A 144179-nucleotide genomic window follows, 5' to 3' on the forward strand; every position below is an offset into this window, starting at 1 on the left:
ATAGTTTCGCCAGGCCGTATGATGTCTCCCTGATGCGGAGCAGCTATCGAAAACCTAGACGTATTTTCATACTCGACATGACGATTCAATCACATTTCTATACATAATTTTTTCCCCCGAGGCATTTTCAGGAAAAACTAAAAATTTGTATGGCAGCCATCTTGATTTTCCGCCATTTTGATTTTTTTTCACAGGCATTAAAATTTGACCAAGGTTTAAATACGTTGTGCGAAGAAAGAATTGTTCCATGTGCGATAGTTTCGCCAGGCCGTAGGATGTATCTCTGATGCGGAGCAGTTTTCCAAAATCTGGAAAGTTTCCTATACTCGACGGGAGGTCCAGATTACAACCCTATACACAGTTTTTACCCCCGAGACATTTTCCGGAAAAACAAAATTTAGTATGGCGGCCATCTTGTTTTTTCGCCATTTTGTTTTTTTTCATCCACAATAGAATTTGACCAAGATTTAAATAGGTTTTGCGAAAAAATAATTGATCTAGGTATAATAGTTGCGCCAGACCGTAGGGTGTCTCCCTGATGCGGAGCAGTTTTCCAAGATCTGGAAGTTTTCCCATACCCAACGGAAGATTTGGATCACACCCCCCATACATCATTTTCACCCCCCGATGCTCCTTCTGGGTGAACAACCCTGTCAGTGAGTCAGTCAGTCAGTCAGTCAATAGGTACATGGGTTTGTTTTTTCGCCATTTTGTTTTTTTTTCACCCACAATAGAATTTGACCAAGATTTAAATAGGTTTTGCGAAAAAATAATTGATCTAGGTATAATAGTTGCGCCAGACTGTAGGGTGTCTCCCTGATGCGGAGCAGTTTTCCAAGATCTGGAAGTTTTCCCATACTCACCGGAAGATTTGGATCACACCCCCCATACATCATTTTCACCCCCCGATGCTCCTTCTGGGAGAACAACCCTGTCAGTGAGTCAGTCAGTCAGTCAGTCAATAGGTACATGGGTTTGTAGCTATATATAATATAATAACTAGATGTCGCGTGGTTCGCTCGCAGCAAGCTGCTCGCGTGTCCTGTGTTAGTTCGAAGCTTTTTCCCGCCATTTATTTACCACGATAGAATTTGACCAAGACTTAAATAGGTCTCGTGAAATCAAAAAAGTTCTAGGTGCTATAGTTTTGCCAGGCCGTAAGGTGTCTTCCTGACGCGGAGCAGTTTTCCAAGATGACGTTCCGATCACACCCCTATACATCATTTTTACACCCGAGATATTTTCTGGAAAAACAAAAATTTATAAGGTGGCCATCTTGTTTTTCGGCCATTTTGTTTTTTTTTCACCGGTGATAAAATTTGACCAAGATTTAAATAGGACTCGTGAAATCAAAAAAGTTCTAGGTGCTATAGTTTTGCCAGGCCGTAGGGTGTCTCCGTGATGCGGAGCAGTTTTCCAAGATTACGTTCCGATCACACATCAATCCCTATACATCAATTTTACCTCTGAGACATTTTCTAGAAAAACAAAACTTTGTATGGCGGCCATCTTGTTTTTCGGCCATTTTGTTTTTTTTTTTTCTCTAGCGATAAGACTTGACCAAGATTTAAATAGGTCTCGTGAAAAAAGAATCGTTCCAGGTGCGATAGTTTCGGCAGGCCGTAGGGTGTCTCCCTGATGCGGAGCAGTTTTCGAAGATCGAGCAGTATTTAAATACTCAACATGACGATCCCATCAAATCCCCTACACATAAATTTCACCCCCGAGGCATTTTCGGGAAAAACGAAAATTTTGTATGGCGGCCATCTTGTTTTTCCACCATTTTGATTTTTTTCACCGGCGATAAAATTTGACCAAGATTTAAATACATTGTGCGAAAAAAAAATTGATCCAGATGTGATAGTTTTGCCAGGCCGTAGGGTGCCGCCCTGATGCGGAGCAGTTTTCCAAGATCGAGAAATATTTCCATAATCAACAAGACGTTCCCATTACACCCCCATACATTGTATTTACTTCTAAGACATTTTTCTGAAAAAAACAAAATTTGTATGGCGGCCATCTTGATTTTCCGCCATTTTGGTTGTTTTTCAGCGGGGATTGGATTTGACCAAGATTTAAATATGTTTCGCGAAAGAAAAATTGCTCCAAGTTTTATAGTCTTGCCAGGCCGTGGGGTGTCTCCCTGATGCGGAGCAGATTTCAAGGATCGAGAAGTACTTCCATACTCAACATGACATTCCGATTACACCCCAATACATTGTTTTTGCCTCCGAGACATTTTCTGGAAAAACAAAAATTTGTATGGCGGCCATCTTGATTTTCCGCCATTTTGATTTTTTTTCACAGGCATTAAAATTTGACCAAGGTTTAAATACGTTGTGCGAAGAAAGAATTGTTCCATGTGCGATAGTTTCGCCAGGCCGTAGGATGTATCTCTGATGCGGAGCAGTTTTCCAAAATCTGGAAAGTTTCCCATACTCGACGGGAGGTCCAGATTACAACCCTATACACAGTTTTTACCCCCGAGACATTTTCCGGAAAAACAAAATTTAGTATGGCGGCCATCTTGTTTTTTCGCCATTTTGTTTTTTTTCATCCACAATAGAATTTGACCAAGATTTAAATAGGTTTTGCGAAAAAATAATTGATCTAGGTATAATAGTTGCGCCAGACCGTAGGGTGTCTCCCTGATGCGGAGCAGTTTTCCAAGATCTGGAAGTTTTCCCATACCCAACGGAAGATTTGGATCACACCCCCCATACATCATTTTCACCCCCCGATGCTCCTTCTGGGTGAACAACCCTGTCAGTGAGTCAGTCAGTCAGTCAGTCAATAGGTACATGGGTTTGTTTTTTCGCCATTTTGTTTTTTTTTCACCCACAATAGAATTTGACCAAGATTTAAATAGGTTTTGCGAAAAAATAATTGATCTAGGTATAATAGTTGCGCCAGACTGTAGGGTGTCTCCCTGATGCGGAGCAGTTTTCCAAGATCTGGAAGTTTTCCCATACTCACCGGAAGATTTGGATCACACCCCCCATACATCATTTTCACCCCCCGATGCTCCTTCTGGGAGAACAACCCTGTCAGTGAGTCAGTCAGTCAGTCAGTCAATAGGTACATGGGTTTGTAGCTATATATAATATAATAACTAGATGTCGCGTGGTTCGCTCGCAGCAAGCTGCTCGCGTGTCCTGTGTTAGTTCGAAGCTTTTTCCCGCCATTTATTTACCACGATAGAATTTGACCAAGACTTAAATAGGTCTCGTGAAATCAAAAAAGTTCTAGGTGCTATAGTTTTGCCAGGCCGTAAGGTGTCTTCCTGACGCGGAGCAGTTTTCCAAGATGACGTTCCGATCACACCCCTATACATCATTTTTACACCCGAGATATTTTCTGGAAAAACAAAAATTTATAAGGTGGCCATCTTGTTTTTCGGCCATTTTGTTTTTTTTTCACCGGTGATAAAATTTGACCAAGATTTAAATAGGACTCGTGAAATCAAAAAAGTTCTAGGTGCTATAGTTTTGCCAGGCCGTAGGGTGTCTCCGTGATGCGGAGCAGTTTTCCAAGATTACGTTCCGATCACACATCAATCCCTATACATCAATTTTACCTCTGAGACATTTTCTAGAAAAACAAAACTTTGTATGGCGGCCATCTTGTTTTTCGGCCATTTTGTTTTTTTTTTTTCTCTAGCGATAAGACTTGACCAAGATTTAAATAGGTCTCGTGAAAAAAGAATCGTTCCAGGTGCGATAGTTTCGGCAGGCCGTAGGGTGTCTCCCTGATGCGGAGCAGTTTTCGAAGATCGAGCAGTATTTAAATACTCAACATGACGATCCCATCAAATCCCCTACACATAAATTTCACCCCCGAGGCATTTTCGGGAAAAACGAAAATTTTGTATGGCGGCCATCTTGTTTTTCCACCATTTTGATTTTTTTCACCGGCGATAAAATTTGACCAAGATTTAAATACATTGTGCGAAAAAAAAATTGATCCAGATGTGATAGTTTTGCCAGGCCGTAGGGTGCCGCCCTGATGCGGAGCAGTTTTCCAAGATCGAGAAATATTTCCATAATCAACAAGACGTTCCCATTACACCCCCATACATTGTATTTACTTCTAAGACATTTTTCTGAAAAAAACAAAATTTGTATGGCGGCCATCTTGATTTTCCGCCATTTTGGTTGTTTTTCAGCGGGGATTGGATTTGACCAAGATTTAAATATGTTTCGCGAAAGAAAAATTGCTCCAAGTTTTATAGTCTTGCCAGGCCGTGGGGTGTCTCCCTGATGCGGAGCAGATTTCAAGGATCGAGAAGTACTTCCATACTCAACATGACATTCCGATTACACCCCAATACATTGTTTTTGCCTCCGAGACATTTTCTGGAAAAACAAAAATTTGTATGGCGGCCATCTTGTTTTTCCGCCATATTGATTTTTTATCACCAGCGATTGAATTTGACCAGGAATTAAGTAGGTTTAGTGGAAAAAAAATGTTCTATGTTTGATAGTTTAGCCAGGCCGTAGGGTGTCTCCCTGATGCGGAGCAGTTTTCCAAGATGACGTTCCGATAACACCCCTATACATCGTTTTTACACCCGAGACATTTTCTGGACAAACAAAAATTTGTATGGCGGCCATCTTGTTTTTCGGCCATTTTGTTTTTTTTTTTCACCGGCGATAAAATTTGACCAAGATTTTATTAGGTTTGGTGAAAAAAGAATCGTTCCAGGAGCGATAGTTTTCCCAGGCCGTAGGGTGCCGCCCTGATGCGGAGCAGTTTTTGAAGGTCGGGAAGTATTTCCATACTCAATATGACATTTTGATCTCATCCCTCTTACATCGTATTCACCCCGAGGCATTTTCGGAAAAAACGAAAATTTTGTATGGCGGCCATCTTGTTTTTCCGCCATTTTGATTTTTTTTCACCAGCAATAAAATTTGACCAAGATTTAAATAGGTTTCGTGAAAATAAAAAAGTTCCAGGTGCTGTAGTTTCGCCAGGCCGTAGGGTGTCTCCCTGATGCGGAGCAGTTTTCCAAGATCTGGAAGTTTTCCCATACTCACCGGGAGGTCCAGATCACACCCCCCATACATCATTTTTACCCCCCGACGCTCCTTTGGGAAAACAACCCTGTCAGTGAGTCAGTGAGTCAGTCAGTCAGTCAATAGGTACATGGGTTTGTAGCTACGTAGTCGGTCCCAAAGTTCTGTCACAGGCACATTATTTTTAAATTTCGAACATGCTTTTAGAAATATTTTATGGCGTTCCATTTTTGAATGTTTGACAATTATTTTGAAACAAAAAATTATCATTTGCCGTGATTTATTACGATGGAGTGGACCTTGAAAGAAAACCGAATCGCAATTTTAGCGTTGCATCGCTGTGGACACTCGCCGAGTACCATTTTCAAGTTGCTCAAAAATTTGAAAATAACACTTAGGTTTGTGTATCGTACCATAAATAGGTATAATGAAGTCTCAAGTGTTGAGGACAAGAAAAGAACTGGCCGGCCTCGCTCCGCAAGAACACCAGCAGTGATCAAAGCGATAAAGGCGCGCATACGAAAAAATCCTGTCCGAAAACAGAAACTGATGGCTTTGCAGATGGGGGTCAGTAGAAAAACAGTCAAAAAGGTTTTAAACGAAGACCTTAAGTTGCGAGCATACAAGAAAAAGAGTGGACACTTTCTTAATGCACGCCTGAAAGCAATTAGACTCAAAAGATCCCGGTTGTTATTAAAACGGTACGCGAGAAACCGACACCGTGACATACTTTTTACAGACGAAAAAATTTTTGATATAGAAGAAAAGTACAATAAGCAAAACGATAGAGTGTACGCAGAGAACTCTGAAGAAGCAGGAAAAAAAGTTCCGCGGGTTCAACATGGGCATCATCCATCTTCAGTGATGGTCTGGTTAGGTGTCTCTTACTATGGGCCAACGGAGGTTCATTTCTGCGAAAAAGGTGTCAAAACCAGTGCAAAAGTGTACCAAGAGACGGTTTTGAATCGGCTTGTCAAAGATCTGCCCAACACGCTATTTTCAGGACATCATTTCGTGTTCCAGCAGGATTCTGCGCCTGCACACAAAGCCAAAACTACTCAAGCCTGGTTCGACCATCAAAAAATTGACTTTATTAGACACGAAGATTGGCCTTCCTCCAGTCCGGACCTTAATCCTCTGGATTATAAAATTTGACAGGTCTTAGAGAACAAGGTCTGTGCTAAACCCCACAAAAATTTGGCGAGCCTGAAGTCAGCCATAATTAAAGCCGTCGCTGAAATAGACATGAATATGGTACGTGCTGCGATAGATGACTGGCCGCGGCGTTTGAGGGAAGTTATTAAAAACAAGGGAGGTCATTTCGAATAATTTTAAGTTATTTTCATTTCTTCATAAATATACTTTAAATTGATATATAAATTTTTATAAACTTATTGGTACTTTTTATTTTATCACTATTTTCATATATGACAGAACTTTGGGACCGACTACGTATATATATTATTATAATAATAACTAGATGTCGCGTGGTTCGCTCGCAGCAAGCTGCTCGCGTGTCTTGTATTAGTTCAAAGCTTTGTATAGAATTTGACCAAGACTTAAATAGGTCTCGTGAAATCAAAAAAGTTCTAGGTGCTATAGTTTTGCGAGGCCGTGGGGTGTCTCCCTGATGCGGAGCAGTTTTCCAAGATGACGTTCGGATCACAGCCCTATACATCATTTTTACACCCGAGACATTTTCTGGAAAAACAAAAATTTATATGGCGGCCATCTTGTTTTTCGGCCATTTTGTTTTTTTTTTCACAAGCGATAAAATTTGACTAAGATTTTAATAGTTTTGGTGGAAAAAAAAATAATCTAGGTGCGATAGTTTCGCCAGGCCCTAGGGTGTCTACCTGATGCAGAGTAGTTTTCGAAGATCTAGCAGTATTTAGAGACTCCACATGACGTTCCGATCACACCCCTGTATATCATATTCACCGCCGAGGCATTTTCGGGAAAACGAAAATTTTGTATTGCGGCCATCTTGTTTTTACGCCATTTTGATTTTTTTCACCGGCGATAAAATTTGACTAAGATTTAAATACATGGAGCGAAAAAAAAATTGATCTAGATGTGATAGTTTTGCCAGGCCGTAGGTTGCCTCCCTGATGAGGAGCAGTTTTTGAAGATCGAGAAGTACTTCCATACTCAACATGACATTCCGATTACACCCCCATACATTGTTTTTACCTCTAAGACATTTTTCTGAAAAAACAAAATTTTGTATGGCGGCCATCTTGTTTTTCCGCCATTTTGTTTTTTTTCACCGGCGATAAAATTTGACCAAGATTTAAATAGGTTTTGTGAAAACAAAAAAGGTCCAGATGCGATAGTTTTGCCACGCCGTAAGGTGCCGCCCTGATGCGGAGCTGCTTTCAAAGATCGAGAAGTATTTCCATACTCCACAAGACGTTCCGATCACACCCCTATACATTATTTTTACCCCAGAGGCATTTTGAGGAAAAACGAAAAATTTGTATGGCGGCCATCTTGTTTTTCCACCATTTTGATTTTTTTTACTCACGATAGAATTTGACCAAGATTTAAATAGGTTCTGTGAAAAAATAATCGTTCCAGGTGCGATAGTTTTGCCAGGCCGTAGGGTGTCTCCCTGATGCGGAGCAGATTTGAAGAAAGAGAAGTGTCTCCGTACTCAACAAGACACTCCGATTACATTCCCATACACAGTTTTTACCCTCGAGACATTTTCCGGAAAAACAAAATTTTGTATGGCGGCCATCTTGTTTTTCGGCCATTTTGATTTTTTTTCACCCACGATAGAATTTGACCAAGATTTAAATAGGTTTTGTGAAAAAAGAATCGTTCCAGGGGCGATAGTCTTGCCAGGCCGTGGGGTGTCTCCCTGATGCGGAGCAGTTTTCCAAGATCTGGAAGTTTTCCCATACTCATCGGAAGTTTTTGATGACATCTCCTATACATCACTTTTACCCCCCGACGCTCCTTCTGGGAGAACAACCCTGTCAGTGAGTCAGTGAGTGAGTCAGTCAGTCAGTCAGTCAGTACATGGGTTTGTAGCTTTATATAGTATAACTAGATGTCGCGTGGTTCGCTCGCAGCAAGCTGCTCGCGTGTCTTGTTTTCCCGCCATTTTTTTACCGCGATAGAATTTGACCAAGACTAAAATAGGTCTCGTGAAATCAAAAAGTTCTAGCTGCTATAGTTTTGCCAGGCCGAAGGGTGTCTCCCTGATGCGGAGCAGTTTTCCGAGATGACGTTCCGATCACACCCCTATACATATTTTTTACACCCGAGACATTTTCTGGAAATACAAAAATTTATATGGCGGCCATCTTGTTTTCGGCCATTTTGTTTTTTTTTTTTTTCACGGGCGATAAAATTTGACCAAGATTTAAATAGGTTTCGTGAAAACAGAAATGTTCTAGGTGCGATAGTTTCGCCAGGCCGTAGGGTGTCTGCCTGATGCGGAGCAGTTTTCGAAAACCTTGAAGTATACTCGTACTCTACATGACGTTCCGATCAAAACCTTTATACATAATTTTTATACCTGAGGCATTTTCAGGAAAAACGAAAAATTTGTATGGCGGCCATCTTGATTTTCGGCCATTTTGTTTTTTTTTGACCAGCGATAAAATTTGACAAAGATTTAAATAGGTATCGTGAAAACAAAAATGTTCTAGGTGCGATAGTTTTCCCAGGCCGTAGGGTGCCGCCCTGATGCGGAGCAGTTTTTGAAGGTCGGGAAGTATTTCCATACTCAATATGACATTTTGATCTCATCCCTCTTACATCATATTCACCCCGAGGCATTTTCGAGAAAAACGAAAATTTTGTATGGCGGCCATCTTGTTTTTCCGCCATTTTGATTTATTTTCAGCTGTGATAAAATTCGACCAAGATTATAATAGGCCTGGTGGAAAAAATAATGTTCTAGGTGCGATAGTTTGGCCAGGCCGTAGGGTGTCTCCCTGATGCGGAGCAGATTTGAAGATAGAGAAGTGTCTCCATACTCAACAAGACACTCCGATTACACTCCCATACACAATTTTTACCCCTGAGACATTTTCCGGAAAAACAAAATTTTGTATGGCGGCCATCTTGTTTTTCCGCCATTTTGATTTTTTTTCACAGACAATAGAATTTGACCAAGATTTAAATAGGTTTTGCGAAAAAAAATTTGATCCAGGTATAATAGTTGCGCCAGACTGTAGGGTGTCTCCCTGATGCGGAGCAGTTTTCCAAGATCTGGAAGTTTTCCCATACTCATCGGAAGATCTCGATCACACCCCCCATACATCATTTTGACCCTCCGACGCTCCTTCTGGGAGAACAACCCTGTCAGTGAGTCAGTCAGTCAGTCAGTCAATAGGTACATGGGTTTGTAGCTATATATATTATAATAATAATAATAATAATTATAATAATAATAATAATTATATTATATAAAGCTACAAACCCACTGACTGACTGACTGACTCACTGACTCACTGACAGGGTTGTTCTCCCAGAAGGAGTGTCGGGGGGTAAAAGTGATGTATGGGGGATGTCATCCAAATCTTCCGATGAGTATGGGAAAACTTCCAGATCTTGGAAAACTGCTCCGCATCAGGGAGAGACCCTACGGCCTGGCGCAACTATCGCACCTGGAATGATTCTTATTTCACAAAACCTATTTAAATCTTGGTCAAATTCTATAGTAGTTGAAAAAAAATCAAAATGGCGGAAAAACAAGATGGCCGCCATACAAAATTTTGTTTTTTCAGAAAATGCATCGGGAGTAAAAACTGTGTATGGGGATGTAATCGGAACGTCTTGTGGAGTATGAAAACACTTCTCTATCTTCAAAATCTGCTCCGCATCAGGGAGACACCCTACGGCCTGGCAAAACTATAAAACCTGGAGCAATTTTTCTTTCGCGAAACATATTTAAATCTTGGTCAAATCTAATCCCTGGTGAAAAAAAACCAAAATGGCGGAAAAACAAGATGGCCGCCATACCAAATTTTCGTTTTTCCTGAAAATGCCTCGAGGGTAAAAATTATTTATGGGGGTGTGATCGTAACGTCATGTCGAGTATAAAAGTATGTCTGGGTTTTCGATAGCTGCTCCGCATCAGGGAGACACCCTACGGCCTGGCGAAACTACAGCACCTGGAACTTTTTTATTTTCACGAAACCTATTTAAATCTTGGTCAAATTTTATTGCTGGTGAAAAAAAAAACAAAATGGCCGAAAATCAAGATGGCCGCCATACAAATTTTTCGTTTTTCCTGAAAATGCCTCGGGGGTAAAAATGATGTATAGGAATGTGATCGGATCGTCATGTTGAGTATTTCAATTTTGCTCGATCTTGAAAAACTGCTCCGCATCAGGGAGACACCCTACGGCCTGGCGCAACTATCGCACCTAGAACGATTCTTTTTCCACAAAACCTATTTAAATCTTAGTCGAATCCAATTGCCGGTGAAAAAAAATCAAAATGGCGGAAAAACAAGATGGCCGCCATACAAAATTTCGTTTTTCCAGAAAATGTCTCGGAGGTAAAAATGATGTATGGGAGGTGTGATCGAAACGTCAAGCTGAGTATGGAAAAACTATTCGATCTTGAAAAACTGCTCCGCATCAGGGAGACACCCTACGGCCTGGCAAAACTATCACACCTGTACCAATTTTTTTTTCATAAACCTTATTTAAACCTTGGTCAAATTTTATCGCCAGTGAAAAAAAATCAAAATGGCGGAAAAGCAAGATGGCCGCCATACAAAATTTTCGGATTTCTCGAAAATGCCTCGGGGGTAAATATGATGTATGAGGGATGTGGTCAAAATGTCATCTTGGAAAACTGCTCCGCATCAGGGAGAGACCCTACGGCCTGGCAAAACTATAGCACCTAGAACTTTTTTGATTTCACGAGACCTATTCAAGTCTTGGTCAAATTCTATCGCGGTAAAAAAATGGCGGGAAAACAAGACACGCGAGCAGCTTGCTGCGAGCGAACCACGCGACATCTAGTAATAATATATATAGCTGCAAACCCATTGACTCACTGACATAATTGTTCTCCCAGAAGGAGCGTCGGGGGGTAAAAATAATGTATGAGAAAAGTGATCGTGACCTCCCGGTGAGTATGGGAAAACTTCCAGATCTTGGAAAACTGCTCCGCATCAGGGAGACACCCTACAGTCTGGCGAAACTATTGCACCTGGAACGATTCTTTTTTCACGAAACCTATTTAATTCTTGGTCAAATTCAATCACCGTTGAAAAAAAATCAAAATGGCGGAAAAACAAGATGGCCGCCATACAAAATTTCTTTTTTCAAGAAAATGTCTCGGAGGTAAAAATGATGTATGAGAGGTGTGATCGAAACGTCAAGCTGAGTATGGAAAAACTGTTCGATCTTGAAAAACTGCTCCGCATCAGGGAGACACCCTACAGCCTGGCAAAACTATAAAACCTGGAGCAATTTTTTTTTCGCATAACATATTTAAATCTTGGTCGAATCCAATCGCCGGTGAAAAAAAACCAAAATGGCGGAAAAACAAGATGGCCGCCATACAAAATTTTGTTTTTCCAGAAAATGTCTCGTTGGTAAAAACTGTGTATGGGGTTGTAATCGGAACATCCCGTTGACTATGGAAATTTTTCTTGATCTTGAAAAACTGCTCAGCATCAGGGAGACACCCTACGGCCTGGCAAAACTATAAAACCTGGAGCAATTTTTCTTTCGCGAAACATATTTAAATTTTGGTCAAGTCCAATCCCCGGTGAAAAAAAACCAAAATGGCGGAAAAACAAGATGGCCGCCATACAAAATTTTCGTTTTTCCCGAAAATGCCTCGGGAGTAAAAATGATGTATGAGGAATGTGATCGAAACATCATGTTGAGTATGGAAATACTTTTCGATCTTCGAAAGCTACCCCGCATCAGGGAGACACCCTACAGCCTGGCGAAACTATCGCACCTGGAACTTTTTTGTTTTCACGAAGCCTATTAAAGTCTTGGTCAAATTTTATCGCCAGTGAAAAAAAAACAAAATGGCCGAAAAACAAGATGGCCGCCATAAAAATTTTTCGTTTTTCCAGAAAATGTCTCGGGTGTAAAAATGATGTTTAGGGGTGTGATCGGAACGTCATCTTGGAAAACTGCTCCGCATCAGGGAGACACCCCACGGCCTGGCAAAACTATAGCACCTAGAACTTTTTTGATTTCACGAAATAAATTTAAATCTTGGTCAAATGCAATTACCGTTGAAAAAAAAATCAAAATGGCGGAAAAACAAGATGGCCGCAATACAAAATTTTTGTTTTTCCCGAAAATGTCTCGGGTGTAAAAATGATGTATAAGGGTGTGATCGGAACGTCATCTTTGAAAACTGCTCCGCGTCAGGGAGTCACCCTACGGCCTGGCAAAACTATAGCACCTAGAACTTTTTGTATTTCACGAGACATATTCGAGTCTTGGTCAAATTCAATCGCCGGCAAAAAACAAGATGGCCGCCATACAAAGCTTCGAACTAATACAGGACACGCGAGCAGCTTGCTGCGAGCGAACCACGCGACATCTAGCCAAGCCAAGCTGCTCGCGTGTCCTGTATTAGTTCGAAGCTTTGTATGGCGGCCATCTTGTTTTCGTGAAATCAAAAAAGTTCTAGGTGCTATAGTTTTGCCAGGCCGTAGGGTGTCTCCTTGATGCGGAGCAGTTTTCCAAGATGACGTTCCGATCACACCCCTATACATCACTTTTACACCCGAGACATTTTCTGTAAAAACAAAAATTTATATGGCGGCCATCTTGTTTTTCGGCCATTTTGTTTTTTTTTCACCGGCGATAGAATTTGACCAAGACTAAAATAGGTCTCGTGAAATCAAACAAGTTCTAGGTGCTATAGTTTTGACAGGCCGTAGGGTAACCCCTGATGCGGAGCAGTTTTCAAAGATGACGTTCCGATCACATCCCTATGCATATTTTTTACCTCTGAGACATTTTCTAGAAAAACAAAATTTTGTATGGCGGCCATCTTGTTTTTCCGCCATTTTGTTTTTATTTCACCGGTAATAAAATTTGACCAAGATTTAAATAGGTTTCGTGAAAACAAAAAAGTTCCAGGTGCGATAGTTTTCCCAGGCCGTAGGGTGTCTCCCTGATGCGGAGCAGATTTCAAAGATCGAGAAGTACTTCCATACTCAACATGACATTCCGATTACACCCCCATACATTGTTTTTACCTCTAAGACATTTTTCTGAAAAAACAAAATTTTGTATGGCGGCCATCTTGTTTTTCCGCCATTTTGATTTTTTTTCACCGACAATACAATTTGACCAAGATTTAAATAGGTTTTGCGAAAAAAAATTTGATCCAGGTATAATAGTTGCGCCAGACTGTAGGGTGTCTCCCTGATGCGGAGCAGTTTTCCAAGATCTGGAAGTTTTCCCATACTCAACGGGAGGTCCCGATCACACCCCCCATACATCATTTTGACCTCCTGACGCTCCTTCTGGGAGAACAATTATGTCAGTGAGTGAGTCAGTCAGTCAGTCAGTCAGTCAGTACATGGGTTTGTAGCTATATATAATATAATAACTAGATGTCGCGTGGTTCGCTCGCAGCAAGCTGCTCGCGTGTCTTGTTTTCCCGCCATTTTTTTACCGCGATAGAATTTGACCAAGACTTAAATAGGTGTTGTGAAATCAAAAAAGTTCTAGGTGCTATAGTTTTGCCAGGCCGTAGGGTGTCTCCCTGATGCGGAGCAGTTTTCCAAGATGACGTTCCGATAACACCTTTATACATCGTTTTTACACCCGAGACATTTTCTAGACAAAAAAAAATTGTATGGCGGCCATCTTGTTTTTCGGCCATTTTGTTTTTTTTTCACCGGTGATAAAATTTGACCAAAATTTAAATAGGTTTTGTGAAAACAAAAAAGGGCCAGATGCGATAGTTTCGGCAGGCCGTAGGGTACCGCCCCGATGCGGAGCAGCTTTCAAAGATCGAGAAGTATTTCCATACTCCACAAGACGTTCCGATTATAACCCTATACACAGTTATTTTCCCCGAGACATTTTCTAGAAAAACAAAATTTTGTATGGCGGCCATCTTGTTTTTCCGCCATTTTGATTTTTTTTCAACTACGATAGAATTTGACCAAGAATTAAATAGGTTTTGTGAAAAAAGAATCGTTCCAGGTGCGATAGATTAGCCAGGCCGTGGGGTGTCTCCCTGATGCGGAGCAGATTTCAAAAATGGAGAAGTACTTTCATACTCGACATGACGTTCCGATCACATTCCTATACATCATTTTACCCCCGAGGCATTTTCAGAAAAAACGAAAAATTTGTATGGCGGCCATCTTGATTTTCCGCCATTTTGATTTTTTTTGACCATCGATAAAATTTGACCAAGGTTTGATTAAGATTTATGAAAAAAAAAATTGGTTCAGGTGCGATAGTTTTGCCAGGCCGTAGGGTGTCTCCCTGATGCGGAGCAGCTTTTGAAGATCGAAAAGTATTTCCATACTCAACATGATGTTTCGATCACATTCCTCATACATCATTTTTACCACCGAGGCATTTTCGGGAAAAACGAAAATTTTGTATGGCGGCCATCTTGTTTTTCCGCCATTTTGATTTTTTTTCACCGACAATAGAATTTGACCAAGATTTAAATAGGTTTTGCGAAAAAAAATTTGATCCAGGTATAATAGTTGCGCCAGACTGTAGGGTGTCTACCTGATGCGGAGCAGTTTTCCAAGATCTGGAAGTTTTCCCATACTCATCGGAAGATCTTGATCACATCTCCCATACATCATTTTTACCCCCCGGCGCTCCTTCTGGGAGAACAACCCTGTCAGTGAGTCAGTCAGTCAGTCAGTCAGTCAGTCAGTACATGGATTTGTAGCTTTATATAATATAATAACTAGATGTCGCGTGGTTCGCTCGCAGCAAGCTGCTCGCGTGTCTTGTTTTCCCGCCATTTTTTTACCGCGATAAAATTTGACCAAGACTAAAATAGGTCTTGTGAAATCAAAAAAAATCTAGGTGCTATAGTTTTGCCAGGCCGTAGGGTGTCTCCCTGATGCGGAGCAGTTTTCCAAGATGACGTTCCGATCATCAATTTTACCTCTGAGACATTTTCTGAAAAAACAAAAATTTGTATGGCGGCCATCTTGTTTTTCGGCCATTTTGTTTTTTTTTTTCACCAGGGAAAAATTTGACCAAGAATTAAATAGGTTTCGTGAAAACAAAAAAGGTCCAGATGCGATAGTTTCGCCAGGCCGTAGGGTGTCTCCCTGATGCGGAGCAGTTTTCCAAGATGACGTTCCGATCACACCCCTATACATCATTTTTACACCCGAGACATTTTCTGGAAAAACAAAAATTTATATGGCGGCCATCTTGTTTTTCGGCCATTTTGTTTTTTTTTTCACCGGCGATAAAATTTGACCAAGATTTAAATAGGTTTCGTGAAATCAAAAATGTTCCAGGTGCGATAGTTTTGCCAGGCCGTAGGGTGTCTCCCTGATGCGGAGCAGTTTTTCAAGATCGAGCTGTATTGAAATACTCAACATGACGATCCGATCACATCCCTATACATCATTTTTACCCCCGAGGCATTTTCAGAAAAAACGAAAAATTTGTATGGCGGCCATCTTGATTTTCCGCCATTTTGGTTTTTTTTCAACGACGATAAAATTTGACCAACATTTAAATAGGTTCTGTGAAAAAATAATCGTTCCAAGTGCGATAGTTTTGCCAGGCCGTAGGGTGCCGCCCTGATGCGGAGCAGTTTTCAAAGATTGAGAACATTTTCCGTACTCGACAAGACACTCCGATTACACTTCCATACATCATTTTTACCCCCGAGGCATTTGCGGGAAAAACGAAAAATTTGTATGGCGGCCATCTTGTTTTTCCGCCATTTTGATTTTTTTTCACCGGCGATTGGATTTGACCAAGATTTAAATACGTTGTGCGAAAAAATCATTGTTCCAGGTGCGATAGGTTAGCCAGGCCGTAGGGTGTCTCCCTGATGCGGAGCAGTTTTTCAAGATTGAGAAGTACTTTTATACTCAACAAGACGTTCCGATTACAATCCTATACACAGTTTTTACCCGCGAGACATTTTCTGGAAAAACAAAACTTTGTATGGCGGCCATCTTGTTTTTCCGCCATTTTGATTTTTTTTCACCCACAATAGAATTTGACCAAGATTTAAGTAGGTATTGTGAAAAAAGAATCGATCCAGGTGTGATAGTTTCGCCAGACTGTAGGGCGTCTCCCTGATGCGGAGCAGTTTTCCAAGATCTGGAAGTTTTCCCATACTCACCCGGAGATCCCGATCACACCCCCCATACATCATTTTCACCCCCCGACGCTCCTTCTGGGAGAACAACCCTGTCAGTGAGTCAGTGAGTCAGTCAGTCAGTACATGGGTTTGTAGCTATATATATTATATATATATATATATATATATATATATATATATATATATATATATATATATATATATATATATATATATATATATATAATCGTCACTGGAAAGGCAAAATTACGTAAGCGCCAAAAGGCCGTTTCGAGAAAAAGCCGTTTAAAGTTTCATTTTTTCGTTTTTTTATCATAACTTTTTACCCAATTATCCAATTTAGATGATGTCAATGTAAGGTTACATTGTTTTTTAATTGTCTATGTCCAACAATACATATCATAACAGTTGGATTGCTATTTTAGGATATAGTGGCGCTTACGTAAAAATGACTTCAGTTTACAGTAAAGCAAATTTACTTAACCGCCATCTGGTTAAAATATTATTTGGAAGCAAAATTACTTACAGCTCTTACGACAATGCATACGAGAACGACAATATTTCTTTAAATATAATAATACTGTAATGTTAGCGGAGTAAAAGTTACTGTAACGACTTTTACACATCTGCTTTCATTATGTAAAAATTGCGTAAAAAGTGATCGATTGATTATGTCAGTTCACCAAAGATTCTTTAAAGTAAGTTTTTGTAATATCTTACATGGGTAAAAAGACGTAAGAGACAAATAATTATTCTTAATACCTCCTTAAATTACTTATTACTTCAATTGATTTATAAAAATAGCTGTTAAAATACTGAAGTGCCAGAAATAAAGTTTCATAAAATATAAATAATAGCGTACAACCCGTTATCTGTTTGGAAAAGTTTCTTTTTAACACTTTCAAAGACAGAACGTATACCGACGTTCTGATTCCAAGGTGTCATACTACTTATTATGAACCACCAATGACCCATGGTCTCTGTCCGTGAAAGGGTTAAACGGTTTTATTTAGCTAAACCCGTACGGTATTTATTTGTATCAAAATTAGAAATTGCAATTTAAGTACCTTCCTGTTGTCAGATTGATCTGAAATTTGGTACACACCTTTAATTCCGATGTCAGTACAATATAATAAAATCAATAACATTATAAATCTAAGATGGCAGCCGGTACATAATGGGAGATTACATATTTTTCCAAACCCCCTCAATATGGGTATCAAATGAAATAGCTACACAAGTAGAATACTGTGATTATGTCAAAATTTCAAATCCAAGATGGACGATATTACAAAATGACTGAAAGAAGGATGTTGCCCTTAATTTTGTCATTGGCATCCACCGTTCATAATATGCAGGGCAGCACAGTGGATCGCTGGGTAATGATGCCGCCGACGAACTGGCAAGGAGAGGATCAGACACCAGGGTATATGGACCCGAACCAATCCTGCCGATACCTTTCAGTCAGTTACGCTCGTGGCTACGGGACCATACCCAGCAACTACACAACTACAGATGGGCACAGCAGCCCACATGCAGACAGTCGAAGGATATCATGCCTATGATATCCAATTCACTCGCCGACTGCTTCGCTTAAACCGCAATGACCTCCGAATAGTAGTGGGCAGTATAACGGGTCACTGCCCACTCAACAAGCACCTATTTAACTTAGGGATAACGGACAGCCCACTTTGCAGAGGCTGTCTGGACGCAAAAGAAACTGCCCCCCCATGTAATCCTGGAATGCACGGGATTATCAGCACAACGGGTAAAAATCCTCAAAGGAATGGGGTCGCTCCGCGAAACCTGTGAAATCCCCAGGAGGCTTCTGAGCTTCTGGAAGGAGATAGGTTGGCTTACGTAGTCAACAATTACACGCATAATGGGCCACCTTAGAGTCTAAATGCGGAAAACAGAGCCCACTAACATAACATAACATATGCAGGGCAGCACAGTCGACCATGCAGTAATATATTTGGGCTCAAAATTGTTTGAATTAGGACAAGCATACGTGCCTCTAAGTCAAGTCAAGTCTCTGGAAGGGTCAAGTCTTTTTAATTCCTCAATATTTTTTTAATTCCTCAATAATTCCCCTTATTGTTTTTCAAAGTATTTACCACGAAGTTTAATACACTTTTCCATTCGCTCGAACCAGGTATTATTTAACATTTATTCCACTCCAAAGTAGAGGTGTTCAAAATGGCTGACTTGAAAGCGTTGGCCGCTTCTTCACCGCACTGGAACCTTTGACCGCGAAGAGTTTCTTTTTTAATTTTATGAAATGTAAAGAAATCATTGGAGCTTAGGTCAGGACTGTATGGAGGATGGTCAAGAATTTCTACGTTTTCCTGCTTCAAATAATCGTTTGACGAGCGGTGTGTGAGCTTGCATTGTCATGGTGCAGCATCCTGCACCCCTGCGCATCATCATGCGTCGCTTTGGGTTAGATTTTCGAAGTTCGGCGATGACTTGTGGTAAACAAATTGAGGTATACCAATCCGCATTAACCGTCCAACGATCTTCAAGTGCAATTGTCGCAACATGACCGATTTTCTCCACGAAGGTAGCCACCATCTTCTTTGAAGTGCTTCGAGAGCGAACAACTTTAGTCGGCTTTGACTCGTTTTGGAAGACCCAAACTGTGGATTGTTGTTTGGAATCAGGATAATAGCATAAATCCAAGATTCGTCACCACTGATGATGTGGTACACGTGATTTGACTCTCCTCGGTTGAACCTCTGAAGAGTTTTCTTACACCATCTGACGCGGGCTACCTTATGATCGTCAGAAAATGCGGGATGTAACGGCAAACTAGTTTCCTCACACCAAGTGCGTCATGTAATATCGTTTAAATGGTTGTCCCTGAAATGCCTAATAAAGACAACTAATCCTCAAAAATCGTCATGTGACATACCGGGAATAGAGATTCATTTTCGGACGTGACCTGACAGATTCAAACCAACGCTGTGACTAAGCAATTGCATTAATCCTAATGCTTTCAATTGTTTTGATATTTGAAATTCCAACAAATTTGTATTTTGAATTCTCAATTCAAAATTGGCGCTAAATATGCAAATGACAGAACTTAAAAAGTATAACAAAGTCGCTTTTTCTGTCCCTATATCCCTATGTACGCTTAAATCTTTAAAATTGCGCAACGGATTTTGATGCAATTTTCTTTAATAGATAGAGTGATTCAAGAGGAAAGTTTATAGGTATGTATAATAACATCCAATAAATAGTGTAGAAATACTGTTATTTTTGAGGATTTTAATGTGATGTCGTAAATAATTTCATTTTTCCTCAGCATTGCACTCGAGCAAAGCCGGGTGGGTCGCTAATAAATTATAAAATCGTTATAAATCGCTAAAATAGTTTTACTTTTAGATCTATTGTTAAAAAATAACTTCCTGGGAAACTTACTGCTAGCCCACAAACTTGCTTAATAACAGCATAAAAATGCGAAGGCAAATTTACGTACACGCCTTACTTATTCTAAATACTGTAAGTCAAAATTACTTATTCGCCATTCACTGCATAAACATGCTAAGGCATTTTTTTCTTATACGCCTTACTTATTTTAAAAGCTGTAAATAAAAATGACTTATAAATAGTCTATTTTTTATTTTCAGTAGTTCAAAATTACTAATAAAATGATACTTTTCAAACTATAGAATGCCAAATTTACTTAAAGTTAATATGTAGTTATTATATAGGAACACAATATTACTTATACACCAGTCACGAAAAAAACACCAAAATCTTGTCGTTTAAGAAACTGGAATTGAAAAAAGTCAACTATTTTTAAATTTACGTAAGCGCCAAAAAAGTGCTCGTATCGCAATGCTACCCAGACAGATCGACGCAGAATGAAACGCTGATTCCGAATATATAAAAAACCCAAAATACCTATTTTGGCGCTTACGTAATTTTGCCTTTCCAGTGACGATAATAACTAGATGGTGCTAAGTGCGCTCGCTGCTAAAGCAGCTTCGCGGGCGTTGTATGTGGATTGACGTTTTGGTATAGTTTGTTTCGCATCACAGATTTGTAATAAATATTAAGACAGACACAGAAAGAAATAAAAAAAATATGTAGGATATTGTTGGTTTATATTATGTTATCAAAAAATAAAAATATAACATTATATTCTCTCTCTCTCCCTTGCATTGTTCCCATATGGTGGTGGGGTCTTTTTTCCGAGTCTTTTCCTTCCACTTCGCTCTGTTGGATCTGTATCTGTATCGTCTGCGGAAACATTGCAGGAACAAAGATCTTTTTTGATGACATCTGCTTCTTTGCCTTCTGTATTTCCTGTTAAAAATAAAATAATATTAATTTATTTATAATAACGTATATTTATAATAACGTATATATATAAAATCATTTTCTTAGTCGATAGCGATACGTTTTTGCCAAAGTGGTCATGGTCGTCATGTAACGTACCTAGATTCTTGTCACTATTGATTGCTGGCTGTCACACTGCTGCATTCATTGAAGAAGCTACCGACATCAGGCTTGGTTGATATAATACTATTGTATTAATAATCTCCTACGCAGTTTTTTGCCTTCTGCATTTCCTGTAAATAAAATATATATTAAATATTATATATAATTTCTTTTCCTTGGTCGATAGCGATACGTCTTTGCCAAAATAGTCGTGGTCGTCATGTAACGTACCTCGATATCTTGTAACTTTTGATTGCTGGCTGTCACACTGCTGCGTGCATTGAAGGACTTCAGGCTTGGTCGATTTTATTCTATTACAATCATAATCTCCTACACAGTTTATTGCACTCTGCATTTCCTGTGAATAAAATATTATTATTATTTTTTCCATAGTCTATAGCGATACGTTTATGCCAAAGTGGTCGTGATCGTCATGTAACGTACCTCGACATCTTGTTACTTTTGATTGCTGGCTGTCACACTGCTGCATTCTTTGAATGAGCGGCCAACATCAGGCTTAGTTTATATAATACTATTGTATTAATGATCTCCTACGCAGTTTTTTGCCTTTTGCATTTCCTGTAAATAAAATATATAATTAAATATTATATGTAATTTATTTTCCTTAGTCGATAGCTTTACGTTTTTGCCAAAATAGTTGTGGTCGTCATGTAACGTACCTCGATATCTTGTAACTTTTGATTGCTGGCTGTCACACTGCTGCATTCATTGAAGGGGCTGCTGACTTCAGGCTTGGTCGATTTTATTCTATTGCAATCATGAACTTCTACACAGTTTATTGCCATCTGCATTTCCTGTAAATAAAATATATATTTTTTTTTTCCTTAGTCTATAGCGATACGTTTTTGCCAAAGTGACGTACCTCGATATCTTGTTACTTTTGATTGCTGGCTGTCACACTGCTGCATTCTTTGAATGAGCGGCCAACATCAGGCTTGGTTTATACAGGGTGTAACGGAACGGGGGTATCAACCCGAAGTGTGCCTACTCTGTCACTATCTACAAATCACATGCGAGAGTATTGGCCGCCTAAATTCATATTTGCATTAGTTATGAGCAATTGAATTCCAGGTCTTCATGTAATAAATTCAAATTTGCACAACACTACGTAGCAATCAGCTGTTCAAGGTATTTAACTTTTGAGTGAACAGCTACCACCTCTTTTATTTATGCCTGCCCTAGTAAAGGGTAAACGTGCCAGTGATGGCCATATTAATCAATATTTTTTAAATTGTTTTGTTTCATCCTTGTGAGGCCAAGATTTCCAGACACAATATTTAAAAAAACAATGGGCTTTGGTCCCGGTTACTGCTTACTGATGTAATAAGTAGTCGTTACATGAGCCATGTCAGGGGCATTTGGCGGCTCAATAATAACCCTCGCACCAGGATTGACGAGGTTGGTTATCCTTATCCACCGCACAACCAATAGGATAGAACAAGATGTGAACATACATAAATCACGGCTTTATCCCTAATGGACCAGACAGAGCTACAAGTAATTACACATATCTAATATCACACTTACTGCGCTACTGAGGTGGGCAGAGTCACTTTGTTGTACAAGTTTTGTCCAAAAATGTAGTCGATTACCTACATTAATAGTTGATAAAGAAATGTACTTTACAATGCATCTCGTCTCCTTGTGTAGTATGCTTTATTTTATGATTACGTAATATCAGGCTCCCTTAACACCGTCATCCAGGTCAAATGGGCATCACGCTAGCGGCCAATGCGTTCATGGCTAGCTAAGTACGGGACAGTTTCATTAGAATACTTTCAGAGTTTTGCAGGCCCTAAACAACTACTACTACTCATACACAGTTACCACCAATCACTGACTAAGATGTGCAAGTACTAACACCTCACTTTACAATGGATCAAAGGACACAGCGATTCAAGAGGTAACGACGCGGCGGACGAGTTGGCCAGAAGGGGAACGGGAGGTAACAGCCATCGGAACCGATATTGCCGATCTCATTCGGACAGGTCCGCTCGCTGCTACGAACGAGAGCAGCCAACAAACACACCTTTTTTTGACGTGACTTATCGAAGATTTGCCGCAAATGACATTAACTACTTGGCCGGACAAATGGGGAGTGCTGAAGGCTCTCACCCGGTGCAACGTTTAAGACAACAGGCCTGAGGGTGCCCAGTTGAGCGCGAACCTCGGCTCAGGGCGTCGTCTGAGAGGAAAAATATTTGAAAGAATTAAACGACCCTAGTAAGTCGATAGCGATAAGCGCTGATTGAGGGAAGTCGTCGACCACGCCGGCGGTGTCGGTATCGGGGTCCTGAAATGTTTATTGTCGCGAGCTGATTGGCTGATTCTATGGCTAGAGTAATCGGGTCGTCGGGATCGTATTACATACTTCGGACGCCGATGCTATTCAGTACCGTTTCTAAGCGGGATGTATTCGGAAGCCGCAACTACCAGGGGATTTGGTTGGTGCGGAGCAGAATCGAAAAAACTGCAGTAGTTGGCAGACTTAGGTCAATGTGCAGATTTTCATTGCGAAGGAACCACGAACGATTTTGTATTTCCTGTAGACGGTGGATTTGAGAGAGACTCGCGTGAGCGAAAACTACCCCTGCATAGGTCATGATCGGACGGATGCAAGTCGTGTAGATTCCTAAGGGATAATTTACTACGCTTGTTAAGGAGACAATGAACACGGCCCATTACAAACGTGGCGCGATCGCGCACACGTTTGATATGGGCCTTGAAAGTAAGACGTCTATCTAAGACTACGCAGAGATATTTGACTTGCTCCTCCCAAGGGAAACGGCTTGCCAGAAATCTTGATGACTTAAGTTGACAGCGTGACCGTGACGTATTATAATAGCCCTTTGAAAAGTACACCGCTGCACTTTTCTCCGGGTTTACCTTGATTCTCCATTTGCGAAACTACTTGCCCAAGGCATTGGCGCGTTGGAGAATTCCGGTCATCATAACTCGACCGCGGCACGAAGAATAGATGGCTGTATCATCCGCAAATAAAGCTAGTTCGGTATTAGGGTATTTGGGAATGAACAAACACACCAGACTATGAACAACCGTAAATAAATGCAGGCAGGCTAAGATGGCACTACCCAACATCAATAGTTGTCTCTCCAAAAGAATTCTAAATGTGAAGAGGTCTCCACTAATACAGGTAACAGCTGCAGGTAGCAGGTGTAGCTGTGTGGTCACGGTGATATCAACAAACATCTGTTTATACTAGGTGTCACCGACAAGCCCCTGTGCAGAACCTGCATGGACGAGACAGCGGCCCATGTGCTACAGGAGTGTGAAGGAGCCGCCAACTACCGGGTCCGGCACCTTGGCCAGACGGGGTGCCTCCCTGAGGCGGCCGGCAACGTCAGAGGCTTGTTAGAATTCCTTGGGGATTTACAACATAGTAAAAGCAAAATAAATTTCTCAAGTACCGTTGTGACTGCCTACCCCTTAGTGATACGGGCGTGATATTATGTTAGTATGTTCTGATTACTTATGGCTCTGCCCACCCCATTAGGGATACGAGCAGCTGCAAGTGATTGTGTATCTTATTAACGAGACATTAATGTTACGTTTACAACATAGTAAAGACAATTAATTTCTCAAGTAAAGTACCTACCTAACATAACTTTACTTTTACTATGACATGGTAAAAGTAATCTTAAAATAAGTACTTTCGTACAATACAATAATACTTTATTGCGTACAAGGAATTAAAAACACATAACAGTATTTTTTTAAATCTTTTTCTATCGTGTGGGTTGTGAGGTGGATTACCAACCTCATCAACCCTGGTGTCAGGGTAACTATTGAGCCGCCAGAGGCCCCTGACATGACTCATGTAATGACTACTTTCTTACATGAGTAAGTAGTCACCGGGACCAACCGTGCCTTCCGAAGCACGGAATTGCAAATTGCATTGGGACAGTTAATGGGATTTATACCCTGTACCAGGATGCCAGGGCTCGCGAATAGAAAAAGGCACGCTAGTGTTTCAAACTATCGATAGTTCAGTATCGATTATCGATCATAATCATTTTCAACTACGATTTTGATTGGTAGAAATAAAAAAATAACTTTTCAAAAAATCTAAATCCATGGACTTTTGAGTTATTGAAATTCAGTTTAGACAATCAGCCCACTCAAAATAACCATACTATCGGAGTGTAGCAATACTACTGACTGAGGGCAAAATTATCGATAGTTTGTTATTAATCCGCAACGATACTATCGATTGTATTGCACTTAGGTAATAAAATCGAAAATGTTCCCACTTTCCGAGTTATCAATAGTCTTGCTATCGATCGACTCTCGGTCGGGATAGATTATCGATAGTCATTTTTTGATCGGCAAGCCCTAGTGCACCCGAAATTCAAAATGGCGGTGCTGTTAAGGGAAAGTTATCATTAACCATGATAAAAAATATTTTTTTTTGTATTTTTTTTCCTTCCTAAATTGTAGTCGTGTATTGTCCAACAGTGAACAATAACATCACGCTTTTTTCCCATTGGAGTAGGCAGAGACTGCGGAATTTCACTTACCACTACACCCTCGTATCGCTACATGCCCGTACCAAACATACATACATAATATCACGCCTTTATCTCTTATGGGGCAGACAGAGCCACAAGTAATCATAACATAGGTACATAAATAATTATCATGCTCGTACCGCTAATGGGATGTTCTTGTGACTCTGCCCACCCCATTAGGGATACGGGCAGAGTGATAGTATGTCTTATTATTGACAGATTTATTTCGCCTTCTGCTATTGCGCTGGATATTTGCGAAGAAACGTGGCAATTCTGTGTTAGTGCCAGAGTGTGAGCGCGGGTGATCCTTATTAGATAAACGACTTTTTTACTTTTCTAGGTTCAAAGTAAAATACGTACCTACTTTCATAAAATACAATACATTCATTCATTCAAACAATACCATAAAAATATTTTATTGCGCACAAAGAAATAACATACCCTTAAGTACCAGGATACTAGCATTCGAAAGAGATAGAAACATGCACACGAAAGTAAACTGTCAAATTATTTGTCAGTGCTTGTTTACTATCTGTGGAGTGAAGTTCGAAATTTGGATTTGTTGTGATAAATGTGATCAGTGATAGTTCGAGGTGTCTTTGAGTAATGTAGGTTATTATGAAATGATGATGTGTGTGGGTGCCGGCGATGGCAACTTAAGTGAAGCACGGAACTTGTATCAGCGATTCATAGAAGGTAGACCAGCTGATGAAGCCAGGCAACTGCCTTCACTGCATTGCTTCAGGAAAATGGTCAATCGCCTACTGCATTTAACGGGCTCTTTCCACGCGTCATCCGAGACTGGCCGCTCGGCGACCCGTGATCCGGAGTTTGAAGAAGCCGTACTAGCCGTGCAGCCAACCCAAGGACTACCACGCGAACCTTACCACATGCAACGTACGCCCGAGCTAATTCCTGCTGATTATTTACCTCGTGTGGCATTCTGAGAATGGTACCGAGTTCAAGTGGAAAGCTCACCAGACTTTGCTTCGAAAGTGTTGTGGACAGATGAAGCGGCAGGTCTGTGCATCGAACGGGGATGACGACATTTCGAACCTTTCTTGTAAAACGTAAGTCTAATTATTAATTACCTACCTACTTACCCACACTTTCACACTTTTTTTTCCTATTTACTATTAAATTAAATACCTTACCTAAACAAGTAGGTAATTTTAACTTATTTTACACGTCATAAAATAATGTGAGAATAGTTGTCAAAGCAAAATGACTCCAATTATTAGATGCTTTAGTGTCATTCTTGTTTGTTACAGTCGCCGACGTGCCGCCGACTCGGATTGTTCCAATCGGCCGCCGACTCCTTTTGACGTTGCCGCCAAAGCCGCCGCCCGCTCGAATTTCGTACCTATCGCGGCCGTGCGAGCGCCACGAGTACCAGGCGACCAGGACGCGCTAGGAGATTTGTGTAGTGCCAATATTTGAGTGGATTAAGAACAGTGACCTCAATAGTGCTGTGCCGTGTTTTTTACATGCTGGAAATATTAAAATATTTTTTTAACTGAAATTGAAAAAAATATCAAAAGTGTTTTTTTTTAATTGAAATTTTGCAGATAAGATCTACATAAGGTATAGTTTTGTCCCCTTTCGGCTTGATACCCCCCTTCCGTTACACCTTGTATAATACTTTTGTATTAATGATCTCCTACGCAGTTTTTTGCCTTCTGCATTTCCTGTAAATAAAATATATCATTTATTTTCCTTAGTCGATAGCGATACGTTTTTGCCAAAATAGTCGTGGTCGTCATGAAACGTACCTCGATATTTTGTAACTTTTGATTGTTGGCTGTCACACTGCTGCATTCATTGAAGGGGCTGCTGACTTCAGGCTTGGTCGATTTTATTCTATTGCAATCATGAACTCCTACACAGTTTATTGCCATCTGCATTTCCTGTAAATAAAATATATATTATAATTTTTTTCCTTAGTCTATAGCGATACGTTTTTGCCAAAATAGTCGTGGTCGTCATGAAACGTACCTCGATATCTTGTAACTTTTGATTGCTGGCTGTCACACTGCTGCATTCATTGAAGGGGCTGCTGACTTCAGGCTTGGTCGATTTTATTCTATTGCAATCATGAACTCCTACACAGTTTATTGCCATCTGCATTTCCTGTAAATAAAATATATATATATTTTTTCCTTAGTCTATAGCGATAAAATAATGTTAATTTATATATATTAACTTTTATTTATAAATATATACATATATATATTAGGTGATTTCCAAACTACCCAGGAGGTACACCCAGTAGCTCGCTTTTTTTCATGTGGTTCCCCCGCTAATCGAGGCCGCATCCACCTACTTATATGAGAAGTAGGTTCTATCTAATGAGTTAGCAATAGTCATTCAATAAGCAGAGAAATGTGAAAGAAAAAGCAATTTTTAGCTAAGGAATTTAAAATAAAAAGCAATTTTCAGCAATTAGCATGCAATAAGCAAAGCAATTACTCAGTAATTGTCAAACATAAGCGAGTTGTATAATTTAAAGATATTATTGACAATAACAAACACGTACCGAGTTTGTTAATACTTACATTGAGTTATCATCGCTAAGTTGACCAAATTATTAGTACAGGTTATCACATTCACTAAATGAAAATATGTGTTTTTATCAATTGTAACAATGCTTGCATGACCTAACCAACCGTTGGTGTTGTGGACGCCAATCTTCAAGAGACAAGTGGACGGGTGTGAGGAAAACTGGCAAGATGAACACGTCGGTGTGGGTGCGACTGGTGCACGGGAGAGAAGTGGAGCTAGTTGGCAGATGGAATTAGGCATCACTCTCTTGCTTCAGTTAAGTTCCACTCAGATCAGGTGGGTTGTCGCGTGGATGAACATCGCATGGGTTATAGTAATTCGGAGTAGAACTGTCCATGTTGTTCCCTTCATCGTAGGCACTTCAGTGGACTGTGGATCGATCAACAATAGTTACGTGAGTTGGCTGTCAAACCGATATGACGTGCCAGCCGAATCTAGCGACCAGGTATGCAGGGGATGGAGGTATCCTGTGGAGTAATCATATCAGCAAAGGTGAAAATGTCGATTGGGAGTGAAATGGAGGGAGAAGGACAGCTGCAGTCAGCGGTCACGATCTTGCTGTAGATAGACTACATGCTCAGTTTACGTGTAGTTGTAACTGTTCGAAGTTAATTGAAAACGATCGATATGCAAATTCCTGTTTAATGAAACAAGTAATAAATGAACAGGCAGGTGTTTTTTCGGTGTTTAAACGCTAAGACCGTTGTTTGTTTATTGATTAGCAGTGGTATGATGAATTCTTGGATACTGATGAATGCTAATAAGCTAAGTATTTAAAACAAAATCACATTCAGAAGCACTAAAAACACATTAAATTAAAGAACTAAATAATACCGTATGAAATATTATTTAATATAATATAAAGGATGGAAAGAATAAATGACAAGAATGCTATTTAGCGTGACATGGCTCTAACCAGATCCACTGGAAAACATAAAACCATGTAAAACCCTAAGTTCTAGTTTAGCTCATACACGATATTATGTTTTTTGAGGAACCGTGTCATGCGAAACAGTGTTCTATTGAAAAGTATTGTAAGGAGAAATGCAAAAAACACCATTTAGCGTGACATAGCTCTAACCAGATCCACTGGAAAACATAAAACCATATAAAACCTAAGTTTTAGTTTAGCTCATACACGATATTATGTTTTTTGAGGAACCGTCTCATGCGAAACAGTGTTCTATTGAAAAGTATTGTAAGAAAAAAAGCAAAGAACACCATTTAGCGTGACATAGCTCTAACCAGATCCACTGGAAAACATAAAACCATGTAAAACCCTAAGTTTTAGTTTAGCTCATACACGATATTATGTTTTTTGAGGAACCGTCTCATGCGAAACAGTGTTCTATTGAAAAGTATTGTAAGAAAAAAAGCAAAGAACACCATTTAGCGTGACATAGCTCTAACCAGATCCACTGGAAAACATAAAACCATATAACACCTAAGTTTTAGTTTAGCTCATACACGATATTATGTTTTTTGAGGAACCGTCTCATGCGAAACAGTGTTCTATTGAAAAGTATTGTAAGAAAAAAAGCAAAGAACACCATTTAGCGTGACATAGCTCTAACCAGATCCACTGGAAAACATAAAACCATATAAAACCTAAGTTTTAGTTTAGCTCATACACGATATTATGTTTTTTGAGGAACCGTCTCATGCGAAACAGTGTTCTATTGAAAGGTATTGTAAAAAGAAATGCAAAAAACACCATTTAGCGTGACATAGCTCTAACCAGATCCACTGGAAAACATAAAACCATATAAAACCTAAGTTTTAGTTTAGCTCATAGACGATATTATGTTTTTTGAGGAACCGTCTCATGCGAAACAGTGTTCTATTGAAAAGTATTGTAAGAAAAAAAGCAAAGAACACCATTTAGCGTGACATAGCTCTAACCAGATCCACTGGAAAACATAAAACCATGTAAAACCCTAAGTTTTTGTTTAGCTCATACACGATATTATGTTTTTTGAGGAACCGTCTCATGCGATACAGTGTTCTATTGAAAAGTATTGTAAGAAAAAAAGCAAAGAACACCATTTAGCGTGACATAGCTCTAACCAGATCCACTGGAAAACATAAAACCATATAAAACCTAAGTTTTTGTTTAGCTCATACACGATATTATGTTTTTTGAGGAACCGTCTCATGCGAAACAGTGTTCTATTGAAAAGTATTGTAAGAAAAAAAGCAAAGAACACCATTTAGCGTGACATAGCTCTAACCAGATCCACTGGAAAACATAAAACCATATAAAACCTAAGTTTTAGTTTAGCTCATACACGATATTATGTTTTTTGAGGAACCGTCTCATGCGAAACAGTGTTCTATTGAAAAGTATTGTAAGAAAAAAGCAAAGAACACCATTTAGCGTGACATAGCTCTAACCAGATCCACTGAAAAACATAAAACCATGTAAAATCCTAAGTTTTTGTTTAGCTCATACACGATATTATGTTTTTTGAGGAACCGTCTCATGCGAAACAGTGTTCTATTGAAAGGTATTGTAAGAAAAAAAGCAAAGAACACCATTTAGCGTGACATAGCTCTAACCAGATCCACTGGAAAACATAAAACCATGTAAAATCCTAAGTTTTTGTTTAGCTCATACACGATATTATGTTTTTTGAGGAACCGTCTCATGCGAAACAGTGTTCTATTGAAAGGTATTGTAAGAAGAAATGCAAAAAACACCATTTAGCGTGACATAGCTCTAACCAGATCCACTGGAAAACATAAAACCATATAAAACCTAAGTTTTAGTTTAGCTCATACACGATATTATGTTTTTTGAGGAACCGTCTCATGCGAAACAGTGTTCTATTGAAAAGTATTGTAAGAAAAAAAGCAAAGAACACCATTTAGCGTGACATAGCTCTAACCAGATCCACTGGAAAACATAAAACCATGTAAAACCCTAAGTTTTTGTTTAGCTCATACACGATATTATGTTTTTTGAGGAACCGTCTCATGCGAAACAGTGTTCTATTGAAAAGTATTGTAAGAAAAAAAGCAAAGAACACCATTTAGCGTGACATAGCTCTAACCAGATCCACTGGAAAACATAAAACCATGTAAAACCCTAAGTTTTAGTTTAGCTCATACACGATATTATGTTTTTTGAGGAACCGTCTCATGCGAAACAGTGTTCTATTGAAAAGTATTGTAAAAAGAAATGCAAAAAACACTATTTAGCGTGACATAGCTCTAACCAGATCCACTGGAAAACATAAAACCATATAAAACCTAAGTTTTAGTTTAGCTCATACACGATATTATGTTTTTTGAGGAACCGTCTCATGCGAAACAGTGTTCTATTGAAAGGTATTGTAAAAAGAAATGCAAAAAACACTATTTAGCGTGACATAGCTCTAACCAAATCCACTGGAAAACATAAAACCATATAAAACCTAAGTTTTAGTATAGCTCATACACGATATTATGTTTTTTGAGGAACCGTCTCATGCGAAACAGTGTTCTATTGAAAAGTATTGTAAGAAAAAAAGCAAAGAACACCATTTAGCGTGACATAGCTCTAACCAGATTCACTGGAAAACATAAAACCATGTAAAACCCTAAGTTTTTGTTTAGCTCATACACGATATAATGTTTTTTGAGGAACCGTCTCATGCGAAACAGTGTTCTATTGAAAAGTATTGTAAGAAAAAAAGCAAAGAACACCATTTAGCGTGACATAGCTCTAACCAGATTCACTGGAAAACATAAAACCATGTAAAACCCTAAGTTTTAGTTTAGCTCATACACGATATTATGTTTTTTGAGGAACCGTCTCATGCGAAACAGTGTTCTATTGAAAAGTATTGTAAGAAAAAAAGCAAAGAACACCATTTAGCGTGACATAGCTCTAACCAGATCCACTGGAAAACATAAAACCATATAAAACCTAAGTTTTAGTTTAGCTCATACACGATATTATGTTTTTTGAGGAACCGTCTCATGCGAAACAGTGTTCTATTGAAAGGTATTGTAAAAAGAAATGCAAAAAACACTATTTAGCGTGACATAGCTCTAACCAAATCCACTGGAAAACATAAAACCATATAAAACCTAAGTTTTAGTATAGCTCATACACGATATTATGTTTTTTGAGGAACCGTCTCATGCGAAACAGTGTTCTATTGAAAAGTATTGTAAGAAAAAAAGCAAAGAACACCATTTAGCGTGACATAGCTCTAACCAGATCCACTGGAAAACATAAAACCATGTAAAACCCTAAGTTTTTGTTTAGCTCATACACGATATTATGTTTTTTGAGGAACCGTCTCATGCGAAACAGTGTTCTATTGAAAAGTATTGTAAGAAAAAAAGCAAAGAACACCATTTAGCGTGACATAGCTCTAACCAGATCCACTGGAAAACATAAAACCATGTAAAACCCTAAGTTTTAGTTTAGCTCATACACGATATTATGTTTTTTGAGGAACCGTCTCATGCGAAACAGTGTTCTATTGAAAAGTATTGTAAGAAAAAAAGGAAAGAACACCATTTAGCGTGACATAGCTCTAACCAGATCCACTGGAAAACATAAAACCATATAAAACCTAAGTTTTAGTTTAGCTCATACACGATATCATGTTTTTTGAGGAACCGTCTCATGCGAAACAGTGTTCTATTGAAAGGTATTGTAAAAAGAAATGCAAAAAACACTATTTAGCGTGACATAGCTCTAACCAAATCCACTGGAAAACATAAAACCATATAAAACCTAAGTTTTAGTATAGCTCATACACGATATTATGTTTTTTGAGGAACCGTCTCATGCGAAACAGTGTTCTATTGAAAAGTATTGTAAGAAAAAAAGCAAAGAACACCATTTAGCGTGACATAGCTCTAACCAGATTCACTGGAAAACATAAAACCATGTAAAACCCTAAGTTTTTGTTTAGCTCATACACGATATTATGTTTTTTGAGGAACCGTCTCATGCGAAACAGTGTTCTATTGAAAAGTATTGTAAGAAAAAAAGCAAAGAACACCATTTAGCGTGACATAGCTCTAACCAGATCCACTGGAAAACATAAAACCATATAAAACCTAAGTTTTAGTTTAGCTCATACACGATATTATGTTTTTTGAGGAACCGTCTCATGCGAAACAGTGTTCTATTGAAAAGTAAGAAGAAATGCAAAGAATACTAATTAGTGTGTCATGGCTCTAACCAGATCCACTGGAACCATGTTATCCCTAAGTTTTTATTCTGCACTTACTATGTATATTATATTATACATTATTGTATATTCATGGTAAGTTGGATTTACTGTAGGTATATGCAAATTAATAACAAGCGTAGTTGTTTTGTTATTTGCGTCATTATAAGTAAATAACAAATGTAGACTTAAAAAAAAACTATTATCTTAAATTATTACGTAGGTAATACGTTGGTTATGACTGTACACATATGAATTAAACTATTTGCAGTTACTTTCATTTCTAATAACATTTGGTGTATTTGGTAACATTTAAAACTAAACAATTTTACCAGAATATATAAAATATGACTCGCTTTCTATTTTTTTAATTAAAGGTGTTTTCTTTTACCTTTCAATTTTTAAGTTTTTTTTTTGTTTTAGCCATATTTGATTTGAAAGTTTTGAATGTCAAAGTTTCACGTTGTTAGGTAGTGCTTTCTTCTCCAATTATTGTTTTTCCAAGTAGTAGGTATTTTCTAGCAACTTCATTTTATTTAGCCTGTATACATGTATTAATTACTTTATGTTTGTGTTTGTATCGATGAGTGATCATTCTTCTGTCAATACTGGTGAGACCCGCTTGTGGGAGGCCAGAAATTAACATGATCAAATTTGTTTTTGAATTTGCTTAGAATGGTATAGAACATTCATTGTTGATTATAGGCTTAATATTCTTACATACGCCATTAAAGGTAAAGCATGGTCGTACTTAATATCCTCCTGCGGCTTAGATTTTCAAACACAATAGCGAAACAATGGGATTTGGTTTAAGGACCAGCCAATCAGCTCGCGACACCAAACACTTCAGGACCCCGATACCGACCCCGCCGGCGTGGTCGACGATTTCCCTCATTCAGCGCTTATCGCTATCGACCCACTAGGGTCGATTAATTCTTTCAAATATTTTTCCTCTCAGACGACGCCCTGAGCCGAGGTTCGCGCCCAACTGGGCACCCTCAGGCCTGTTGTCTTAAACGTTGTACCGGGTGAGAGCCTTCAGCGCTCCCCATTTGTCCGGCCAAGTAGTTAATGCCATCTGCGGCAAATCTACAATAAGTCACGTCAAAAAAAAAAAAAAAAAAAAAAAGGTTTAAGGACTTTTTTCATGTTTAGCCCATCTGACAGTCATCATATTTACCCATATTTTTGTTCGTCACTGCCGGATACAGGTAATTAATGACCTATTTTATTGCACAACACAACAAATAATGTTCTAAATAACACATTTCATTTATATATTCGTAGCCACAAATCTGTGCAATTGATGATGCGTCTTTGCTGACATAATGACGATGACGATTCATACACCATTGAATGCTAATGTATAATAAATATACTGTACTGATTCGACGTACCATAACACATATTCTTTATTCTGTCCGTTCCAGACACGCGAGTTTTACTTATGTAGCGTTTATGTGTACTCATTAATCGATTTCTAGCTTGGCATTTGTTTAAGTTTCTGAATCTTTCTTCGAGCAGACATTTGTAGTAATGTTATTTCTTAGTTTCCTTGATGATGAGTAAACAGGCATCCGGATAGTTTCCTTTCTTCCTTATATTTATTATTTAAGGCGTATATTTTTTTTTGTTTGTTTACTTAATTCTAACTTAAGTTACCAACATACGCTAGTATAAAATATTCTTTAGTACAATTTTAATGCAAATTATATTTTTTTACAAATCAATATAATTTGCAAATGTTAAATACATTAAAATGTATACACTACACATTACACAAATTTAATTGGTTATAAAAACTTATTTTTCATTATACATTTATTTTCCTGAATTAATGCATGAAAATATCAAGGCGTTTGTGTTATAAAATAGCTACTCCAACTTACCATGAATTTCGTATTTTTTTTTTATTATTTTAGTAAATATATTTTGCTTACTGCTTAGTGAATGATAAAAAAATAAGTGACTAATATGACAAAGATAAATTTTACTTAATGTAAGTTAGGTATTGGGTAAAATGCTTTTGAATGATGATTTGTAAATATACTCGTAGAAGTATAATTATTGCATAACTTATTGCTTTAAGTTGAGAAAGTAGCACTTAGGAGAAAAATGTATCAATAAACATCATTGGTGTCTTCATCGAAATATTTTATAATTAATTTATTGTTTATATACGCATTTAAATTTGCTAACAATATTATTTGTATAGCGTTAGCGTTATAAAATAAAAAAATGAACATCAATAAATCATACGTTTGCTTACAAAAAACAAACAGTTTTAGCGCTTAAACACTGAAACAGAATTCTTTTCAAATAACTTCGAACAATTACCACTTTAATACACCTAAACTAAACATTGTCCATGTACAGCGAGATCCTCAATACTGATTACAGTTTCCGTACTCCCTCCTTTCCAGTCCTAAGCGACATTCAAACCTTCACTGACACGATCATTCCACAGGATACGTCCGTCCCTTGTATCCCAGATCGCAAGAATCGGCTAGCACGGCATAGCAGCTTGACAGCTAAAACTCACGCAACCATTGTTGATCGACCTACAAAATCCACCGAAAATGCCTACGACGATGGGAACGACACCGACAGTTCTACTCCGGATCATTCCAACCTGCGACATTCATCCATATGACAGCTTACTTGATCTGAGTGGAACTCAGCTAAAGCAATCGAGTGATACCTGCCTCCATCTTCCAGCCAGCTCCACTTCACTCTCATGCACCGGTCGCACCTGCAGCCAAGTGTTCATCCTGCCAGTTCACTTCACGCCCGTTCTCTCGTCCCCTAAAGATGAGCCTCCACAGCGTTAACGGCTGGGAAGGGCATGCACACATTGCCAATTGATTAACACACATTTTAATTCAGTGATTGTGACTAATAAAATGGTAAACCTAGCTTTGAAATTCAATGTAACCATCATCAAATCGAGTCCAAGCTAGTTAAAGTCAGTTCTATCGTTAAATTATACGAAAAGAAGAAAAAACAAGATAGAATGAATATAAATAATAAATAATTCGCAATATACGATAATTTCAACACATGATTTAACCGATCTAAAAAAACCCAATAAGCTTAATAACAGAGATGAACTGTTCAGTCTTTTCAAGAAGTGCCACCCTAAATAAAGTTACGTTAAACTTAAAAGTTCCGATATGATAACGTTATTCGAGAAAGGTTGGTCATTTTCGATTCGGTGCCTGAGTAGTAATACTTTTATGTCACGTCTTTCGCGAACGCGTCCTAAAGCTACATACAGTTGACCGTGACTAAACATATCAGATCTAAGATCGACCCCAACGCGACTAATCGTTTGACCCTGGCTCTTGTGAATAGTCATTGCATAACACACCTGCAATGGGAATTGACGGCGACACATCTCGTAAGGGCTGTTATGTTCTATAGGCGCTTTAAAAAGAATTCGAGGGATCAAATAATCTCCTAGTTCACCTTGTTTCCGAACTTTAATAATATATGGAGATGTTTCAACAACTATTACTTTGGTGCCATTTACTAAGCCGTCCGCGAAACTAAGATTACGCGTGATTACACAAACACATTCTAATTTTAATTGCAAATCGAAATCTGGAACACCTTGTGGTCGAAGTGTATGTAAAAATTCGGGACTAAAATATACTTGATCAGCGTTGTCGCTTAAAATTTTGTCTATGGCATAAAAATGTAATACTTCTCCTGGTAGTTTGTCTAAAATAACGGCATTAATTTCTCTAACTGCATCGTTACGGGTGCATAGAATCGCTCTGAAGGAGCATACACCTGGCTCAGTAAGAGTAACTTCTGGGAATACAAAATCAATTAAATCTTCTAATTCAGTAACATAATCAATGGATTCAAGTTGGACTAATTGCAAATCATTATTATTTGTTTCTAATCTAAGAGTAGGTAATAAATTTGAACCCAGTTTTAAAAGAAAATCTGCATACTGTGCGTCATCCTTACATCTCTGTGAAGTTACCAAACTAAATTTTTTCAATTGTTTCCAAATAGGTGAAGTTTTTAGTGACGCGTTTAATATATCAAAATTCGTTCGTGCTTCTGGGACTACTGGAGGAATTTGACGAAAATCTCCTGCAAAAATAATTATTTTAGAACCAAAAATTTTGTCTGACCTCATCAAATCCTGCAATGATCTATTTAATAAATTTATAAGGTATTTATGAGCCATCGGCGCTTCATCATACACAATGAGATTAGAATTATAAATCAATTCAGCTCTTTGAGTACCATTTGAGATGTTCCAGTATCCGCTATCATCTAATAGATGTAAAGGAAATCTAAACAAGGAATGAGCCGTCATTCCGTTTGTGTAATTTTGAGCAGCAATTGCAGACGATGCACAGGTTAAAGCTATACCTTTAAGGTTACCGCGGATATATGCATTTATGACCTTCAATAAAAGCGTTTTTCCGGTGCCGGCCGGACCATCGATAAAAATCGCACAGTTGTTGGATTCTCGGTAAACACTATCAACGCAAAGCTTTTCCACGTAATCGAATACGGCACGTTGATCGGGAGATAACTGTGGCAACCACTCTTCTACGTATGATTTCAAACTATCTAAATCATATTCAGTGCGTTCCCTATCTAACTCCGTTGACCTATAAATTACTTCCGGCAAACCTTGTTCTATTAACGAAGTTCCGTGTCTGCGTAGCATTCTATCTATTTGGATGAGGCACATGTTAAACGCGTTTTCTTCGTCATCTGGCACCCTATAAAGAAAATCTTCGGCCAATTGACGTTTATACGTGTTCCACAGTGACGCCACTGAGGCACCATTAACAGCCAGCGTTACAAAAAAGCTACGAAGTCGTGGTCCGGTTGAAAAAGTGGAAGCTTCTTCCATAGCCCGTTCATATTCGACTGCGTCGTCCGCAAGTCCTACGAATTTGGCAGCTTCTTGAAAAGTTTTGCAGTTTGGACCTCCAATTTGAAGTAAATCCGCGAAACTACGACAAGGGTAAACACTTAAAAGAAGTCTTAAAAAGAACTGTTCACTTCTTTTCGGCGCGACCCAAAATAGACGCGCGACGAGCTCACCCCGCATCCTCCGCGTAAGAAATTTGCCGTTCTGCATTTGCACCGCCTGAACTGTCTTTAAACATGGATCTTTCGCATGAATGTTGTAAGTTTCGAAAAAGTCTAAGTAGGATACCCGATCAAACTCCTCAGTTAAAGGCCTACTGAAATAGTCTAAAAGATCTGAACCTGCATTATTAACTGCCTCGTTCGCGTGTCCAGGCTTAAAAAATACTGAATTTTGATCGGGCAAATGTACTGTTAACATTTTTACCGTAGGGTTCCTAGCTACAATATCAAATTCGAGAACTCTCCACGCTGCTTCGCTAGAACTAATATATCGCTTAGTGACATATTGTTCGATTTCATCCTCACGATGTTCTTCATCAACAACGGCAATACGGGCTTCATCAGGTCCTTTTGTCATGTATTTGAATAAATACTTAATTATGGCACGCTGTGTGGACACTTCTAAATTTATGTGAGCATCATATTTTAGGAGAAGAGCAGGATTATAAGGAACGACCCACAAATCATTAACTATTACGTCTCTGCCGCGATATTTAATAATCGCCTGATTTTTACTATTGCGACGTAAATGTATAAAACCTCTATCGTCACTGAAGGTGACTGGTGTTTCCTTTTTTGGAAAATATTTTAAACAGTTTTTTTTCTCACTATTCCAACACGGCAAATTAGTTCGGTAAGGAGGGCCGCATGGACCGTGTATCATGTGATCCATGACAACTTTGTATAATAAAGTTTGTGCTGGATCGGGTATGGTAGCTCGAACAAACTTATCAATATCCAGACTTTCTACTGGTCCACCACCTTCCACTCTAAAAGCAATATGCGCATGTGGTAGTCCTCTTTTTTGGAACTCTATAACATGCATTATATAAACAATTTTTCTGAACCATTTACCCGATTTTAAATCTTTTAATAACTCTCCGAGTTTTAAGTTGAAAACTCGAGCACAAGTAAGGGGGTCTTTTGATCGACCTGATAATGTTGAATTTTTTATTTCAGGCCAGTTGGGGTTACATGTTAAAGTTAAAAAATATGATGGTGGACCTAACCTGTTTACCATTGCTATAGCATCCAGGTATTTCTTTTTCATGTACCGTGGACCCCCTGTGAATGAGCTAGGTAAATAAATTTTACCAGGTTCTACGCCACCTTCTCCTAAAATAAACTCGTCATTAATTAATTCTTGGAGTGGAGCTACTCTTAGCCTGTTTTGTTGTTTTGTTTGGCTATTTTTCAAAAACCGCAAGCGTTCTTCTAAAACTCTACAAAACATATCGACTAACCACTCTTCAGATAAACGACCAAATATGCTAAATCGCGATTCGGATAAAAGTAAACAACGGACATATTTAACCTGATTAAGCTTATTGCCCTTATTATCTCTCATATCTGGATGCCAACCAGTATTTCCGTGAGGATATAAGAGAGGATACTGGAAAGTCTCGTATAAGGAATCCATTATATCTATTGTTCGAGGCCTACCGTCTGCTATCTTTTTGACTACAATACAGCGTGGAGAAAATTCTTCGCGGTCTGTACTAATAATTGCGGCAATTTCTTGACCAATAGGTTGATCTCCGAGGATGTTACCGTGAGTCGCACGAGTAGTTTTTTCGAACTTCAAGAAAGCTTCTGATGATACCTCTAAACTTAATCTTCTAAAACAATTTATGTATGGATTAACTGTGTGCATGAAACCTGTAATCATTCGAACTACCGATTTATCTAAACTTAATTCGCCAGCTAAACTTTCTCTTTCGCTACTGTCATTTATGTAAAAATTTATATTATTCGGACTTTCATTGTAAGATAAATCAAAGATACGGTGGTAAATACGTCCTTGAATTTTTAGAAAAGATATACCTTCTGGATGATGGTAACCGTGGGAAACACCTAATGCCGAAAATGCAAAAATATTATTGTAAGCGCGTGGTCTATTTAAAAAAGCTGGATTTGTATAAAATTCTTCGTTTAAGGGGAGAAAATTCTGAACGTTATAGTCACCTGAATGACAACACCATTGCCGACGAGATTTCTCTTCTTCGAACAATGGAGCATTGCATCTTGGACATCTATATGTTTGCTCAGACAGAAGCGACGTATTTTTTAAATTATATAAGCGAATAGTGCTGAGTTCATGTCCCTGTTTTTCACCTATTAAATTTTTTGAATATCTCAGCGGTGTTTCTATGTTACGACAATTTTCTGTATATCTTTGTGCTGCTTTTTTGTTAATTTCGGGGTGGAGCTCGTAATAACGTTGAACGGCCGCGCGATGAACGTCTGGGTTGTTCTCGTTATAACGTTGAACGGCCGCGCGGTTATGTCTGGATTGCGTTCGTTATACCGTTGAACGGCGGCGCGGTTAATGTCTGGATTGCGTTCGTTATACCGTTGAACGGCCTCGCGGTTAATGTCTGGATTGCGTTCGTTATACCGTTGAACTGCCTTGCGATTAACAGCGGGGTTTTTCGTTGTATATTTCCTTACAGCTTCGCGATGCGCATTTTCTTTATTCGGTTTTCGTCCGCGTTTCTGTTTTTTGGGTCGGCCGCCTTTATTTTTAACGCATTGGTTTTCGGCTTGATTACCAATTCTTTCTAATAGGACAACTGGTTTTAAAATTGACAATTTCAAATCATTTGTAGTGTCATAAACATCTACAGGATTTGTATCAACTTTCAATTTACTATCTAAATTTTGCACAGAGGTTTTAATCGGGGTCAGTGTTGACTGATAGTTTATCAAAATAGAATCTAAAGTTTGATTCACATGTAATGGTGATGATATTAAATCTATTAAAATGGACTGTGACGTTTCGGAACTAACCTGGGTTTCATTTTGCCACATAAGGTCGTCATTTAATACTCTTAATCGAGTTAATGAGTATTCGGATCCGTCATAAATTTCATTCGCGAGTAAAAGTTTTGCTAGCGCTTCGGTTGAATTACATTTAAATAAACGTGCTACGTAAGGACCGTCCTCTGGTTTGCCCCTTCCTATGTTAATGTTTTTGCTGTTAACCGCATGGCTGTTAAAGAAATAATATTCACCATTAAAGCGCCAAAAACTAAAAGTATAACCCTGACCCGTAAACAATATGCTATCCGTACTGTCGTTGTGATTTGAATTGTTTACATTATAAGCAAATTCTGAATCAACAGTATAGTCATTAGTATTAAAAAATACTCTGTTGTCCAAAATATTCTTTAACGTTAATAAACCTACGTCTTTATTCGCGGGAGTTGTAGGATACGTATTAGAAATGATCCAGTTGTCCTCCATGCTAACTATATTTACGACGTTACTCCCGACGCGAAGCTCATTGGGTAATTCATCTGGCATAAAATAACTGACACCCCTCTGAAGTAAATATTTTAACTGCATGTAAAGTGTATCCCCCATTTTTAAAATTTCATCAACTTCGGCAGTAGTGAAACATGCGCGATTATGGAATACAGAATAAATTGAAGCGCATGCTGAGATAACCGTACATTGCGAATTATTACCTTCATACACATCGGAGCCTTGGTGTGTTAGACCTAAGGAATTAGTAAACGTTAGATATTAATTTATTTAATAGATAAGGCAATACACCCTATTTTTGACATCCCTACTGTCTTTAGTAGGAAAAAAATAAGATAATTTTGATATATTCCATGCTATCTAAACAAAAATATGGTCCAATCTGGTTCTAGGTAATGGACATTTTTAAAAAAAAACAATTTTGCCTCAAACCTCAGTGCGAACGTTAAAATTTGAGAAATGATTAGACTGTACCAATAATTTAAGGTGCTAATAATTAGGCAGTTTACCCTATATACTTAAATTAAAATATTATTTATCAATATTATCATTCTCCAATAATGTAATTTTTTAAAAAAAAAAATATTCACAGATATAAATTACAAGCAATGCAGTAACTATTATATGACCATTAAATTACCTATTATTAAAAAAAGAAATAATAACCTACGCATATACAATTTCAGTCGGATCAATAAACCTAGGTAGTAATTTGTTTAAGCCTTACGTATAAAAATACACAATGCCGCCTTTACATTGTAAACGCAGGCTAAACCCTACAAGATTTATCAAAATAATGTACTAAGTATTGTACACATTAAAAAGGTCCACAGAAAACTCCGCGATGGTATATGTGTATCTCTTATGGATATCTTTAGTATTCATCTACGGATGAATACGAGCTTATACTTGGAAGAGTTACAATCAAAAATTCAACAACTGGAACAAAAACTGGAAATAGCAGAGAATGAAATTGAGAATTTGGTATCTGAAAACTATGCACTTATAAAGAAAAATTCTGACTATGAACTAAAAATTAAACAGCTAACGCAAATATGTAAAACTACACCAAGCCAAAGTGCGTCTAAGAAAAAACTTCAGACCCTTAGTCTAAATTGAATTTCTCGAGTTTAGCTAACAACCAACCAATTGTTCCACCTATGATATGGAGTACCACGAAAGCGAAATTAGCGCCAACCACCACCGAGAGTGTAAGCAAAAATCAGTGCAACGTTAACATTCAGACAAATCGCACTTATAGTAATTATATTTAAGTACCTACATAAGGTTAGATAAAATTAGATTTAATAAAAATAAAATAAATAGGTAAAAAGTAAATAAGTAAAAATGTAGTGTATGAATTTAGATATTCCAAAGATAGCAGTAAATCTCCATGGTAAGTATAGGGAAAGGGGAATTGTTTTACTCCAAATTTAACGTGTGCATGTCAAGAGCAGTAAAGAATAAATCAAAACTACTGGATAGATTTTAATTATTTTTGTGTGAGTGACATAGGCTATATATTTTATACCCATGCAAAGCCGGAGCGGGCGGCTATGTTTTTATATACAACGTTCACAGTTTTTCTGTAGTGTATTTAGTATCAGCATTGCACCCGAGCGAAACCGGGGCGGGTCGCTAGTGGTATATAAAATAAAAAACTTATGAAATACTGCCATAAGTCGTTAAGCCGTTGGTCCCGGCTATTAGCCGTAAAAACACCTTCACCAACCCGCAGTGGAGCAACGTGGTGGAGTATGCTCCATACCCTCTCCGGTTGATTGAGAGGAAGCCTGTGCCCAACAGTGGGACGTATATAGGCTATTTATGTTTATGTTATGTTATGGAATACTGACACTATGAGCTTATGATTATCAAATATCATTCTAAGCAACTTTCTCGAAAAAATACATACTTAAGAGTACGCCTATTTCCCGTTGGGATAGGCAGAGACCACGCAATTCCATTTACTACGATCCTGACACATCACTTTGCTTCGACCACTCTTATCAATTCGCCGGTTCCCAGTACTCTTGACCGTGGCTTTTCTTTAAATATCCTGAAATTAATCGAGGTATGTACTACCTAGGCCTTCCTCTTCCGATTCTACTAATTATACTACTAAATAGATCTTGTCCATGTCCAAAATATCTGAGCATTCTTTTATCAATTCTCTTCACTATACATTTTCTTTCACAACAGTCCCTTATCACGCTATTTTATCATTCAAAGTCATTTCACTCATACTTCTCAATGTTGTCATTAGTAACCTTTTGACAGTTTTAATAAAAGATTAAGCAAATAATTACATAATTGTAACATAAATATTTAATTGAGGTAATAAACTAACTTTAAGTCCAATTTCATTCATATTCTCTCTCGTAATCTGTTTTCTGCCTACCCCAATGGGAAATAGGCGAGATATTATGTAGGTATGCAATGCAGCACTCTATTTAGGGATATTTCTAAAATTTTATATAAAATAACAGTAAAACGTAATACCACAGTTTTTGTTCTTATTTTGATCTTGTTGCATCATAGTGTGAGATTATTTCAGACTAATATAAGTGAAGTATGTATATTTGTGAAAATATAAAAAAAAACCAGGCAAGTGCGATTTGGTGCTAAGGTTCCGTCCACAGATGTGATCAGTAAAAGAAAATTCTGATGGCGAAATCTAAGATATAATAATACGATTGAGTTGAACATCTCTCATCATCATCATCACACATCAAAAATAAAGAATAATATAATACCTTAGAATGGTCTGTCTCGTACTTATGCATTAGACGTGTATCTATACTACATACTTACATACACAGAATTTTCCTTTATTAACCTTTACTGTGGACGTAACCTTAGGTACATATACACATTAAATATAGTATAACATAGTATATATACCTACATTATTTTTTACTATATCAGGGTTGTGGAGATATAGTATTTTTATGCACTCATTGCATTCGGCGTTTTCCATATCTTTAGACAGCTGTAAAGTTGTTACTTTATTTTGCTTATTACTTTATAGCTCATCATCATCATCAGCCCATTAACGTCCCCACTGCTGGGGTACGGGCCTTTCCTATGGATGGGTAGGGAGATCGGGCCTTAAACCATCACGCGGGCCCAGTGCGGATTGATGGTTATTAACGACTGCTAATGCAGCCGGGACCAACGGCTTAACGTGCCTTCCGAAGCACGGAGGAGCTCAAGATGAATTTTTTTTTTTGTGGTCACCCATCCTGTGACCGGCCTTTGCGAAAATTGCTTTACTTCAACAATCGCAGACCGAGCGCGTTAACCGCTGCGCCACCGAGCTCCTCAAATAACTCTTATAGCTATCACAAAAAATAATTAAAAAAAACTCAAACCAAGTTCAAAATCTGTCAAATAAAAAGTAATAAATAATATTAAGTTAAATACCTACATTAAAATCAAAATTTTGAAAATACTTTTTATTTGTTTAAACTCGAGAGTATGACTAATAATATAATTTAATACGCCCGTAACCAGGTACCTTCGTTAACAAAACACTGGAATATAAAATACATACACATAAATAGCCTATATACGTCCCACTGTTGGGCACAGGCCTCCCCTCAATCAACCGGAGGGGGTATGGAGCATACTCCACCACGCTGCTCCACTGCGGATTGGTGTAGGTGTTTTTACGGCTAATAGCCGGGAGCAACAGCTTAACGTGCACTCCGAAGCACGGAATCATCTTAATTTTTCGGACAATCAGGAATATAACATGTCTTATAATTTGTTTAATGTGTGTAGTGCCCGACACACCCTTGACCGTTTTCCAATTTTCTTTAAACCATTAGTAATCATACTCACTTAAGCTGTAAGCCTTTATTAGTAGTCGAAACACAAGGTTCCTAATTTTTAACTGTTTTTCAACCATAAGTTGGAAAATTTCTAAACCAATTTTGATGAAACTTGCATTCTTTCCTATGTTGGACGATACTTAATCCCATAAACAAGCATTATTGCAATACGATTTCTAGTTACTAAGAAATGCATGGACAAACATACATCCATATATTTTGAATACATATGGGTCCAATTGATAACCTTTTTTTTGAAGTCGATTAAAAAAAAGGTTTGTTTGTAGTCTACCTAGGTGAACTGACAAGGTGTACCAAAACCAACACAGGGTTTCCTTCAGTCCCTACCACATGGTCATCAAGATATATAACCATATTCAAAATATAGACAAACTTACATTCACTCTTTGACAGTAATTTAAGTTTCTTGTTAGTAGACAAATGTTATTATACCTAGCATTCAATATTTTTTTCAGATAAACTAAATATTTCAATATCTCTATCTCTATATTAGGTACTTACTTACCTAATAACTTGTTTGATATAATTTTGTTATTATAAATATCTGTTAAATAATTAAGTAGGTAACTTTGTAATAATTTTGTTACCTAATTACTTATTTCTATAATTCTTAGTTAGATAGTTAATATTTAACCATCATTATCACATATTTAGTTGACTTTTTCACGATTTTAGAGAAAGGTTTAACTTTTCACTCAGAATATTAAGAGAGTGACTGCTATAGCATAGAATAAGAGTAATAATACTACGGCCATAGGTTAACTTATGTGTGTATTATAATTTGTTACAGACCTACTTATTACTTACAGGTCATCTAATGAGTGATGTTACTGTTGTGCTACAACATGGGTTGCTGTCAAACCTGAATCACTGCGATTGTTATAATTCAAAAAGGATTCACTTCACTTTTATTATTATTTATTTTCTAGTCTTATGACTTCTCTGACCATCTAAATTTATCATAGGTTAACTAACTTACTTCATATAGGTACCTACCTACTTAAATATTCTAAAATATGAATAGTAATTACCTATCGCCTATTCTAGTCACACAGCATAAGTAGGGGCAATGCAATTGATTTAAGTAGATACCTAGGTACCTAATACCTGTTATTAAGTAAAGTTTTTTCCACGGCTGATGTCAAGCGGCTGGCTATTTTAGACATAATGATCAATCGATCGTTTCGTTGGTGTGCGGATTTAACATAAAAAATGTGCATTAGATATTAAGCTCGTTAAAACCTAAATACTTACCGGCACCGACGCAGGTCGCAGCAGTCTCGTCGTAGAGGCCCTGCTGCTCGTCGTCGACGCGACGGCGAAGCATTGTAGAGCACGATGGAATCTCAACGCTTGAACGCTTCATCTGTAAACAAACCACTTCTATACTATTTGTGTTTATCTAATAGACAATAAAATAAGAATTATAGCTTTTAAGTAGATAGGTACTTACCTTTTAACGTTCTCACTTTCATAATGTGAAAAAGAGAAAATCAGTACCTACAGAAAGTTAAAGATCTTACAATTATAATACCTAATTATGTTTATATGGCTAACTTTTTTACGATTTCATAGATTAGTACCTTATTATATACCTAAATATTTATAAATAATTGTTAAATTATTAATAGCAAAATCGACTTACCTTCGGAAATCTTGAAATACAAGTGAAAGAAAAAACGCTTGTCACTTTTTCGCGCCAACGGTTTCGGTAGCGGTACTGAATTTTTTTTTTTTCCAAGCAACTAACAAAGAAATTCTGGCAAAGCAGATTCAAACAGCCAATATCGGAAAATATTGAGGTACTTATTTTTTTTTGACTTGGTCGCATAGATATCGATGGAATTAATAAATAAGCAACAAAATCTAATTGCGTTTTGTCACTTCAGTATCATTTAACTTTTTTAAATAAGCAACGGAGATTGAGTATTTTCATTAATTTTTCCGTGGTTTTTTGGCGGGAAAGTTGTTTTTTTTTTATTGAATAATCTAAATATTTAATACGAAGTGAAGAAATAATCGAAAAACACATTCTCTTTAGTGTTGTTGTATCGGAAAATATATAAATATAAAGTATAAATAAATATTCAATAAACAAATTTTCGGTTCGTACCAAGAAGCCGCTTCATAACTCGAAAGTTTATGCGGACTTTTAATTCGTATCACAATAAGAGACATTCCAAGCTACGTTCCCCAAAAAAATATAGATAGCTTTGTGTATCCATAGGCGATGGCGCCAAGAAAACCGGTTAATAATTTGAGTTTATGGCCCCAGGTAATTAGAAGATGAGGCTATATGGCATAATACCTTAGCGTAACCTGTGGATTCCATTGCCTACCGATTTAAAAAAATGAAAATACGTCTATTGTTTTTAACGAATTTAACGTAGTATATTTGGCTGTATGTGTTATGTTTCCTTTGCCTTATTTAATGATTCCAACTCCTACTTCTCCGTTTTTTGCGATACAAAAATAACCAAAAAAAATGAACGTAGTTGTTATTTTTTTTATCTTTTTGGCGGGAACGGGACAGTTGCTTTCTTCATTGAATAATCTAAATAATTAACACGAAGTGGAAGTGGTGTTTTGTGGTTAATGATCGCATTAAGTTAGTCGTAAAACATTCGCGACAGTGTTATTATATCGGAATCTATTTTCGCTTCGTGCCAACAAGCCGCTTCATAACTCGAAAGTTTATGCAAAAAAAAAAATACCTTAGACATGGCTGTATGGGCATAGTTACCTTTACCTTCGAGAAAAAAAAAACCTTGTTATATTTTTCTTGATCTCGTTGCTGAAGTTCTCTTGATATTTTCCTGTGCTACTTATTTCCTATTTTGTTAGAATTTTTAGTTTACAAGTTCATTGAATCGAGCCCTACTTCCCCGTTTTTTGCGTCAACATTCTACTGTAAAAATTTCCAGAATCATGTGTTTTGGAAAGAGCTGATATGATAATAAGTTTGTGTATAATGTGCGTTGATTAATGTAAGTAACATACAACCAAGACACTGTTATTATAAAGTTATTTATTTATAGGTGTTAGATGCTGATCGACTTTGTCATACTAACTCATACTCGTACTAAGAGATGCGAGCAACAATAACAAGTCTCCTGAAGAATGTTCCAGTCAAAGAGTTGGAAACAATTGTGACTGTATAAGTTGTGGAATATCTTTGAACAGGCACTCAAGAAGACAAAATCACAGGCCATAGGCTTATGGAAAAAAGTGATAAGTGGCATTATACAAAAAAACAAATATCTCCAAGACAGGTAATAAAATAATAAGGATTTTAATTTATGTTGTGCCATTTAAAAGTTATGTGTTTGAATCATAATTGCTATAAGGCTATAATTATGATTAAACATTGTTCTAATTTCAATTTAATGTTGGCAATGTTTAAATTCCATCCTTTCACATTAAATAATATTGTTACAATCATTAAATAATATTGTTACCTACAATCAGGTATATTCTGCAATATATTATTGTATGTGTATGGAGTGCCTAATTTATATGTATTGGCTCCATAGGGATGGCAAAACTACAATTAATTTTTAAGAACATTCATATTTGCTTTCAGATGCCTGATGGATGCTTGAATTAGAGATGGATGGTTGTTTGCAGGATGAGCTCACATCGAAAGCATTAATATTTAGTGAACAGTAAAGCTGTGTTAAGTGTGCCGTTGCATTGTATGTAGTTAGTAGCTATTTATGTTCATAGATTTTGTTAAACTACCTATGAGCTTAAATCACTTTATATTATCATATCATAACATAACATAACAAATACTTTTTTGCACAAACAGGAAAAAACAAAATACAAAACAAAAGAGAAATAGAATTAGTACAATAGGCGGCCTTATCATTAAATAGATAAAAAAAATAACTATGTATATTTTAATGTTATTGTTAAGTTTTTATATAGCTACTTACTAATAATGTAACCATACATCTCATCATCTCCTATTACATAGCTTGTGAGGTGGATGGCGAACCTCATCAACCCTGTTATAGGATTATTACTGAGCCACCCTGTTGTTACATAAACCAAGTCCCCTGACATGGTTTATGTAACAACTATGTAATTATATTAGTAAGTAGTAACTGAGACCAACAGCTTCACATGCTATCCAAAGGATTGCAAAGTAATTTTTGTGATATGTCTACACCGGGTTCGAACTTTGGATTGTGAGCCTGTCAGTCAACTACTCTAAATTGCAGAGAAGGGGAGGAAAGTAGTTGGTTAAGTTGATGTTTTATTAGTCAGTATAGTCCTGAAGGTGTTGTGTGACAGACCTGATTGCCCAATATGGGCATACTGGACGGACCTCCATATTATACCAGTCAAGCCGGGATATGGTGTCCGCCGGTAAAATCGAGTCCAGGCCTGGGCGCCATACATTCTTGAAACGTCTCCTTTATCATATTTTATTTTTGTTGCTTTTGTTTGTTTTATGTACCTGTTACTAACATTAGGTTTAAGTTACTTTGTACTTACTAACATCTATGGATTTCAAATCCGAAATAAATTATTATTCATTCATTCAAATATAATAATAAAACAACTTATTTCTAAAGATATGTCTTTTATTACTTTTTTAAACAAAATTGTTTCTTTTTAAAATTAACTTGAAAAATATAGAGTTTAATGATGTTCTTAAGTGCCATTTCTACTGATAGGATAACACAATCAGTGGTTTGACCAGTTGTTAGTTACATTTTGATGTAGGCACCTGCAGGCATTGAATTTATGACCTCTTGAAAATTTCCACATGAAACATCCTTTGGTAGTTTACTAATGAGGTACTTTCCAGGCTACGTTCCCCAAAAAATATATAGATGGTGCTGTACAGAGGTGTGTTCGTTTAACCTTCCAATTTCATGGACAACACGCATGTATCTACTTGTTTTACCTTTATTTTTGAGTATATATGATGACCCTTGTAATTACACCCAGGCACAACACATCTTCCACCTAATATTATTCTGATCAAAATAAAGAGAAGCAATATAGGTAGGTAGCAACACTATTCTATACCTACATATCTGATTCATATAACAATACATACCTCTGCCATCAAATTATATTTTTTCAATTAATTATTTACCGAAGCAAGAACAAAATAGGTAGGTATTTATCACGTTAAATCTGGACAGCGCCATCTATATATTTTTTTGGGAACATAGCCTGAAGAGTATCTCATTAGTTTTTTTTATAAATATTTCTATTACTTAAGTACCTATAATGTTACTGGTGCTGTTTCTAGTAGGTACCTACTCAACATCTAAGTGTATTTGAAGTTACACCTGTCATTTCCTTATCAGTTGAAAAGGAAAGGGACGAGTAAACAACGCGTAGAACTTTTGGAATACACGTCAATTTTAGGCAGAAAATTAAAAAAGAACCTTATATATAATTTCTACCCCGTGCCTCCTTATAAAAAACAAAATTTTGTATGGCGGCCATCTTCTTTTTCCGCCATTTCGTTTTTGTCTGCAGCGATTGGATTTGTCAAAGATTTAAATACGAGTCGTGTATTGGTTCAGGCAAGATATTTCTGCCAGGCCGTAAGGTGTTTCCTTGATGCGGAGCAGTTTTCGAAGATCGAGCAGTAATTTCATAGGAAATATGACATTCTGATCAAACCCTCCATACGTCATTTTTACCCCCAAGGCATTTTCTGGAAAAACAAAATTTTGTATGGCGGCCATCTTGTTTTTTCGCCATTTTGTCTTTTTTTTCACCCGCGATAGAATTTGACCAAGATGTAAACAGGTCTCGTGAAAACAAAAAAGTACTAGGTGCGATAGATTTGCCAGGCCGTAAGGTGTCTCCCTGATGCGAAGCAGTTTTCCAAGATGACGTTCCGATCACACCCAAATACATCATTTTTACACCCCGAGACATTTTCTGGAAAAATTAAAATTTATATGGCGGCCATCTTGTTTTTCGGCCATTTTGTTTTTTTTTTCACCGGCGATAAAATTTGACCAAGATTTAAATAGATTTCGTGAAAACAAAAAAGTTCCAGGTGCGATAGGTTTGCCAGGCCTTAGGGTGTCTCCCTGATGCGGAGCAGTTCTCGAAAACCTGGAAGTATACCCGTACTCTACATGACGTTCCGATCACATCCCTATACATAATTTTTGCCTTCGAGGCATTTTCGGGAAAAACGAAAATTTTTGTATGGCGGCCATCTTGTTTTTCCGCCATTTTGATTTTTTTTCAACGGTGATTGAATTTGACCATGATTTAAATAGATTTCGTGAAAACCAAAAAGTTCCAGGTGCGATAGTTTCGCCAGGCCGCAGGGTGTCTCCCTGATGCGGAGCAGTTTTCAAAGATCGAGCAGTATTTTCATACTTGACACGACGTTCAGATCACACCCCTTTACATCATTTTTACCCCCGAGGCATTTTCAGGAAAAACGAAAAATTTGTATGGCGGCCATCTTGTTTTTCCGCCATTTTGATTTTTTTTCACCCACAATAGAATTTGACCAAGATTTAAATAGGTTTCGTGAAAAAATTATTGTTCTAGGTGCGATAGTTTTGCCAGGCCTTAGGGTGTCTCCCTGATGCGGAGCAGTTTTCGAAAACCTGGAAGTAAACCCGTACTCTACATGACGTTCCGATCAAAACCCTCATAATATTTTTTATCCCAGAGGCATTTTAAGGAAAAACTAAAAATTTGTATGGCGGCCATCTTGTTTTTCCGCCATTTTGATTTTTTTTCAACGGTGATTGAATTTGACCAAGATTTAAATAGATTTCGTGAAAGAAAATTTGCTCCAGGTTTTATAGTTTTGCCAGGCCGTAGGGTGTCTCCCTGATGCGGAGCAGTTTTTGAAGATCGAGAAGTATTTCCATACTCAACAAGACGTTCCGATCACACCCCCATACATAATTTTTAGCCCCGAGACATTTTCTGGAAAAACAAAATTTTGTATGGCGGCCATCTTGTTTTTCCGCCATTTTGATTTTTTTTTACTCACGATAGAATTTGACCAAGATTTAAATAGGTTTTGCGGAAAAAAAATTGATCCAGGTATAATAGTTGCGCCAGACCGTAGGGTGTCTCCCTGATGCGGAGCAGTTTTCCAAGATCTGGAGTTTTCCCATACTCACCGGGAGGTCCCGATCACACCCCCCATACATCATTTTGACCCCCCGACGCTCCTTCTGGGAGAACAATTATGTCAGTGAGTGAGTGAGTGAGTCAGTGCGTTTGTAGCTATATATATTATAACTAGATGTCGCGTGGTTCGCTCGCAGCAAGCTGCTCGCGTGTCTTGTTTTCCCGCCATTTTTTTACCGCGATAGAATTTGACCAAGACTTAAATAGGTCTCGTGAAATCAAAAAAGTTCTAGGTGCTATAGTTTTGCCAGGCCGTAGGGTGTCTCCCTGATGCGGAGCAATTTTCCAAGATGACGTTCCGATCACACCCCTATACATCATTTTACCTCTGAGACATTTTCTGGAAAAACAAAAATTTATATGGCGGCCATCTTGTTTTTCGGCCATTTTGTTTTTTTTCACCGGCGATAAAATTTGACCAAGATTTAAATAGCTTTCGTGAAAACAAAAAAGTTTCAGGTGCGATAATTTCGCCAGGCCGTAGGGTGTCTCCCTGATGCGGAGCAGCTTTCGAAGATCGAAAAGTATTTCCATACTCAACATGATGTTTCGATCACTCTCCTCATACATCATTTTTACCCCCGAGGCATTTTCGGGAAAAACGAAAATTTTGTATGGCGGCCATCTTGTTTTTCCGCCATTTTGTTTTTTTTTCAGCGGATATTGGATTTGACCAAGATTTAAATAGGTTTTGCGAAAAAAAAATTGATCCAGGTAAGATAGTTTTGTCAGGCCGTAGGGTGTCTCCCTGATGCGGAGCAGTTTTCCAAGATCTGGAAGTTTTCCCATACTCACCGGGAGGTCCAGATCACACCCCCCATACACCATTTTCACCCCCCGACGCTCCTTCTGGGAGAACAACCCTGTCAGTGAGTCAGTGAGTGAGTCAGTCAGTCAATGGGTTTGTAGCTATATATAATATAACTAGATGTCGCGTGGTTCGCTCGCAGCAAGCTGCTCGCGTGTCCTGTATAGTTGGAAGCTTTGTATGGCGGCCATCTTGTTTAAATAGGTCTCGTGGAATCAAAAAAGTTCTAGGTGCTATAGTTTTGCCAGGCCATAGGGTGTCTCCCTGATGCGGAGTTTGCGGAGCAGTTTTCCAAGATGACATTCCGATCACACCCCTATACATCATTTTTACACCCGAGACATTTTCTGGAAAAACAAAAATTTATATGGCGGCCATTTTGTTTTCCGGCCATTTTTTTTTTTCACTGGTGATAAAATTTGACCAAGATTTAAATAGGTTTCATGAAAACAAAAAAGTTCCAGGTGCGACAGTTTTCCCAGGCCGTAGGGTGCCGCCCTGATGCGGAGCAGTTTTTGAAGGTCGGGAGGTATTTCCATACTCAACATGACATTTTGGTCACATCCCTCTTACATCATATACCCCCCGAGGCATTTTCGAGAAAAACAAAACTTTGTATGGCGGCCATCTTGTTTTTTCGCCATTTTGTTTTTTTTTCACCGGCCATTAAATTCGACCAAGATTTAAATAGGTTTCGTAAAAACAAAAAAGTTCCAGGTGCGATAGTTTCCCCAGGCCGTAGGGTGTCTCCCTGATGAGGAGCAGGTTTCGAAAACCTAGAAGTATACCCGTACTCTACATGACGATCCGATCATATCCCTATACATCATTTTTACCCCCGAGGCATTTTCAGGAAAAACGAAAAATTTGTATGGCGGCCATCTTGATTTTCCGCCATTTTGATTTTTTTTCACCGGCAATTAAATTTGACCAAGATTTAAATAGGTATCGTGAAAACTAAAAAGTTCCACGTGCGATAGTTTCACCAGGCCGTAGGGTGTCTCCCTGATGCGGAGCAGTTTTTGAAGATCAAGAAGTATTTGCATACTCAACATGACCGTCCGATTACGCCCCCATACACAGTTTTTAGCCCCGAGACATTTTCTGGAAAAACAAAAATTTGTATGGCGGCCATCTTGTTTTTCCGCCATTTTGATTTTTTTTCACCGGCCATAGGATTTGACTAAGAATTATATAGGTTTTGTGAAAAAAGAATCGATCCAGGTGCGATAGTTTTGCCAGGCCGTAGGGTGTCTCCCTGATGCGGAGCAGTTTTCCAAGATCTGGAAGTTTTCCCATACTCACCGGGAGGTCCAGATCACACGCCCCATACATCATTTTGACCCCCCGACGCTCCTTCTGGGAGAACAACTCTGTCAGTGAGTGAGTCAGTCACTACATGGGTTTGTAGCTATATATAATATAATAATAATAACTAGATGTCGCGTGGTTCGCTCGCAGCAAGCTGCTCGCGTGTCTTGTTTTCCCGCCATTTTTTTACCGCGATAGAATTTGACCAAGACTAAAATAGGTTTCGTGAAATCAAAAATGTTCCAGGTGCGATAGTTTTGCCAGGCCGTAGGGTGTCTCCCTGATGCGGAGCAGTTTTTCAAGATCGAGCTGTATTGAAATACTCAACATGACGATCCGATCACATCCCTATACATCATTTTTACCCCCGAGGCATTTTCAGAAAAAACGAAAAATTTGTATGGCGGCCATCTTGATTTTCCGCCATTTTGGTTTTTTTTCAACGACGATAAAATTTGACCAACATTTAAATAGGTTCTGTGAAAAAATAATCGTTCCAAGTGCGATAGTTTTGCCAGGCCGTAGGGTGCCGCCCTGATGCGGAGCAGTTTTCAAAGATTGAGAACATTTTCCGTACTCGACAAGACACTCCGATTACACTCCCATACATCATTTTTACCCCCGAGGCATTTTCTGGCAAAACGAAAAATTTGTATGGCGGCCATCTTGATTTTCCGCCATTTTGATTTTTTTTCACCGGCAATTAAATTTGAATAAGATTTAAATAGGTTTTGTGAAAAAAGAACCGTTCCAGGTGCGATAGTTTCGCCAGGCCGTAGGGTGTCTCCCTGATGCGGAGCAGCTTTTGAAGATCGAAAAGTATTTCCATACTCAACAAGACGTTCCGATCACACCCCCATACATAATTTTTAGCCCCGAGACATTTTCTGGAAAAACAAAATTTTGTATGGCGGCCATCTTGTTTTTCCGCCATTTTGATTTTTTTTACTCACGATAGAATTTGACCAAGATTTAAATAGGTTTTGCGGAAAAAAAATTGATCCAGGTATAATAGTTGCGCCAGACCGTAGGGTGTCTCCCTGATGCGGAGCAGTTTTCCAAGATCTGGAAGTTTTCCCATACTCACCGGGAGGTCCCGATCACACCCCCCATACATCATTTTGACCCCCCGACGCTCCTTCTGGGAGAACAATTATGTCAGTGAGTGAGTGAGTGAGTCAGTGCGTTTGTAGCTATATATATTATAACTAGATGTCGCGTGGTTCGCTCGCAGCAAGCTGCTCGCGTGTCTTGTTTTCCCGCCATTTTTTTACCGCGATAGAATTTGACCAAGACTTAAATAGGTCTCGTGAAATCAAAAAAGTTCTAGGTGCTATAGTTTTGCCAGGCCGTAGGGTGTCTCCCTGATGCGGAGCAATTTTCCAAGATGACGTTCCGATCACACCCCTATACATCATTTTACCTCTGAGACATTTTCTGGAAAAACAAAAATTTATATGGCGGCCATCTTGTTTTTCGGCCATTTTGTTTTTTTTCACCGGCGATAAAATTTGACCAAGATTTAAATAGCTTTCGTGAAAACAAAAAAGTTTCAGGTGCGATAATTTCGCCAGGCCGTAGGGTGTCTCCCTGATGCGGAGCAGCTTTCGAAGATCGAAAAGTATTTCCATACTCAACATGATGTTTCGATCACTCTCCTCATACATCATTTTTACCCCCGAGGCATTTTCGGGAAAAACGAAAATTTTGTATGGCGGCCATCTTGTTTTTCCGCCATTTTGTTTTTTTTTTCAGCGGATATTGGATTTGACCAAGATTTGAATAGGTTTCGTGAAAAAAATATTGCTCTAGTTTGTATAGTTTTTCCAGGCCGTAGGGTGTCTCCCTGATGCGGAGGAGTTTTTCAAGATCGAGCAGTATTGAAATACTCAACATGACGATCCGATCACATCCCTATACATCATTTTTGCCCTCGAGGCATTTTCGGGAAAAACGAAAATTTTGTATGGCGGCCATCTTGTTTTTCCGCCATTTTGTTTTTTTTTTCACCGGAAATTGAATTTGACCAAGATTTAAATAGGTTTCGTGAAAAAAATATTGCTATAGGTTTTATAGTTTTGCCAGGCCGTAGGGTGTCTCCCTGATGCGGAGCAGATTTTCAAGATCGAGCAGTATTTCCATACTCAACTTGAGGTTTTGATCACACCTCCCATACATCATTTTTACCCCGAGGCATTTTCTGGAAAAACGAAAATTTTGTATGGCGGCCATCTTGTTTTTCCGCCATTTTGTTTTTTTTTCACCGGGGATTGGATTTGACCAAGATTTAAATAGGTCTTGTGGAAAAAGAATCGTTCCAGGTGTGATAGTTACGCCAGACTCTCGGTTGTCTCCCTGATGCGGAGCAGTTTTCCAGGATCTGGAAGTTTTCCCATACTCACCGGGAGGTCCAGATCACACCCCCTATACACCATTTTCACCCCCCGACGCTCCTTCTGGGAGAACAATTATGTCAGTGAGTGAGTGAGTGAGTCAGTCAGTGGGTTTGTAGCTATATATAATATAATAACTAGATGTCGCGTGGTTCGCTCGCAGCAAGCTGCTCGCGTGTCTTGTTTTCCCGCCATTTTTTTACCGCGATAGAATTTGACCAAGACTAAAATAGGTTTCGTGAAATCAAAAATGTTCCAGGTGCGATAGTTTTGCCAGGCCGTAGGGTGTCTCCCTGATGCGGAGCAGTTTTTCAAGATCGAGCTGTATTGAAATACTCAACATGACGATCCGATCACATCCCTATACATCATTTTTACCCCCGAGGCATTTTCAGAAAAAACGAAAAATTTGTATGGCGGCCATCTTGATTTTCCGCCATTTTGGTTTTTTTTCAACGACGATAAAATTTGACCAACATTTAAATAGGTTCTGTGAAAAAATAATCGTTCCAAGTGCGATAGTTTTGCCAGGCCGTAGGGTGCCGCCCTGATGCGGAGCAGTTTTCAAAGATTGAGAACATTTTCCGTACTCGACAAGACACTCCGATTACACTCCCATACATCATTTTTACCCCCGAGGCATTTTCTGGAAAAACGAAAAATTTGTATGGCGGCCATCTTGATTTTCCGCCATTTTGATTTTTTTTCACCGGCAATTAAATTTGAATAAGATTTAAATAGGTTTTGTGAAAAAAGAACCGTTCCAGGTGCGATAGTTTCGCCAGGCCGTAGGGTGTCTCCCTGATGCGGAGCAGCTTTTGAAGATCGAAAAGTATTTCCATACTCAACATGATGTTTCGATCACATTCCTCATACATCATTTTTACCCCCGAGGCATTTGCGGGAAAAACGAAAAATTTGTATGGCGGCCATCTTGTTTTTCCGCCATTTTGATTTTTTTTCACCGGCGATTGGATTTGACCAAGATTTAAATACGTTGTGCGAAAAAATCATTGTTCCAGGTGCGATAGGTTAGCCAGGCCGTAGGGTGTCTCCCTGATGCGGAGCAGTTTTTCAAGATTGAGAAGTACTTTTATACTCAACAAGACGTTCCGATTACAATCCCATACACAGTTTTTACCCGCGAGACATTTTCTGGAAAAACAAAACGTTGTATGGCGGCCATCTTGTTTTTCCGCCATTTTGATTTTTTTTCACCCACAATAGAATTTGACCAAGATTTAAGTAGGTATTGTGAAAAAAGAATCGATCCAGGTGTGATAGTTTCGCCAGACTGTAGGGCGTCTCCCTGATGCGGAGCAGTTTTCCAAGATCTGGAAGTTTTCCCATACTCACCCGGAGATCCCGATCACACCCCCCATACATCATTTTCACCCCCCGACGCTCCTTCTGGGAGAACAACCCTGTCAGTGAGTCAGTGAGTGAGTCAGTCAGTCAGTACATGGGTTTGTAGCTATATATATTATAATAACTAGATGTTGCGTGGTTCGCTCGCAGCAAGCTGCTCGCGTGTCCTGTATTAGTTCGAAGCTTTGTATGGCGGCCATCTTGTTTAAATCGGTCTCATGAAAACCAAAACGTTCCAGGTGCCCCCTGATGCGGAGCAGTTTTCAAAGTTGACGTTCCGGTCATACCTCTATACATATTTTTTGATCTTGAGGAATTTTCTAGAAAAACAAAATTTTGTATGGCGGCCATCTTGTTTTTCGGCCATTTTGTTTTTTTTTTTTCACTGGCGATAAAATTTGACCAAGACTTTAATAGGCTTCGTGAAAACAAAAAAGTTCCATGTGCGATAATTTCGCCAGGCTGTAGGGAGCCTTGATGCGGAGCAGCTTTCGAAGATCGAAAAGTATTTCCATACTCAACATGATGTTTCGATCACATTCCACATACATCATTTTTACCCCCGAGGCATTTTCGGGAAAAACGAAAATTTTGTATGGCGGCCATCTTGTTTTTCCGCCATTTTGTTTTTTTTTCAGCAGGGATTGGATTTGACTAAGATTTAAATACGTTTCGCGAAAGAAAAATTGCTCCAGGTTTTATAGTTTTGCCAGGCCGTAGGCTGTCTCCCTGATGCGGAGCAGTTTTTCAAGATCGAGAAGTATTTCCATACTCAACAAGACGTTTCGATTACAACCCCATACACAGTTTTTACCAACGGGACATTTTCTGGAAAAACAAAATTTTGTATGGCGTCCATTTTGTTTTTCGGCCATTTTGTTTTTTTTTTTCTCCGGCAATAAAATTTGACTAAGATTTTAATAGGTTTCGTGAAAACAAAAATGTTCCAGGTGCGATAGTTTCGCCAGGCTTTAGGGTGTCTCCTTGATGCGGAGCAGTTTTTGAAGGTCGGGAAGTATTTCCATACTCAACATGACATTTTGATCACATCCCTCTTACATCATATTCACCCCCGAGGCAGTTTCGAGAAAAACGAAAATTTTGTATGGCGGCCATCTTGTTTTTCCGCCATTTTGTTTTTTTTTCAACGGCAATTAAATTTGACCAAGATTTAAATAGGTATCGTCAAAACTAAAAAGTTCCACGTGCGATAGTTTCACCAGGCCGTAGGGTGTCTCCCTGATGCGGAGCAGTTTTTCAAGATCGAGAAGTATTACCATATTCAACTCGACGTTTCGATCACACCTCCCATACATCATTTTTACCTCCGAGACATTTTCTGGAAAAACGAAATTTTGTATGGCGGCCATCTTGTTTTTCGGCCATTTTGTTTTTTTTTCACCCACAATAGAATTTGACCAAGATTTAAATAGGTTTTGCGAAAAAAAAATTGAACCAGGTATAATAGTTGCGCCAGACTGTGGGGTGTCTCCCTGATGCGGAGCAGTTTTCCAAGATCTGGGATTTTTCCCATACTCACCGGAAGGTCCCAATCACACCCCCCATACATCATTTTTACCCCCCGACGCTCCTTCTGGGAGAACAACCCTGTCAGTGAGTCAGTCAGTCAGTGGGTTTGTAGCTATATATAGTATAATAATAATAATAATAACTAGATGTCGCGTGGTTCGCTCGCAGCAAGCTGCTCGCGTGTCTTGTTGTCCCGCCATTTTTTTACCGCGATAAAATTTGACCAAGACTAAAATAGGTCTTGTGAAATCAAAATAAATCTAGGTGCTATAGTTTTGCCAGGCCGTAGGGTGTCTCCCTGATGCGGAGCAGTTTTCCAAGACGACGTTCCGATCACACCCCTATACATCATTTTTACACCCGAGACATTTTCTGGAAAAACAAAAATTTATATGGCGGCCATCTTGTTTTTCGGCCATTTTGTTTTTTTTTTCACCGGCGATAAAATTTGACCAAGATTTAAATAGGTTTCGTGAAATCAAAAATGTTCCAGGTGCGATAGTTTTGCCAGGCCGTAGGGTGTCTCCCTGATGCGGAGCAGTTTTCCAAGATGACGTTCCGATCACACCCCTATACATCATTTTTACACCCGAGACATTTTCTGGAAAAACAAAAATTTATATGGCGGCCATCTTGTTTTTCGGCCATTTTGTTTTTTTTTTCACCGGCGATAAAATTTGACCAAGATTTAAATAGGTTTCGTGAAATCAAAAATGTTCCAGGTGCGATAGTTTTGCCAGGCCGTAGGGTGTCTCCCTGATGCGGAGCAGTTTTTCAAGATCGAGCTGTATTGACATACTCAACATGACGATCCGATCACATCCCTATACATCATTTTTACCCCCGAGGCATTTTCAGAAAAAACGAAAAATTTGTATGGCGGCCATCTTGATTTTCCGCCATTTTGGTTTTTTTTCACCGGCGATTGGATTTGACCAAGATTTAAATACGTTGTGCGAAAAAATCATTGTTCCAGGTGCGATAGGTTAGCCAGGCCGTAGGGTGTCTCCCTGATGCGGAGCAGATTTGAAGAAAGAAAAGTGTCTCCATACTCAACAAGACGTTTTGATTACATACTTATACATAATTTTTACCACCGAGACATTTTCTGAAAAAACAAAATTTTGTATGGCGGCCATCTTGTTTTTCCGCCATTTTGATATTTTTTCACCCACGATAGAATTTGACCAAGATTTAAATAGGTTTTGCGAAAAAATAATTGATCTAGGTATAATAGTTGCGCCAGACTGTAGGGTTTCTCCCTGATGCGGAGCAGTTTTCCAAGATCTGGAAGTTTTCCCATACTCACCCGAAGATCTTGATCACTCCCCCCATACATCACTTTTACCCCCCGACGCTCCTTCTGGGAGAACAACCCTGTCAGTGAGTCAGTCAGTGAGTCAGTACATGGGTTTGTAGCTATATATAATATAATAATAATAATAATAATAACTAGATGTCGCGTGGTTCGCTCGCAGCAAGCTGCTCGCGTGTCTTGTTTTCCCGCCATTTTTTTACCGCGATAGAATTTGACCAAGACTAAAATAGGTCTCGTGAAATCAAAAAGTTCTAGTTGCTATAGTTTTGCCAGGCCGAAGGGTGTCTCCCTGATGCGGAGCAGTTTTCCGAGATGACGTTCCGATCACACCCCTATACATATTTTTTACACCCGAGACATTTTCTGGAAAAACAAAAATTTATATGGCGGCCATCTTGTTTTCGGCCATTTTGTTTTTTTTTTTCACCGGCGATAAAATTTGACCAAAATTTAAATAGGTTTCGTGAAAACAGAAATGTTCTAGGTGCGATAGTTTCGCCAGGCCGTAGGGTGTCTGCCTGATGCGGAGCAGTTTTCGAAAACCTTGAAGTATACTCGTACTCTACATGACGTTCCGATCAAAACCTTTATACATATTTTTTATCCCTGACGCATTTTCAGGAAAAACGAAAAATTTGTATGGCGGCCATCTTGATTTTCGGCCATTTTGTTTTTTTTTGACCGGCGATAAAATTTGACAAAGATTTAAATAGGTATCGTGAAAACAAAAATGTTCTAGGTGCGATAGTTTCGCCAGGCCGTAGGGTGTCTCCCTGATGCGGAGCAGTTTTCGAAAACCTTGAAGTATACTCGTACTCAACATGACGTTTCGATCACATTCCTCATACATCATTTTTACCCCCGAGGCATTTTCGGGAAAAACCAAAATTTTGTATGGCGGCCATCTTGTTTTTCCGCCATTTTGACTTTTTTTCGTCGGCGAATAGATTTGACCAAGATTTAAATACATCCTGCGAAAAAAAAATTGATCCAGATGTGATAGTTTCGCCAGGCCGTAGGGTGCCTCCCTGATGCGGAGCAGTTCCTGAAGATCAAGAAGTATTTACATACTCAACATGACCTTTCGATTACGCTACCATACATTGTTTTTGCTCCCGAGACATTTTCTGGAAAAATTAAATTTTGTATGGCGGCCATCTTGTTTTTCCGCCATTTTGATTTTTTTTCATCCACAATAAAATTTGACCAAGATTTAAGAAGGTTTTGTGAAAAAAGAATCTTTCTAGGTGCGATAGTTGCACCAGGCCGTAGGGTCTCTCCCTGATGCGGAGCAGTTTTTCAAGATTTGGGATTTTTCCCATACTCACCGGGAGGTCCCGATCACACCCCCCATACATCGTTTTGACCCCCCGACGCTCCTTCTGGGAGAACAATTATGTCAGTGAGTGAGTCAGTGGGTTTGTAGCTATATATATTATAACTAGATTTCGCGTGGTTCGCTCGCAGCAAGCTGCTCGCGTGTCCTGTATTAGTTCGAAGCTTTGTATGGCGGCCATCTTGTTTTCGTGAAATCAAAAAAGTTCTAGGTGCTATAGTTTTGCCAGGCCGTAGGGTGTCTCCCTGATGCGGAGCAGTTTTCCAAAATCTAGAAGTTTTCCCATACTCTCCGGGAGGTCCAGATCACAACCCCATACATAATTTTTACCCCGGAGACATTTTCTGTAAAAATAAAATTTTGTATGGCGGCCATCTTGTTTTTCCGCCATTTTGATTTTTTTTCACCCACGATACAATTTGACCAAGATTTAAATAGGTTTCGTGAAAAAATAATTGTTCCAGGTGCGATAGTTTCGCCAGACTGTAGGGCGTCTCCCTGATGCGGAGCAGTTTTCCAAGATCTGGAAGTTTTCCCATACTCACTTGAAGATTTGGATCACATCCCCCATACATCACTTTTACCCCCCGAGGCTCCTTCTGGGAGAACAACCCTGTCAGTCAGTCAGTGAGTCAGTCAGTCAGTGGGTTTGCAGCTATATATAGTATAATAACTAGATTTCGCGTGGTTCGCTCGCAGCAAGCTGCTCGCGTGTCCTGTATTAGTTCGAAGCTTTGTATGGCGGCCATCTTGTTTTCGTGAAATCAAAAAAGTTCTAGGTGCTATAGTTTTGCCAGGCCGTAGGGTGTCTCCCTGATGCGGAGCAGTTTTCCAAGATGACGTTCCGATCACACCCCAATACATCATTTTTACCTCTGAGACATTTTCTGGAAAAACAAAAATTTGTATGGCGGCCATCTTGTTTTTCGGCCATTTTGTTTTTTTTTCACTGGCGATAAAATTTGACCAAGACTTTAATAGGCTTCGTGAAAACAAAAAAGTTCCATGTGCGATAGTTTCGCCAGGCTGTAGGGTGTCTCCCTGATGCGGAGCAGCTTTCGAAGATCGAAAAGTATTTCCATACTCAACATGATGTTTCGTTCACATTCTTCATACATCATTTTTACCCCCGAGGCATTTTCGGGAAAATCGAAAATTTTGTATGGCGGCCATCTTTTTTTCCCGCCATTTTGATTTTTTTTCAACTACGAGAGAATTTGACCAAGAATTAAATAGGTTTCGTGAAAACAAAATAGGTCAGGATGCGATAGTTTCGCCAGGCCGTGGGGGTGTCTCCCTGATGCGGAGCAGTTTTCGAAGATCCAGCAGTATTTTCATACTCGACATGACGTTCCGATCACACGTCCTATACTTCATTTTTATCCCCGAGGCATTTTCTGGAAAAACGAAAATTTTGTATGGCGGCCATCTTGTTTTTCCGCCATTTTGATTTTTTTTCACCGGCACATAAATTTGACCAATATTTAAATAGGTATCGTGAAAACTAAAAAGTTCCACGTGCGATAGTTTCACCAGGCCGTAGGGTGTCTCCCTGATGCGGAGCAGTTTTTCAAGATCGAGAAGTATTTCCATACTCAACAAGACGTTCCGATTACAACCCCATTCACAGTTTTTACCCCCGAGGCATTTTCTGGAAAAACATTTTTTTGTATGGCGGCCATCTTGTTTTTCCGCCATTTTGATTTTTTTTCACCAGTGATTGAATTTGACCAGGAATTAAGTAGGTTTTGTGGAAAAAGAATCGTTCTAGGTGCGATAGTTGCGCCAGGCCGTAGGGTGTCTCCCTGATGCGGAGCAGTTTTCCAAGATCTGGAAGTTTTCCCATACTCACCGGAAGGTCCAGATCACATTCCCCATACACCATTTTTACCCCCCGACGCTCCTTCTGGGAGAACAATTATGTCAGTGAGTGAGTGAGTGAGTCAGTCAGTCAGTGGGTTTGTAGCTATATATAATATAATAATAATAATAATATATATAATATAATACTAGATGTCGCGTGGTTCGCTCGCAGCAAGCTGCTCGCGTGTCTTGTTTTCCCGCCATTTTTTTACCGCGATAGAATTTGACCAAGACTTGAATAGGTCTCGTGAAATCAAAAAAGTTCTATGTGCTATAGTTTTGCCAGGCTGTGGGGTGTCTCCCTGATGCGGAGCAGTTTTCCAAGATGACGTTCCGATCACACACCTAAACATCATTTTTACACCCGAGACATTTTCTGGAAAAACGAAAAATTTATATGGCGGCCATCTTGTTTTTCGGCCATTTTGTTTTTTTTTTCACAGGCTATAAAATTTGACCAAGATTTAAATAGGTTTCTTGGAAACAAAAAAGTTCCAGGTGCGATTGTTTCGCCAGGCCGTAGGGTGTCTCCCTGATGCGGAGCAGATTTCAAAGATCGAGAAGTACTTCCATACTCAACATGACTATCCGATCAAATCCCTTATACTTCATTTTTACTCCCGAGGCTTTTTCTGGAAAAAAGAAATTTTGTATGGCGGCCATCTTCTATTTTCCGCCATTTTGACTTTTTTTCACCCACGATAAAATTTGACCAAGATTTAAGTAGGTTTTGTGAAAAAACAATCGTTCCAGGTGCGATAGTTGCGCCAGGCCATAGGGTGTCTCCCTGATGCTGAGCAGTTTTCCAAGATCTGGAAGTTTTCTTATACTCAACAATACGTTCTGATTACAACCCCATACACAATTTTTACCCCCGAGGCACTTTTAGGAAAAACGAAAATTTTGTATGGCGGCCATCTTGATTTTCCGCCATTTTGATTTTTTTTCACCGGCAACTAAATTTGACCAAGATTTAAATAGGTATCTTGAAAACTAAAAAGTTCCACGTGCGATAGTTTTACCAGGCCATAGGGTGTCTCCCTGATGCCGAGCAGTTTTTCAAGATCGAACAGTTTTTCCATACTCAGCTTGACGTTTCAATTACACCCCTATACATAATTTTTACCCCCGAGGCATTTTCAGGAAAATTGAAAAATTTGTACGGCGGCCATCTTGTCTTTCCGCTATTTTGATTTTTTATCATCAGCGATTGAATTTGACCAGGAATTAAGTAGGTTTAGTGGAAAAAAAATGTTCTTTGTTTGATAGTTTAGCCAGGCCATATGGTGTCTCCCTGATGCGGAGCAGTCATCTTGTTTTGTTTGTATGGCGGCCATCTTGTTTTTCCGCCATTTTGTTTTTTTTTTCACCGACGATAAAATTTTACCAAGATTTTAATAGGCTTGGTGGAAAAAATAATGTTCTAGGTGCGATAGTTCTGCCAGGCCGTAGGGTGTCTCCCTGATGCGGAGCAGTTTCTGAAGATCTAAAAGTATTTCCATACTCAGGTTGACGTTTCGATCACACCTTCCATACATCATTTTTACCTCCGAGACATTTTCTGGAAAAACGAAATTTTGTATGGCGGCCATCTTGTTTTTCCGTCATTTTGATTTTTTACACCGACAATAGAATTTGATCAAGATTTAAATAGGTTTTGCGAAAAAAAAATTGATCCAGGTATAATAGTTGCGCCAGACTGTAGGGTGTCTCCCTGATGCGGAGCAGTTTTCCAAGATTTGGGATTTTTCCCATACTCACCGGGAGGTCCCGATCACACCCTCCATACATCATTTTGACCCCCCGACCCTCCTTCTGGGAGAACAATTATGTCAGTGAGTCAGTCAGTCAGTGGGTTTGTAGCTATATATAATATAATAATAAAATAACTAGATGTCGCGTGGTTCGCTCGCAGCAAGCTGCTCGCGTGTCTTGTTTTCCCGCCATTTTTTTTACCGAGATAGAATTTGACCAAGACTAAAATAGGTCTCGTGAAATCAAAAAAGTTCTAGGTGCTATAGTTTTGCCAGGCCGTAGGGTGTCTCCCTGATGCGGAGCAGTTTTCCAAGATGACGTTCCGATAACACCCCTATACATCGTTTTTACACCCGAGACATTTTCTGTAAAAACAAAAATTTGTATGGCGGCCATCTTGTTTTCGGCCATTTTGTTTTTTTTTTACCGGCGATAAAATTTGACCAAGATTTTATTAGGTTTGGTGAAAACAGAATCGTTCCAGGTGCGATAGTTTTCCCAGGCCGTAGGGTGCCGTCCTGATGCGGAGCAGTTTTTGAACATCCGGAAGCATTTTTATACTCTACATAACGTTCCGATCAAATCCCTCATACATTTTTTTAACCCTGAGGAATTTTCTAGAAAAACAAATCTTTGTATGGCGGCCATCTTGTTTTTCCGCAATTTTGATTTTTTTTCGCCGGCGATTGGATTTGACCAAGATTTAAATATGTTGCACGAAAAAAAAATTGCTCTAAGTTTTTTAGTTTTGCCAGGCCATAGGGTGCCGCCCTGATGCGGAGCAGTTTTCGAAGATCGAGAAATATTTTCATACTGAACCAGTCGTTCCGATTACAACCCCATACACAGATTTTACCCCCGAGACAATTTCTGAAAAAACAAAATTTTGTATGGCGGCCATCTTGTGTTTCCGCCATTTTGTTTTTTTTTTCACCGGCGATAAAATTTGACGAAGATTTAAATAGTTTTTGTGAAAACAAAAAAGGTCCAGATGCGATAGTTCCGCCAGGCCGTAGGGTGCCGCCCTGATGCGGAGCAGCTTTTAAAGATCGAGAAGTATTTCCATACTCCACAAGACGTTCCGATTACAACCCTATACACAGTTATTTTCCCCGAGACATTTTCTATTTTGATTTTTTTTCGAGCCATTTTGATTTTTTTTCGTCAGCAATAAAATTTGACCAAGATTTTAATGAGTTTTGTGAAAAAATAATCGTTCCAGGTGCGATAGTTTTGCCAGGCCGTAGGGTGTCTCCCTGATGCGGAGCAGTTTTCCAAAATCTAGAAGTTTTCCCATAATCTCTGGGAGGTCCAGATCACACCCCCATACACAATTTTTAGCCCCGAGACATTTTCTGGGAAAACAAATTTTTGTATGGCGGCCATCTTGTTTTTCCGCCATTTTGATTTTTTATCACCCACGATAGAATTTGACCAAGCTTTAAATAGGTTTTGCGAAAAAAAACTTGATCCAGGTATAATAGTTACGCCAGACTGTAGGGTGTCTCCCTGATGCGGAGCAGTTTTCCAAGATCTGGAAGTTTTCCCATACTCACCGGAAGATTTGGATCACATCCCCCATACATCATTTTCACCCCCCGAGGCTCCTTCTGGGAGAACAACCCTGTCAGTGAGTCAGTCAATAGGTACATGGGTTTGTAGCTATATATAGTATAATATAATAACTAGATGTCGCGTGGTTCGCTCGCAGCAAGCTGCTCGCGTGTCTTGTTTTCCCGCCATTTTTTTACCGCGATAGAATTTGACCAAGACTAAAATAGATCTCGTGAAATCAAAAAAGTTCTAGGTGCTATAGTTTTGCCAGGCCGTAGGGTGTCTCCCTGATGCGAAGCAGTTTTCCAAGATGACGTTCCGATCACACCCCAATACATCATTTTTACCTCTGAGACATTTTCTGGAAAAACAAAAATTTGTATGGCGGCCATCTTGTTTTTCGGCCATTTTGTTTTTTTTTCACCGGCGATAAAATTTGACCAAGACTTTAATAGGCTTCGTGAAAACAAAAAAGTTCCATGTGCGATAGTTTCGCCAGGCTGTAGGGTGTCTCCCTGATGCGGAGCAGCTTTCGAAGATAGAAAAGTATTTCCATACTCAACATGATGTTTCGATCACATTCCTCATACATCATTTTTACCCCCGAGGCATTTTCGGGAAAAACGAAAATTTTGTATGGCGGCCATCTTGTTTTTCCGCCAGTTTGGTTTTTTTTCAGCAGGGATTGGATTTGACCAAGATTTAAATATGTTTCGCGAAAGAAAAATTGCTCCAGGTTTTATAGTTTTGCCAGGCCGTAGGGTGTCTCCCTGATGCGGAGCAGTTTTTCAAGATCTAACAGTTTTTCCATACTCAGCTTGACGTTTCGATCACACCTCTCATACATCATTTTTACCTCCGAGACATTTTCTGGAAAAACGAAATTTTGTATGGCGGCCATCTTTTTTTTCCGCCATTTTGATTTTTTTTCACCGACAATACAATTTGACCAAGATTTAAATAGGTTTTGTGAAAAAAGAATCTTTCTAGGTGCGATAGTTTTGCCAGGCCGTAGGGTGTCTACCTGATGCGGAGCAGTTTTCCAAGATCTGGAAGTTTTCCCATACTCACCGAGAGGTCCCGATCACACCCCCCATACATCATTTTCACCCCCCGACGCTCCTTCTGGGAGAACAATTATGTCAGTGAGTGAGTGAGTGAGTGAGTCAGTCAGTGGGTTTGCAGCTATATATAATATAATAATAAAACTAGATGTCGCGTGGTTCGCTCGCAGCAAGCTGCTCGCGTGTCCTGTATTAGTTCGAAAGTTTGTATGGCGGCCATAGAATTTGACCAAGACTTGAATAGGTCTCGTGAAATCAAAAAAGTTCTAGGTGCTATAGTTTTGCCAGGCCGTAGGGTGACTCCCTGATGCGGAGCAGTTTTCCAAGATGACGTTCCGATCACACCCCTATACATATTTTTTACACCCGAGATATTTTCTGGAAAAACAAAAATTTATAAGGCGGCCATCTTGTTTTTCGGCCATTTTGTTTTTTTTTCACCGGTGATTAAATTTGACCAAGATTTAAATAGGACTCGTGAAATCAAAAAAGTTCTAGGTGCTATAGTTTTGCCAGGCCGTAGGGTGACTCCCTGATTCGGAGCAGTTTTCCAAGATGACGTTCCGATCACACCCCTATACATATTTTTTACACCCGAGATATTTTCTGGAAAAACAAAAATTTATAAGGCGGCCATCTTGTTTTTCGGCCATTTTGTTTTTTTTTCACCGGTGATTAAATTTGACCAAGATTTAAATAGGACTCGTGAAATCAAAAAAGTTCTAGGTGCTATAGTTTTGCCAGGCCGTAGGGTGTCTCCGTGATGCGGAGCAGTTTTCCAAGATGACGTTCCGATCACACCCCTATACATCAATTTTACCTCTGAGACATTTTCTAGAAAAACAAAACTTTGTATGGCGGCCATCTTGTTTTTCGGCCATTTTGTTTTTTTTTCTCTAGCGATAAGACTTGACCAAAATTTAAATAGGTCTCGTGAAAAAAGAATCGTTCCAGGTGTGATACTTTTGCCAGGCCGTAGGGTGTCTCCCTGATGCGGAGCAGATTTCAAAGATCTAGAAGTTATTTTATATTAATGTTGACGTTCCGATGACATCCCCATACACAGTTTTTACCAACGAGAAATTTTCTGGAAAAACAAAATTTTGTATGGCGGCCATCTTGTTTTTCGGCCATTTTGATTTTTTTTCACCGGCGATTGAATTTGACTAAGATTTAAATAGGTTTTGCGAAAAAAAAATTGATCCAGGTAAGATAGTTTTGTCAGGCCGTAGGGTGTCTCCCTGATGCGGAGCAGTTTTCCAAGATCTGGAAGTTTTCCCATACTCACCGGGAGGTCCAGATCACACCCCCCATACATCATTTTCACCCCCCGACGCTCCTTCTGGGAGAACAACCCTGTCAGTCAGTCAGTGAGTCAGTCAGTCAGTCAATGGGTTTGTAGCTATATATAATATAATATAATAATAATAATAAAACTAGATTTCGCGTGGTTCGCTCGCAGCAAGCTGCTCGCGTGTCCTGTATTAGTTTGAAGCTTTGTACGGCGGCCATATTGTTTTTATAGAATTTGACCAAGACTTAAATAGGTCTCGTGAAATCAAAAAAGTTCTAGGTGCTATAGTTTTGCGAGGCCGTGGGGTGTCTCCCTGATGCGGAGCAATTTTCCAAGATGACGTTCCGATCACACCCCTATACATATTTTTTGACCTTGAGGAATTTTCTAGGAAAAAAAATTTGTATGGCGGCCATCTTGTTTTCCCGCCATTTTGTTTTTTTTTCACCGGCGATAAAATTTGACCAAGATTTAAATAGGTTTCGTGGAAATAAAAAAGTTCCAGGTGCTATAGTTTCGCCAGGCCGTAGGGTGTCTCCCTGATGCGGAGCAGCTATCGAAAATCCAGACGTATTTCATACTCGACATGACTTTCCGATCACATTCCTCATACATCATTTTTATCCCCGAGGCATTTTCAGGAAAAACGAAAAATTTGTATGGCAGCCATCTTGATTTTCCGCCATTTTGATTTTTTTTCACCGGCGATAAAATTTGACTAAGGTTTAAACACGTTGTGCGAAAAAAGAATCATTCCAGGTGCGATAGTTTCGCCAGGCCGTAGGGTGTCTCCCTGATGCGGAGCAGTTTTTCAAGATCGAACAGTTTTTCCATACTCAGCTTGACGTTTCGATCACACCTCCCATACATCATTTTTACCTCCGAGACATTTTCTAGAAAAAAGAAATTTTGTATGGCGGCCATCTTGTTTTTCCGCCATTTTGATTTTTTTTCAACGGTGATTGAATTTGACCAAGAATTAAATAGATTTCGTGAAAAAAGAATCGATCCAGGTGTGATAGTTTCGCCAGACTGTAGGGCGTCTCCCTGATGCGGAGCAGTTTTCCAAGATCTGGAAGTTTTCCCATACTCACCGGGAGGTCCCGATCACACCCCCCATACATCATTTTGACCCCCCGACACTCCTTCTGGGAGAACAACCCTGTCAGTGAGTCAGTGAGTCAGTCAGTCAGTCAGTGGGTTTGTAGCTTTATATAACTAGACTAGATGTCGCGTGGTTCGCTCGCAGCAAGCTGCTCGCGTGTCTTGTTTTCCCACCATTTTTTTACCGCGATAGAATTTGACCAAGACTTGAATAGGTCTCGTGAAATCAAAAAAGTTCTAGGTGCTATAGTTTTGCCAGGCCGTAGGGTGACCCCTGATGCGGAGCAGTTTTCCAAGATGACGTTCCGATCACACCCCAATACATCATTTTTACCCCCGAGGCATTTTGAGGAAAAACGAAAAATTTGTATGGCGGCCATCTTGTTTTTCGGCCATTTTGTTTTTTTTTCACCGGCGATAAAATTTGACCAAGATTTAAATAGGTTTCGTGAAATCAAAAATGTTCCAGGTGCAATTGTTTTGCCAGGCCGTAGGGTGTCTCCCTGATGCGGAGCAGATTTCAAAGATCGAGAAGTATTTCCATACTCAACATGATGTTTCGATCACATTCCTTATACATCATTTTTACCCCCGAGGCATTTTCGGGAAAAACAAAAATTTGTATGGCGGCCATCTTGTTTTTCGGCCATTTTGTTTTTTTTTCACTGGCGATAAAATTTGACCAAGACTTTAATAGGCTTCGTGAAAACAAAAAAGTTCCAGGTGCGATAGTTTCACCAGGCCGTAGTGTGTCTCCCTGATGCGGAGCAGTTTTCGAAGATTGAGAACATTTTCCGTATTCGACAAGACACTCCGATTACATTCCCATACACAGTTTTTACCCCCGAGACATTTTCTGAAAAAACAAAATTTTGTATGGCGGCCATCTTGTTTTTCCGCCATTTTGATTTTTTTTCACCGGCAATAAAATTTGACCAAGATTTAAATAGGTTTTGCGAAAAAAAATTTGATCCAGGTGCGATAGTTTTGCCAGACGGTAGGGTGTCTCCCTGATGCGGAGCAGTTTTCCAAGATCTGGAAGTTTTCCCATACTCACTGGGAGGTCCCGATCACACCCCCCATACATCATTTTCACCCCCCGACACTCCTTCTGGGAGAACAACTATGTCAGTCAGTCAGTCAGTCAATAGGTACATGGGTTTGTAGCTATATATAATATAATGTCGCGTGGTTCGCTCGCAGCAAGCTGCTCGCGTGTCTTGTTTTCCCGACATTTTTTTACCGCGATAGAATTTGACCAAGGTCTCGTGAAATCAAAAAAGTTCTAGGTGCAATAGTTTTGCCAGGCCGTAGGGTGTCTCCCTGATACGGAGCAGTTTTCCAAGATGACGTTCCGTTCACACCCCTATACATCATTTTTACCTCTCGAGACATTTTCTGGAAAAACAAAAATTAGTATGGCGGCCATCTTGTTTTCCAGCCATTTAGTTTTTTTTTCACCTGCGATAAAATTTGACCAAGATTTAAATAGGTTTTGTGAAAAAAAAACCGTTCTAGGTGCGATAGTTTCGCCAGGCCGTAGGATGCTTCCCTGATGCGGAGCAGATTTTCAAAATCGAGCAGTATTTCCATACTCAACTTGAGGTTTTTATCACATCTCTTATACATCATTTTTACCCCCGAGGCATTTTCTGGAAAAACGAAAATTTTGTATGGCGGCCATCTTGTTTTTCCGCCATTTTGGTTATTTTTCACCGGGGATTGAATTTGACCAAAATTTAAATAGGTTTCGTGAAAAAAATATTGCTCTAGGTTTTATAGTTTTGCCAGGCCGTAGGGTGCCGCCCTGATGCGGAGCAGTTTTTGAAGGTCGGGAAATATTTCCATACTCAATATGACATTTTGATCTCATCCCTCTTACATCATATTCACCCCGAGGCATTTTCGAGAAAAACGAAAATTTTGTATGGCGGCCATCTTGTTTTTCCGCCATTTTGTTTTTTTTTCAGCGGGGATTGGATTTGACCAAGATTTAAATATGTTTCGCGAAAGAAAAATTGCTCCAGGTTTTATAGTTTTGCCAGGCCGTAGGGTGTCTCCCTGATGCGGAGCAGTTTTTCAAGATCGAGAAGTATTTTTATACTCAACAAGACGTTCCGATTACAACCCTATACACAGTTTTTACCAATGAAACATTTTCTGGAAAAACAAACTTTTGTATGGCGGCCATGTTGTTTTCCCGCCATTTTGATTTTTTTGCACCGGCGATAAAATTTGACCAAGATTTAAATAGGTTTTGTGAAAAAAAAATCATTCCAGGTGCGATAGTTTCGCCAGGCCGTAGGGTCTCTCCCTGATGCGGAGCAGTTTTCCAAGATCTGGAAGTTTTCCCATACTCACCGGAAGATTTGGATCACACCCCCCATACACCATTTTTACCCCCCGACGCTCCTTCTGGGAGAACAACCCTGTCAGTGAGTCAGTGAGTGAGTCAGTCAGTCAGTCAGTACATGGGTTTGTAGCTATATATAATATAATAACTAGATGTCGCGTGGTTCGCTCGCAGCAAGCTGCTCGCGTGTCTTGTTTTCCCGCCATTTTTTTACCGCGATAGAATTTGACCAAGACTTGAATAGGTCTCGTGAAATCAAAAAAGTTCTAGGTGCTATAGTTTTGCCAGGCCGTAGGGTGACCCCTGATGCGGAGCAGTTTTCCATGATGACGTTCCGATCACACCCCTATACATCATTTTTACACCCGAGACATTTTCTGGAAAAACAAAAATTTATATGGCGGCCATCTTGTTTTTCGGCCATTTTGTTTTTTTTTTCACTGCCGATAAAATTTGACCAAGACTTTAATAGGCTTCGTGTAAACAAAAAAGTTCCAGGTGCGATAGTTTCGCCAGGCTGTAGGGTGTCTCCCTGATGCGGAGCAGCTTTCGAAGATCGAAAAGTAGTTAGAATATTCTACAGTTTCAGAAATGTTTGACAAAATTAGATTCTTGTCACCGTTCTCTAGTCCCCCAGCCTGTACTAAAAGAGTTGAAATGGTGGTTAAAAAATCATTCTCTTCAACCCCACTTACACGCCCCACCAGTCAATCACTTCTTGACGACAGACGCGTCGGGAGTAGCCTGGGGCGCTCGCCTAGACGATATAGAAATGTCTGGTCCCTGGCTGGATCACGAGACCAATTTGCATTCGAACGTGAAGGAAATGCTCGCAGTATTTTATTCCATAAAAGATCAGTCTCGGTTCCTAATGAAGTCATCAGTGATGCTACAAAGCGACAACAAGACGGTCGTTTCTTACATCAAAAAGGAAGGCGGGTCGAAATCTTTAAACCTGATGAAGATAACGAGAGAGATCTTTGCTCTTCTGGACAAATACCAAATCCACCTGGTTGCCCATCACCTTCCCGGAAAGTTGAACAGCGAAGCAGATCGCCTGTCCCGTCATATGGCACCTCCCGAGTGGTATCTGCTTCCAGAAATAACGTGTGTAATTTTTGGAAAATAGGGAACAACTTTTATAGACCTGTTAGCGTCCAGCTCGGCACATGTTGTTCCACGTTACGTCAGCCTAGACAGGAACGACCAAAATGCATACTATCACGACGCATTCAGTCGCAAATGGGACTTCCCACTAGCGTGGGTCTTTCCGCCTCCGTTTCTAATACCCAAGGTCCTGGCACACCTGAATACAGCGAGGGGAGTGTACCTTTTAGTAGTTCCAATATGGGAGAAAGTGTTCTGGAGACCAGACATCAAGAACCGTGCCCTATCTCCACCATTCACCATACGACGCCTTCGTCGAGTGCTGGTGGACACGTCGACCGGGCTACCACCGGCACAAGTCCACGAGATGACCCTGGAAGTATGGAGATGTGGGGGTGGTCCCCCAGCCTGACAGATTGGACACCGCAACAAAAGGAACTGCTTAAATCAGGTTGGCGCAATTCGACTATTAAAACATATCATAATGCATGGACAAAATGGTTAAAATGGTGTGTCTTAAACAAAGTAACTAATTCTTATAATCCATCTGGGTCTCATTTAGCAAGATTTTTGACAGATTTATATCAAATTGAAAAACTTCCCTACAGTACTATTTTAGTATACAAATCGGCAGTGTCCACCTTTTGTAACCCCGAAATGTCTGATCGATTAAGTTCCCATGTTCTAGTACAAAAAACTTTAAAGTCTATAGCTTCACAAAAACCAAAGGAAGCTAGCAAACCACCTATCTGGGACACGGATGTACTTATCTCATGGCTTACACGCAATAATCCCGATACAAACAACCTTTATCAATGCTCAAAAAGAGCGGCTATCCTATTGCTACTCTGTTCTGGTCGTAGAGTCCACGACTTGACTCTGTTAGCCATTGACGACAACCATTGTTCTGTTTCAGATGACCAAATAATTATGTGGACTATATTTGGGTCAAAGACGGATAAAAGAGATGTGCGACAGTCGGGTTGGCGTTTGACATCTAATAACAGTCAACCAGCCCTTGACCCTGTTTACTGGATAAAACGTGTAATTGCCCTATCAGAGGAGAAGCGGTCCATATGTAAGGCGAACAACTTGTTTTTAACCGTGTGTGGTCCAGCAAAGGCCGCCTCTCAGTCGGTGATAGCCAGTTGGGTGAGGAGCGTCCTGTCGGAAGCGGGTATCAAGGCTAGCGCCGGCAGCGTCCGCCCAGCCGTAGCTTCAAAGCACTGGGTACTCAACTTCCCAGTGGATGAAATCCTGATACGAGGAAACTGGCGTTCCCGAGAAGTATTCTTTAACCATTATCGTCGCGAGATACGACCTCATCCTGTTCCTATTCAAACTATCGGCTGTCGGCTATGTTCACAGCCATAGCAAATTGAGATCGCATCCTTTATCTAAGTTAAATAAATTATCTACATATGATTCTTACAGTGTATGATTCTTATAATTTAATTACTTAATTATTTTCAAAATGTTATTGTGCTAAGCAATTCGAAATAAACTTAAGTTTCATGGTGACTAATATAATTTTATTATTTTTGTTTCGTATCTATACATATTGTTGTTAATTTGTTGTTAATGTTGTTGGGTATGAAAGAAAATAAAATATACCACGTCAATTTGTATCTTTTATTTACATATGCCTCCTTTACATTCTAAAGTTGTGATAAGTTACGTAAAATATTACACTGTTTACACTGTTCATTTTCTTTCCATTCTAAAAAGACCTTTGGGGCTTGATGCCATTTCCGTTTTTGTCACAAAGCACTTAAACACATTATACACAATCACAACGTAGTCGCATTTTTTAAATGAATATAAAAATGAGTTGTAGTTCTTGATATAATCACATGACATTCACAACGTAGTCCTTTTGTGAAAAAATCTTTGTTAGTGAAATCAGATCCTCCCTAGGTGCTATAACAAAACAGTGATGCTAAGGAAAGCCTTATCGGGACACTGCCACCAAAAAATGCTTATAACTTTGAAACGGCAGACCGACACAAATTTCTGATATTTGGCGAAAAAATTTCGCCATTTTTCTGTGTAGTCAGAATCCCTGTCCGTCATGTTGCCAGGGCCAGGAAAAGAGACATGACTACCTTTGTCCTTTTGGGGTATGCATCTACGTGATAAGAAATGAAAGAACATCTAAGTACATACTTAATACGGTTTATTTATTTATTACAATTATTTAAAAAATCAATCAGATCAACATTGCCAGATGATCTGTGTTAATAATAAAAAAATAAATTAGTACACTTACAAACTGAATTGTAATGTATTGCAATCTCATAATCATCGAAGTCGTATACTTATCCATATTTATTTATACACAATTTACATAGTCATTACAGGCAATCCCAATTCAACTATGTAACATTATTAAGTAACGAAAACTTTGAGGGATGACTCAGAGTTGATATCAAGTGGAATTATCCGTCGCAAAAGTACAGAACTGAAAAAATACTAAAATTTTCATGACTTTTACAACAGGTAATTCCACTTGATATCGACTCAGAATCATGGTCTGAATCATCCTCTTCAGTATCTGTTATGGTGTCACTAACACCCTACCTGTACTTGTATGGCTACCTGTATTTATTTGTATGGGGTGTAAGGAGACATCGTAACAGATACTGAGAGGGGTGATTCAGTTGATTACACTGATTATATCAAGTGGAATTTTCCATCGCAAAAGTATAGAATTGAAAATTATCAAAAAAGTCTAAAAAATCATAATGAATTTTGCGACGGAAAATTCCACTTGATATTAACTCAGAATTATAGTCCCTTAGTATATTCGTTACAATGTCATTAATACCCTAAATAAAATTACCACTCGCCGCTCCTTCGAAACCTTTTATTTCTCCTACTTTTAGTAAGAAACATCAACTGTATCTCAAAAAACGCAACAGCTCCACAGCTGAAATATTCACTAATTATGCATTTCTACATTGTTTGAAGTTTCTACCTACTCCACTCCAATGCCAGATGATCTGTGTTAATAAGTAAAAAAATAATTTCTTAAGTACACTTACAATATGAATTATAATGTATTGAAATCTCATTAATCATCGAAGTCTATTATAATCTACTTATACTTATCCACATTAAATCCAGATTATTATTAAGAATCAGACAATGTGCGCGCGCGAAGTGTTCGTGCGTGTCTTATTAATATTCAATATTTAAGTCAATATGGCAAAAGTGACCTTAGAAGCTATTGAAAAACGAATTCAGAAGGACTTAGCACCTATGGATCAAAAAATAGTGCTAGAATCATCGGAATTAAAGAAGATTGAAGAAAAAAAATCTCAAATCGAAAACAGAAAGCCGAGCACTTTGACGCGTGGTAACTTAGACACATCACCACCAGCAAGCCAATCCACACCTAAAAATGCGACTCATAAGGCGTCAGTAAGATTAGATAGATACTGACTGATACATGATAACAGAGATGGAAATAATTACAATATACAGAGCTAATTAATGTATACGGAGTGTTAGTGACATCGTAACGAAAACTTCGAGGGATGATTCAGACCATGATTCTGAGTTGATATCAAGTGGAAATTTCCGTCGCAAAAGTACAGAAGAAAATTTTCATGACTTTTTCAACAGGTAATTCCACTTGATATCGACTCGGAATCATGGTCTGAAGCATCCCCTTCAGTATTGGTTATGGTGTCACTAACACCCGTACGTACTTGTATGGCTACCTGTATTTATTTGTATGGGGTGTAAGGTGACATCGTAACAAATAGTGAGAGGGGTGATTCAGTTGATTACTCTGATTAATATCAAGTAGAATTTTCCATCGCAAAAGTATAGAATTGAAAATTATCAAAAAAGTCTAAAAAATCATCATGAATTTTGCGACGGAAAATTCCACTTGATATTAACTCAGAATCATAGTCTGAGTCATCCCCTTAGTATATTCGTTACAATGTCATTAATACCCTACATAAAATTACCACTCGCCGCTCCTTCGAAACCTTTTATTTCTCCTACCTTTAGTAAGAAACATCAACTGTATCTCAAAAAACGCAACAGCTCCACAGCTGAAATTTTCAGTAATTATGTATTTCTATACGTACATTGTTTCGTCGTCCCGTGATCATGGCACTTGCGCTTCGCCTATCTTGGCTTTTAGTTTAGTGTTGGGTTTGTTAGTAGTTTGCCTTCACGCCAGCGGATTCGGCAACATCTGCTATAATATTTAAAAACAGTAAATAAATATCCTTTATTAAAACAGGTAGCGCAATCAATTTTGTGCGAGTATTTAATTGAATAGAAATTAACATTACCTATTTACGGATGTTTAGTAGTACTCAGACGGCGACGAGTTGAGCGACGAGTTAGGCGACGGCTATTGTTGAGCGAATGAACGGGAAACGGGGCCGGCCATTCTCCGAGTGACCGGGTAGGCGACGGAGCCGGCCATGGTCCGAGTGACGGGGTAGGAGACGGAACCGACCATGGTTCGAGTGACGGGGTAGGCGACAGGGCCGGCCATGGCGACCGGTAGGGTGCCGGCACGGGAGACGGGGCCGGCCATTCTCCGAGTGACCGGGTACGTGACGGAGCCGGCCATGGTCCGAGTGACGGGGTAGGAGACGGAACCGACGATGGTTCGAGTGACGGGGTAGGCGACAGGGCCGGCCATGGCGACCGGTAGGGTGCCGGCACGGGAGACGGGGCCGGCCATTCTCCGAGTGACCGGGTAGGCGACGGAGCCGGCCATGGTCCGAGTGACGGGGTAGGAGACGGAACCGACGATGGTTCGAGTGACGGGGAAGGCGACAGGGCCGGCCATGGCGACCGGTAGGGTGCCGGCACGGGAGACGGGGCCGGCCATTCTCCGAGTGACCGGGTAGGCGACGGAGCCGGACATGGTCCGAGTGACGAGGTAGGAGACGGAACCGACGATGGTTCGAGTGACGGGGAAGGCGACAGGGCCGGCCATGGCGACCGGTAGGGTGCCGGCACGGGAGACGGGGCCGGCCATTCTCCGAGTGACCGGGTACGCGACGGAGCCGGCCATGGTCCGAGTGACGGGGTAGGAGACAGAACCGACGATGGTTCGAGTGACGGGGTAGGCGACAGGGCCGGCCATGGCGACCGGTAGGGTGCCGGCACGGGAGACGGGGCCGGCCATTCTCCGAGTGACCGGGTACGCGACGGAGCCGGCCATGGTCCGAGTGACGGGGTAGGAGACGGAACCGACGATGGTTCGAGTGACGGGGAAGGCGACAGGGCCGGCCATGGCGACCGGTAGGGTGCCGGCACGGGAGACGGGGTCGGCCATTCTCCGAGTGACCGGGTACGCGACGGAGCCGGCCATGGTCCGAGTGACGGGGTAGGAGACGGAACCGACCATGGTTCGAGTGACGGGGTAGGCGACAGGGCCGGCCATGGCGACCGGTAGGGTGCCGGCACGGGATACGGGGCCGGCCATTCTCCGAGTGACCGGGTACGCGACGGAGCCGGCCATGGTCCGAGTGACGGGGTAGGAGACGGAACCGACGATGGTTCGAGTGACGGGGTAGGCGACAGGGCCGGCCATGGCGACCGGTAGGGTGCCGGCACGGGAGACGGGGCCGGCCATTCTCCGAGTGACCGGGTACGCGACGGAGCCGGCCATGGTCCGAGTGACGGGGTAGGAGACAGAACCGACGATGGTTCGAGTGACGGGGTAGGCGACAGGGCCGGCCATGGCGACCGGTAGGGTGCCGGCACGGGATACGGGGCCGGCCATTCTCCGAGTGACCGGGTACGCGACGGAGCCGGCCATGGTCCGAGTGACGGGGTAGGAGACGGAACCGACGATGGTTCGAGTGACGGGGTAGGCGACAGGGCCGGCCATGGCGACCGGTAGGGTGCCGGCACGGGAGACGGGGCCGGCCATTCTCCGAGTGACCGGGTACGCGACGGAGCCGGCCATGGTCCGAGTGACGGGGTAGGAGACAGAACCGACGATGGTTCGAGTGACGGGGTAGGCGACAGGGCCGGCCATGGCGACCGGTAGGGTGCCGGCACGGGAGACGGGGCCGGCCATTTTCCGAGTGACCGGGTACGCGACGGAGCCGGACATGGTCCGAGTGACGGGGTAGGAGACGGAACCGACGATGGTTCGAGTGACGGGGAAGGCGACAGGGCCGGCCATGGCGACCGGTAGGGTGCCGGCACGGGAGACGGGGTCGGCCATTCTCCGAGTGACCGGGTACGCGACGGAGCCGGCCATGGTCCGAGTGACGGGGTAGGAGACGGAACCGACGATGGTTCGAGTGACGGGGAAGGCGACAGGGCCGGCCATGGCGACCGGTAGGGTGCCGGCACAGGAGACGGGGCCGGCCATTCTCCGAGTGACCGGGTACGCGACGGAGCCGGCCATGGCTCGAGTGCCAGGGTACGAGACGGAGCCGACCATCGTCCGAGTGACGGGGTAGGAGACGGAACCGACCATGGTTCGAGTGACGGGGTAGGCGACAGGGCCGGCCTTGGCGACCGGTTGGGTGCCGGCACGGGACACCGGATCGGTGGCAGGGTCAGCGACGAGTTGGCTGACGGGGCGGGCGTCGACTTGGGCGAATGGACGGGAGACGGGGCCGGCCATTCTCCGAGTGACCGGGTAGGCGACGGAGCCGACCATGATCCGAGTGACGGGGTAGGAGACGGAACCGACCATGGTCCGAGTGACGGGGCAGGCGACACGGCCGGCCGTAGGTAGTGCGATGGGTCGGGCGAACAAACGGGAGACGGGGCCGGCGGCGAGTTGGCCGACGAGGAGGGCGACAGTGCCGGCGACGGGTTGGGCGACGAGGTGAACAACGGCTCAGGCCACGGGGCGCGCCGTGTACGGATGGTTCCTGCAAAGAATCAACCTTCTATAACATTTAAAAAAATAAACACAACAAACAAATTTAAAAAAATATATCTAGAAATCTAAAACTTATAGAGACTCGCGCTACTAAGTCTATGGTTATACTCGTAATTATACTACTTACACCTACCAAATTTTCCAAACAACATAAACATATTGACTGTCTACTAAAGTATACTATCTATACTTCACAGCGTTCTAAAGTAAGTTTAGATATGGTTTCTCGAACTAACACTTACGACTTCATTCAGCCAAACATGCTTGCTGATGATTTCTCTATAATAAACTTTAAACACAATCCGGAGGTCCCGGGTTAGAATCCCGGTAGGGAAAAATGACAAAAATTACTTTCTAATCCCTAGTTTGGTTAGGACATAACAGGCTGATCACTTGATTGTCCGAAAGTAAGATGGTTACTACTTACTTATGTAAGTAAGTAGTTCAATAGTTACAAAGAAAGCTGATAAAATTATCTAGTAGAATATTTTTATTTTAAATCTCTCACTTCTAAAGTTTACAAAAAAAGGAATTTTAAAATTGTAGTACATAGTTTTGCAGGCGAGTGTATTTTTAATGGAGTGGAGTTGTAACACCCCACCTCCTTTAAGTAGTTAAATAATTCCATAACTAACCCACGACTAAACTGACCAGGATTCGACTCTGGGTTATACTCAACTAAGTGATTAAAATGGCCAATATTGTTGTAATCGTCTAGTATAAAAGTAGGACCTTATGTTGTGTTTTGTAGTAACTTAAACTATTTTATATGAAGGTAGCTGAGTCAGATATGAATGTGTTAGATTTAAAATTATTCTATAAGTATATTAATAATCATAGCTATTCATAAATATTTCTAAGATGTTTATATTAAGCCAAATGCTGATAGTGTTTATAAATAACTAAATCAAATCATGAAACTAATATCACTCCAGTTAATAGTTATATCACGTTAATTATAAGCTATTAGGCAATAAGCAATGAGATAAGCTACATAGTGTGTACTAGGGGAAAGGGAATATATATATATATATATATAATAATAAAGTCAACTCAACTGTAAGGATTACTATTTATTGTAATTAACCATCATATAAAAAAGCAACATCACCACTTATTATTTATTAAACTTCAACTTCAAACTAATGTAGATACATATTAAAAATAAGGGAACGATTGAAAAGTACTTACTTTAATAAGTAAAATTCAACATTATATTGATAATAATTATCAGCATAAAGAAGCAAAGCAAAATAATCATAAAATAGCAGAATAAATAATTATTATAAATATAAAATAGCCAGCATAATATTAAAACTTATACTTAACTTGGTCGGGCAGAGTTTCGTCTCCGTCGAAGTCTGACACAATACTAACTCGAGAGTCTGGTTGTCGTCTCGTCGCGGGCGCAGCCCGCGACGGGGGGACACCTTCGGGGCATTGCCCCCCTGGTGTAGCGGCTCTCGCCGCCCGCAAATACGGGCGGGGCACGGGGGCGGGCTACGGCGGGCGAGATTCGCCCCTCCGTAGGCCCTGTCGAGTTCGGTGGTGCCGCCGGCGAGTCGGCCCACTGGGTGAGACCCTGTTGAGGGAGGCCCAGTGAGCGACTTCCAGCCAGGCGGCACGTGTCTTGTCTGGTGTGGTCCAGTCCGAGGTGTGAGCCGGCGAGCTCGGGTCCGAGTGATCGGACCGGCTCAAGCCGGCGGGTGTCCTATTAGAGAAGTTTTTTGTTGTTTCTATGGGGAGAAAAAGACATATAGATATAAATAGATAGGGTTTGAATAAATACACATACATATACTAAAGAAAACAAGAAGAAGAGAAGAAAAACGAAGAGAGGGGGATAGAGCCCATAGAAACAACGAAGAAAGTCATGTCCAAGAGTCAATCCGGTATGCCGCCGGCGAGGTCGAAGCCATCAGACAGTGATGGCTGTCCTCGAGCCGGCGGTCTTGGTCAGTCAAGTGCTGGAGCCGCATCCTCGTCGAGCTCTTCCACCTCAACTAGCTCGCGAGGATACGGTTTCCAGTCCGGTGGGCGCGCGTGGTACGGAGCCAGATTTCGAAGGTGCTCGAAATCTGACTCGTCCGCGCGCGCGAACATCCTGGTCGAGAGCTTGGAGATGAAGTCATCCAAGGTCTCGACTTTAAGGTCCCTCCGAATAACCTCGTTGCGGACGAATCTCGGCGCGTCCGCGATGATACGCAACGCCTTGGACTGCTGGGCCCGCAGTCTTTGGCGATTGGTCTCTGAGACCAATGCGTACCACGCGGGGGCGGCATAGGTAAGCCGTGACCTGATGTACGCCTTATACACGCCGAGCTTCATGCGCAGCGGGAGACTCGATCGGAGAATGGGCCGGAGCAGAGCAGTGGCAGCCCCTGCCTGTCCGACCACATTCTTCGCGTGCTGGGCCATGGAGAGGTGTCGGTCTATGGTCACGCCCAGGTATTTAGCCTGGTTGGACCACCCAATCACCTCGCCATGCAGCGTCAAGTTCGGGGGATCCAGCCGACCACGCCCCACGGTGATCGCTTGGGTTTTACCCACGTTCACCGACAATCTCCACTTTGCCAGCCAAGCAGGGAGGGCATCCAGTGTACGCTGCATCTTCTTCGCGGCGTGCTTGAGATTCAAGGACGTCGAGAAGAAGGCAGCGTCGTCGGCGTACAGCGCCAACTTGGAGCCTCCCTCCACAGGGATGTCGTCTGTGTACCTGGAGTAGCAAACCGGAGAAAGGCAGCTACCCTGGGGAACTCCCGCAGCAATCGACTAACTCGAGACATGACAGTCGGCCGCTTTTATACCAGTGAACAAACAACATGTTTACGTCATACAAACACGTGTTTTTGTTAACCATTTAAAGTGTAGTTTTAGCACGATATTTGACCACTGGTACTCTAAAAATGTATCGAACATGATTTGTTACATATTTTTACACCTTTTACATATATATTTACACCAATAATATAACACGGCCATACTGACGATGCTTCGTTCTCGAAGCATAAAAATAAAAAAAAAGATTTACTTAAAATGCTAACTGGCTCGTGGTATATGTATGTTGCAGCCATGAATTGAATTACATAGGTACACAAAAAATAATAAATAAATCAGGAGTATATAATTAATTATATATAGTATCCATTGTAATATACTTAATATTTATATTATTGTTTTCTAGAGGTATTTATCTTATTCCTCATTAACACAAAGTGCAGTTTCCCTGTAGTCATTGTCAACCAACTCTTTTTCTTGTTTTTTTTTTTTCACACCTTTGTTTTACACATCCTTTTTTTTTTCTTCTTTTTAGGTGCCTGCTTTTTTTTACACTACGGTTTTTTTTTTTTTTTTAATCAGTCAAATAGTCAGGCCAGTCAATTACCCACAGTATGATATCTTTATCACCCGCTGCCAGTGACAGACAATCATCAGGTAATGGCTGAGTCAGCGAAGTCAAGTCAAAAGCATTTCGAACCGACTTGGTCAACCACACTTTTATAAAACTTGTTTACAGATTTGCTTACTTTCGCAATTAGGCATATTACCATGAAATCGGACAAATTCTTAGCAAGTAACTCATGGTTACTAGGTAACTATATTATTGACACAAATATCTATACATTAAGTGTAAGAAAGAGCATTATTTTATACTAGCTTTTGCCCGCGACTTCGTCCGCGTGGCGTGTTATATAAGAGAGAGATCTTTGTGTGTGTGGGAGTGCATACTTATGCAGTTTAGATTTTTTCATAAGTACATTTTTTTTTTCCCAATAACTCCCATTTTTCAAAATACAGCCAAAAATAAACTTTATATTTACTAAGGTATGCATGCGTGCTAGATTGAATCAATTGATTGAATTGTTTTTTTTTTTAATTGATTGTTCATTGAGTTTTAATTTTAATACACACTTCCTCTCTTCCCTTCAACGTTGCTGTGCCCTATAGGGTCCATGTTTTAGTTCCTATGCCTATGTAACACCCTATTGTACTACATGGAATGCACTAAATAATTTAATTGAATTGAATTGAAAATATCTATCTTACGCGGTTTCGATTTTTTCATACAAATGTTTTTTTCCCACTAACTCCCGTTTCCGTGGGAATTTTGCAATATCCTGTTGCAACTAAGCTTTAAGTTAACTAAGGTACCTGCATGCCAAATTTCAAGCGTCTAACTTAAGCGGTTTAGATTTTTCATACAAAAAGATTTTCCCGCTAATTTCCGTTCCCGTGGGAATTCCGGGAATTCCTTTCTTAGTGCACCTCTACGGTACCTAAGCTATGTCCCTTCCAAATTTCAAATGCCTACGTTTAGCCGTTCAGGCTATGCGTTGATATATGTCAGTCACTGAGTCAGTCAGTTTCTCCTTTTATTTAGATTTGATTTTTTCATACAAATGTTTTTTCCCGCTAACTACCGTTCCCGTGGGAATTTTGTAATATCCTGTTGCAACTAAGCTTTAAGTTTACTAAAGTACCTGCATGCCAAATTTCAAACGTCTAACTTGAGTGGTTTAGATTTTTCATACAAAAGGATTTTCCCGTTAATTCGCGTTCCCGTGGGAATTTGGGAATTCCTTTCTTAGTGCACCTCCACGGTACCTAAGGTACCTGCATGACAAATTTCAAAGGTCTAACTTGAATGGTTTAGATTTTTCATACAAAAGGATTTTCCCGCTAATTCCCGTTCTCGTGGGAATTTCGGGAATTCCTTTCTTAGTGCACCACTACGGTACTTAAGGTATCTGCATGCCAAATTTCAAACGTCTAACTTGAGTGGTTTAGATTTTTCATACAAAAGGATTTTCCCGCTAATTCCCGTTCCCGTGAGAATTTTGGGAATTCCTTTCTTAGTGCACCTCTACGGTACTTAAGGTACTTGCATGCCAAATTTCAATTGTTTAACTTGAGTGGTTTAGATTTTTCATACAAAAGGATTTTCCCGCTAACTACCGTTCCCGTGGGAATTTTGTAATATCCTGTTGCAACTAAGCTTTAAGTTTACTAAAGTACCTGCATGCCAAATTTCAAACGTCTAACTTGAGTGGTTTAGATTTTTCATACAAAAGGATTTTCCCGTTAATTCGCGTTCCCGTGGGAATTTGGGAATTCCTTTCTTAGTGCACCTCCACGGTACCTAAGGTACCTGCATGACAAATTTCAAAGGTCTAACTTGAGTGGTTTAGATTTTTCATACAAAAGGATTTTCCCGCTAATTCCCGTTCTCGTGGGAATTTCGGGAATTCCTTTCTTAGTGCACCTCTACGGTACTTAAGGTATCTGCATGCCAAATTTCAAACGTCTAACTTGAGTGGTTTAGATTTTTCATACAAAAGGATTTTCCCGCTAATTCCCGTTCCCGTGAGAATTTTGGGAATTCCTTTCTTAGTGCACCTCTACGGTACTTAAGGTACCTGCATGCCAAATTTCAATTGTCTAACTTGAGTGGTTTAGATTTTTCATACAAAAGGATTTTCCCGCTAATTCCCGTTCCCGTGGGAATTTCGGGAATTCCTTTCTTAGTACACCTCTACGGTATCTAAGGTACCTGCATGCCAAATTTCAATTGTCTAACTTGAGTGGTTTAGATTTTTCATACAAAAGGATTTTCCCGCTAATTCCCGTTCTCGTAGGATTTTCGGGAATTCCTTTCTTAGTATACCTCTACGGTATCTAAGGTACCTGCATGCCAAATTTCAAACGTCTAACTTGAGTGGTTTAGATTTTTCATACAAAAGAATTTCCCTTCACTACTCTGCTCCTATTGATTGTAGCGTGATGAAAAGTATACTATAACCTGTCCAGGAGTGTGAAGAATAATTGTACCAAGTTTCATTAAAATCCGTCCAGTAGTTTTTGTTTCTATAAGGAACATACAGACAGACAGACAGACAGACAGACAGACAGACAGACAGACAGACAGACAGACAGACAGACAGACAGACAAAAATTTTACTGATTGCATTTTTGGCATCAGTATCGACCACTTATCACCCCCTGATAGTTATTTTGAAAAAATATTTAATGTACAGAATTGACCTCTCTACAGATTTATTATAAGTATAGATTTACTCCATTCATGAGATTATTTATACTGACTCATTCTTACATAAATAGTGATTGGTAAATTGTATAGGTATACGAAATAACATGCACAATCACTGTAGGTAAATTTTAGATTAAACAGCATCATCAACAGTAGCGTTTTCATCAAGCCATTCACCGGGCCAATATCGTAATTTCTCTTTAGAAATAATAAGGTTTCTTTGACCCTGTCCACGTAAACTATAGCGATCATTATCAAGAATAGCGATAATTTCGTAAGGCCCTCTGAATTTTGGTAGTAATTTTGCATGACGTCGGTGATCCTGATATACATAGACTATATCACCAACATTGTAAACTTTATTGTTACGACGAGTCGTATCAAAACGTTCTTTGAATCTTCGTGCTACCTCTTCAAGACGTTGTTGAGCAAGCCGTCGATCTGATCGAATGTCAAATTCTTGTTCAATATGATTGTTACCAAGGACTTCATTAAGGCAGGCTTGAATTTTTGGAATATTAGCATTACGCCCAATCAATAATCGCATGGGGGAGAATCCGGTTGATTTGTGAATGGTAGTATTTAGAGACAATTGAACATTATTTAATTCGTTCGGCCAATCTGACATATTGTTACATTTCGTAGTTAGCATGTTCGTTACTGTGGAAACATACCGTTCAGCTTGACCATTACCACGGGGCGTCCCCGTGGCGATCATGTGGTGCTCGATATTTAATTCTCTAAATAGTGTGCGTACTGCATTTGAACCAAAATTTGTGCCACGGTCTGTAATTACCAGCGACGGGGTGCCAAATAATGTAACATTGTCTCGAATAATAAGAACTAATTCTGGTGCTCCTAAAGTTTTGAGCTTCGACAGAATACAAAATTTGGTGAACCCGTCAATCGTTAACAGAACATATTTGTATCCCTCGGTCGTTGTTGGAAAAGGACCAGTACAATCTAAATGAACGGTATGAAAAGGGGTTAAACTTTTATGAATAGGATGTAATAGTCCTTCTTTGGGTCCCGAATGACTTTTTCGTTCAATACATATACGGCAATGATACAAGTATTTCTTTACATACGCTGTCATAGAAGAAAACCAAAAATTCTCTAAAATTTTTTCAATGGTTTTATAAAATCCAACATGACAATTTTCGTCATGAAACAATCTCAAAATTTTAAATCTGCAAGTTTTCGGAACGTATAATTTTGGTGGGGTATTTGGAGTAACCTTGTAATACAATAAATTGTTATCTACCATGTACTGGTTCTCATCCAAGTTACCGGCCTCAAGTCGCTCAATCAATGACAGGGTCTCTGGGTCATTTTGTTGTGAAATTTCAAGCCATGATCGTGGATCGTGTGAAATAAGATTTACTGAGTGATGTTATATACTCAACATGATGTTTCGATCACATTCCTCATACATCATTTTTACCCCCGAGGCATTTTCGGGAAAAACGAAAATTTTGTATGGCGGCCATCTTGTTTTTCGGCCATTTTGTTTTTTTTTCACTGCCGATAAAATTTGACCAAGATTTAAATAGGTTTCATGAAAACAAAAAAGTTCCAAGTGCGATAGTTTTGCCAGGCTGTAGGGTGACCCCTGATGCGGAGCAGTTTTCCAAGATGACGTTCCGATCACACCCCAATACATCATTTTTACCTCTGAGACATTTTCTGGAAAAACAAAAATTTATATGGCGGCCATCTTGTTTTTCGGCCATTTTGTTTTTTTTTCACTGGCGATAAAATTTGACCAAGACTTTAATAGGCTTCGTGAAAACAAAAAAGTTCCAGGTGCGATAGTTTCGCCAGGCTGTAGCGTGTCTCCCTGATGCGGAGCAGCTTTCGAAGATCGAAAAGTATTTCCATACTCAACATGATGTTTCGATCACATTCCTCATATATCATTTTTACCCCCGAGGCATTTTCGGGAAAAACGAAAATTTTGTATGGCGGCCATCTTGTTTTTCCGCCATTTTGTTTTTTTTTCAGCGGGGATTGGATTTGACCAAGATTTAAATATGTTTCGCGAAAGAAAAATTGCTCCAGTGTTTATAGTTTTGCCAGGCCGTAGGGTGTCTCCCTGATGCGGAGCAGTTTTTGAAGATCGGAAAGTATTTTCATACTCGACAAGACGTTCCCATTACAACCCCATACACAGTTTCTACCAACGAGACATTTTCTGGAAAAATTAAATTTTGTATGGCGGCCATCTTGTTTTTCCGCCATTTTGTGTTTTTTTCGCCGGCGATTGGATTTGACCAAGATTTAAATAGGTCTCGTGAAATCAAAAAAGTTCTAGGTGCTATGGTTTTGCCAGGCCGTAGGGTGACCCCTGATGCGGAGCAGTTTTCCAAGATGACGTTCCGATCACACCCCAATACATCATTTTTACCTCTGAGACATTTTCTGGAAAAACAAAAATTTGTATGGCGGCCATCTTGTTTTTCGGCCATTTTGTTTTTTTTTCACCGGGGATAAAATTTGACCAAAAATTAAATAGGTTTTGTAAAAACAAAAAAGCTCCAGATGTGATAGTTTCGCCAGGCCGTAGGGTGCCGCCCTGATGCGGAGCAGATTTCAAAGATCGAGAAGTATTTTTATACTCGACATGACGTTCCGATTACACCCCTATACATCATTTTTACCCCCGAGGCATTTTCAGGAAAAACTAAAAATTTGTATGGCGGCCATCTTGTTTTCCGCCATTTTGTTTTTTTTTTTCACCGGTGATTGAATTTGACCAACAATTAAGTAGGTTTCGTGAAAAAAGAATCGTTCCAGGTGCGATAGATATGCCAGGCCGTAGGGTGTCTCCCTGATGCGGAGCAGTTTTCGAAGATTGAGAACATTTTCCGTACTTGACAAGACACTCCGATTACATTCCCATACATCATTTTTACCCCCGAGGCATTTTCAGGAAAAACGAAAAATTTGTATGGCGGCCATCTTGAATTTCCGCCATTTTGGTGTTTTTTCATCGGGGATTGAATTTGACCAAGATTTAAATAGGTTTCGTGAAAAAAATATTGCTCTAGGTTTTATAGTTTTGCCAGGCCGTAGGGTGTCTCCCTGATGCGGAGCAGTTTTTCAAGATCGAGCAGTATTGAAATACTCAACATGACGATCCGATCACATCCCTATACATCATTTTTACCCTCGAGGCATTTTCAGGAAAAACGAAAATTTTGTATGGCGGCCATCTTGTTTTTCCGCCATTTTGGTTTTTTTTTCAGCAGGGATTGGATTTGACCAAGATTTAAATATGTTTCGCGAAAGATAAATTGCTCCAGGTTTTATAGTTTTGCCAGGCCGTAGGGTGTCTCCCTGATGCGGAGCAGTTTTTCAAGATCGAGCAGTTTTTCCATACTCAACTTGACGTTTCAATCACACCTCCCATACATCATTTTTACCCCCGAGGCATTTTCTGGAAAAACGAAATTTTGTATGGCGGCCATCTTGTTTTTCCGCCATTTTGTTTTTTTTTCACCCACGATAGAATTTGACCAAGAATTGAGTAGGTTTAGTGGAAAAAAAAATGTTCTATGTTTGATAGTTTAGCCAGGCCATAGGGAGTCTCCCTGATGCGGAGCAGTTTTTCAAGATCAAGCAGTATTTCCATACTCAGCTTGACGTTTCGATCACATCTCCCATACATCATTTTTACCTCCGAGACATTTTCTGAGAAAACAAATTTTTGTATGGCGGCCATCTTGTTTTTCCGCCATTTTGGTTTTTTTTCACCGGGGATTGGATTTGACTAAGATTTAAATAGGTTTTGTGAAAAAAGAATCGTTCTAGGTGCGATAGTTGCGCCAGGCCGTAGGGTCTCTCCCTGATGCGGAGCAGTTTTCCAAGATCTGGAAGTTTTCCCATACTCACCGGAAGATTTGAATCACATCCCCCATACATCATTTTGACCCCCCGACGCTCCTTCTGGGAGAACAACTATGTCAGTCAGTCAGTCAGTCAGTCAGTGGGTTTGCAGCTATATATAATATAATAATAACTAGATTTCGCGTGGTTCGCTCGCAGCAAGCTGCTCGCGTGTCTTGTTTTCCCGCCATTTTTATACCGCGATAGAATTTGACCAAGACTTGAATAGGTCTCGTGAAATCAAAAAAGTTCTAGGTGCTATAGTTTTGCCAGGCCGTAGGGTGACCCCTGATGCGGAGCAGTTTTCCAAGATGACGTTCCGATCACACCCCAATACATCATTTTTACCTCTGAGACATTTTCTGGAAAAACAAAAATTTGTATGGCGGCCATCTTGTTTTTCCGCCATTTTGATTTTTTACCACCAGAGAATAGATTTGACCAAGATTTAAATAGGTTTTGTGAAAAAACAATCGTTCCAGGTGCGATAGTTTTGTCAGACTGTAGGGTGTCTCCCTGATGCGGAGCAGTTTTCGAAGATCGAGTAGTATTTTCATACTCGACATAACGTTCCGATCACACGTGCTATACATCATTTTTACCCCCGAGGCATTTTCTGGAAAAACGAAAATTTTAGTATGGCAGCCATCTTGTTTTTCCGCCATTTTGATTTTTTTGCAACGGCGATAAAATTTGACCAAGATTAAAATACATTGTGCGAAAAAAAATTTGATCCAGATGTGATAGTTTTGCCCGGCCGTAGGGTGCCGCCCTGATGCGGAGCAGTTTTTGAAGGTCGGGAAGTATTTCCATACTCAATATGATATTTTGATCTCATCCCTCTTACATCATATTCACCTCGAGGCATTTTCGAGAAAATCGAAAATTTTGTATGGCGGCCATCTTGTTTTTCCGCCATTTTGTTTTTTTCTGCCTGCGATTGAATTTGACCAAGATTCAAATAGGTCTCGTAGAAAAATAATCGTTCCAGGTGTGATACTTTTGCCAGGCCGTAGGATGTCTCCCTGATGCGGAGCAGTTTTCCAAGATGACGTTCCGATAACACCCCTATACATCGTTTTTACACCCGAGACATTTTCTGGAAAAACAAAAATTTGTATGGCGGCCATCTTGTTTTTCGGCCATTTTGATTTTTTTTTACCGGCGATAAAATTTGACCAAGATTTTATTAGGTTTGGTGAAAAAAGAATCGTTCCAGGTGTGATAGTTTTCCCAGGCCGTAGGGTGCCGCCCTGATGCGGAGCAGTTTTTGAAGGTCGGGAAGTATTTCCATACTCAATATGACATTTTGATCTCATCCCTCTTTCATCACATTCACCCCGAGGCATTTTCGAGAAAAACGAAAATTTTGTATGGCGGCCATCTTGTTTTTCCGCCATTTTGATTTTTTTTCACTGCCAATTGAATTTGACCAAGGTTTAAATATGTCTCGTGAAAACCAAAAAGTTCTAGGTGCTATAGTTTTGCCAGGCCGTAGGTTGTCTCCCTGATGCGGAGCAGGTTTCGAAGATTGAGATCATTTTCCGTACTCTACAAGACGCTCCGATTACACTCCCTTACATAATTTTGACCTCCGAGACATTTTCGGGAAAAACATTTTTTTGTATGGCGGCCATCTTGTTTTTCCGCCATTTTGATTTTTTTCCACCCACTATAGAATTTGACTAAGATTTAAATAGGTTTCGTGAAAAAAGAATCGTTCCAGGTGCGATAGTTTTGCCAGACGGTAGGGTGTCTTCCTGATGCGGAGCAGTTTTCCAAGATCTGGAAGTTTTCCCATACTCACCGGGAGGTCCCAATCACACCCCCCATACATCATTTTGACCCCCCGATGCTCCTTCTGGGAGAACAATTATGTCAGTGAGTGAGTCAGTCAGTTAGTCAGTACATGGGTTTGTAGCTTTATTATTATATAATATAACTAGATGGTGCTAAGTGCGCTCGCTGCTAAAGCAGCTTCGCGGGCGTTGTATGTGGATTGACGTTTTCGTATAGTTTGTTTCGCATCACAGATTTGTAATAACTATTAAGACAGACACAAAAAGAAATAAAAAAAATGTGTAGGATATTGTTGGTTTATTTTATGTTATCAAAAAATAAAAATATAACATTATATTCTCTCTCTCCCTTGCATTGTTCCCATATGGTGGTGGGGTCTTTTTTCCGAGTCTTTTCCTTCCACTTCGCTCTGTTGGATGTATCGTCTGCGGAAACATTGCAGGAACAAAGATCTTCTTTGATGACATCTGCTTCTTTGCCTTCTGTATTTCCTGTTAAAAATAAAATAATATTAATTTATTTATAATAACGTATAGATATAATATCCTTTTCTTAGTCGATAGCGATACGTTTTTGCCAAAGTGGTCGTGGTCGTCATGTAACGTACCTAGATTCTTGTCACTATTGATTGCTGGCTGTCACACTGCTGCATTCATTGAAGAAGCTACCGACATCAGGCTTGGTTGATATAATATTATTGTATTAATAATCTCCTACGCAGTTCTTTGCCTTCTGCATTTCCTATAAATAAAATATATATTAAATATTATATAATAATTTCTTTTCCTTGGTCGATAGCGATACGTCTTTGCCAAAATAGTTGTGGTCGTCATGTAACGTACCTCGATATCTTGTAACTTTTGATTGCTGGCTGTCACACTGCTGCGTGCATTGAAGGACTTCAGGCTTGGTCGATTTTATTCTATTGCAATCATAATCTCCTACACAGTTTATTACACTCTGCATTTTCTGTGAATAAAATATATATTACATTTTTTTTCCTTAGTCTATAGCGATACGTTTATGCCAAAGTGGTCGTGATCGTCATGTAACGTACCTCGACATCTTGTTACTTTTGATTGCTGGCTGTCACACTGCTGCATTCTTTGAATGAGCGGCCAACATCAGGCTTGGTTTATATAATACTATTGTATTAATGATCTCCTATGCAGTTTTTTGCCTTCTGCATTTCCTGTAAATAAAATATATAATTAAATATTATATGTAATTCTTTTCCTTAGTCGATAGCAATACGTTTTTGCCAAAATAGTTGTGGTCGTCATGTAACGTACCTCGATATCTTGTTACTTTTGATTGCTGGCTGTCACACTGCTGCATTCATTGAAGGAGCTGGCAACATCAGGTTTGGTTTATATAATACTTTTGTATTAATGATCTCCTACGCAGTTTTTTGCCTTCTGTATTTCCTGTAAATAAAATACATAATTTATTTTCCTTAGTCAATAGCGATACGTTTTTGCTAAAATAGTCGTGGTCGTCATGAAACGTACCTCGATATCTTCTTGTAACTTTTGGTTGTTGGCTGTCACACTGCTGCATTCATTGAAGGGGCTGCTGACTTCAGGCTTGGTCGATTTTATTCTATTGCAATCATGAACTCCTACACAGTTTATTGCCATCTGCATTTCCTGTAAATAAAATATATATTTTTTTTTTTCTTTAGTCTATAGCGATACGTTTTTGCCAAAATAGTCGTGGTCGTCCTGAAACGTACCTCGATATGTTGTAACTTTTGATTGCTGGCTGTCACACTGCTGCATTCATTGAAGGGGCTGCTGACTTCAGGCATGGTCGATTTTATTCTATTGCCATCATGAACTCCTACACAGTTTATTGCCATCTGCATTTCCTGTAGATAAAATATATATTATTTTTTTTTCCTTAGTCTATAGCGATACGTTTTTGCCAAAGTAGTCGTGATCGTCATTTAACGTACCTCGATATCTTGTTACTTTTGATTGCTAGCTGTCACACTGCTGCATTCATTGAAATAGCGGCCAACATCAGGCTTGGTAGTACTATTGTATTAAAATCTCCTACGCAGTTTTTAGCATTGTGCATTTCCTGTTAAAAAAAATAATAATGTTAATTTATATAATTATATTAACTTTTATTTATAAATATATACATATATATATTAGGTGATTTCCAAACTACCCAGGAGGTACACCCAGTAGCTCGCTTTTTTTCATGTGGTTCCCCCGCTAATCGAGGCCGCATCCACCTACTTATATGAGAAGTAGGTTCTATCTAATGAGTTAGCAATAGTCATTCAATAAGCAGAGAAATGTGAAAGAAAAAGCAATTTTTAGCTAAGGAATTTAAAATAAAAAGCAATTTTCAGCAATTAGCATGCAATAAGCAAAGCAATTACTCAGTAATTGTCAAACATAAGCGAGTTGTATAATTTAAAGATATTATTGACAATAACAAACACGTACCGAGTTTGTTAATACTTACATTGAGTTATCATCGCTAAGTTGACCAAATTATTAGTACAGGTTATCACATTCACTAAATGAAAATATGTGTTTTTATCAATTGTAACAATGCTTGCATGACCTAACCAACCGTTGGTGTTGTGGACGCCAATCTTCAAGAGACAAGTGGACGGGTGTGAGGAAAACTGGCAAGATGAACACGTCGGTGTGGGTGCGACTGGTGCACGGGAGAGAAGTGGAGCTAGTTGGCAGATGGAATTAGGCATCACTCTCTTGCTTCAGTTAAGTTCCACTCAGATCAGGTGGGTTGTCGCATGGATGAACATCGCATGGGTTGGAGTAATTCGGAGTAGAACTGTCCATGTTGTTCCCTTCATCGTAGGCACTTCAGTGGACTGTGGATCGATCAACAATAGTTACGTGAGTTGGCTGTCAAACCGATATGACGTGCCAGCCGAATCTAGCGACCAGGTATGCAGGGGATGGAGGTATCCTGTGGAGTAATCATATCAGCAAAGGTGAAAATGTCGATTGGGAGTGAAATGGAGGGAGAAGGAGAGCTGCAGTCAGCGGTCACGATCTTGCTGTAGATAGACTACATGCTCAGTTTACGTGTAGTTGTAACTGTTCGAAGTTAATTGAAAACGATCGATATGCAAATTCCTGTTTAATGAAACAAGTAATAAATGAACAGGCAGGTGTTTTTTCGGTATTTAAACGCTAAAACCGTTGTTTGTTTATTAATTAGCAGTGGTATGATGAATTCTTGGATACTGATGAATGCTAATAAGCTAAGTATTTAAAACAAAATCACATTCAGAAGCACTAAAAACACATTAAATTAAAGAACGAAATAATACCGTATGAAATATTATTTAATATAATATAAAGGATGGAAAGAAGAAATGACAAGAATGCTATTTAGCGTGACATGGCTCTAACCAGATCCACTGGAAAACACAAAACAATATAAAACCTAAGTTTTAGTTTAGCTCATACACGATATTATGTTTTTTGAGGAACCGTCTCATGCGAAACAGTGTTCTATTGAAAAGTATTGTAAGAAGAAATGCAAAGAACACCATTTAGCGTGACATAGCTCTAACCAGATCCACTGGAAAACATAAAACCATGTAAAACCCTAAGTTTTAGTTTAGCTCATACACGATATTATGTTTTTTGAGGAACCGTCTCATGCGAAACAGTGTTCTATTGAAAAGTATTGTAAGAAGAAATGCAAAGAACACCATTTAGCGTGACATAGCTCTAACCAGATCCACTGGAAAACATAAAACCATATAAAACCTAAGTTTTTGTTTAGCTCATACACGATATTATGTTTTTTGAGGAACCGTCTCATGCGAAACAGTGTTCTATTGAAAAGTATTGTAAGAAGAAATGCAAAGAACACCATTTAGCGTGACATAGCTCTAACCAGATCCACTGGAAAACATAAAACCATATAAAACCTAAGTTTTTGTTTAGCTCATACACGATATTATGTTTTTTGAGGAACCGTTTCATGCGAAACAGTGTTCTATTGAAAAGTATTGTAAGAAGAAATGCAAAAAACACCATTTAGCGTGACATAGCTCTAACCAGATCCACTGGAAAACATAATAAAACCATATAAAACCTAAGTTTTTGTTTAGCTCATACACGATATTATGTTTTTTGAGGAACCGTTTCATGCGAAACAGTGTTCTATTGAAAAGTATTGTAAGAAGAAATGCAAAGAACACCATTTAGCGTGACATAGCTCTAACCAGATCCACTGGAAAACATAAAACCATATAAAACCTAAGTTTTTGTTTAGCTCATACACGATATTATGTTTTTTGAGGAACCGTTTCATGCGAAACAGTGTTCTATTGAAAAGTATTGTAAGAAGAAATGCAAAGAACACCATTTAGCGTGACATAGCTCTAACCAGATCCACTGGAAAACATAAAACCATATAAAACCTAAGTTTTAGTTTAGCTCATACACGATATTATGTTTTTTGAGGAACCGTCTCATGCGAAACAGTGTTCTATTGAAAAGTATTGTAAGAAGAAATGCAAAGAACACCATTTAGCGTGACATAGCTCTAACCAGATCCACTGGAAAACATAAAACCATGTAAAACCCTAAGTTTTAGTTTAGCTCATACACGATATTATGTTTTTTGAGGAACCGTTTCATGCGAAACAGTGTTCTATTGAAAAGTATTGTAAGAAGAAATGCAAAGAACACCATTTAGCGTGACATAGCTCTAACCAGATCCACTGGAAAACATAAAACCATATAAAACCTAAGTTTTTGTTTAGCTCATACACGATATTATGTTTTTTGAGGAACCGTTTCATGCGAAACAGTGTTCTATTGAAAAGTATTGTAAGAAGAAATGCAAAGAACACCATTTAGCGTGACACAGCTCTAACCAGATCCACTGGAAAACATAAAACCATATAAAACCTAAGTTTTTGTTTAGCTCATACACGATATTATGTTTTTTGAGGAACCGTTTCATGCGAAACAGTGTTCTATTGAAAAGTATTGTAAGAAGAAATGCAAAAAACACCATTTAGCGTGACATAGCTCTAACCAGATCCACTGGAAAACATAATAAAACCATATAAAACCTAAGTTTTTGTTTAGCTCATACACGATATTATGTTTTTTGAGGAACCGTTTCATGCGAAACAGTGTTCTATTGAAAAGTATTGTAAGAAGAAATGCAAAGAACACCATTTAGCGTGACATAGCTCTAACCAGATCCACTGGAAAACATAAAACCAAATAAAACCTAAGTTTTTGTTTAGCTCATACACGATATTATGTTTTTTGAGGAACCGTCTCATGCGAAACAGTGTTCTATTGAAAAGTATTGTAAGAAGAAATGCAAAGAACACCATTTAGCGTGACATAGCTCTAACCAGATCCACTGGAAAACATAAAACCATATAAAACCTAAGTTTTTGTTTAGCTCATACACGATATTATGCTTTTTGAGGAACCGTCTCATGCGAAACAGTGTTCTATTGAAAAGTATTGTAAGAAGAAATGCAAAAAACACCATTTAGCGTGACATAGCTCTAACCAGATCCACTGGAAAACATAATAAAACCATATAAAACCTAAGTTTTTGTTTAGCTCATACACGATATTATGTTTTTTGAGGAACCGTCTCATGCGAAACAGTGTTCTATTGAAAAGTATTGTAAGAAGAAATGCAAAGAACACCATTTAGCGTGACATAGCTCTAACCAGATCCACTGGAAAACATAAAACCATATAAAACCTAAGTTTTTGTTTAGCTCATACACGATATTATGTTTTTTGAGGAACCGTCTCATGCGAAACAGTGTTCTATTGAAAAGTATTGTAAGAAGAAATGCAAAGAACACCATTTAGCGTGACATAGCTCTAACCAGATCCACTGGAAAACATAAAACCATATAAAACCCTAAGTTTTAGTTTAGCTCATACATGATATTATGTTTTTTGAGGAACCGTCTCATGCGAAACAGTGTTCTATTGAAAAGTATTGTAAGAAGAAATGCAAAGAACACCATTTAGCGTGACATAGCTCTAACCAGATCCACTGGAAAACATAAAACCATATAAAACCTAAGTTTTTGTTTAGCTCATACACGATATTATGTTTTTTGAGGAACCGTCTCATGCGAAACAGTATTCTATTGAAAAGTATTGTAAGAAGAAATGCAAAGAACACCATTTAGCGTGACATAGCTCTAACCAGATCCACTGGAAAACATAAAACCATATAAAACCTAAGTTTTTGTTTAGCTCATACACGATATTATGTTTTTTGAGGAACCGTCTCATGCGAAACAGTGTTCTATTGAAAAGTATTGTAAGAAGAAATGCAAAGAACACCATTTAGCGTGACATAGCTCTAACCAGATCCACTGGAAAACATAAAACCATATAAAACCTAAGTTTTTGTTTAGCTCATACACGATATTATGTTTTTTGAGGAACCGTCTCATGCGAAACAGTGTTCTATTGAAAAGTATTGTAAGAAGAAATGCAAAGAACACAATTTAGCGTGACATAGCTCTAACCAGATCCACTGGAAAACATAAAACCATATAAAACCTAAGTTTTAGTTTAGCTCATACACGATATTATGTTTTTTGAGGAACCGTCTCATGCGAAACAGTGTTCTATTGAAAAGTATTGTAAGAAGAAATGCAAAGAACACCATTTAGCGTGACATAGCTCTAACCAGATCCACTGGAAAACATAAAACCATGTAAAACCCTAAGTTTTAGTTTAGCTCATACACGATATTATGTTTTTTGAGGAACCGTCTCATGCGAAACAGTGTTCTATTGAAAAGTATTGTAAGAAGAAATGCAAAGAACACCATTTAGCGTGACATAGCTCTAACCAGATCCACTGGAAAACATAAAACCATATAAAACCTAAGTTTTTGTTTAGCTCATACACGATATTATGTTTTTTGAGGAACCGTCTCATGCGAAACAGTGTTCTATTGAAAAGTATTGTAAGAAGAAATGCAAAGAACACCATTTAGCGTGACATAGCTCTAACCAGATCCACTGGAAAACATAAAACCATATAAAACCTAAGTTTTTGTTTAGCTCATACACGATATTATGTTTTTTGAGGAACCGTCTCATGCGAAACAGTGTTCTATTGAAAAGTATTGTAAGAAGAAATGCAAAGAACACCATTTAGCGTGACATAGCTCTAACCAGATCCACTGGAAAACATAAAACCATATAAAACCTAAGTTTTTGTTTAGCTCATACACGATATTATGTTTTTTGAGGAACCGTCTCATGCGAAACAGTGTTCTATTGAAAAGTATTGTAAGAAGAAATGCAAAGAACACCATTTAGCGTGACATAGCTCTAACCAGATCCACTGGAAAACATAAAACCATGTAATCCCTAAGTTTTTATTCTGCACTTACTATGTATATTATATTATCATTGTTATATTCATGGTAAGTTGGATTTACTGTAGGTGTATGCAAATTAATAACAAGCATAGTTGTTTGTTATTTGCGTTATTATAAGTAAATAAATAACGAATGTAGACTTAAAAAATAAAACGTAGGTAGTATGTTGACTGTACACATATGAATAAACTATATGCAGTTACTTTCATTTCTAATAACATTTGGTGTATTTGGTAACATTTAAAACTAAACAATTTTACCAGAATATATAAAATATGACTCGCTTTCTATTTTTTTAACTAAAGGTGTTTTCTTTTACCTTTCCATTTTTAAGTATTTTTTTTTTGTTTTAGCCATATTTGATTTGAAAATTTGAATATCAAAGTTTCACGTTGTTAGGTAGTGCTTTCTTCTCCAATTATTGTTTTTCCAAGTAGTAGGTATTTTCTAGCAATTTCACTTTATTTAGCCTGTATACATGTATTAATTACTTTATGTATGTTTCTGTATCGATGAGTGATCATTCTTCTGTCAATACTGGTGAGACCCGCTTGTGGGAGGCCAGAAATTGACATGATCAAATTTGTTTTTGAATTTGCTTAGAATGGTATAGAACATTCATTGTTGATTATTTTTACATACACCATTAAAGGTAAAGCATGGTCGTACTTAATATCCTCCTGCGGCTTAGGTTTTCAAACACAATAGCGAAACAATGGGATTTGGTTTAAGGACTTTTTTCATGTTTAGCCCATCTGACAGTCGTCGTATTTACCCATGTTTATGAATGAAAAAATTGTTCGTCACTGCCGGATACAGGTAATTATTGACCTATTTTAATTCACAACACAATAAATAATGTTTTAAATAACACTTTTCATTTATATATTTGTAGCCACAAATCTGTGCAATTGATGACGCGTCTTTGCTGACACAATGACGATGACGATTCATACACCATTGAATGCTAATGTATAATATTATACTGTACTGATTCGACGTACCATAACACATATTCTTTATTCTGTCCGTTCCATTACAGGACACGCGAGTTGTATTATGTAGCGTTTATGTGTACTCATTAATCGATTTCCAGCTTGGCATTTGTTTAAGTTTTTGAATCTTTCTTCGAGCAGACATTTGTAGTAATGTTATTTCTTAAAGTTTCCTTGATGATGAGTAAACAGGCATCCGGGTAAACAGGCTTTCTTCCTTATATTTATTATTTAAGGCGTATATTTTTTTGTTTGTTTACTTAATTGTACCTTAAGTTACTAATATACGCTAGTATAAAAAATTCTTTAGTACAATTTTAATGGAACTTATATTTATTTTACAAATCAATATAATTTGCAAATGTTAAATACATTAAAATGTATACACTACACATTATACAAATTTAATCGGTTATAAAAACTTATTATTCATTATACATTTATTTTCCTGAATTAATGCATGAAAATATCAAGTCGTTTGTGTTATAAAATAGCTAATCCAACTTACCATGAATATCGTATTTTTTTTATTATTTTAGTAAATACTAGCTTTTGCCCGCGACTTCGTCCGCGTGGCGTGTTATATAAGAGAGAGATCTTTGTGTGTGTGGGAGTGCATACTTATGCAGTTTAGATTTTTTCATAATTTTTTTTTCCCAATAACTCCCATTTTTCAAAATACAGCCAAAAATAAACTTTATATTTACTAAGGTATGCATGCATGCTAGATTGAATCAATTGATTGAATTGATTTTTTTTTTAATTGATTGTTCATTGAGTTTTAATTTTAATACACACTTCCTCTCTTCCCTTCAACGTTGCTGTGCCCTACAGGGTCCATGTTTTAGTTCCTATGCCTACTATGTAACACCCCATTGTACTACATGGAATGCAATAAATAATTTAATTGAATTGAATTGAAAACATCTATCTTACGCGGTTTCGATTTTTTCATACAAATGTTTTTTTCCCGCTTACTCCCGTTTCCGTGGGAATTTTGCAATATCCTGTTGCAACTAAGCTTTAAGTTAACTAAGGTACCTGCATGCCAAATTTCAAGCGTCTAACTTAAGCGGTTTAGATTTTTCATACAAAAGGATTTTCCCGCAAATTCCCGTTCTCGTAAGAATTTCGGAAATTCCTTTCTTAGTACACCTCTACGGTATCTAAGGTACCTGCATGCCAAATTTCAAACGTCTAACTTGAGTGGTTTAGATTTTTCATACAAAAGGATTTTCCCGCTAATTCCCGTTCCCGTAGGAATTTCGGGAATTCCTTTCTTGGTGCACCTTTACGGTATCTAAGGTACCTGCATGCCAAATTTCAAACGTCTAACTTGAGCGGTTTAGATTTTTCATACAAAAGGATTTCCCTTCACTACTCTGCTCCTATTGATTGTAGCGTGATGAAAAGTATACTATAACCTGTCCAGGAGTGTGAAGAATAATTGTACCAAGTTTCATTAAAATCCGTCCAGTAGTTTTTGTTTCTATAAGGAACATACAGACAGACAGACAGACAGACAGACAGACAGACAGACAAAAATTTTACTGATTGCATTTTTGGCATCAGTATCGACCACTTATCACCCCCTGATAGTTATTTTGAAAAAATATTTAATGTACAGAATTGACCTCTCTACAGATTTATTATAAGTATAGATATTTTGCTTACTGCTTAGTGAATGATAAAAAAATAAGTGACTAAAATGACAAAGATAAATTTTACTTAATGTAAGTTAGGTATTGAGTAAAATGCTTTTGAATGATGATTTGTTTAAATATACTCGTAGAAGTATAATTACTGCATAACTTATTGCTTTAAGTTGAGAAAGTAGCACTTAGGAGAAAAATGTATCAATAAACAACATTGGTGTCTTCATCGAAATATTTTAGTATTAATTTATTGTTTATATACGCACTTAAATTTGGTAACAATATTATTTGTAAAGCGTTAGCGTTATAAAGTAAAAAATGAACATCAATAAATCATACGTTTGCTTACAAAAAACAAACAGTTTTAGCGCTTAAACACTGAAACAGAATTCTTTTCAAATAACTTCGAACAATTACCACTTTAATACACCTAAACTAAACATTGTCCATGTACAGCGAGATCCTGAATACTGATTACAGTTTCCGTACTCCCTCCTTTCCAGTCCTAAGCGACATTCAAACCTTCACTGACACGATCATTCCACAGGATACGTCCATCCCTTGTATCCCAGATCGCAAGAATCGGCTAGCACGGCATAGCAGCTTGACAGCTAAAACTCACGCAACCATTGTTGATCGACCTACAAAATCCACCGAAAATGCCTACGACGATGGGAACGACACCGACAGTTCTACTCCGGATCATTCCAACCTGCGACATTCATCCATATGACAGCTTACTTGATCTGAGTGGAACTCAGCTAAAGCAATCGAGTGATACCTGCCTCCATCTTCCAGCCAGCTCCACTTCACTCCCATGCACCGGTCGCACCCGCAGCCAAGTGTTCATCCTGCCAGTTCCCTTCACGCCCGTTCTCTCGTCCCCTAAAGATGAGCCTCCACAGCGTTAACGGCTGGGAAGGGCATGTACACATTGCCAATTGATTAACACACATTTTAATTCAGTGATTGTGACTAATAAAATGGTAAACCTAGCTTTGAAATTCAATGTAACCATCATCAAATCGAGTGCAAGCTTGTTAAAGTCAGTTCTATCGTTAAATTATACGAAAAGAAGAAAAAACAAGATAGAATGAATATAAATAATAATAAATAATTCGCAATATACGATAATTTCAGCACATGATTTAACCGATCTAAAAAACCCAATAAGCTTAATAACAGAGATGAACTGTTCAGTCTTTTCAAGAAGTGCCACCCTAAATAAAGTTACGTTAAACTTAAAAGTTCTGATATGATAACGTTATTCGAGAAAGGTTGGTCATTTTCGATTCGGTGCCTGGGTAGTAGTACTTTTATGTCACGTCTTTCGCGAACGCGACCTAAAGCTACATACAGTTGACCGTGACTAAACATGTCAGATCTAAGATCGACCCCAACGCGACTAATCGTTTGACCCTGGCTCTTGTGAATTGTCATTGCATAACACACCTGCAATGGGAATTGACGGCGACACATCTCGTAAGGGCTGTTATGTTCTATAGGCGCTTTAAAAAGAATTCGAGGGATCAAATAATCTCCTAGTTCACCTTGTTTCCGAACTTTAATAATATATGGAGATGTCTCAACAACTATTACTTTGGTGCCATTTACTAAGCCGTCCGCGAAACTAAGATTACGCGTGATTACACAAACACATTCTAATTTTAACTGTAAGTCGAAATCTGGAACACCTTGTGGTCGAAGTGTATGTAAAAATTCGGGACTAAAATATACTTGATCAGCGTTGTCGCTTAAAATTTTGTCTATGGCATAAAAATGTAATACTTCTCCTGGTAGTTTGTCTAAAATAACGGCATTAATTTCTCTAACTGCATCGTTACGGGTGCATAGAATCGCTCTGAAGGAGCATACGCCTGGCTCAGTAAGAGTAACTTCTGGGAATACAAAATCAATTAAATCTTCTAATTCAGTAACATAATCAATAGATTCAAGTTGAACTAATTGCAAATCATTATTATTTGTTTCTAACCTTAGAGTAGGTAATAAATTTGAACCCAGTTTTAAAAGAAATTCTGCATACTGTGCGTCATCCTTACATCTCTGTGAAGTTACCAAACTAAATTTTTTCAATTGTTTCCAAATAGGAGAAGTTTTTAGTGACGCGTTTAAAATATCAAAATTCGTTCGTGCTTCTGGGACTACAGGAGGAATTTGACGAAAATCTCCTGCAAAAATAATTATTTTAGAACCAAAAATTTTGTCTGACCTCATCAAATCCTGCAAAGATCTATTTAATAAATTTATAAGGTATTTATGAGCCATCGGCGCTTCATCATACACAATGAGATTAGAATTGTAAATCAATTCAGCTCTTTGAGTACCATTTGAGATGTTCCAGTATCCGCTATCATCTAATAGATGTAAAGGAAATCTAAACAAGGAATGAGCCGTCATTCCGTTTGTGTAATTCTGAGCAGCAATTGCAGACGATGCACAGGTTAAAACTATACCTTTAAGGTTACCGCGGATATATGCAGTTATGACCTTCAATAAAAGCGTTTTTCCGGTGCCGGCGGGGCCATCGATAAAAATCGCACAGTTGTTGGATTCTCGGTAAACACTATCAACGCAAAGCTTTTCCACGTAATCGAATACGGCACGTTGATCGGGAGATAACTGTGGCAACCACTCTTCTACGTATGATTTCAAACTATCTAAATCATATTCAGTGCGTTCCCTATCCAACTCCGTTGACCTATAAATTACTTCCGGCAAACCTTGTTCTATTAACGAAGTTCCGTGTCTGCGTAGCATTCTATCTATTTGGATGAGGCACATGTTAAACGCGTTTTCTTCGTCATTTGGCACCCTATAAAGGAAATCTTCGGCCAATTGACGTTTATACGTGTTCCACAGTGACGCCACTGAGGCACCATTAACAGCCAGCGTTACAAAGAAGCTACGAAGTCGTGGTCCGGTTAAAAAAGTGGAAGCTTCTTCCATAGCCCGTTCATATTCGACTGAGTCGTCCGCAAGTCCTGCGAATTTGGCAGCTTCTTGAAAAGTTGTGCAATTTGGACCTCCAATTTGCAGTAAATCCGCGAAACTACGACAAGGGTAAACACTTAAAAGAAGTCTTAAAAAGAACTGTTCACCTCTGTTCGGCGCGACCCAAAATAGACGCGCGACGAGCTCACCCCGCATTCTCCGCGTAAGAAATTTGCCATTTTGCATTTGCACCGCCTGAACTGTCTTTAAACATGGATCTTTCGCATGAATATTATAAGTTTCAAAAAAGTCTAAGTAGGATACCCGATCAAACTCCTCAGTTAAAGGCCTACTGAAATAGTCTAAAAGATCTGAACCTGCATTATTAACTGCCTCATTCGCGCGGCCAGGCTTAAAAAATACTGAATTTTGATCGGGCAAATGTACTGTTAACATTTTTACCGTAGGGTTCCTAGCTACAATATCAAATTCGAGAACACGCCACGCTGCTTCGCTAGAACTAATATACCGCTTAGTGACATATTGTTCGATTTCATCCTCACGATGTTCTTCATCAACAACGGCAATACGGGCTTCATCAGGTCCTTTTGTCATATATTTGAACAAATACTTAATTATAGCACGCTGTGTGGACACTTCTAAATTTATGTGAGCATCATATTTTAGGAGAAGAGCAGGATTATAAGGAACGACCCACAAATCATTAACTATTACGTCTCTGCCGCGATATTTAATAATCGCCTGATTTTTACTATTGCGACGTAAATGTATAAAACCTCTATCGTCACTGAAGGTGACTGGTGTTTCTTTTTTTGGAAAATATTTTAAACAGTTTTTTTTCTCACTATTCCAACACGGCAAATTAGTTCGGTAAGGAGGGCCGCATGGACCGTGTATCATGTGATCCATGACAACTTTGTATAATAAAGTTTGTGCTGGATCGGGTATGGTAGCTCGAACAAACTTATCAATATCCAGACTTTCTACTGGTCCACCACCTTCCACTCTAAAAGCAATATGCGCATGTGGTAGTCCTCTTTTTTGGAACTCTATAACATGCATTATATAAACAATTTTTCCGAACCATTTACCCGATTTTAAATCTTTTAATAACTCTCCGAGTTTTAAGTTGAAAACTCGAGCACAAGTAAGGGGGTCTTTTGATCGACCTGATAATGTTGAATTTTTTATTTCAGGCCAATTGGGGTTACATGTTAAAGTTAAAAAATATGATGGTGGACCTAACCTGTTTACCATTGCTATAGCATCCAGGTATTTCTTTTTCATGTACCGTGGACCCCCTGTGAATGAGCTAGGTAAATAAATTTTACCAGGTTCTACTCCACCTTCTCCTAAAATAAACTCGTCATTAATTAACTCTTGGAGTGGAGCTACTCTTAGCCTGTTTTGTTGTTTTGTTTGGCTATTTTTCAAAAACCGCAAGCGTTCTTCTAAAACTCTACAAAACATATCGACTAACCACTCTTCAGATAAACGACCAAATATGCTAAATCGCGATTCGGATAAAAGTAAACAACGGACATATTTAACCTGATTAAGCTTATTGCCCTTATTATCTCTCATATTTGGATGCCAACCAGTATTTCCGTGAGGATATAAGAGAGGATACTGGAAAGTCTCGTATAAGGAATCCATTATATCTATTGTTCGAGGCCTACCGTCTGCTATCTTTTTGACTACAATACAGCGTGGAGAAAATTCTTCGCGGTCTGTACTAATAATTGCGGCAATTTCTTGACCAATAGGTTGATCTCCGAGGATGTTACCGTGAGTCGCACGAGTAGTTTTTTCGAACTTCAAGAAAGCTTCTGATGATACCTCTAAACTTAATCTTCTAAAACAATTTATGTATGGATTAACTGTGTGCATGAAACCTGTAATCATTCGAACTACCGATTTATCTAAACTTAATTCGCCAGCTAAACTTTCTCTTTCGCTACTGTCATTTATGTAAAAATTTATATTATTCGGACTTTCATTGTAAGATAAATCAAAGATACGGTGGTAAATACGTCCTTGAATTTTTAGAAACGATATACCTTCTGGATGATGGTAACCGTGGGAAACACCTAATGCCGAAAATGCAAAAATATTATTGTAAGCGCGTGGTCTATTTAAAAAAGCTGGATTTGTATAAAATTCTTCATTTAATGGGAGAAAATTCTGAACGTTATAATCTCCTGAATGACAACACCATTGTCGACGAGATTTCTCTTCTTCGAACAATGGAGCGTTACAATTTGGACATCTATATGTCTTATCAGACAGAAGCGACGTATTTTTTAAATTATACAATCGAATAATGCTGAGTTCATGCCCCTGTTTTTCACCTATTAAATTTTTTGAATATCTCAGTGGCGTTTCAACGTTACGACTATATTCTGTGTATTTTTGTGCTGCTTTTTTGATAATTTCGGGGTGAAGCTCGTTATAACGTTGAACGGCCGCGCGGTGAACGTCTGGATTGTTCTCGTTATAACGTTGAACGGCCGCGCGATGAACGTCTGGGTTGTTCTCGTTATAACGTTGAACGGCCTCGCGGTTAACGTCTGGATTGCGTTCGTTATACCGTTGAACGGCCTCGCGGTGAATGTCTGGATTGCGTTCGTTATACCGTTGAACAGCCTCGCGATGAACAGCGGGGTTTCTTTTTGTGTATTTTCTTACAGCTTCGCGGTGCGCGTTTTCTTTGCGCGGATTCGGTCCGCGTTTCTGTTTTTTGGGTCGGCCGCCTTTATTTTTAACGCATTGATTTTCAACTTCATTATCAATTCTTTCTAATAGGACAACTGGTTTTAAAGTTGTCAATTTTAAATCATTTGTAGAGTTATTATCTGAATTTTGTACAGAGGTCAGTGTTGACTGATAGTTCATCAAAATCGAATCTAAAGTTTGATTCACATTCAGTAATGGTGCTGATATTAAATCTGCTAAAATGGACTGTGACGTTTCGGAACTAACCTGCGATCCATTTTGCCATATAGAGTCGTCATTTAGTACTCTTAATCGAGTCAATGAGTATTCGGATCCGTCATAAACTTCATTCGCGAGCAAAAGTTTTGCTAGCGCTTCGGTTGAACTACATTTGAATAAACGTGCTACGTAAGGACCGTCCTCTGGCTTGCCCTTTCCTATATTAATATTTTTGCTGTTAACCGCATGGCTGTTAAAGAAATAATATTCACCATTAAACCGCCAAAAACTAAAAGTATAACCCTGACCCGTAAACAATATGCTATCGGTACTGTCGTTATGATTTGAATTGTTTACATTATAAGCGAATTGTGAATCGACAGTATAGTCATTAGTATTAAAAAACACTCTGTTGTCTAATATATTCCTTAAAGTTAACAAACCTATGTCTTTATTCGCGGAAGTCGTAGGATACGTATTAGAAATGATCCAGTTGTCCTCCATACTAACTATATGTACGACGTTATCCCCGACGCGAAGCTCATTGGGTAATTCATCTGGCATAAAATAAGTGACACCCCTCTGAAGTAGATATTTTAACTGCATGTAAAGTGTATCCCCCATTTTTAAAATTTCATCAATTTCGGCAGTAGTGAAAGATGCGCGATTATGGAATACAGAATAAATTGAAGCGCATGCTGAGATAACCGTACATTGCGAATTGTTACCTTCATACATATCGGAGCCTTGGTGTGTTAGACCTAATGAAACAGTAAATGTTAGATATGAATTTATTTAATAGATAAGGTAATACACCCTATTATTGACAACCCTACTGACTTCATTAAAAAAAATAAGAAAAATTTCCGTGCTATATAAACAAAAATGTTATCCTATCTGGTTCTAGGTAATGGGCATTTTTTTTACAAACCATTTTAAGCGCCTTAACCTCAATGTGAACATTAAAATTTGAGAAATGATTACCGTACCAATAATTCAAGGTGCTAATAATTAGGCAGTTTACCCTATATACTTAAATATAATTATCAATATTATCATTCTCCAATAATCTTTTTTAATAAAAATAAAATATTCACAGATATAATTAAAGGGAATGCAATAATTAGTATAGGAAAATTAAATTACCCATTATTAAAAAAATAAACTACACACTTAAAATTTCAGTCGGATCAATAAACCTAGGTAACTTTGTTTAAGAACTTTTACACAATGCCGTCAGCTCGTGCCGCACAAACCAGCAAAAGCAAAGTCACGACAGTCATGTAGAGCACACTTTGTACTTAACTTATTGAACATCAAAAGTCGATCAATAAATTCGTCAACATTGCCATCGTAGCTGTGGCTAAAGTGAAAAAAATACGAAGCGCACTTTACAATATACAAAATGGCATAACGGTCCTGTAAGTAATGATACATACATACATACATAAACTCACGCCTATTTCCCACCGGGGTAAGCAGAGACTATAGAATTAAGTAAGTAATGATAATATGGTATATAAAATAAAAAACTTATGGAATACTGAAACTATGAGCTTAAGACTATCGAAAATCATCTCGAAAAAATACATACTTAAGATTACGCATATTTCCCGGAAGTGGGCTGGACATACTATTAGAGGTGGAGATAAATGGAGCAAAGTTGTTACACTATGGTACCCTAGAGGCCATAAGAGAAACAGGGGTAGGCAATTTAAAAGGTGGGCCGACGAAATAATGTCAGAGACCACGCGATTCCACTTACTACGACCCTGACACATCACTTTCGCTTCGACCACTCTTATCAAAGTCTTTATGCACGCTCGCTGAGCACCAGTACTCTTGACCGTGGCTTTTCTTTTAAATATCCTGGAATTAATCGAGGTATGTACTACCTAGGCCTTCCTCTTCCGATTCTACCAATTATACCCGCATAATAAATCTTGTCCATGTCCAAACTATCTAGGCATTAATTATTTTGTCAATTCTCGTCACTACATCTTCTTTCACAACGGTCCCTTATCACACTATTTTATCATTCAAAGTCATTCCACTCATACTCCTCAACGTTCTCATTAGTAACCTTTTGACAATTTTAATAAAAGATTAAGCAATTAATTACATAATTGTAACAAAAATATTTAATTCCAATTTCATTCATATTCTTTCTCATAATCTGTTCTCTGCCTACCCCAATGAGAAATAGGCGAGATATTATGTAGGTATGCAATGCAGCACTCTATTGACGGAATATTTCGAAAATTTAATATAAAATAACAGTAAAATGTAATACCACAATCTTGATCTTGTTGCATCATAGTGTGAGATTATTTCAAACTAATACAGGTGAAGTATGTATATTTGTCAACTATCACAAAAAGTAATTTAAAAAATTAAACCAATTTCAAAATCTGTCAAATAAAAGTAAGAAATAATATTTAGTTGAATAATTAGAACCAAAATTTTGAAATTACTTTTTATTTAAACTCAGTGTGACTAATAATATTAATACGCCACTAACCAGGTACCTTCGTTAACAAAACACTGGAATTCCTATAACATGTCTTCTAATTTGTTTAATGTATATGATGCCCGTCACACCCTTGACCGTTTTCCAAATTGCTTTAATTTATGCTCAAACCATTAATAATCATAATTACTTAAGCTCGAAGCCTCTATTAGTACCTATAGTCGAAACACAAGATTCCTAATTTTTAACTGTTTTTCAACCAAAAGTTGGAAATTTCTAAACCAATTTTGATGAGACTTGCATTCTTTCCTATGTTGGACGATACTTAATCCCATAAACAAGCATTATTGCAATATGATTTGTAGTTGCTAAGAAATGCATGGACAAACATACACGCATATATATGGAATTTGGCACATTTTACAATTTATGGGTCAAATTGGTAACTTTTTTTTTTGAAGCCTGTTTAAAATGGAATTAGATTAGTTTCCTTCAGTCCCCACCACATGGTCATCAAGATATATAACCATAACCCTAACCATATTCAAAATATAGACAAACCTACATACACTCTTTGACAGTAATTTAAAGAAGTTTCTTGTAGACAAATGTTATTAGAGCATTCAAACTATTTTTTTCAGATAAACTAAATACTTCAAAGCTTCGATATCTCTATCTCTATATACTTACTTACTTACTTGTTTGATATAATTTTTGTAATTATAAATAGCTGTGTTATATAATCAAGTAGATAACTTTATAATAATTATGTTACCTAATTACTAATTTCTATAATTCTTAGTTACATAGTTAAAATATCTCATAATATTATTATAACATTGGTTATAGTTGTATTTAACCATCTGTAGTAACTTGTCACTTTGGATAAAATACACTACTTCTTCTACGCATAAAACAGACATACTTAGTTGGCTTTTTCACGATTTTAGAGAAAGGTTTAACTTTTCACACAGAATAGTAAGATAGTGACTGCTATAGGATAGAATAAGTAATAATACTATGGTCATAGGTTAACTTGTGTGTTTATTATAATTTGTTACAGACCTACTTATGACAGGTTATCTAATGAGTGATGTTACTGTTGTGCTACAACATGGGTTGCTGTCAAACCAGAATTACACTCAGATTGTTAGAATTCAAAAAGGATTCAATGTTATTATTATTATCTATAGTGTTATGATCTCCATCTAAATTTAGGTATCATAGGTTAACTAACTTACTTCATACACCTACCGACCTACTTATTTCAATATTCAAAAAATATTAATAGTAATTAACTAACTACCTATCGCCTATTCTAGTCACACAGCATAAGTAGGGGCAATGATCTCCATCTAAATTTATCATAGGTTAACTAACTTACTTCATATACCTACCAACCTACTTACTTAGTTCTAAAAAAATATTAATAATAATTAACTACCTATTGCCTATTCTAGTCAGTCTAGTCACACAGCATAAGTATGCAATTGATATAAGTAGATAGGTACCTAATGCCTGTTATTAAGTAAAGTTTTTTCCATGGCTGATATCAAGCAGCTATTTTAGACATTCGTATAATCATCATAAAATCAATCAATTGTTTCTTAAAACGGATGTAACATAAAAAAATGTGCATTAGGTATTAAGGTCCTTAAAATTTAAATAGGTACTTACCGGCACCGATGCAGGTAACAGCAGCCGCCTGCTGCTCGTCGTCGACGCGACAGCGGCGAAGCATTGTAGAGCACAATGGAATTTCAACGCTTGAACGCTTCATCTGTAAACAAACCACTTCTGTACTATATGTGTTTATCTAATAGATAGACAATAAAATAAGAATTACTTATAGCTTTTAAGTAGGTAGGTACCTACTTACCTTTTAATGTTTTTACTTTCATTATGTGAAAAAGAGAAAATCAGTACAGAAAGTTAAATATCTTACAATTATAATTGTTTATACTAACTTTTTTACGATTTTAAAGATTATTGCCTTATTATATATCTACATATATAAAAATAATTGTTAAATTATTAATAACAAAATCGACTTACCTTTGGAAATCTTGAAATACAAGTGAAAAAACGCTTGTCACTTTTTCGCGCCAACGGTTTTGGTACGAATTTACTTTTTTTTTCCATGAGACTAACAAAGAAATTCTGCCAAAACAGATTCAAACAGCCAATATCGAAAAATATTGAGGTACTTTTTTGTCACTTGGACGCATAGATATCGATGGAATTAATAAATAAGCGATATAAAATCTAATTGTTTTTTGTCACATCAGTACCATTTAACTTTTTTAAATAAGCAACAAGGATTGAGTATTTTCATTTTTTTTTCCGTGGGTTTTTGGCGGGAAAGTTGCTTTCTTCATTGAATAATCTTTTTTTTTCTTATTTTGTCACCACTTGCAAGTGGTTCGAAGACCATAAGCAGGTCTGGGGGGCTGCCGTTCCTTCATTTCATCAGTCGGGTGTTTTGAATAATCTAAATATTTAATACGAAGTGAACATTGAACATTCTTATCACAATGAGGGACAATCTTGGCTACGTTCCCCAAAAAAATATAGATAACGCTGTGTATCCATGGATGGTGGCGCAAAGCAACTTGAGTTTAAGGCCCCAGGAAATTAGATTCACCCCGGGTGAGACCGCGCTATTATAATAGAAGATGAAGCTGTAGGTATGGCATAAATAATACCTTTGCGTAACTTGTGGATAAGACATAATAACTGTAGAATCTGTATGGCAGTGTACCATTGCCTTCCGATTTAAGAAAATTAAAATACGTTTACCTATTTTTAACGAATTTAACGTAGTACATTTGGCTGTATGGGTTATGTTCCCTTTGCCTGTTCTATGGACAAAATAACCAAAAAAAAAAGTTAATATATTTTATTCAAAGACCTATTTTTATTTTTTTGGCTTTTCGGCGGGAAACGGGAACGGGACAGTTGCTTTCTTCATTGAGTAATCTAAATAATTAATACGAAGTGGTGTTTTGTGATTAATGATCGCATTAAGTTAGTCGGAAGACATTCGCGAGTGTTATTATATTGGAGTATTCAATGAACAAAGTGTATCTGCCTATTTTCGCTTTGTGCCGGGAAGCCGCTTCATAACTCAAAAGTTTATGCGGACTTTTGAGTTAATTCGTTTGGGGTTCGGAGTAGGAGTCTACTCCGAGGGTGGGGGCTTAGGTTTCATCATCATCATTCATCACCTTTCATCATTTCATTAATCATCAAGAAAAAAAATACGTCAGACGTGGCTGTATGGGCGTAGTTCCCTTTGCCTTACCCTTCGGGGAAAACCAAAACAAAAAAAAAAAAAAACTATTTTTATTTTTTTAAACTTTTTGGCTGGAACGGCACAGTTGTTTTCTTCATTGAATAATCTTAAATCCAAATAATTAATACGAAGTGGTGTTTTGTGGTTAATGACCGCATTAAGTTAGTCGGAAAACATTCGCGACAGTGTTATTATATCGGAATATTCAATAAATAAAGTGTATCTAACTATTTTCGCTTCGTGCCAACAAGCCACTTCATAACTACAAAGTTTATGCGGACTTTTGAGTTAATTCGTTTAGGGTTCCTGAGTAGGAGTCTGCTCCGAGGGTGGGGGCTTAGGTTTCATCATTCATCGTCATTTTTTTTTTTTTTTGGTTTGGTTTTCCCCGAAGGGTAAGGCAAAGGGAACTATGCCCATACAGCCATGTCTGACGTATTTTTTTTCTTGATGATTAATGAAATGATGAAAGGTGATGATGATGAAACCTAAGCCCCCACCCTCGGAGTAGACTCCTACTCCGAACCCCAAACGAATTAACTCAAAAGTCCGCATAAACTTTTGAGTTATGAAGCGGCTTCCTGACACGAAGCGAAAATAGGCAGATACACTTTGTTTATTGAATACTCCAATATAATAACACTCGCGAATGTCTTCCGACTAACTTAATGCGATCATTAACCACAAAACACCACTTCGTATTAATTATTTAGATCATTCAATGAAGAAAGCAACTGTCCCGTTCCCGCCTCCCGCCAAAAAGCTCATTCATCGTCATCACCTTTTATAATTTCATTAATCATCAAGAAAAAAAAAAATATAATATGTAAGATATGGCTGTATGGGCATAGTTTCCTTTATCTTACCCTTCGGGGAAAACAAAAAAATATATTTTTTTGTCTCTCTCGTTGGTAAACAATTGGTGAAGTTCTATTGTATTGATATTTTCCTGTGCTATAGAATTTGTAACTTAAAAGTTCATCGAGTCGAGCCCTACTTCCCCGTTTTTGCGTGGATATTCAACTGGTAAAACTTCCAGAACCATTATGTGTTTTGGATAAAGCCGAAATGATAAAAAGTTTGTGAATAATGTTCGTTGATAAATTGCAATGTAAGTAATATACAATCGAATGACACTGTTATTATAAAGTTATTTATTTATAGGTGTTAGATGCTGATCGACTTTGTGTGTAACTCATACTAAGAGATGCAAGCAACAATAACAAGTCTCCTGATGAATGTTCCAGTCCGAGAGTTGGAAATATCTTTGGGACGGCATACAAGAATACAAAATCACAGGCCATAAGCTTAGGGAAAGAAATGAAGAGTGACATTATGTAGAAAAACAAAAATATCTCCGAGACAGGTAATACCATGCCATGCCATGTTTGGTGGCACATTTTGATATTCACCCAATAAAATATTAAGGATTATAATTTACATTGTTTAAGAGCTATTTAAAAGGTTTTATGTGTTTCAATCATAATGGGGGACTTTCCAATCGGTGTTCCCCAAAAACACAATAGGTAAATGGCATTGTTAAGTTTTTTCTTCGTTTAAACTTCTAACATCATGGATAATAGACATATGCATCTTTTATCTTTGTTTTTGGGTATAAATGATGATGGTATATTATGATGATACAACTTCCACTTATTATTATTCTGATCAAAATAAAGGGAAGCAATATAGGTAGCAACGTCATTCTATACATAATGTGATCCTAATATCAAGAAACAATTAGTTTTATATTATATGATGATTCCATCATTACATTACATTTTTGAATAAAGATGTACCCCAGCAATGAGAAAATAGGTAATTATCACGTTAAAAGTGAACAACGCCATCTACCATGTGTTTGGGGAATGTCAATTAGAAAGACCCTCATTGTTTTAAGACAACTTAAGATGGCATATTTTAATTTCATCCCTACAGATTTAATAATATTGTTATAATCAGGCATATTGTGTAAAATATATTATTGTACATGGGACATCAAAACTACAATTATTTTTTTAAGAACATTCATATTTGCTTTCAGATTCCTGATGGATGCTCATGTATGCGTTGTTTGCAGGATGAGCTCACCTCAAAAGTATTAATATCTAGTCAACATAAGAGATTGTATGTAATTAGTAGCTATTTATGTTCATAAATGTTGTTAAACTATGAGCTTAAATCACTTTATAATTTATATTATCATATCATTAAATAGTTAAATAAGCTAGTTGGGTACATAACCCTTATATTTTAATGTTATTGTCAAGTTTATTCTATACCTACTTACTAATATGTTACCATATTAAGTTCCCTGACATGATTTATGTAATGACTATGTACTAACATCAGTAAGTAGTAACTGGGACCAGCAGCTTAACATGCCATTCGAAGCATACTTCAGGCAATCGGTTGATCAGCCAGCGATCTCCTAACCAAACTGGGGATCACAAAGTAATTTTTGTGGATTTGAACCTAGGACCTCCAGATGTGTTGACCCAACAGTCAGCCACTGGACCATGGAGGCTGAGAGTACTTGGTTAAGTTGCTGTTTTATTTCAACTATTTAATTAAATGTAGAAATATTTTGTGTGGTTGCACCTACTTATGATATTTTAAATATATAATAAAACAACTTATTTCTAAAAATATATCTTTCATTGTCTTTTAATAAAATTGTTTCATTTTAAAATTATTTTGAAAAATATAAATAGTAATCACGTCGTTTACCACCACTTCAACTGATAGGATCTCAATCAGTGTTTTTGTTGTATCAAAATTGTTAGTTGCACTTTAATTTAGGTACCTATATATCTACCTACTGACAGTGAACTTATGACCTTTTGAGACCAATTTCCACATCAAACATCCTTTGGTAGTCTTTATTGGCTTAAATACAAGACAAATATCATTACAAAATCTATAGGTACCAACAGACTACTTTTCCCAAACAAAGATAGATGGCTCTGTACAGATGTGCGATCGTTTAACCTTCTAATTTTTTTACGGATAATTTATATACTGCCATTGCATTATAATATATTTGAATAATTATTTATTCGAGTAATGAGAAAATAGGTATTTACGTATTTATCACGTTAAATCTAGACAGCTCCAACTGTATTTTTTTTTGAGAAAATAGCCTGGAAAGTCATCTATTAGTATTATATAAAATATTTCTATTACCTACCTACCCACCTACCTACTTAGTTACTAAATATGCAAGAGTAACATGTGTTGTTCATGCTGATTCCAGTACACACTATCGAAGTTTATTTGAAGTTATACCTGTCATTTTCTTATCAACCGAAAAGGAAAGGGATGGATGATTGAAAACTGTAACTGGGTACCTTCACACGACTTATTTAAACTATGATAATCGCTAATTACAGTACCCAATGCACCTAGAGCGAGGCGTCAAAGTCACATCGAGATTGGGATAATCGACGCTATTACAGTAGCTCGTGATTACCATGGTTACTCCCCACCAACTCGCTTGAGATCGTGGTTACCATGGTTACGAACTACACGATCCTGATCGACAAGCCCGTGACCTTGACGCACCGGGCAGAATGGATTAGAAAGTGTAATTACCGCGCGATAAAATTTCATCAAGATTTAATTAGGTCTCGTGAAAACAAAAAAGTTCCAAGTGCGATAGGTTTGCGAAGCCATAGGGTGTCTCCCTGATGCGGAGCAGTTTTCGAAGATCTCGATCTTCAGTATTTCAATACTCAACATCACGTTCCGATCAAATCCCTCGTACATACGTTTTACCCCTGAGGAATTTTCTGGAAAAACAACGATTTTCTGGAATTTTGTATGGCGACCGTTTTGTTTTTCCGCCATTTTGTTTTTTTTACCGGCTCCAGATTTTATAGTTTTGCCAGGCCGCGGGGTGTCTCCCTGATGCGGAGCAATTTTTGAAAACCTGGAATTATATCCGTACTTTTCATGATGTTCCAAACAAAACCCTCATACATCATTTTTACCCCCGAGACATTTTCTGGTAAAACAATTTTTGTATGGCGGCCATCTTGCTTTTCCGCCATTTTGATTTATTTTCAACGGTGATTGGATTTGACCAAGATTTAAGTATGTATAGTGGAAAAACAAATGTCTCGAGTGCGATAGTTTTGCCAGGCTGTAGGGTGCCGCCTTGATGCGGAACAGGTTTTCAAGATCAAGAAGTGGTTCTATATTCAACTTGACGTTTTGATCACACCCCCTATACATCATTTTCACCTACGAGGCATTTTCTGGAAAAACAAAATTTTGTATGGCGGCCATCTTGTTATTCCGTCATTTTGATTTTTTTGTCACCCACAATAGAATTTGACCAAGATTTAAATAGGTTTCGTTAAAACAAGAAAAATCCGGGTGCGATAGTTTCGCCAGGCCGTAGGGTGTCTCCCTGATGCGGAGCAGATTTCAAAGATCTAGAAGTGGTTCTATATTTAAGTTGACGTTCCGATTACACTCGCATACACAGTTTTTACCCCCAAGGCATTTTCGAAAAAAACGATAATTTTGTATGGCGGCCATCTTGTTTTTCCGTCATTTTGATTTTTTTTCGCCGGCGATTGGATTTGACCAAGATTTAAATAGATTTCGTGAAAGAAAAATTGGTTTAGGTGCGATAGTTTTGCCAGGCCGTAGGGTGCCGCCCTGATGCGGAGCAGTTTTCAAAGATCGAGCAGTGTTTTCTAATTAAGATTGACGTTTCGATCAAACCCCCCATACATCATTTTTACCCCCGAGACATTTTCTGGAAAAACAAAAATTTGTATGGCGGCCATCTTGTTTTCGGCCATTTTGTTTTTTTTTTCACCGGCGATAAAATTTGACCAAGATTTAAATATGTTGTGCGAAAAAAGAATTGCTCCAGGTTTTATAGTTTTGCCAGGCCGTAGGGTGCCGCCCTGATGCGGTGCAGTTTTCGAAGATCTAGCAGTATTTAAATACTAAACATGACGATCCGATCAAATCTCTCACACATAATTTTTACCCCCGAAGCACTTACGTGAAAAACGAAAATTTTGTATGGCGGCCATCTTGTTTTTCCGCCATTTTGATTTTTTTTCGCCGGCGATTGGATTTGACCAAGATTTAAATAGATTTCGTGAAAGAAAAATTGGTTTAGGTGCGATAGTTTTGCCAGGCCGTAGGGTGCCGCCCTGATGCGGAGCAGTTTTCAAAGATCGAGCAGTGTTTTCTTATTAAGATTGACGTTTCGATCAAACCCCCATACATCATTTTTACCCCCGAAACATTTTCTGGAAAAACAATTTTTTGTATGGCGGCCATCTTGTTTTTCGGCCATTTTGTTTTTTTTTCACCGGCGATAAAATTTGACCAAGATTTAAATAGGTTTCGTGAAAACAGAAAAGTTCTAAGTGTGATAGTTTTGTCAGGCCGTAGGATGTCTCCCTGATGCGGAGCAGATTTTCAAGATCGAGAAGTATTTTTATACTTGACATGACGTTTCTATTACTCCCCTATACATAATTTTTACCCCCGTGGCATTTTCAGGAAAATTGAAATATTTGTATGGCGGCCATCTTGTTTTTCCGCCATTTTGATTTTTTTTCACCGGCGATTAGATTTGACCAAGATTTAAATAGATTTTGTGAAAAAAGAATCATTCCAGTTGCTATAGTTGCGCCAGGCCGTAGGGTGTCTCTCTGATGCGGAGCAGTTTTTGAAGATCGAGAAGTATTTCCATACTCAACATGACATTCCGATTACACTTCTGTGCATCGTTTTCACCCCCGAAACATTTTCTGGAAAAATAAAATTTTGTATGGCGGCCATCTTGTATTTCCGCCATTTTGTTTTTTTTTCACCCACAATAAAATTTGACCAAGATTTAAATATGTTGTGCGAAAAAAGAATTGCTCCAGGTTTTATAGTTTTGTCAGGCCTTAGGGTGTCTCCCTGATGCGGAGCAGTTTTTCAAGATCGAGAAATATTTCCATACTCTACAAGACGTTCCGATTACAACCCTATACATTATTTTTACCCCAGAGGCATTTTATGGAAAAACGAAAAATTTGTATGGCGGCCATCTTGTTTTTCCGCCATTTTGGTTTTTTTTCACCGGGGATTGGATTTGACCAAGATTTAAATATGTTTCGCGAAAGAAAAATTGCTCCAGGTTTTATAGTTTTGCCAGGCCGTAGGGTGTCTCCCTGATGCGGAGCAGTTTTTCAAGATCGAGAAAAATTTCCATAGTCAACGGTATGTTCCGATTACAACCCCATACACAGTTTTTACCAACGAGACATTTTCTGGAAAAACAAAATTTTGTATGGCGGCCATCTTGTTTTTCCGCCATTTTGATTTTTTTCCACCCACAATAGAATTTGACCAAGATTTAAATAGGTTTTGTGAAAAAAGAATCGTTCCAGGTGCGATAGTTTCGCCAGACTGTTGGGTGTCTCCCTGATGCGGAGCAGTTTTCCAAGATCTGGAAGTTTTCCCATACTCACCGGGAGGTCCAGATCACACCCCCCATACATCATTTTCACCCCCCGACGCTCCTTCTGGGAGAACAACTATGTCAGTCAGTCAGTGAGTCAGTACATGGGTTTGTAGCTATATATAGTATAACTAGATGTCGCGTGGTTCGCTCGCAGCAAGCTGCTCGCGTGTCTTGTTTTCCCGCCATTTTTTTACCGCGATAGAATTTGACCAAGACTTGAATAGGTCTCGTGAAAACAAAAAAGTTCTAGGTGCTATAGTTTTGCCAGGCCGTAGGGTGTCTCCCTGATGCGGAGCAGTTTTCCAAGATGACGTTCCGATCACACCCCTATACATATTTTTTGACCTTGAGGAATTTTTTTAGAAAAACAAAATTTTGTATGGCGGCCATCTTGTTTTTCCGCCATTTTGTTTTTTTTTCACCGGTGATAAAATTTGACCAAGATTTAAATATGTTTCGCGAAAGAAAAATTGCTCCAGGTTTTATAGTTTCGCCAGGCCGTAGGGTGTTTCCCTGATGCGGAGCAGCTATCGAAAACCCAGACATATTTTCATACTCGACATGACGTTCCGATCACACCCCAATACATAATTTTTACCCCTGAGGCTTTTTTCTGGAAAAACAAAAATTTGTATGGCGACCATCTTGTTTTTCGGCCATTTTGTTTTTTTTTTCACTGGCGATAAAATTTGACCAAGACTTTAATAGGCTTCGTGAAAACAAAAAAGTTCCAGGTGCGATAGTTTCGCCAGGCTGTAGGGTGTCTCCCTGATGCGGAGCAGCTTTCGAAGATCGAAAAGTATTTCCATACTCAACATGATGTTTCGATCACATTCCTCATACATCATTTTTACCCCCGAGGCATTTTCGGGAAAAACGAAAATTTTGTATGGCGGCCATCTTGTTTTTCCGCCATTTTGACTTTTTTTCGTCGGCGAATAGATTTGACCAAGATTTAAATACATCCTGCGAAAAAAAAATTGATCCAGATGTGATAGTTTCGCCAGGCCGTAGGGTGCCTCCCTGATGCGGAGCAGTTCCTGAAGATCAAGAAGTATTTACATACTCAACATGACCTTTCGATTACGCTACCATACATTGTTTTTGCTCCCGAGACATTTTCTGGAAAAACAAAATTTAGTATGGCGGCCATCTTGTTTTTCCGCCATTTTGATTTTTTTTGACCCACAATAGAATTTGACCAGGAATTAAATAGGTTTCGTGAAAAAAGAATCGTTCCAGGTGCGATAGTTTTGCCAGACGGTAGGGTGTCTCCCTGATGCGGAGCAGTTTTCCAAGATCTGGAAGTTTTCCCATACTCACCGGAAGATTTGGATCACACCCCCCATACATCATTTTTACCCCCCGAGATGTCACGTGGTTCGCTCGCAGCAAGCTGCTCGCGTGTCTTGTTTTCCCGCCATTTTTTTACCGCGATAGAATTTGACCAAGACTTAAATAGGTCTCGTGAAATCAAAAAAGTTCTAGGTGCTATAGTTTTGCCAGGCCGTAGGGTGTCTCCCTGATGCGGAGCAATTTTCCAAGATGACGTTCCGATCACACCCCTATACATCATTTTACCTCTGAGACATTTTCTGGAAAAACAAAAATTTATATGGCGGCCATCTTGTTTTTCGGCCATTTTGTTTTTTTTCACCGGCGATAAAATTTGACCAAGATTTAAATAGCTTTCGTGAAAACAAAAAAGTTTCAGGTGCGATAATTTCGCCAGGCCGTAGGGTGTCTCCCTGATGCGGAGCAGCTTTCGAAGATCGAAAAGTATTTCCATACTCAACATGATGTTTCGATCACTCTCCTCATACATCATTTTTACCCCCGAGGCATTTTCGGGAAAAACGAAAATTTTGTATGGCGGCCATCTTGTTTTTCCGCCATTTTGTTTTTTTTTCAGCGGGGATTGGATTTGACCAAGATTTGAATAGGTTTCGTGAAAAAAATATTGCTCTAGGTTGTATAGTTTTTCCAGGCCGTAGGGTGTCTCCCTGATGCGGAGCAGTTTTTCAAGATCGAGCAGTATTGAAATACTCAACATGACGATCCGATCACATCCCTATACATCATTTTTACCCTCGAGGCATTTTCGGGAAAAACGAAAATTTTGTATGGCGGCCATCTTGTTTTTCCGCCATTTTGTTTTTTTTTCACCGGGGATTGGATTTGACCAAGATTTAAATAGGTCTTGTGGAAAAAGAATCGTTCCAGGTGTGATAGTTTCGCCAGGCCGTAGGGTGTCTCCCTGATGCGGAGCAGTTTCTGAAGATCAAGAAGTATTTACACACTCAACATGCCATTCCGATTACGCCCCCATACATTGTTTTTGCCCCCGAGACATTTTTTGAAAAAAAATTTTTTTGTATGGCGGCCATCTTGTTTTTCCGCCATTTTGATTTTTTTTCACCGGTGATTGAATTTGACCAGGAATTAAATAGGTTTCGTGAAAAAAAATTTGATCCAGCTATAATAGTTGCGCCAGGCCGTAGGGTCTCTCCCTGATGCGGAGCAGTTTTCCAAGATCTGGAAGTTTTCCCATACTCACCGGAAGATCTCGATCACACCCCCCATACATCATTTTTACCCCCCGACGCTCCTTCTGGGAGAACAACCCTGTCAGTGAGTCAGTGAGTCAGTGAGTCAATGGGTTTGTAGCTATATATAGTATAATAACTAGATGTCGCGTGGTTCGCTCGCAGCAAGCTGCTCGCGTGTCTTGTTTTCCCGCCATTTTTTTACCGCGATAGAATTTGACCAAGACTTGAATAGGTCTCGTGAAATCAAAAAAGTTCTAGGTGCTATAGTTTTGCGAGGCCGTGGGGTGTCTCCCTGATGCGGAGCAGTTTTCCAAGATGACGTTTCGATCACACCCCTATACATCATTTTTACACCCGAGACATTTTCTGGAAAAACAAAAATGTATATGGCGGCCATCTTGTTTTTCGGCCATTTTGTTTTTTTTTCACCGGCGATAAAATTTGACCAAGATTTAAATAGGTTTCGTGAAAATAAGAAAGTTCCAGGTGCGATAGTTTTGCCAGGCCGTAGGGTGTCTTCCTGATGCGGAGCAGTTTTTGAAGGTCAGGAAGTATTTCCATACTCAACATGACATTTTGATCACATCCCTCTTACATCATATTCACCCCCGAGGCATTTTCGAGAAAAACGAATATTTTGTATGGCGGCCATCTTGTTTTTCCGCCATTTTGATATTTTTTCAACTACGATAGAATTTGACCAAGAAATAAATAGGTTTTGTGAAAAAAGAATCGTTCCAGGTGCGACAGTTTTGCCAGGCCATGGGGTGTCTCCCTGATGCGGAGCAGTTTTTGAAGATTGAGAACATTTTCCGTTCTTGACAAGACACTCCGATTACATCCCCATACACAGTTTTTACCCCCGAGACATTTTCTAGAAAAACAAAATTTTGTATGGCGGCCATCTTGTTTTTCCGCCATTTTGATTTTTTTTCACCGGCAATAAAATTTGACCAAGATTTAAATAGGTTTTGCGAAAAAAAAAATTGATACAGATATAATAGTTGCGCCAGACTGTAGGGTGTCTCCCTGATGCGGAGCAGTTTTTGAAGATTGAGAACATTTTCCGTTCTTGACAAGACACTCCGATTACATCCCCATACACAGTTTTTACACCCGAGACATTTTCTGGAAAAACAAAAATGTATATGGCGGCCATCTTGTTTTTCGGCCATTTTGTTTTTTTTTCACTGGCGATAAAATTTGACCAAGACTTTAATAGGCTTCGTGAAAACAAAAAAGTTCCAGGTGCGATAGTTTCGCCAGGCTGTAGGGTGTCTCCCTGATGCGGAGCAGCTTTCGAAGATCGAAAAGTATTTCCATACTCAACATGATGTTTCGATCACATTCCTCATACATCATTTTTACCCCCGAGGCATTTTCGGGAAAAACTAAAATTTTGTATGGCGGCCATCTTGTTTTTCCGCCATTTTGGTGTTTTTTCACCGGAGATTGAATTTGACCAAGATTTAAATAGGTTTCGTGAAAAAAATATTGCTCTTGGTTTTATAGTTTTGCCAGGCCGTAGGGTGTCTCCCTGATGCGGAGCAGTTTTTCAAGATCGAGCAGTATTGAAATACTCAACATGACGATCCGATCACATCCCTATACATCATTTTTACCCTCGAGGCATTTTCAGGAAAAACGAAAATTTTGTATGGCGGCCATCTTGTTTTTCCGCCATTTTGGTTTTTTTTCACCAGGGATTAGATTTGACCAAGATTTAAATATGTTTCGCGAAAGAAAAATTGCTCCAGGTTTTATAGTTTTGCCAGGCCGTAGGGTGTCTCCCTGATGCGGAGCATATTTTGAAGATAGTGAAGTGTTTTCATACTCCACAAGACGTTCCGATTACATCCCCATACACAGTTTTTACCAACGAGACATTTTCTGGAAAAACAAAATTTTGTATGGCGGCCATCTTGTTTTTCCGCCATTTTGGTTTTTTTTCACCGGTGGTTGAATTTGACCAGGAATTAAATAGGTTTTGTGAAAAAAGAGTCGTTCCAAGTGCGATAGTTGCGCCAGGCCCTAGGGTCTCTCCCTGATGCGGAGCAGTTTTCCAAGATGACGTTCCGATCACACCCCTATACATCATTTTTACACCCGAGACATTTTCTGGAAAAACAAAACTTTGTATGGCGGCCATCTTGTTTTTCCGCCATTTTGGTTTTTTTTCACCGGCGATTGGATTTGACCAAGATTTAAATAGGTTTCGTGAAAACAAAAAAGTTCCAGGTGCGATAGTTTTGCCAGGCCGTAGGGTGTCTTCCTGATGCGGAGCAGCTATCGAAAACCCAGATGTATTGTCATACTTGACATGACGTTCCGATTACATTCCTATACATCATTTTTACCCCCGAGGCATTTTCAGGAAAAACGAAAAATTTGTATGGGGGCCATCTTGTTTTTGCGCCATTTTGTTTTTTTTTCACCCACGATAAAATTTGACCAAGTTTTAAATAGGTTTTGTGAAAAAAGAATCGATCCAGGTGCGATAGTTTTGACAGGCCATAGGGTGCCGCCCTGATGCGGAGCAGTTTTCGAAGATCAAGCAGTATTTAAATACTCGACATGACGTTCCGATCAAAACCCTCGTACATAATTTTTACTCCCGAGGCATTTTCAGGAAAAACGAAAAATTTGTATGGCGGCCATCTTGTTTTTCCGTCATTTTGTTTTTTTTTCACTCACGATAGAATTTGACCAAGATTTAAATAGGTTTTGTGAAAAAATAATCGTTCCAGGTGCGATAGTTTTGCCAGGCCGTAGGGTGTCTCCCTGATGCGGAGCAGTTTTCGAAGATTGAGAACATTTTCCGTACTCGACAAGACACTCCGATTACACTCCCATACACAATTTTTACCCCCGAGACATTTTCTGGAAAAACAATTTTTTGTATGGCGGCCATCTTGTTTTTCCGCCATTTTGATTTTTTTTCACTCACAATAGAATTTGACCAAGATTTAAATAGGTTTTGCGAAAAAAAAATTGTTCCAGGTGCGATAGTTTTGCCAGGCCGTAGGGTGTCTCCCTGATGCGGAGCAGTTTCTGAAGATCAGGAAGTATTTCCATACTCGACAAGACACTCCGATTACATTCCCATACATAGTTTTTACCCCCGAGACATTTTCCGAAAAAATAAAATTTTGTATGGCGGCCATCTTGTTTTTCCGCCATTTTGGATTTTTTTCACCCACAATAAAATTTGACCAAGATTTAAATAGGTTTTGTGGAAAAATAATCGTTCCAGGGGCGATAGTTTTGCCAGGCCGTGGGGTGTCTCCCTGATGCGGAGCAGTTTTCCAAGATCTGGAAGTTTTCCCATACTCATCGGGAGGTCCCGATCACACTCCCCATACATCATTTTGACCCCCCGACACTCCTTCTGGGAGAACAACCCTGTCAGTCAGTCAGTCAGTCAGTCAGTCAGTGGGTTTGTAGCTATATATAATATAATAATATAATAATAATAAATAATAATAATATAATAATATAATAATAATAATAATATAATAATATAATATATAATAATAATAATATAACTAGATGTCGCGTGGTTCGCTCGCAGCAAGCTGCTCGCGTGTCTTGTTTTCCCGCCATTTTTTTACCGCGATAGAATTTAACCAAGACTTAAATAGGTGTCGTGAAATCAAAAAAGTTCTAGGTGCTATAGTTTTGCCAGGCCATAGGGTGTCTCCCTGATGCGGAGCAGTTTTCCAAGATGACGTTCCGATCACACCCAAATACATCATTTTTACACCCGAGACATTTTCTGGACAAACAAAAATTTGTATGGCGGCCATCTTGTTTTTCGGCCATTTTGTTTTTTTTTTCACCGGCGATATAATTTGACCAAGATTTTATTAGGTTTGGTGAAAAAAGAATCGTTCCAGGAGCGATAGTTTTCCCAGGCCGTAGGGTGCCGCCCTGATGCGGAGCAGTTTTTGAAGATCGGGAAGTATTTCCATACTCAATATGACATTTTGATCTCATCCCTCTTACATCATATTCACCCTGAGGCATTTTCGAGAAAAACGAAAATTTTGTATGGCGGCCATCTTGTTTTTCCGCCATTTTGTTTTTTTTTTTCACCGGCGATAAAATTTGACCAATATTTAAATAGGTATCGTGAAAACAAAAAAGTCCTAGGTGCGATAGTTTTTCCAGGCCGTAGGGTGTCTCCCTGATGCGGAGCAGTTTTTTAAGATTGAGAACATTTTCCGTACTCAGCTTGACGTTTCGATCACACCTCCCATACATCATTTTTACACCCGAGGCATTTTAAAAAAAAACAACATTTTGTATGGCGGCCATCTTGTTTTTCGGCCATTTTGTTTTTTTTTCACCCACACTAAAATTTGACCAAGATTTAAATAGGTTTTGCAAAAAAAAATGATCCAGGTATAATAGTTGCGCCAGACTGTAGGGTGTCACCCTGATGCGGAGCAGTTTTCCAAGATTTGGGATTTTTCCCATACTCACCGGGAGGTCCCAATCACACCCCCCATACATCATTTTGACCCCCCGACGCTCCTTCTGGGAGAACAATTATGTCAGTGAGTCAGTCAGTCAGTCAGTCAGTGGGTCTCCAGCTATTTATAGTATAATTATTATTATTATTATATTATTATATATTATATATTATATATTATATATTATATATTATATATTATATATTATATATTATATATTATATATTATATATTATATATTATTATTATTATATTATATATAGCTACAAACCAATTGACTCACTGACTGATTGAGATGGCCGCCATACAAAATATTGTTTTTCCAGAAAATGTCTCATTGGTAAAAACTGTGTATGGGAGTGTAATCGGAACGTCTTGTTGACTATGGAAATACTTCTCGATCTTGAAAAACTGCTCCGCATCAGGGAGACATCCTACGGCCTGGCGAAACTATCGCACATGGAACAATTCTTTCTTCGCACAACGTATTTAAACCTTGGTCAAATTCAATCCCCGGTGAAAAAAAAACCAAAATGGCGGAAAAACAAGATGGCCGCCATACAACATTTTGTTTTTTCAGAAAAATGTCTTAGAGGTAAAAACAATGTATGGGGGTGTAATCGAAATGTCATGTTGAGTATGGAAGTACTTCTCGATCTTTGAAATCTGCTCCGCATCAGGGAGACACCCTACGGCCTGGCAAAACTATCGCACCTGGAACATTTTTGATTTCACGAAACCTATTTAAATCTTGGTCAAATTTTATCGCCCGTGAAAAAAAAACAAAATGGCCGAAAAACAAGATGGCCGCCATACAAAATTTTGTTTTTTCAGAAAAATGTCTTAGAGGTAAAAATAATGTATAGGGGTGTAATCGGAATGTAATGTTGAGTATGGAAGTACTTCTCGATCTTTGAAATCTGCTCCGCATCAGGGAGACACCCTACGGCCTGGCAAAACTATCGCACCTGGAACATTTTTGATTTCACGAAACCTATTTAAATCTTGGTCAAATTTTATCGCCGGTGAAAAAACAACAAAATGGCCGAAAAACAAGATGGCCGCCATATAAATTTTTGTTATCCCAGAAAATGTCTCGGGTGTAAAAATGATGTATAGGGGTGTGATCGGAACATCATCTTTGAAACCTGCTCCGCATCAGGGAGACACCCTGCGGCCGGGCAAAACTTTAGCACCTAGAACTTTTTTGATTTCACGAGACCTATTTCAGTCTGGGACAAATTCTATCGCGGTAAACAAATGGCGGGAAAACAAGACACGCGAGCAGCTTGCTGCGAGCGAACCACGCGACATCTAGTTATTATATTATATATAGCTACAAACCCACTGACTGACTCACTGACATAATTGTTCTCCCAGAAGGAGCGTCGGGGGGTCAAAATGATGTATGGGGGGTGTGATCGGGACCTCCCGGTGAGTATGGGAAAAATCCCAAATCTTGGAAAACTGCTCCGCATCAGGGAGACACCCTACAGTCTGGCGCAACTATTATACCTAGGTCAATTATTTTTTCGCAGAAGCTATTTAAATCTTGGTCAAATTCTATTGTCGGTGAAAAAAAATCAAAATGGCGGAAAAACAAGATGGCCGCCATACAACATTTTGTTTTTTCAGAAAAATGTCTTAGAGGTAAAAACAATGTATGGGGGTGTAATCGAAATGTCATGTTGAGTATGGAAGTACTTCTCGATCTTTGAAATCTGCTCCGCATCAGGGAGACACCCGGAACATTTTTGATTTCACGAAACCTATTTAAATCTTGGTCAAATTTTATCGCCCGTGAAAAAAAAAACAAAATGGCCGAAAAACAAGATGGCCGCCATACAAAATTTTTTTTTTTCAGAAAAATGTCTTAGAGGTAAAAATAATGTATAGGGGTGTAATCGGAATGTAATGTTGAGTATGGAAGTACTTCTCGATCTTTGAAATCTGCTCCGCATCAGGGAGACACCCTACGGCCTGGCAAAACTATCGCACCTGGAACATTTTTGATTTCACGAAACCTATTTAAATCTTGGTCAAATTTTATCGCCGGTGAAAAAACAACAAAATGGCCGAAAAACAAGATGGCCGCCATATAAATTTTTGTTATCCCAGAAAATGTCTCGGGTGTAAAAATGATGTATAGGGGTGTGATCGGAACATCATCTTTGAAACCTGCTCCGCATCAGGGAGACACCCTGCGGCCGGGCAAAACTTTAGCACCTAGAACTTTTTTGATTTCACGAGACCTATTTCAGTCTGGGACAAATTCTATCGCGGTAAACAAATGGCGGGAAAACAAGACACGCGAGCAGCTTGCTGCGAGCGAACCACGCGACATCTAGTTATTATTATTATATTATATATAGCTACAAACCCACTGACTGACTCACTCACTGACATAATTGTTCTCCCAGAAGGAGCGTTGGGGGGTTAAAATGATGTATGGGGGGTGTGATCGGGACCTCCCGGTGAGTATGGGAAAAATCCCAAATCTTGGAAAACTGCTCCGCATCAGGGAGACACCCTACAGTCTGGCGCAACTATTATACCTAGGTCAATTATTTTTTCGCAAAAGCTATTTAAATCTTGGTCAAATTCTATTGTCGGTGAAAAAAAATCAAAATGGCGGAAAAACAAGATGGCCGCCATAGAAAATTTTATTTTTCCAGAAAATGTCTCGTGGGTAAAAACTGTGTATAGGGTTGTAATCGGAACGACTTGTAGAGTATGAAGATGTTTCTCGATCTTTGAAAACTGCTCCGCATCAGGGCGGCACCCTACGGCCTGGCAAAAGTATCGCACCTATAACATTATTTTTTCCACCAGGCCTATTATAATCTTGGTCAAATTTAATCGCCGGTGAAAAAAAATCAAAATGGCGGAAAATCAAGATGGCCGCCATACAAATTTTTCGTTTTTCCTGAAAATGCCTCGGGGGTAAAAATGATGTATAGGAATGTGATCGGAACGTCATCTCAAGTATGAAAATACATCTGGGTTTTCGATAGCTGCTCCGCATCAGGGAGACACCCTACGGCCTGGAAAAACTATAAAACCTAGAGCAATATTTTTTTCACGAAACCTATTCAAATCTTGGTCAAATCCAATCCCCGGTGAAAAAAAAACCAAAATGGCCGAAAAACAAGATGGCCGCCATACAAATTTTTGTTTTTTCCGAAAATGCCTCGGGGGTAAAAATGATGTGTGAAGAATTTGATTGTATCGTCATATAGGGCGTGGAAAAGCTTCTCGATCTTTGAAATCTGCTCCGCATCAGGGAGACACCCTTCGGCTTAGCGAAACTATAGCACCTCGATTTTTTTTGTTTTCACGAAACCTATTTAAATCTTGGTCAAATTTTATCGCCGGTGAAAAAAAACAAAATGGCCGAAAAACAAGATGGCCGCCATACAAAATTTTGTTTTTCCAGAAAATGTCTCAGAGGTAAAAAGTATGCATAGGGGTGTGATCGGAACGTCATCTTGGAAAACTGCTCCGCATCAGGGAGACACCCTACGGCCTGGCAAAACTATAGAACCTAGAACTTTTTTGATTTCACGAAACCTATTTAAGTCTTGGTCAAATTCTATCGCGGTAAAAAAATGGCGGGAAAACAAGACACGCGAGCAGCTTGCTGCGAGCGAACCACGCGACATCTAGTTATATTATATATAGCTACAAACCCACTGACTCACTCACTCACTGACATAATTGTTCTCCCAGAAGGAGCGTCGGGGGGTAAAAATAATGTATGAGAAAAGTGATCGGGACCTCCCGGTGAGTATGGGAAATTTTCCAGATCTTGGAAAACTGCTCCGCATCAGGGAGACACCCTACGGCCTGGCGCAACTATCGCACCTGGAATGATTATTTTTTCACGAAACCTATTTAAATCTTGGTCAAATCCAATCCCCGGTGAAAAAAAACTAAAATGGCCGAAAAACAAGATGGCCGCCATACAAAATTTTGTTTTTCCAGAAAATGTCTCGGGGCTAAAAATTATGTATAGTGGTGTGATCAGAACGTCTTGTGGAGTATGAAAACACTTCTCTATATTCAAAATCTGCTCCGCATCAGGGAGACACCCTACGGCCTGGCAAAACTATAAAACCTGGAGCAATTTTTCTTTCGCGAAACATATTTAAATCTTGGTCAAATCCAATCCCCGCTGAAAAAAAACCAAAATGGCGGAAAAACAAGATGGCCGCCATACAAAATTTTCGTTTTTCTCGAAAATGCCTCGGGGTGAATGTGATGTAAGAGGGATGAGATCAAAATGTCATATTGAGTATGGAAATACTTCCCGACCTTCAAAAACTGCTCCGCATCAGGGCGGCACCCTACGGCCTGGGCAAACTATCGCACCTGGAACGATTCTTTTTTCACCAAACCTATTAAAATGTTGGTCAAATTTTATCGCCGGTAAAAAAAAAACAAAATGGCCGAAAAACAAGATGGCTGCCATACAAAATTTCGTTTTTCCAGAAAATGTCTCGGAGGTAAAAACGATGTATGAGAGGTGTGATCGAAACGTCAAGCTGAGTATGGAAAAACTGTTCGATCTTGAAAAACTGCTCCGCATCAGGGAGACACCCTATGGCCTGGCAAAACTATAAAACCTGGAGCAATTTTTCTTTCGCGAAACATATTTAAATCTTGGTCAAATCCAATCCCCGCTGAAAAAAAACCAAAATGGCGGAAAAACAAGATGCCCGCCATACAAAATTTTTAGTTTTTCCCGAAAATGCCTCGGGGGTAAAAATGATGTATGAGGAATGTGATCGAAACATTATATTGAATATGGAAATACTTTTCGATCTTCGAAAGCTGCTCCGCATCAGGGAGACACCTTACGGCCTGGCGAAACTATCGCACCTGGAACTTTTTTGTTTTCACGAAGCCTATTAAAGTCTTGGTCAAATTTTATCGCCAGTGAAAAAAAAACAAAATGGCGGAAAAACAAGATGGCCGCCATACAAAATTTTGTTTTTCCAGAAAATGTCTCGGTGGTAAAAACTGTGTATGGGGGTGTAATCGGAACGTCATGTCGAGTATAAAAATACTTCTCGATCTTTGAAAACTGCTCCGCATCAGGGCGGCATGGCCTGGCATAACTATCGCACTTGAGACATTTATTTTTCCACTATACGTACTTAAATCTTGGTCAAATCCAATCACCGTTGAAAATAAATCTAAATGGCCGAAAAACAAGATGGCCGCAATACAAATTTTTCGTTTTTCCTGAAAATGCCTCAGGGATAAAAATTATGTATGAAGGTTTTGATCGGAACGTCATCTAAAGTACGGATATACTTCCAGGTTTTCAAAAACTGCTCCGCATCAGTGAGACACCTCACGGCCTAGCAAAACTATAAAATCTGGATCAATAATTTTTCGCAAGACGTATTTAAATCTTGGTCAAAATTAATTGCCGGTAAAAAAAAACAAGATGGTCGCCATACAAAATTTTCGTTTTTCCCGAAAATGCCTCGGGGGTAATATGATGTATGAGGGGTTTGATCGGATCATCATGTTGAGTATGGAAACCTTTTTCGATCTTGAAAAACTGCTTCGCATTAGGGAGACACCCTACAGTCTGGCAAAACTATCGCACCTGGAACGATTCTTTTTTTACGAAACCTATTTAAATCTTGGTCAAATTCTATCGCCGGTAAAAAAAAGAACAAAATGGCGGAAAAACAAAACGGTCGCCATACAAAATTCCAGAAAATTGTTGTTTTTCCAGAAAATTCCTCAGGGGTAAAACGTATGTATGAGGGATTTGATCGGAACGTGATGTTGAGTATTGAAATACTGCTCGATCTTCGAAAACTGCTCCGCACCAGGGAGACACCCTACGGCCTCGCAAACCTATCGCACCTGGATCTTTTTTGTTTTCACGAGACCTAACTAAATCTTGATCAAATTTTATCGCGCCAAGCGCGTCAAGGTCACGGGCTTGTCGATCAGGGTCGTGTAGTTCGTAACCATGGTAACCACGATCTCAAGCGAGTTGGTAGGGAGTAACCATGGTAATCACGAGCTACTGTAGGTAATAGCGTCGATTATCCCAATCTCGACGTGACTTTGACGCCTCGCTCTAGGTGCATTGGGTACTGTAATTAGCGATTATCATAGTTTAAATAAGTCGTGTGAAGGTACCCAGTTACAGTTTTCAATCATCCGTCCCTTTCCTTTTCGGTTGATAAGAAAATGACAGGTATAACTTCAAATAAACTTCGATAGTGTGTACTGGAATCAGCACCAACAACACATGTTACCTACTCTTGCATATTTAGTAACTAAGTAGGTAGGTAGGTAATAGAAATATTTTATAAAATACTAATAGATGACATTCCAGGCTATTTCCTCAAAAAAAAATACAGATGGAGCTGTCCAGATTTAACGTGATAAATACGTAAATACCTATTTTCTCATTACTCGAATAAATAATTATTCAAATATATTATAATGCAATGGCAGTATATAAATTATCCGTAAAATTAGAAGGTTAAACGATCACACATCTGTACAGAGCCATCTATCTTTGTTTGGGAAAAGTAGTCTGGAAAGTCCCTCATTGGTACCTATAGATTTTGTAATAATATTTGTCTTGTATTTAAGCCAATAAAGACTACCAAAGGATGTTTGATGTGGAAATCTGGTCTCAAAAGGTCATAAGTTCACTGTCAGTAGGTAGGTATATAGGTACCTACATTAAAATGCAACTAACAATTTTGATACTTACAACAAAACACTGATTGTGAGATCTTATCAGTTGAAGTGGTGGTAAACTATGTGATTACTATTTATATTTTTCAAAATAATTTTAAAATGAAACAATTTTATTAAAAGACAATGAAAGATATATTTTTAGAAATAAGTTGTTTTATTATATATTATATTTAAAATATCATAAGTAGGTGCAACCACACAAAATATTTCTACATTTAATTAAATAGTTGAAATAAAACAGCAACTTAACCAAGTACTCTCGGCCTCCATGGTCCAGTGGCTGACTGTTGGGTCAACACATCTGGAGGTCCTCGGTTCAACTCCCCAAAAATTACTTTGTGATCCCCAGTTTGGTTAGGAGATGGCTGGCTGATCAACCGATTGCCTGAAGTAAGATAATCTATGCTTCGAATGGCATGTTAAGCTGCTGGTCCCAGTTACTACTTACTGATGTTAGTACATAGTCATTACATAAATCATGTCAGGGAACTTAATATGGTAACATATTAGTAAGTAGGTATAGAATAAACTTGACAATAACATTAAAATATATGGGTTATGTGCCTAACTAGCTTATTTAACTATTTAATGATATGATAATATAAATTATAAAGTGATTTAAGCTCGTAGTTTAACAACATTTATGAACATAAATAGCTACTAACTACATACAATGCAACAGAACGGCACACTTTACACAGCTCTTATGTTCACTAGATATTAATACTTTTGAGGTGAGCTCATCCTGCAAACAACGCATACATGAGCATCCATCCGGAATCTGAAAGCAAATATGAATGTTCTTAAAAAAATAATTGTAGTTTTGATGTCCCATGTACAATAATATATTTTACACAATATGCCTGATTATAACAATATTATTAAATCTGTAGGGATGAAATTAAAATATGCCAACTTAAGTTGCCTTATAACAATGAGGGTCTTTCTAATCGACATTCCCCAAACACATGATAGATGGCGTTGTTCACTTTTAACCTGATAATTACCTATTTTCTCATTGCTGGGGTACATAATTATTCAAAAATGTAATGTAATGATGGAATCATCATATAATATAAAACTAATTGTTTCTTGATATTAGGATCACATTATGTATAGAATGACATTGCTACCTATATTGCTTCTCTTTATTTTGATCAGAATAATAATAGGTGGAAGTTGTATCATCATAATATACCATCATCATTTATACCCAAAAACAAAGATAAAAGATGCATATGTCTATTATCCATGAAGTTAGAAGTTTAAACGAAGAAACTTAACAATACCATCTATTGTGTTTTTGGGGAACACCGATTGGAAAGTCCCCCATTATGATTGAAACACATAAAACCTTTTAAATAGCTCTTACACAATGTAAATTATAATCCTTAATACTTTATTGGGTGAATATCAAAATGTGCCATGTTTGGTGGCAAACTTTTATATTTTGTTTTTCGTTAAAAATTGGGTTCCGACTTGAAAAAGGATCCTCCTCCTCCTTTTGGATCCTTTATCATGTCGGAACCCAATTTTTCACGAAAAAATAATATGAAAGTTCGCCACCAAACTTGGCACATTTTGATATTCACCCTATTACCTGTCACGGAGATATTTTTGTTTTTCTATATAATGTCACTCTTCATTTCTTTCAAGCTTATGGCCTGTGATTTTGTCTTCTTGTATGCCTTCCCAAAGATATTTCACATCTTATACAGACACATTGCTTCCAACTCTCGGACTGGAACATTCATCAGGAGACTTGTTATTGTTACTTGCATCTCTTAGTATGAGTTACACACAAAGTCGATCAGCATCTAACACCTATAAATAAATAACTTTATAATAACAGTGTCATTCGATTGTATATTACTTACATTGCAATTTATCAACGAACATTATCCACAAACTTTTTATCATTTCGGCTTTATCCAAAACACATAATGGTTCTGGAAGTTTTACCAGTTGAATATCCACGCAAAAACGGGGAAGTAGGGCTCGACTCGATGAACTTGTAAGTTACAAATTCTAATAAAGTAGGTAGGAAAAAAGTAGCACAGGAAAATATCAATACAATAGAACTTCACCAATTGTTCAAATGTTCACCGAGACACGACCGAGACAAAAAAATATATTTTTTGTTTTCCCCGAAGGGTAAGGCAAAGGAAACTATGCCCATACAGCCATGTCTTACATTGTTTTTTTCTTGATGATTAATGAAATTATAAAAGGTGATGACGATGAATGATGAAACCTAAGCCCCCACCCTCGGAGCAGACTCCTACTCAGGAACCCTAAACGAATTAACTCAAAAGTCCGCATAAACTTTGAAGTTATGAAGCGGCTTGTTGGCACGAAGCGAAAATAAATAGATACACTTTGTTTAATGAATATTCCGATATAATAACACTGTCGCTAATGTTTTCCGACTAACTTAATGCGGTCATTAACCACAAAACACCACTTCGTATTAATTATTTAGATTTAAGATTATTCAATGAAGAAAACAACTGTCCATTCCAGCCAAAAAGTCTAAAAAAATAAAATAAAATATATAATTATTTTTTTTGTTATTTTGTCCATAGAACAGGCAAAGGGAACATAACCCATACAGCCAAATGTACTACGTTAAATTCTCTTTTTTTTTTTGGTTTTCCCCAAAGGGTAAGGCAAAGGGGACTATGCCCATACAGCCATGTCTTACGTATTTTTTTTCTTGATGATTAATGAAATGATGAAAGGTGATGATGATGAAACCTAAGCCCCCACCCTCGGAGTAGACTCCTACTCTGAACCCCAAACGAATTAACTCAAAAGTCCGCATAAACTTTCGAGTTATGAAGCGGCTTCCTGGCACGAAGCGAAAATAGGCAGATACACTTTGTTTATTGAATACTCCGATATCATAACACTCGCGAATGTCTTCCGACTAACTTAATGCGATCATTAACCACAAAACACCACTTCGTAATTATTTAGATTATTCGATGAAGAAAGCAACTGTCCCGTTTCCGTTTCCCGCTAAAAAGCCTACGTTAAATTCGTTAAAAATAGGTAAACGTATTTTAATTTTCTTAAATCGGAAGGCAATGGTACACAGCCATACAGTTTCTACTGTTGTTATGTCTTATCAACAGGTTACGCAAAGGTATTATTTATGCCATACCTACAGCTTCATCTTCTATTATAATAGCGCGGTCTCACCCGGGGTGAATCTAATTTCCTGGGGCCTTAAACTCAAATTACTAACAAGGTTGCTTTGCGCCACCATCCATGGATACACAGCGTTATCTATATTTTTTTCGGGAACGTAGCCAAGAATGTCCCTCATTGTGATAAGAATGTTCAATGTTCACTTCGTATTAAATATTTAGATTATTCAAAACATCCGACTGATGAAATGAAGGAACGGCAGCCCCCCAGACCTACTTATGCAAGTGGTGACAAAATAAGAAAAAAAAGATTATTCAATGAAAAAAGCAACTTTCCCGCCAAAAACCCACGGAAAAATGAATGAAAATACTCAATCATTGTTGCTTATTTAATTTATAAAGTTAAATGGTACTGATGTGACAAAAAAACAATTAGATTTTATATTGCTTATTTATTAATTCCATCGATATCTATGCGTCCAACTGACGTAAAAAAGTATCTCAATATTTTTCGATATTGGCTGTTTGAATCTGTTTTGGCAGAATTTCTTTGTTAGTCTCATGGAAAAAAAAAGTTAATTCGTACCCAAACCGTTGGCGCGAAAAAGTGACAAGCGTCTTTTCTTTCACTTGTATTTCAAGATTTCCAAAGGTAAGTCGATTTTGTTATTAATAATTTAACAATTATTTATAAATATTTAGGTATATAATAAGGTACTAATCTTTGAAATCGTAAAAAAGTTAGCCATATAAACATAATTAGGTATTATAATTGTAAGATCTTTAACTTTCTGTAGGTACTGATTTTCTCTTTTTCACATAATGAAAGTGAGAACGTTAAAAGGTAAGTACCTATCCACTTAAAAGCTATAATTCTTATTTTATTGTCTATTAGATAAACACAAATAGTATAGAAGTGGTTTGTTTACAGATGAAGCGTTCAAGCGTTGAGATTCCATCGTGCTCTACAATGCTTCGCCGTCGCGTCGACGACGAGCAGCAGGGCCTCTATGACGAGACTGCTGCGATCTGCGTCGGTGCCGGTAAGTATTTTTTATATTTTTTATGTTAAATCCATTTTACGAAACGATCGATTGATCATTATGTCTAAAATAGCCAGCCGCTTGACATCAGCCGTGGAAAAAACTTTACTTAATAACAGGTATTAGGTACCTAGGTATCTACTTAAATCAATTGCATTGCCCCTACTTATGCTGTGTGACTAGAATAGGCGATAGGTAATTACTATTCATATTTTAGAATATTTAAGTAGGCAGGTACCTATATGAAGTAAGTTAGTTAACCTATGATAAATTTAGATGGTCAGAGAAGTCATAAGACTGTAAAAAATAAATATAATAATAATAAGAGTGAATCCTTTTTGAATTATAACAATCGGATTGATTCAGGTTTGACAGCAACCCACCCAAGTAGCAATCAAGAATTGTGATTAAGTCATATATGTCTAAACTTTAGCTAAAGTGAGATTTATCCAAATCAAATAGGACTTATTAGGACTTCATAAATTCATTTCCTTCTTTAATTCTATATAGTTTTCAACAAATCCTACTTTAGATAATTTAGAATACACAAAACCAAGTTAAGTATTCACAAAACTATTTAGTCTTATCTCAGCCTACTGTTAAGTCTACAAGTATTCTTTTACTTTACTCAGATTATTTGAAGGCTCACTTAACACTAAATTGATTTAGTGAAGTATCAGTTTAGTCTTGTAAAGTAAAAATTGATTGCCTAGATATACTTAAGGCAATTTTTATTATTTGTTGCTCCTATACAAGACTGTTTTATTCGTTTTTGACTACAATAAGTAAAACATAAGAAAAGTCTATTCAATGGACGATAAAATCGAAATAGAAGCAAGCAGAAAGATGGATGAAGTCCAAATAATAAAAGGATCTGGTGGTTTTCGAAGGCAGAATATTAAATACAGAAAATTAACCTGTGATAATGCACATCCCACTGTTTTTGTTAGCGATGCGATATCTTCTTCATTGCCATCATTTTTTTATATCGATTGGTATAACACAATCATTTAATTTTGGCAAAAAAATCGTAAGTTCCTGTTTTTCAAATCCGATCCAGCGTGTGGCGGCCCAGGTACCTACGTCTCGCACAAATCTTCTCAAAAATGACTAAGCTAGTCTAACCTAATCTAAGCGCACGGCAACACTACACCATGAAAAATCGAGTTTTATAGTAAAACCTGCTAAGTTCAAATATAAAATTAGGTACCTATTAGTCTAATAATAAATAAATCCAATCAAAAACATAAATGTGAAATGAGAGCCAAGTTCAATATTATGCAATGCTTTGGTTGTTGACTTCAACGACAAAAGAAGTGAGATCTAAATGGGTGCCAAGTTCAATGGTCAGTCCTGAAATTTATTTATAAGTAACAGTATAACATATCATATCTTCTTATAACATAAATATATTGTAGCCTAAGGTCTGTCTTATTGTAGGTAAGTACATATCCTCGTAACGCGTGGGTCCTTTTAAAAGGACAAATTCAAAACTAAAAGTCGACTTTATAGATATAATACATTTGAATACCTATTAAACTCGTTTAAGATTCACGTTAAGTTAAAAAAAATAATATGCCAGTAAAATGGATGTGAGTTGTGTTGTATCGTGGGCGAAAAGCTGACAACCTATCACCGCTAAACACATGTTCCAACTTGCTTACCTACCCTTAAAGTACTTGTCGAATATGGCATCAAGTGGTTTTATGATCACTTAGTGCTCTGCCTACCCCGATATAGGCGTGATTGTATGTTATGTTAAGTTAATCCACATACCTACCACAAAAAGACCGGCTGTCATGAGTTTTGATTACTTACTGACTCTTGCATCTATAGTTAGGTACAGGCACTAATTAGGTATTTATGTTAAGCGTTCATAATAGAATCTAATTATTTTTTGCCAGTTTATAATTTTTTCCTTTATATTCATCTAATTACCTATCTTACCAAATACCAAATTTTAACTCTCTAGGATCATCTGGAACTGGGTTAGAGTTTTGATTTATAGGTCAGTCAGTCAGTCAGTCAATGATAAAAATGAGGATTTTTGTACATTAATATCTAAATAACCGTTTGAGATAAGCTTATGAAATTTAGAACACTTATATGTATCTCACAAGTCTCAATATATGAGCCAAATTTACGATACGATACGATACGATTTGATACGTTTATGTAAAATAGTTTTTGATTTATGAGGGGGTCAAAAGTGGCTGCAAATGGTTCGTGTAATATTACACACGGTGCGGCTCGCCAGTTCTATTTCTTGAACTTGGCTTGATACGCTACCGCGTGTCTAGATACTTTTCTTTCCTCTTTCATTCTTTCTTTTAATAATTTTAAAAATGTACCTATTTTTAACTAAGCTTTATTCACAATCATAAACAAAACATATTTATTTTAAGTTTTGTGTATGGTTAAATGCATTTAAAGTGGGCATTAGATTCGATTCCTTTATTTTTTTAGCTTGATAAAGTCATCGGGAATTGGGCCGCCTTTTTTAACAATAATGTTTTTGGTGGGCTTAGAAACTACCGCGCACACACACGACGTTAATCAAATTGCAAGGGTTCTTCGTATATACAATATTCAACGGATACTCGTAAATTTTTACAATAATCACATTGTTTCCGTTGGCAATTAGAAGCGCGGTGATCGTACCTACTTTGCGTCAGCGAACCATGTAGGTACCTATGAGAATGTATGCGCGGAGACTCATTAGCAAATTGAGTTTATGTTTGTTAGTTCCAATTGCGATAAATATTAAATAATTAAGTAAATCACATTCCTATCCAAGTAAGAACTCAGCATAACAATATTTTTTATCTTCCACGAGTCGACAAACTTACCTCTCAAACAAACATACTTTCCATAGGTTTTAAAAGCTTGTTCGATTTTAATTGTTACTTGTTACATAGATGATTCTGGCACAAAATAAACAAACATGATTTTACGACATTACTTTACTAAATCAAAATAGAGGATCACTTTAGACATAAGAGTTTTAAGTAGGAATTCACTAAATACTTTTTGTCTTAAGTTGGTATACTCCTAGACAATTGAAGTAAAATTTATCTTAACTAGTACTTGATGAAATGCAACTTGACTTTACTTTTCTAAACTGATTCTTACGAAATCAATTGTTTCTAAAGTCTTACTTCATTTAGAAAAATATTACTTAACGCCATTTTGCACTTACAGGAAGAAAACATGTAATATTTTTTTGACAATATTATCGTCAAAAACTGAAGTAAATTAATATATATCTCTGTTGTAGTAACAATTACTGCGTTCAGCTGTCACATATTAATACAAAATGAATTTCTCTATACTATATGTCACCATTTTTTTTATTTGCTGAATAATCAATCCAAATTTTATTATTATTTTTCTGGTATATTAAAGGCCCTTCTGTTTTTTAACACTTTCTATCGATTTTACACGAGAAACAATCATGCGTTTATAATTCCCTGTATGTGAAACGGCAGAATAACCTTTTGTTAAAACAACTTAACAAATATTTTAGACGCCATTTTCTTACAGACTTCATTTCTTGTGTTAATGTAAATGTTCGCCATTATATTCTAAAATAAAGACGCGTGAAGTAAAAATCGTTTTAGTATGACCTGAAGTTTTACTTCGTTAAGTTACAATTGACTCAGTGCAATTCAATCCTATAGTCTTAACTAAGTATTGTAGATATCTTCTATACTAATATTATAAAGCTGAAGAGTTTGTTTGTTTGTTTGTTTGTTTGAACGCGCTAATCTCCGAAACTACTGGTGCGATTTGAATAATTCTTTTTTTGTTGGATAGTCCATTTATCGAGGAAGGCTATAGGCTAAATAACATTACGCTATGACCAATAGGAGCAAAGACAGAGCGGTAAATGTGTAAAAAACGGGGAAAATTATTCATTTTTGAAGGCTTTCTTTGCGTGCGCTGCGAAAACGGTTCAAGATACACAAAAAATATGTATGAAAGAATTATTCCTCTATACATGATCTAAAAAAAAGTCCGCGACGGCATATGTCTATCTTTTAAGGTTTAGTCACAATGACCGTTTTTATGGTACCAAATTTGGTCGAAATAATTTGTATAAGTTGTATCAACATAATAATATTAATCTTTATTCAAATATAAATATAAATAATTATGTTGTTGGTTAAGAGTACTTCATCTATACTTATAATAAATCTGTAGAGAGGTCAATTCTGTACATTAAATATTTTTTCAAAATAACTATCAGGGGGTGATAAGTGGTCGATACTGATGCCAAAAATGCAATCAGTAAAATTTTTGTCTGTCTGTCTGTCTGTCTGTATGTTCCTTATAGAAACAAAAACTACTGGACGGATTTTAATGAAACTTGGTACAATTATTCTTCACACTCCTGGACAGGTTATAGTATACTTTTCATCACGCTACAATCAATAGGAGCAGAGTAGTGAAGGGAAATCCTTTTGTATGAAAAATCTAAACCACTCAAGTTAGACGTTTGAAATTTGGCATGCAGGTACCTTAGATACCGTAGAGGTACACTAAGAAAGGAATTCCCGAAATTCCCACGGGAACGGGAATTAGCGGGAAAATCCTTTTGTATGAAAAATCTAAACCACTCAAGTTAGACGTTTGAAATTTGGCATGCAGATACCTTAGATACTGTAGAGGTGCACTAAGAAAGGAATTCCCGAAATTCCCTAGAGAACGGGAATTAGCGGGAAAATCCTTTTGTATGAAAAATCTAAACCACTCAAGTTAGACGTTTGAAATTTGTCATGCAGGTACCTTAGATACCGTA

The 144179-nt window shown here is 38.6% G+C and overlaps 1 protein-coding gene and 4 long non-coding RNA genes across 11 annotated transcripts; 2 read left to right on the top strand and 3 right to left on the bottom strand.

Moving 5' to 3' along the window:
• Positions 1-20439: 20439 nt before the first annotated feature.
• On the bottom strand, positions 20440-109977 carry LOC126381241 (uncharacterized). 5 transcript variants are annotated; one of them, XM_050030744.1, is made up of 8 exons: positions 109898-109977; positions 95172-95299; positions 94950-95084; positions 94726-94863; positions 27299-27433; positions 21434-21568; positions 20751-20884; positions 20440-20618 (listed from the first exon to the last, which is right to left on the bottom strand). In XM_050030744.1, the coding sequence occupies exons 3-7, from the start codon at positions 95079-95081 to the stop codon at positions 20846-20848; spliced, it is 579 nt and encodes a 192-aa protein (XP_049886701.1). In that variant the 5' UTR covers positions 95082-95084; positions 95172-95299; positions 109898-109977; the 3' UTR covers positions 20440-20618; positions 20751-20845. The 5 variants fall into 5 exon arrangements, 4 of the variants coding, with proteins under 4 accessions (XP_049886701.1, XP_049886700.1, XP_049886703.1 ...); XM_050030743.1 differs by lacking the exons at positions 21434-21568; positions 109898-109977 and adding an exon at positions 27076-27210 and having other exon boundaries at positions 95172-96877; XM_050030746.1 differs by lacking the exons at positions 94950-95084; positions 109898-109977 and having other exon boundaries at positions 95172-96888.
• On the top strand, positions 48064-49836 carry LOC126381247 (uncharacterized). Its single transcript, XR_007568740.1, has 3 exons — positions 48064-48263; positions 48329-48562; positions 48874-49836. It is a non-coding gene; the product is annotated as an uncharacterized LOC126381247 (long non-coding RNA).
• LOC126381248 (uncharacterized) lies at positions 93558-94635 on the bottom strand. The gene is made up of 5 exons (XR_007568741.1): positions 94507-94635; positions 94272-94406; positions 94057-94183; positions 93822-93955; positions 93558-93705 (listed from the first exon to the last, which is right to left on the bottom strand). It is a non-coding gene; the product is annotated as an uncharacterized LOC126381248 (long non-coding RNA).
• Positions 109978-115857: 5880 nt separating the features above from the next.
• LOC126381245 (uncharacterized) lies at positions 115858-117594 on the top strand. Of its 3 annotated transcripts, none has more exons than XR_007568738.1 (3): positions 115858-116012; positions 116099-116300; positions 116979-117593. It is a non-coding gene; the product is annotated as an uncharacterized LOC126381245 (long non-coding RNA). The 3 variants fall into 3 exon arrangements; XR_007568736.1 differs by having other exon boundaries at positions 115870-116025; positions 116979-117594; XR_007568737.1 differs by having other exon boundaries at positions 115871-116016; positions 116979-117594.
• Positions 117595-135368: 17774 nt separating this feature from the next.
• LOC126381244 (uncharacterized) lies at positions 135369-137290 on the bottom strand. Its single transcript, XR_007568735.1, has 3 exons — positions 137061-137290; positions 136784-136924; positions 135369-135964 (listed from the first exon to the last, which is right to left on the bottom strand). It is a non-coding gene; the product is annotated as an uncharacterized LOC126381244 (long non-coding RNA).
• Between the last annotated feature and the right edge of the window lie 6889 nt (positions 137291-144179).

The sequence above is a fragment of the Pectinophora gossypiella genome, unplaced genomic scaffold (genome assembly GCF_024362695.1).
Source record: "Pectinophora gossypiella unplaced genomic scaffold, ilPecGoss1.1 Pgos_41, whole genome shotgun sequence".
Classification (NCBI taxonomy): Eukaryota; Metazoa; Arthropoda; class Insecta; order Lepidoptera; family Gelechiidae; genus Pectinophora; species Pectinophora gossypiella.

Excerpts from the sequence above, each read along its gene's own strand:
- LOC126381241 (XM_050030744.1), bottom strand. The coding sequence starts at position 95,081 with ATGCAGATGGCAATAAACTGTGTAGGAGTTCATGATGGCAATAGAATA. Across the intron at positions 94,864-94,949 it reads AAAAGTTACAACATATCGAG|GAAATGCAGATGGCAATAAA; the intron begins GTACGTTTCAGG and ends TTTTATTTACAG. Across the intron at positions 27,434-94,725 it reads AGTTACAAGAAGATATCGAG|GAAATGCAGATGGCAATAAA; the intron begins GTACGTTTCATG and ends TTTTATTTACAG.